Source organism: Xenopus laevis, chromosome 9_10L, assembly GCF_017654675.1.
Source record: "Xenopus laevis strain J_2021 chromosome 9_10L, Xenopus_laevis_v10.1, whole genome shotgun sequence".
Classification (NCBI taxonomy): Eukaryota; Metazoa; Chordata; class Amphibia; order Anura; family Pipidae; genus Xenopus; species Xenopus laevis.
In genome coordinates, this window is record NC_054387.1 from 7,997,501 (window position 1) to 8,141,679 (window position 144,179).

The 144,179-nt window shown below is 42.6% G+C and overlaps 4 protein-coding genes across 13 annotated transcripts; 1 reads left to right on the forward strand and 3 right to left on the reverse strand.

Moving 5' to 3' along the window:
• Positions 1-24,871: 24,871 nt before the first annotated feature.
• On the reverse strand, positions 24,872-71,095 carry jph2.L (junctophilin 2 L homeolog). Of its 4 annotated transcripts, XM_041575806.1 has the most exons (9): positions 70,229-71,095; positions 68,373-68,556; positions 68,244-68,284; positions 59,054-59,443; positions 51,067-51,847; positions 34,489-34,607; positions 27,920-28,878; positions 27,233-27,322; positions 24,872-25,811 (listed from the first exon to the last, which is right to left on the reverse strand). In XM_041575806.1, exons 2-8 carry the CDS (start codon positions 68,378-68,380, stop codon positions 27,242-27,244), a joined length of 2,379 nt encoding a protein of 792 aa, XP_041431740.1. In that variant the 5' UTR covers positions 68,381-68,556; positions 70,229-71,095; the 3' UTR covers positions 24,872-25,811; positions 27,233-27,241. The 4 variants fall into 4 exon arrangements, with proteins under 4 accessions (XP_041431740.1, XP_018090387.1, XP_041431742.1 ...); XM_018234898.2 differs by lacking the exon at positions 68,244-68,284 and having other exon boundaries at positions 59,054-60,062; XM_041575808.1 differs by lacking the exon at positions 59,054-59,443.
• Positions 71,096-71,389: 294 nt separating this feature from the next.
• oser1.L (oxidative stress responsive serine-rich 1 L homeolog) lies at positions 71,390-85,951 on the reverse strand. Its single transcript, XM_018234899.2, has 4 exons — positions 85,849-85,951; positions 74,703-74,826; positions 73,251-73,361; positions 71,390-72,333 (listed from the first exon to the last, which is right to left on the reverse strand). Exons 2-4 carry the CDS (start codon positions 74,777-74,779, stop codon positions 71,646-71,648), a joined length of 876 nt encoding a protein of 291 aa, XP_018090388.1. The 5' UTR covers positions 74,780-74,826; positions 85,849-85,951; the 3' UTR covers positions 71,390-71,645.
• A 30,841-nt stretch (positions 85,952-116,792) lies between these two features.
• gdap1l1.L (ganglioside induced differentiation associated protein 1-like 1 L homeolog) lies at positions 116,793-133,165 on the forward strand. Of its 3 annotated transcripts, none has more exons than XM_018234901.2 (6): positions 116,793-117,025; positions 122,609-122,801; positions 128,856-129,029; positions 129,651-129,745; positions 130,872-130,986; positions 131,907-133,165. In XM_018234901.2, the coding sequence occupies exons 1-6, from the start codon at positions 116,852-116,854 to the stop codon at positions 132,248-132,250; spliced, it is 1,095 nt and encodes a 364-aa protein (XP_018090390.1). In that variant the 5' UTR covers positions 116,793-116,851; the 3' UTR covers positions 132,251-133,165. The 3 variants fall into 3 exon arrangements, with proteins under 3 accessions (XP_018090390.1, XP_041431743.1, XP_018090391.1); XM_041575809.1 differs by lacking the exon at positions 116,793-117,025 and adding an exon at positions 117,331-117,584; XM_018234902.2 differs by lacking the exon at positions 116,793-117,025 and adding an exon at positions 117,659-117,887.
• Positions 133,166-138,920: 5,755 nt separating this feature from the next.
• On the reverse strand, positions 138,921-144,033 carry fitm2.L (fat storage-inducing transmembrane protein 2 L homeolog). 5 transcript variants are annotated; one of them, XM_041575814.1, is made up of 3 exons: positions 143,884-144,033; positions 141,154-141,381; positions 138,921-139,732 (listed from the first exon to the last, which is right to left on the reverse strand). In XM_041575814.1, exons 2-3 carry the CDS (start codon positions 141,324-141,326, stop codon positions 139,123-139,125), a joined length of 783 nt encoding a protein of 260 aa, XP_041431748.1. In that variant the 5' UTR covers positions 141,327-141,381; positions 143,884-144,033; the 3' UTR covers positions 138,921-139,122. The 5 variants fall into 5 exon arrangements, with proteins under 5 accessions (XP_041431748.1, XP_041431745.1, XP_041431744.1 ...); XM_041575811.1 differs by lacking the exon at positions 143,884-144,033 and adding an exon at positions 143,835-143,863; XM_041575810.1 differs by lacking the exon at positions 143,884-144,033 and adding an exon at positions 143,636-143,716.
• Between the last annotated feature and the right edge of the window lie 146 nt (positions 144,034-144,179).

The following is a 144,179-nucleotide window of genomic DNA, read 5'->3' on the forward strand; positions in this document are numbered from 1 at the left end:
AACTCAAAAACCACAAATAATAAAAAATGAAAACCAATTGCAAATTATCTCAGAATATCCCTCTCTACGTCATACTAAAAGTTAATTTAAAGGTGAACAACCATTTTAAGGCATGAATCCAAAGTATGGAAATATCAGTTATCAGGAAAAACTCTTGATTCTGGATAACAGGTCCCATACCTGACTGCAGAAAGAACCCACTCCCCAACATCTACATCTCCCCAATGTCTTCTGTGAGCCCCCCTGGGGGTAGTGGATCTCTAGGCCCCCCAACACTCCCCAAACAACTTAGGAAAAAGTATCTTTGCCTGAGATTCTTCCATGAGATCAAACTATTTCCAGCGCATTTTAATTAAAGAAATGAATCATTGAGAAGCAGCACTAATGGGCTGTCACTGTAACGACACATGGGCATCAGGCACATCCAGTAAATATCAGGATCTGGCACAAAAAATCAGTTGAAACTCAGTAACATCTCCACTGCCAGACCTGCTCCATCTCTCTGCAACAAGAGGAAAAAGTCTCTCCAATTTGCAATGGACGTAGAAATGAAATACAGGAAAGCTCAATGTCCATCCCATAAAAAACTTCAATCTTTATTACTGAGAAGTTTCAGTAATAAAGATTTGCTGATTCTATGCAACAATGCAATTATTTGTTTTGTATCGTTTTTTAATAATTTGCCTTTGTTCTTCTGCATCCGGGTAGAAATTTCCATCCAGGTGGGGAGCCGGTGCCTTGTCTTCTTTGACTGTTGTATTGAGCCGCAGCATTGGAGCTGCATGGAATCTTCCCTAAATCAGTATTAATAGGAGGTTTGAGGCCTGGAGTTAACTATAACATTATATAGCCTCTCCCCATCATAATAAAGGGCAACAATACATGTTATAGAGTCATTTGTGCATCACAGACGGATGCAGCGAGCGTTGCAAGTACAATGGCAGGGACAATGTCTCCCAATGCCCTTTTCCTACGTGTTCTGATTATTATTCCCAACTGAAAATACCTGTAATTATTTCTCTCATCAGCATTTCAGTCGGAAATAATCATCGGAAATGGAATCGACTCGTTTTATTATTTCTTCTGTTTTTTTTGTTTTTTTTATCTTTCCGTTCGAGTTGTTTTGGAAAGCAGAATATTAATACAGGTATAGGATTTGTTATCCGGAAACCCGTTATCCAGATAGCTCCGAAATTACGGGAAGGCCGTCTCCCATAGACTTCATTTAAATCAAATAATCCAAATTTTTAAACATTATTTCCTTTTTCTCTGCAATAATAAAACAGGAGCTTGTACTTGATCCCAACTAAGATATAATTAATTCTTATTGGAAGCAAAACCAGCCTTTTGGGTTTATTTAATGTTTAATTATTTTTTTTTTAGGTTCCAAATTACAGAAAGATCCCTTATCCAGAAAACCCCAGGTCCCGAGCATTCTGGATAACAGGTCCCATACAGAGGAGTGTTTTTTTTTTTTAATCTAATCATTTCCATGCAGTGGCGTAACTACCGGGGGAGCAGGGGGTGCGATTGGCCCAGGGCCCGCACCCCCTCGGGGCCCCCCCGGCAGCTCGCATGCCACTTGTAAATAGGAAATGCGGCCATAAATGTGGCCATTTCCGGCCGTACGGAGGGGGGCGGGCAAGGCTGCACGTACCGCGCCAGGCCCGTCCCCCTCTAGTTACATCTCTGTTTCCATGAGAACGAATCAAAAGAGATGCGATAAAATCACAAAAACATTCATAAAATCGAATGCAGTCAATCTGGTTTAGGGACCCCAACAATAACAAAGGCATTTTCAGTTACAGGCCATAAAAGGAAGACTATTTATCAAAATCTGAATTTATCTCACTATTTTTGAAAAGCCAATCCAACCAAATCCGCACAGACTTCTCCATCCCCTATTTATCATTAATTTTTCCGAAAAAATCTTGTACGGGAAAAGTCTTGATAAAATCGTAAAAAAAAAAAAAATCCGAATCCACTTTTTCAGATTTGACACCCGAATACCACCAAGACAAATTAAACTTTCAAATTGCAAAGCCTTTATTAAGAAATAACTTCTTGAAACTCCTCTTCAGAAAAGGCAACGATCCATCGTGCAGCGCTCGATTTCTCCACCCTGGCTATCTCCTATAAGGAAGTCTATTTAGGGTGGATAATTCATACTATTATCCACTCTAAATGGACTGAGCTCTGTGCCAGAGGAACACTCTCTAGATCAGGGGTCCCCAACCTTTTTATCCATGAGCCACATACAAATGTAAAAAGAGTTGGGGAGCAACACAAGCATTCAAAACGTTCCTTGGGTACCAAATAAGGGCTGTGATTGGCTATTTGGTAGCCCCTCTGGGCAGCGTCGGACTGGGCCAGCGGGATGCCGGGAAAAAAACAGGTGGGCCCCCGCCGGCCAGACCCATTCCACATAGTGTGACCTCCTCCCCTTTCGCTCCTGACCTCCGCCTGGTTGCCCGGCTACAGCTGCTTGCCACACCCGCTCCACCTCTTGTCCCGCCCGCTCCACCCACTTGCCCTGCCCACTCCATTCACTTGCCCCGCCCACAAATGAACCCGATGTAGGTATGCGCCGTGAGGGGGGCAGGAGATGGCAGGGGGGTCCTTGGGGGTTGTGGGCCCCGATGTGGCAGCCCCGGTGGGCCCTGACCCTCAGTCCAACCCTGCCTATGAGGACTTGCAGTCTACAGGAGGTTCTGTTTGGCAGTAGACATAGTTTTTATGAAACTAAAACTTGCCTCCAAGTCTGGAATTGAAGGCATTGGTTCTTCTTAGCCTCCCATGTACCTTCCTCAAAGAAAGTTTCAAGGCAGCCTCAGGGAAAGGGTTCATGTGGTTCATATCTCCATTAAGAAGCCTTTGGTTTGTCCTTAAGAGCTACCTTGCCTTCAATTTCCACTCTCTGGGCTTTGTATTGTACAGCCTTCTAGAGGCAAGAGCAGTTTGTTTCTGAATCAGGGACTGATTGAGATAATGAGTCACAGCACGGGGATAAATGGAGTCTATGTGGAGCCTCTTTCCAACTTAACGTTTCAGAGCCATTTATTTTGTTCTGTTGTTAAACTGTCAGAATGTTCCTGGAAGTGGCAGTTTTTTTGTAAGCTTTTCTATATCTAATAGAAAATAGAACACTGAATGGCTCTTTAGCTGCCGAGCTTCTATAAGAGCTTTTTTTTGTGCCCATTTCATCATTTGGTCATAGACAGAGGTGATTGCTCTTTAAACACTTGAAGGAGCCAGGACAGCAAAGGTGCAGATCTGGGGTATTCTGGATAAGGGGTATTTCTGTCATTTGGATCACCATAATTTTTTTAAAATTCGTTAGCATACATCGAAAAAAAACACCAAGACAAATTAAACTTGAAAATCGAAGAGTCTTTATTTAGAAATAACTTACCAAAACTCTTCAGAAAGCGATCGGGCAATCCATCGTGCGGTGCTTGATTTCTCCTCCCTGCCTTCCTTATAGGAGTTAGCCAGGGAGGAGTAATCAAGCACCGCACGATGGATTGCCCAATCGCTTTCTGAAGAGAAGCGGAGTTTCAAGTTATTTCTTAATAAAGACTTAGCGATTTCAAAGTTTAATGTGTATATGTGTTTTTCTATGTATAGAAAAAATTTTTTTGATGTTACCGGTCCTTTAAGTTGCCCATTTATTAATTTGATCAATTTTTTTCTTGCCAAAGTTTTTAGGGGAAAGCTTAAATTTTTCATAGTAAAAAAAACCTAGATTTCTCATGCCCCAAAGCTGCTAAAAATCGGAATCTGATAATACTTTGTCTCAAACCTGTCAAGGTCATGTAGAAGTCAATGGCAGATGTCCCTGAAGTTGTTTCTTGACACCGTCATCTGCGCTGGATAATCCGAAAAAAGTCTGGGTTTTCGTCCGATAATCCGAAAAAGTCAGGTTTTCGCAGCGATACGAATTGACGCTCGATTTTGTTGCGACGTTTTGACGCTCTGATTTTTTCGAGAAAAATTATTTATAAACGAGTTCTATTCGTGGAAGGGAGTTTGGTTGGATTTGTTTTTTTAAAAAAACTAGATTAATTCGAATTTTAGTAAATCAGCCCCTAAATCTACTAAAAGATTATTAATTAACATTAAATAAAGCCAATAGGCTGGTTTTGCCTCCAATAAGGATTAATTATATCTTAGTTGGGATCAAGTACAAGCGACTGTTTTATTATTACACAGAAAAAGGAAATCAGTTTTAAACATTTGGATTATTTGATTATAATGGAGTCTATGGGAGACGGCCTTTCCGTAATTCGGGGCTTTCTGGATAATATGTTTCCAGATAACGGATCAGTATCCCTTTATAATACATGAATATTCTGTAAATTATATTCTTATAAACGGTGCTTAGTGATGTCATTGGTTATAATCGGAGCTTAATGATGTCATTTCTGTCACATGACTCACTGGGGGTTAGGGTTGCCACCTTTTCAGAAAAATTTTACCGGCCGGTGGTGGAGGCAGGAACAAAAGGGGCGGACTGTGATGCAAAAGGGGCGGGCCATGACATAAAAGGGGATGGAGCCACATTGCACGATGGCCAGAAGGCGGAGAAAAGGTAAGTTTCGAGCAGAGGGTCAAGGGCTTTTGTTAAGGGTATTACAAATCTACTGGCATTGCGGGTAAATTTGTAATACTGGCCCCCGGTCTTGGCAGGTGTTTTACCAGCTAGGCCAGTAAAATACCGGCCAGGTTGCAACCCTACTGGGGGTCATTTATAAACCCTGGGCAGATTTGCACCAGGGCAGTAACTAATGGCAACCAATTAAATAGTTTCTTTCAGTGTTCAGCTTGCAGCCGGCTGAAAAAAGCTAATCATTGATTGGTTGCTATAGGGTTACTGCCCGGTGTTTTTAACTGACCCCCACTGAAACGTGTGTATTAAAGTACCCCCTGTTGCAAATTATAAGGCTATTAGAAGTCACCGAGGAGTTCCATGACCATATAATACTTTTGTAATACATGAATACATGAATATCTTGTAAATTATATCTTTATAAATGTTGACTAGTGATGTCATCGGTTATAAACGGTGAGTAGTGATGTCATCAGTTATAAACGGTGAGTAGTGATGTCATCAGTTATAAACGGTGAGTAGTGATGTCATTTTTGGCACACGACTCACTAAAACTTGTGTACTATAATAAACTTGAGGATATTAGAAGTAACCTCGGAGTTCCATGACCTGTAGAAAGGTATTATATGGTCATGGAACTCCTATTTTACAATAGGGGGTACTTTATTCACTATATAAACATATACAATACAATACAGCCTTTGTAAATAAAAGTCTCATCGTTTTGTTAGTTTTGCTTAATCCTCATAAAACTTCTGTCCTTCACCCGTCCCCCACATTAGTCTCATTGATTCCAGTCCTAGGTCACATTGAGGTTTTTATTGAGTTCCCCAATTCGGTGTTCCCCAAAGGATGGGGGTCGCAGCTTTGTACATTCAGCCTCATTGGGTTTTTTCATGTCCTTGTGTACACATCTAACGCTGTTTGTTTTCTGCAAAAATCTATTTTCTTTTGTACTTCCTCTGGGGAGAACAATAGAGCCGGGATAGGAAATGTATAATAGAAACTGTCAAAATAATAGTGACATTGATTTCATTTTAACATGTTGCTGGTGCAGAATAAACAGCAGCTCGGTGTTTGCACATTGTCAGGCACATGTTGGGTGGGCAAGACTCACGCTAGAAACAATAGGTTCTGTCTTCTAACGCTGCATATAAATGATTGTAGATGAACACAAAATAGAAAACATGTAGAATACATTAGAAAACTCATCTGGAATCTATAAAGTCTCAGGCTCGGTAGGCTGAGACTCAGTAGAATTCCTAGGAATAATTGCAATGGAATAGATCAAGAATAACGCATGGGATAATTGTGACTATGTTCCTACTCCTACTATTTGCTTTTATATTATAGCAAATAAATCACATTTTATCTGTAATAATAAAACAGTACCTTATACTGGATCTGAAATAAGATTTAATCAATCCTTTTTGGAGGCCTATTGGCTTTAAATAATGTTTAAATTATCTCTTAGTAGACTTAATGTATTAAGATCCAAATTACTAAAAGATCTCTTATCCAGGTCCCAAGCATTCTGGATAACAGGTCCCGTACCTATGCTGTCATTCTTGAGATGGACATGGCTTGCCCAGTTTTATATAAAGCAGCAGTTGTCATGGAGTTGCACAGAGCTAAGTCAAGGATCTTTAGCACCCAAGGCAAGGGTGGCTATCTGCACCCTCTCTCCCACTCTCTAACCTCGGCATACAAAGCGAATTCCCCCCAAACTTGCATAAGCTAAAAGAATATGTTATCCGGTGCTATTTAGGGTTTGGATTTGGTTCAGTTGAGGATGCACCAAATCCCGGATCCATTTTGTAATTAAATACCCATATAGTTTGGATGGATCAATGAGTAGATTGGTTGTGTAACTAGATGAATAGATAGAGGGGTGTAGCTGGGTAGGTGGATACCATATAGTTTGGATGGATCAATGAGTAGAAGTTGGTTGTGTAAATAGATGAATAGATAGAGGGGTGTAGCTGGGTAGGTGGATACCATATAGTTTGGGTGGATCAATGAGTAGAAGTTGGTTGTGTAACTAGATGAATACAGTAGATAGAGGGGTGTAGCTGGGTAGGTGGATACCATATAGTTTGGGTGGATCAATGAGTAGAATTTGGTTGTGTAACTAGGTGAATAGATAGAGGGGTGTAGCTGGGTAGGTGTATACCATTTAGTTTGGGTGGATCAATGAGTAGAAGTTGGTTTTGTAACTAGGTGAATAGATAGAGGGGTGTAGCTGGGTAGGTAAATACTATATAGTTTGGGTGGATCAATGAGTAGACGTTGGTTGTGTGACTAGGTGAATAGAGGTGTGTAGCTGGGTAGGTGGATACCATTTTGTTTGAGGGGATGAATGGGGAGAGGGGTGGGAAGCCAGATGAAGACTAGCATTCAGTTTTTGTGGATAGACAGATGTTTAGGCTTGCTAGTAGATGAATGTATGAGTAAGTAGAGATGTCGCGAACTGTTCGCCGGCGAACTTGTTCGCGCGAACATCGGGTGTTCGCGCTCGCCGGAAGTTCGCGAACGTCGCGCGACGTTCGCCATTTTGGGTTCGCCATTGTTGGCGCTTTTTTTTGCCCTCTCACCCCAGACCAGCAGGTACATGGCAGCCAATCAGGAAGCTCTCCCCTGGACCACTCCCCTTCCCTATAAAAACCGAAGCCCTGCAGCGTTTTTTCACTCTGCCTGTGTGTGCTGAAGAGATAGTGTAGGGAGAGAGCTGCTGCCTGTTAGTGATTTCAGGGACAGTTGAAAGTTTGCTGGCTAGTAATCGTTTTGATACTGCTCTGTTATTGGAGGGACAGAAGTCTGCAGGGGTTTGAGGGACATTTAAGCTTAGGTAGCTTTGCTGGCTAGTAATCTACCTTCTACTGCAGTGCTCTGTATGTAGCTGCAGTGGGCAGCTGTCCTGCTTCTGATCTCATCTGCTGACTGCTGCAATAACAGTAGTCCTTGTAAGGACTGCTTTTATTTATTTTTTTGTTGTTTTACTACTACTACTACTACTACTACTATAAGAGCCCAGTGCTATTAGTCTAGCAGTGTTGGGGAGTGGGACTGGTGTGCTAATCTGCTGCTCCTAGTAGTTCAGCAGCACCAACTTTAATTTTTTTTTTTTAATATTCATTTTTTTTTTATTTTACTTTTTTTTATTTTACTACCGCTGTAGTAGTGTATAAGTTGACCTTTTAGGCATTATTTGCCCTGTAGGCATTATTTGCACACTGTTTTCTTCAACCCGCCATCGAGCTGTGTGACCTTGTTCACATTCTGTCTAAATATCCATAATATTACCGTCTCCAGAAAAAACACCGGAGTCACTTTTTTCAAGCAGCCATAATATATTTTACGTAATCCGTATCCACCGCTGTAGTAGTGTATACGTTGGCCTTGTAGGCATTATTTGCACACTGTTTTCTTCAACCCGCCATCGAGCTGTGTGACCTTGTTCACATTCTGTCTAAATATCCATAATATTACCGTCTCCAGAAAAAACACCGGAGTCACTTTTTTCAAGCAGCCATAATATATTTTACGTAATCCGTATCCACCGCTGTAGTAGTGTATATGTTGGCCTTGTAGGCATTATTTGCACACTGTTTTCTTCAACCCGCCATCGAGCTGTGTGACCTTGTTCACATTCTGTCTAAATATCCATAATATTACCGTCTCCAGAAAAAACACCGGAGTCACTTTTTTCAAGCAGCATTCATATATTTTACGTAATCCGTATCCACCGCTGTAGTAGTGTATACGTTGGCCTTGTAGGCATTATTTGCACACTGTTTTCTTCAACCCGCCATCGAGCTGTGTGACCTTGTTCACATTCTGTCTAAATATCCATAATATTACCGTCTCCAGAAAAAACACCGGAGTCACTTTTTTCAAGCAGCCATAATATATTTTACGTAATCCGTATCCACCGCTGTAGTAGTGTATACGTTGGCCTTGTAGGCATTATTTGCACACTGTTTTCTTCAACCCGCCATCGAGCTGTGTGACCTTGTTCACATTCTGTCTAAATATCCATAATATTACCGTCTCCAGAAAAAACACCGGAGTCACTTTTTTCAAGCAGCCATAATATATTTTACGTAATCCGTATCCACCGCTGTAGTAGTGTATACGTTGGCCTTGTAGGCATTATTTGCACACTGTTTTCTTCAACCCGCCATCGAGCTGTGTGACCTTGTTCACATTCTGTCTAAATATCCATAATATTACCGTCTCCAGAAAAAACACCGGAGTCACTTTTTTCAAGCAGCCATAATATATTTTACGTAATCCGTATCCACCGCTGTAGTAGTGTATACGTTGGCCTTGTAGGCATTATTTGCACACTGTTTTCTTCAACCCGCCATCGAGCTGTGTGACCTTGTTCACATTCTGTCTAAATATCCATAATATTACCGTCTCCAGAAAAAACACCGGAGTCACTTTTTTCAAGCAGCATTCATATATTTTACGTAATCCGTATCCACCGCTGTAGTAGTGTATACGTTGGCCTTGTAGGCATTATTTGCACACTGTTTTCTTCAACCCGCCATCGAGCTGTGTGACCTTGTTCACATTCTGTCTAAATATCCATAATATTACCGTCTCTAGAAAAAACACCGGAGTCACTTTTTTCAAGCAGCATTCATATATTTTACGTAATCCGTATCCACCGCTGTAGTAGTGTATACGTTGGCCTTGTAGGCATTATTTGCACACTGTTTTCTTCAACCCGCCATCGAGCTGTGTGAGCTTGTTCACATTTTGTCTAAATATTGATAATATTATCGTCTCTAGAAAAACCACTTGAGTTACTTTTTTTCAAGCAGCATTCATATATTTTACGTAATCCGTATCCACCGCTGTAGTAGTGTATACGTTGACCTTGTAGGCATTATTTGCACAGTGTTTTCTTCAACCCGCCATCGAGCTGTGTGAGCTTGTTCACATTTTGTCTAAATATTGATAATATTATCGTCTCTAGAAAAACCACTTGAGTTACTTTTTTTCAAGCAGCATTCATATATTTTACGTAATCCGTATCCACCGCTGTAGTAGTGTATACGTTGACCTTGTAGGCATTATTTGCACAGTGTTTTCTTCAACCCGCCATCTAGCTGTGTGTATTATCGTTTCCAGAAAAACCAACTGAGTTTTTGTTGTTGTTGTTGTTTTTTTAAAAATAATGCCAGGCAAAGGCAGGCCGCCACGCAGAGGCCGTGCTAGGGGCCGTGCTGCTATGCAATCCTGTGGCCCTAGCAAATTGCCCAGTTTTAAAAAGCCAATGACCCTGAACTCCCAAAATGCTGAAGAGGTAGTTGACTGGCTTACACAGCACACCCCATCCTCTACCGTTTCTAACTTTACCACAACATCCTCCTCATCCTCCACTGCTATGGCCACCCCACGTAACACTTCCTCCACCACCGGTGCCCCTTCTTCACTGGGGTCAGAGGAGTTATTTTCCAATGAGTTTCTTGAACTGAGTAATGCGCAACCATTATTGCCAGAAGAAGATGAAGGAGATGAGGACCTTACACCAGATTTAATTCTGGCAGAGAACACGATAGAGATGGACATAATGAGTGATGAGGAGGAGGTCCCCGCTGCTGCTTCCTTCTGTGATGTGTCAGAAGAAATTGATGCATCTGAGGAGAATGATGATGAGGAGATTGATGTTTTGTGGGTGCCTAGTAGAAGAGAGCAAGAGGAGGGTAGTTCAGATGGAGAGACGGAGAGTCAGAGAGGCAGTAGGAGAATAAGACTTAGAAGAAGCAGGGAGGACAGCCCGCAGGGATCAGCAGGGCAACAACATGTATCGGCACCTGTGTTCAGCCGGCCAACGCACCCGCCATTGCCGCCAATACCGCCAACTCCGCCAACTTCTACTGTTACCGCCAGATCGCACACTTCCAAAAAGTCAGCAGTGTGGGATTTTTTTAATGTGTGTGCCTCTGACAAAAGCATTGTAATTTGCAATGAGTGCAGTCAGAAACTGAGCCTTGGTAAGCCCAACAGCCACATAGGTACAACTTCTATGCGAAGGCACATGAGCGGCAAGCACAAAGCACTTTGGGAGCAACACCTCAAAGGCAACAGGCAAACTAAAAGCCACACTCCTTCTGGTCCAGCATCTTACTGCTCTACCTCTGCTCTCCTTGACCCGTCTGAACCACCCTCCACTCCGCCTTCCACCTTGACCACCTGTTCCCATTCCCAGTCATCTGCCACCAGCCAAGTTTCTGTGAAGGCCATGTTTGAGCGTAAGAAGCCAATGTCTGACTGTCACCCCCTTGCCCGGCGTCTGACAGCTGGCTTGTCTGCACTCTTAGCCCGCCAGCTTTTACCATACCAGCTGGTGGACTCTGAGGCCTTCCGCAAATTTGTAGCAATTGGGACACCGCAGTGGAAGGTACCCAGCCGCAATTTTTTTTCTAAAAAGGGAATACCACACCTGTACCAACATGTGCAGAGCCAAGTTACCGCATCTCTGTCACTTAGTGTTGGGCCAAAGGTCCATATGACTACTGACGCATGGTCCTCCAAGCATGGTCAGGGCAGGTATGTCACCTACACTGCCCACTGGGTGAACTTGGTAATGGCTGGGAAGCAGGGAATGGGTAGCTCAACAACAACAGTGGAGTTGGTGTCACCGCCACGGATTGCACGCGGTTCTGCCACCACCTCTACTCCTCCATCGCTCTCTACCTCGTCTTCTTCTTCTTCTTACTCTGCTGCTGGGTCCTCCTTCTCCTCCTCCACACCTGTGCACCCCCAGCTCCCCCTAGGCTATTCGACGTGCCAGGTACGCCGTTGTCACGCTGTCTTGGGGATGACGTGCCTGGAAAGCAAAAACCATACCGGATCTGTACTCCTGTCATCTCTGCAGTCACAGGCCGATCGGTGGCTGACCCCACACCAACTGCAGATCGGAAAAGTGGTGTGTGACAATGGAAGCAATCTGTTGGCAGCGTTGAGACTAGGCAATTTAACACATGTGCCCTGCATGGCACATGTGTTAAATTTAATAGTCCAACGTTTTGTCTCCAAGTACCCAGGATTCCAGGACGTTCTCACCCAGTCCAGAAAGGTGTCGGCCCATTTCAGACGTTCCTACACAGCCATGGCACGCCTTGCTGACATTCAGCAGCGCTACAACATGCCAGTCAGGCGTTTGATTTCTGACAGCCAGACTCGCTGGAATTCAACGCTCCTTATGTTGGAACGTCTGCTGCAACAACAAAGGGCCGTCAACGAGTACCTTTTTGAACTGGGTGGTAGGACTGGATCTGCACAGCTGGGGATTTTTTTCCCCCGTTACTGGGTGCTTATGCGCGATGCCTGCAGGCTCATGCGACCTTTTGAAGAGGTGACAAATATGGTCAGTCGCACCGAAGGCACCATCAGCGACCTAATACCCTTCGCTTTCTTCCTGGAGCGTGCCGTGCGACGAGTGACAGATGAGGCTGTAGACCAGCGTGACGAGGAGCTGGAAGCGCACGATTTCTGGTCGGAATCACCAGAACGAACCCAGGCACCTGCTGCAACGCAGGGAGAGGTGCCAGAAGTGGAGTCAGAGGAGGAAGGTGGCTTTGTGGAGGAGGAGGAGGAGGACCAACAGGAGCAGGCTTCCCAGGGGGCTAGTGGTGACCTTTTGGGGACCCCTGGTCTTGTACGTGGCTGGGGGGAGGAGACCGTGGATGATGCAGTCCTTGATAATGAGGAAGCGGAGATGGATAGCTCTGCATCCAACCTTGTGAGAATGGGGTCTTTCATGCTGTCATGCCTGTTGAAGGACCCCCGTATCAAGAGGCTTAAGGAGAAGGACCTGTACTGGGTCGCAACGCTACTAGACCCTCGGTACAAGCATAAAGTGTCAGAAATGTTACCAACATACCACAAGTCCGAAAAGATGCGGCATTTACAAACCAGCCTGCAAAACATGTTGTACAATGCTTTTAAGGGTGATGTCACTTCAGGAACTCATCAACATTCCAGGGGCAGAGGTGCCAGTAATCCTGCCACGAGCACACCTGCAAGGACAAAGCCCTTTGGCCAGTCTGTAACGTCAGACATGCAAATGTTTTTCTGTCCAAGGCAGCGCCACAACCCTTCTGGATCCACCCTCAAAGAACGCCTCGACCGGCAGGTAGCGGACTACCTGGCATTAACTGCAGATATCGACACTCTGAGGAGCGATGAACCCCTGGACTACTGGGTGCGCAGGCTTGATCTGTGGCCAGAGCTGTCACAATTTGCCATGAACCTCTTGTCTTGCCCAGCCTCAAGTGTGCTCTCAGAAAGGACCTTCAGTGCAGCAGGAGGGATTGTAACTGAGAAGAGAACTCGCCTAGGTCACAAAAGTGTCGATTACCTGACCTTTATTAAAATGAATGAGGGGTGGATCTCGGAGGGTTACTGCACGCCGGAAGACTTGTTCTGACTTCTATGCAGCTGTCCTTCTCTTCAAGCCTCATGACTCCACACACAGCTGTCCTTTAGCGTCCTCCTCCTCCCTCCGCCACCGTTACAAACTAGGGTGCAAACCCTACTGGTTTAATTTTTTCTGGCCTCTGTGCTTCAGTGGCTGCAACCAAAAAAACTGGGCAAACAATGTCTACAAGGTCAACGTATGGCAAAAAATGACTATTTTCAGCATTTATATGGCATATTTTTTCTGGCAACTGTGCTTCAGTGGCTGCATCCAAAAAAATGCATATTTTCTGCATTTATATGGCATAATTTTTCTGGCCTCTGTGCTTCAGTGGCTGCAACCAAAAAAATGCATATTTTCTGCATTTATATGGCATAATTTTTCTGGCCTCTGTGCTTCAGTGGCTGCAACCAAAAAAATTTATATTTTCAGCATTTATATGGCATAATTTTTCTGGCAACTGTGCTTCAGTGGCTGCGACCAAAAAAATGACTATTTTCAGCATTTATATGGCATATTTTTTCTGGCCTCTGTGCTTCAGTGGCTGCGGCCAAAAAAAACTGGGCAAACAATGCCTACAAGGTCAACGACGTTGACCTTGTAGGCATTGTTTGCCCAGTTTTTTTGGCCGCAGCCACTGAAGCACAGAGGCCAGAAAAAATATGCCATATAAATGCTGAAAATAGTCATTTTTTGCCATACGTTGACTCAACGTATATGGCAAAAAATGACTATTTTCAGCATTTATATGGCATATTTTTTCTGGCAACTGTGCTTCAGTGGCTGCGACCAAAAAAATGCATATTTTCTGCATTTATATGGCATAATTTTTCTGGCCTCTGTGCTTCAGTGGCTGCAACCAAAAAAATGTATATTTTCAGCATTTATATGGCATAATTTTTCTGTCAACTGTGCTTCAGTGGCTGCGACCAAAAAAATGCATGTTTTCTGCATTTATATGGCATAATTTTTCTGGCCTCTGTGCTTCAGTGGCTGCAACCAAAAAAATTTATATTTTCAGCATTTATATGGCATAATTTTTCTGGCAACTGTGCTTCAGTGGCTGCAACCAAAAAAACTGGGCAAACAATGCCTACAAGGTCAACGTATGGCAGTTGTTTAAAGAGAACAGTAGATTACTAGCCAGCAAAGCTACCTAAGCTAAAATGTCCCTCAAATCCCTGCAGACTTCTGTCCCTCCAATACAGAGCAGTATCAAGCAGATTACTAGCCAGCAAACTTACTATCATCTGTCCCTGAAATCACTAACAGCTCTCCCCCTACACTATCTCTTCCAAGCACACACAGGCAGATTTTTCAGATACATTTTTGCCCTTGATCCCCCTCTGGCATGCCACTGTCCAGGTCGTTGCACCCTTTAAACAACTTTAAAATCATTTTTCTGGCCAGAAATGTCTTTTCTAGATGTTAAAGTTCGCCTTCCCATTGAAGTCTATGGGGTTCGCGAACCGTTCGCGAACCGCTCGCGTTTTTGCGCAAGTTCGCGAATATGTTCGCGAACTTTTTTTCCGACGTTCGCTACATCCCTATGAGTAAGTTATTTAACCTTAGTTCAAAGTGATTGATGTGTAAGTGTATGAATATGAATGGATGTAGTGTCGCACTGCAATACCAGGGGTCCACCAGAAAACCATAGACCAGGGGCCCACTCTCCCAGTTATTTTTTGCCCTCTCTTCACTCAACCTCTTTATTCTCCTGGTCTTTTTTTCTTTAAATACTCTTTTCATGAATGTATTTAGCCTCTACATATTTGATCCCCAACTGGTGGCTCACGAGCAATATGTTGCTCCCCAACTCCTTGGATGTTGCTCCCAGTGGCCCCAAAGCTGGTGATTAATTTTTAATTCCAGGCTTGTTTTGGTTGTATAACAGAGCCTCCTGCAGTCCACATAGGGGCTACCAAATAGCCAATCATACCCCTTATTTGACACCCCAGACAGGGCTGGAACTTGGTGTAGGCAACAATTGGGGTGCGCTGGGCGAGTACCTTTTAAACAGTCATCTGCCTACCCCTAGTCCAGGCTCTCTTGCTCCCAGTCGGCTTGGCCCAGGAACCTTTTACATTCTTATGTTGCCTTTGAATAAAGCTCACGAGTAAAAAAAAAAAAAAGTTCGGGCACCCCTGCCCTACAGAAATGAAATTGGCCAAATGTTTAGAAGCAGGAGGGCCCAACGGGAGTTTTCCTGGTATTCCAATGGGCCAATCCGACACTGAATCCATGGCTGGGACGTTATCATTCGGAATGAAAGTCTTGGATGGCTTGGGTCAGGCCCGGACTGGCAATCTGTGGGTTCTGGCAAATGGCTGCTATAAGGTGCCATAGAAAGTCAGTATTTAGTGGGCTGGTGGGGGCTGTTTGGGCCTCTATGTGGGCTGATTGGGCCTCTGTGTACCTAAAATGCCAGGGTCTATTTTAATTCTCAGTCCGGACCTGTCTTGGGTTACTGGATATCTAGATTATTAGATTAAAGGAGAAGGAAAGCTACGGAGGCATTTTATTGCCAATAGATTAGCTGCAATAGTACAAGCTAGAATGCTATATTTATTCTGTAGAATGTTTTACCATACCTGAGTAAAAAGCTCTAGAAACTCTCTGTTTGTTTAGGATAGGAGCTGCAGTATTAACATGGTGTGACATCACTTCCTGCCTGAGTCTCTCCCTGCTCTGGGCTCAGATTACAGTAGAGAAGGGAGGGGGGAGGGAGAGAGGAGCAAACTGAGCATGCTCTTGCCCAGGGCAATGAGGTTTAAGCTGAAAACAGGAAGTCTGATACAGAAGCCCATGAGTACACAATAGAAGGAAAGAAATGCTGTGTTTCTTTTGACAGGGGACTCAGAGCAGCACTACTTTGGGGGTTTACTGGTATATTTAGATGGACCTTTCTGATAAGGCTTACTTAGTTTTAACCTTTCCTTCTCCTTTAATAAGAAGGTAAATAAGAAATAAACACAACACAAGGGCTGCCAGAAAAAGAACATAGTGGCAAGAAAAATAAACGACAATATTTCTCACCTTTCACCTGGGGAAGTTCCAGCCTCCGAGAAATAAAGTACTGCCTGTTATAGATGCCAGGAATGAGAATCAAAGTGCAACACCTTTCCGACCCTTCTAAGGCAATTAACCTGGTTACACATAGAACATTAGCAGCCGCCTCCGGAGAAGGAACATTTCTGTGCACTTAACTCAATCTCAATGAAAGAGCCGCGTACGGGGGAGGAATGGAGCCATTTTCAATACAATTACTCAGTAACAAAGTCCAGAGCATTGTATAAATCTATATACAGCGCACTCAAGGCTTTCCCTCTAAGTGTTTGTGCTATTATATATTATATGGCTCATATATAAAGTGGCCGGACATGAAAGGCGACTGATATAATAGTGCGGGGGCAGAACATTGGCCAGTTACCTTGGGAGACCTGTACTGAATCTAGAAAGAGGCCCGTGGAATTAAATCTGCAGCAGCACTAAGATTTATCTAAAGAGTGGATGCATCAGTGTTTACATCTAATAAAATGTCATGTAAATTCTCCATTTATCATCTGTGTGTATTCGTTTTATGGGCAGGTTGTATGAGTCGACTCTCACTTACCGCAGCCTCCATACGGCAGAATAACGGACTTAACACTTTAAATACGGAGTCCCCACAATAAGCCCGAATCTGAAAATCCGCCATCTCAGACCTGTTGAGGTCTTGTATAAGTCAACGGCAAAGGTCTCTATCCCAAGTGAAGGTATCGTGGTGTGCGCTGGGTTTAGCCCAATAATCCCATGGCTTTTTGGGTGGAAAAACTCCAGAAAAGCCAGAAAAAAATCGTATGGTTCGAGCTTTCGCTCGATTTTATCGGATTTATTTATTTAATTGAGGGATACTGTCATGGGAAAAAAAATTTTTTTAATAGTGCTGCTCCAGCAGAATTCTGCACTGAAATCCATTTCTCAAAAGAGCAAACAGATTTTTTTTTTATTCAATTTTGAAATCTGACATGGGGCTAGACATATTGTCAATTTCGCAGCTGCTCCAAGTCATGTGACTTGTGCTCTGATAAACTTCAGTCACTCTTTACTGCTGTACTGCAAGTTGGAGTGATATCACCCCCCTCCCTTTCCCCCCAGCAGCCAAACAAAAGAACAATGGGAAGGTAACCAGATAACAGCTCCCTAACACAAGATAACAGCTGCCTGGTAGATCTAAGAACAGCACTCAATAGTAAAAACCCATGTCCCACTGAGACACATTCAGTTACACTGAGAAGGAAAAACAGCAGCCTGCCAGAAAGCATTTCTCTCCTAAAGTGCAGGCACAAGTCACATGACCAGGGGCAGCTGGGAAATTGACAAAATGTCTAGCCCCATGTCAGATTTCAAAATTGAATATAAAAAAATCTGTTTGCTCTTTTGAGAAATGGATTTCAGTGCAGAATTCTGCTGGAGTAGCTCTATTAACTGATGTGTTTTGAAAAAAACATGTTTTCCGATGACAGGATCCCTTTAATAAATAAGGCAAAATCGGGCATGGGAGTTTAGGCTAAAGTGCACCCGCTGGGTTTTAGAACCACAGCCAGAAATAATTGCTGATCAGATCCCGGCTACAGATAGTTTTCACCCCTGTTTTCAGCATAGAGTCCGGTTGTGATCAGTCTCAGACTGTGATATAGGACACGGAGAGAAAACCCAGTGGGCTCAGCCCTTGTGGACCCCATTCCCATAGACCCGCTGCCTACCATGTCGGGAGATGAAATTGCCATGGCCACAGGTTTTTAGTGGCACGGTGGAGGCCCCTGAGGTGGCAGCAGCTGATGGACACCCCAGTCCGACACTAGTTCTGATGAGCCAATGAAGTGGACACAAAAGAAGAGCATTTTGAGTAAAGGGATCCACTCCTCATTGGTATAAATCAGAAATAACCTTGGGAAGGAAACTTAGTTGCACTTCTAGATTTAGATTTTAATGATCAACACACCCCAATTCTTTCTCATAAGGAGATAAAGAAATCTCAGTTTTACTCAGCGGTGTAACTACAGTGTGCCGGACCCCCCTGAAAAAAAATCTTCAAAGGGCTCAGCGCACCGCCCACTTCTGCTTCATGCCTGCCCACTCCCCGCCCCCTACCACCCAGCAATGGAGCAGCCACCATCCACCTTCCCCGCCCAAAGGTAAGATAGTGGCTGGGGAGGGGGGTCTTCCACGTAACCTCTATAGTTACACCACTGGTTTGACTATATGATAAAGTCATTCAATGGCAATGTTATTATAATTTCTATTCAACTTGTCCATCAATTAAGAATATCAATATTACTATCCTATAGCATAAAAATGTCATCAACGTATCTATGCCATAGAGGCCCCACCCACTCATCAAGGCCCTTGAAAGTCACACGATTTCCCTCCCCAACCCTAATTTGCATAGGGTTTGGTTCGGGCCGGGTTGAAGGATTCAGCCGAATCCTGCTAAAAAAGGCAGAATCCTGGCCGAATCCCGAACCGAATCCTGGATTAGGTGCATCGCTAATAAGAACAGGAAAATAGGTACTTTTTATTTCTGTTGGAATGTTTCTTTTTTTACAAATATGATTCATGACTTTTTTGGGTAAAAAATTTTGACTGTTTTGGAAAGTCTTAATTGTAGAAATGTATATTGCCAAGATCACATTTATGCTGCTGAGCCAATGAGACTGTAAATCAAAGTGCAGTGAAAATAAATACAATACAGGGGGAGAGTAAAGTGAATTTCAGCCCAGCCTATTCTGTGTCATGTCAATAGCTTTCATAGTATTTGTTTATGTTGCAGAAGAGCTGTCGCTTCATTCAAAATTGCAATTTAATAAGTGTGTGCTGATGTAGAGCAGCTCCTCTCCGGGAGAAAGTTGGGATGGAGCCTGGCGGTGAAATTGCTGAGCCGCCACAGAGGTCACTTTAATTTGCTTAGCTTTGATGGATGCGGAGACACTGCTTGATACAGACACGTCCAATTTAAATATTGGGCATCAAGCCGGTTTGAGAATGTGGCTTAGAAGGAGGAAACACTGGCAGGTCTAAAGAACGAAAGTATATTTATCCCTCTATAAATTCAATGCTATATTATAGTGCAACTGAAATAACAGGCAACGCAGCAAAGCGATCCCCCCAGATCCCACTAGGGGGAGGCACCACACCGAACAAACATTCCAATTTTTCATGGACAAGCAGATATATCAAGCCATAGCAGCTGATTTACATCTCTTTTCTTAAAATTAATTTAAAAAAGATACAGGCTCAGATAATCTTTGGGGTTCACGCTATAATTCACAGAATAGATGGTCAGGTGTGACCTGATACCCAGTTTATAAATACAGTGCTCCAGCACTGAAGGCTTTCCTGGAATATGTAATTATTGGAATGTATTTACAAATGAGTTGGGTTTACGTGTTGCTTCTCATTTGTCCAGATTAACCATGCCTTTCAGCAAGAAGATGATGCTTAGAAGAGACATCAGTTGGAATGCAATGGGCCCTGCAGAAAAGTAATGAAAAGAGCAGTTAACAGAGCATCCTCCTCCAAGGAACGCTTGAGTCAGGGACTGGTAGGGGAGGGTGAATCCTTCAGGCAATAGGTAGGGAGGGTGAATCCTTCAGGCAGGAGCTAATACTGTGTGGACAGGAACAGGACAGAGCAGGTAAAGAATCTGTGATTGGAGGTAGACAGGAGTGAAGCAGGGTGAAGAGTCAAGATGGTGCAGGAGTACAACCAGATCAGGACTAGGATGAAGACTCTGGGACAGAACGGGACGGTGCGGGTGTAGAAACAGGTCAGAATGGGGGTGACGAGGAGCACTGGAACAGGAGCACTGGAGCATAAGACCTGGAGCAATAGGACTGGAGCACTAGAGCAGGAACCCTGGAGCAGGAGCAGAACTAGGACAGGACTATGTTCAAGTGCAAGATGAGCAGAGAATAGGATAGGAACTAGGCAAGGAATGGCCAGATGCCAGAGCAGGGATCAAGAGCCAGGGACAGTGCATCAGTGCTCAATAAAGGCCAGACAGGACTAGAAAAAACAAGAAAGGCAAGAGCAGAGGAGCAGTATCTTATATTGGGTAGGGCAGTCCTGAATGACTGACCCAAACCCACAAATAAGGATGCTGCGGTGAAATAGCTAAGCCCAGAATCCAGATGACAAGGAAATGAACACTTACCGGCTGCTCTTATCGTCCGGTGGTTAGGCTGGAAGTCCCAGGATCAAACCCCAGCAGAGCCTGACAGCTGGTTCCAAGAGCATGAGCCGCATGTGGAGTAAAATTCAAAGACCTTGGAGCCTGAGGGTCCTGCAAGAAAGAAAAGAAGAACCTAGACTGTATCATCACTACGGCAATGCTAATTATTCAGCATGGCTGAAAGGGGTCCATTTTCTGAGGCCAGTGACTTTGCACATGCTCAGTGGCTCTGGGTTGCTCTTACGTAGGTGAACAAAGTAGATCTCTACAATCTGCAAGCCTCATCTATGTAATAGAGCAGGCCTCACTGGCTGGGTTTGACATGTCCTCTAAAGTCCCACCACCACTAAAGACAGCTGGTATAAAGGCTATCATATATAAATTGTGGAGGCAATAAACACCGAATCGATGTAGAAACCGAATAAATGGTGCAATGTCATAAGTTTTCTTTGATTTTGACCTTGGTCCTCGAATATAAATGTGTCTTTCTCCATGTTCAACCATAATTTCAAGGCAGACATAAAATCCATGTGCAAATTAGCCTCCCTAAGAGAAGGTCCTGTTGCTCCCAAGGTGCTTGGTGTGCCCTCCCCAGCCAATCTTTCCAGCTTTAAATACACATGGATGGCCAATGTTTTTCAAGACGGTTAATCAATTGCTATTAAGTTATTGCCTGAGCTGAAGAATTCTCATGTAGAATGGCATCTTGTTATTGTGTCTTTGCTTTGGAATATTCATTTTAAATTGGCAAAGTCAATTATTAAAGTGAGTCACCGACTGTGCAGATCCATAAATAGCCACATAGCTATATAATAGATAATTTAACTGTAGCACCAGCTTCACTCATTTGGCTCTATAGAAATCCTATGATGTTATACAGAGACCTCTGATTATCACTCATGTATAATAAGGGATAATGTACCCCCTACTGTAAATGATAAGGATATTAGAAGTCACTGAGGGGTTCTGTGACCATATAAAGGCACAAGGCTGCAGGCTGAGTTATACAGGGAACTCTGAGTATCACTCATGTATTATAAGGTATAATGTACCCCCTACTGTAAATGATAAGGATATTAGAAGTCACCGAGGGGTTGTTCTGTGACCATATAAAGGCACAAGGCTGCAGGCTGAGTTATACAGGGAACTCTGAGTATCACTCATGTATTATAAGGGATAATGTACCCCCTACTGTAAATGATAAGGATATTAGAAGTCACTGAGGGGTTGTACTGTGACCATATAAAGACACAAGGCTGCAGGCTGAGTTATACAGGGAACTCTGAGTATCACTCATGTATTATAAGGGATAATGTACCCCCTACTGTAAATAATAAGGATATTAGAAGTAACTGAGGGGTTGTTCTGTGACCATATAAAGGCACAAGGCTGCAGGCTGAGTTATACAGGGAACTCTGAGTATCACTCATGTATTATAAGGGATAATGTACCCCCTACTGTAAATGATAAGGATATTAGAAGTCACTGAGGGGTTGTTCTGTGACCATATAAAGGCACAAGGCTGCAGGCTGAGTTATACAGGGAACTCTGAGTATCACTCATGTATTATAAGGGATAATGTACCCCCTACTGTATATGATAAGGATACTAGAAGTCACTGAGGGGTTGTACTGTGACCATATAAAGACACAAGGCTACAGGCTGAGTTATACAGGGAACTCTGAGTATCACTCATGTATTATAAGGGATAATGTACCCCCTACTGTAAATAATAAGGATATTAGAAGTCACTGAGGGGTTGTTCTGTGACCATATAAAGGCACAAGGCTGCAGGCTGAGTTATACAGGGAACTGAGTATCACTCATGTATTATAAGGGATAATGTACCCATAATGTAAATGATAAGGATATTAGAAGTCACTGAGGGGTTATTCTGTGACCATATAAAGGCACAAGGCTGCAGGCTGAGTTATACAGGGAACTCTGAGTATCACTCATGTATTATAAGGGATAATGTACCCCCTACTGTAAATGATAAGGATAAAGCACTGCATATCTTGACAGCGCTATATAAATAAATGATGATGATATTAGAAGTCACTGAGGGGTTCTGTGACCATATAAAAGCAGAAGTCTTCAGGCTGAGTTATACAGGGAAAAGATACTGTAAAGTCCAGGGGATTAATTAGAAGTCCCATCGGTGCAGAAATATCACAAGAAACCGCAGTGTTGTACAACATTCAGAGAGAACATAAAATAATCCATTCATTACTTTTGACAACACAATGAAATATAAGAGTGTCACAGCGGTGCTTATGGACAAATTCCCCTCCCCCCCACACAGTGGACACATTGGGGGTTCATCATGGAGGGGGGAAACAAAAAAACTCAATAAGAGGGTCCAAAACTCAGATGTTTGTATCAGTTTCAGTTTTATTGGGAACTCTAATTTGCAGACACGTACGACCATGAGGGAAGCAAATACACTTTCTATACGACACATTGGCTCTAGTTCCTTCATACATGGATACAATATGTGTGGCTCTATTCCCAGTGGGTAATGTCTAACAATCATTCCTTCCTCTAGAACCTCTAGAACAGGGATTTTCAACCTTTTTTTCTTTTGGGGACCCAAATTAAATTGGCAAACCACCTTTGTAACCCAATATAGGGGCGGTTCACGGTTTAGTTAACTTTCAGTATGTTATAGAGTGGCTAATTTTGAGCAACTTTTCAATTGGCCTCCATTTTTTCTTTTTTTATAGCTTTTGAATTATGTGCCTTCTTCTTCTGACGCTTCCCAGCTTTGTGCGCGCATGCACGAACAGATGTGTGCACGGACGCTGGCGGGAATGGACGCTAGCGTGTATGCCCTAACGGATGCTGGCGCGCATGCGCCAATGGACGCGCAATCACAAGCCGACTCTAGAGAATAGATGGGCAGTCCTCTCTTAGAGGTAGACAGGCAGCATGGAAGGTACGTGCCTGGCGCCCCTCCAGCTTTGCGCCCTAGGCACGTGCCTACTCTGCCTACCCCTAGTTCCGGCCCTGGAACAACCCCTTTAATAGTTATTGAATCCATTATGCACCCAATCAGAAGAAGACAGTTCTCTTTATTAAGGCAATAGTGAAGACCCACCTTAATAATGGGGGTCTATTTTTAGATCCCATACCCGGGTAAGAATCCCAGCTCTACGAGTTACAAAAAATAGCATAAAACATCTTGCTCTGTCCAAAAAATATTTAGCAGTACCAATAAATCTAATGTTCCTTTAAGGGCAGAGACACACGGTCAGATTCGGGGTTGCCTCGTTTTCAGGGCGACTAATCTCCCCGAACTGCCTCCGACTTTCCGAAGTCGCACGAAGCTGCCTCACAAGGAAACTTCGGGCAACTTCGGAAAACGAAACGCTCCGAGTGCCATTCCGCCGGCGATTTTCATTCTAGCTGGCAGGAAGGCGGGGGAAGGCAGTTCGGGGAGATTATTCGCCCCAAAGAAGAGGAGATTTGTCGCTGGGCGACTAATCTCCCCGAATCTGACCGTATGTCTCTGCCCTTAAGGAGGACTATACCCCCCATGTTCAACATGAATGCAATGAACAGGGTTTCTGCTGAACATACTTTTTGCCTATTGTTTTAATGCCTGATAATTCTTTGCTAAACATGGAAATTTAAGCTCCTCCATGTTTGGTCCTTGTACGGTTGATCGTTCAATTATGTAAATGCATAATGAACTTCTACTAAATAGTCACAACAAAGGATGAAGGGAGGAGTGAATGTATATTGGTAATCTTATCATCTGCCTTGCAAGAACCAGGGTCGGACTGGGGGGCCCCAGGCCCACGGGACTGCTGTCCAGGGCCCCTCTCTGAACCCCCTACTATGACGGCGCCCATGCGTGAAAGGAGCCACATGCATGTGCTAACTGCAGTGTCCCGCAGGGCTAGTCCGACCTTGGCAAGAACCAAACATGGAGGAGCTTCAAATGCCTTAGTAGCTAACTGAAGCATGATTGAAACAAAAGGCAAAAAGCTTGTTTAGCACAAGCCCTATTTGTTGCATTTATGTTGAAAAAGGGGGTATACTGCCCCTTTAACAGAAAAAAAACATGCTTAGAACTTACAAGAATCACCCCTTCCATTTTAAATTATTTTTTTTTTTTTAAATGTTACCATGTTTGTGCAAGGAGGGGCCAAACATTCACAAATACAGAAATGCAGAAGACGCAGAAATACAGGTATGGGATCCGTTATCCAGAAAGCTCGGGAAATAGACCTTAGACTCCGTTTTCATCAAATAATTTAGATTTTTACAACTGATTTCCATTTTCTGTGTAATAATAAAATAGTTGCTTGTACTTAATCCCAACTACGATATAATTAATCCTTATTGGAGGCAAAACCAGCCTATTAGGTTTATTTCATGTTTACATGATTTTCTAGTAGACAAGATATTATGGAAAGATCCCTTATCCAGAAACCCCCAAGTCCCAAGCATTCTGGATAATTGGTCCCATATCTGTACTAGGAGCAGGGACTTTTCTTCGAACACATTTTACAGCCTGCAGGTATCTTTAAAGGAAAAAAAACCGTGCACTTCCCTTAAGAAAAAAAAAAGCCTTTATCACATGCAAAATATAGCAGAAAAAAATCTATATTTAAGACATGGGGGTGGATTGCGTGTGTGTTTATGGATTTATAGAAATAAAAGTGTAAACAAAATGGATAGATCAAGTTCATACTGGGGCAGCCATTTTTAAAAAAGGGTGCAAACAAGCACAGAAATGGTTAAAAATGTTATAAAAATGTTTTTACTATTTGTACGTATTCTTAGTGCCAGAACTAACGGGCGTGCGGGGGGTGCTACTGCACCAGGGCCCACAGCCCCTTGGGTTCACTCATTAACGAAGTCACTGCAAAAATTGCTTTTGTAGGGGGTGGGGCCCAGCGAAGTTCCGCTGCTTATTCTGTTTTTTTCCCTAATGCTTGCATTAGGTCTAGGTTTCCCTTTAGGTCTAAAGGTTTTAAGCCAAAATGCCGCTCTTTATATAGCTGCACCCTGCCTTCAAAAATAACTGATCAATGAACATTTGATTCCTACCGCTAAATCCGGCACACACACTCACAAGAAAACAAATTGTCAGCAACGTCTTAAACTTAGAACAAAAAAAGCGTAAATGGATTAAGGGTCTCTCAAAAGATAACGATTTTTCTCCGCATTTAATAGTTCCATTTATGGAGTGCCTAACACGTAAGTACTCGTATCTTAAGAAAAAAAGGTATATTTTTCTCTCGAGTGCTCGAATTCACAGATTACAAAAAGAAAACAATCCTCGTGTATTGTCAGTGATGTATGTCAACCTAACTCAATGTTTCTCTTTCCAAATACAAAACCAGCTTAGCTTCTGAGCGCGGTGGGAGGTCTCATCGCTTCAATACAACAAGCCAAAAAGGAGCGGTGAAGATGAAATCAGTTGTCGATGACTTGCCGCTGCTTCATCGCCTGCATGAAGATCTTGACATCATCATCATCATGCGTGGTCTAGCAGAAAGGCTGCTTGTGAGAACCCATGGCTGGCATTCAAAGTTTTCCTGGACAGGCAAAAAATTTAAAAGGAAAAATATATATGTATGATACAGACGCCACTGAACCCTAGCAGCAAAAAAATATTTTTGAGGTGCACAGTGCAAATAAATCAACACAACATGTAAGGTATTTGATAGGGGGCTTACACATGGAGAATCCAATCCACAAGGACCTCATGAAGGTCTTCACTCAAGGTCATAGCAGATGTATGGAAACAATTGAGGTTTGGTATGGACTGTTGAGGTGATGACAGCCCCTTAGTAATAAGGTGCAATTTAAGCTATTTGTTTATAAGTGGTTACTTCTGGAGAACTTAGGATAGAACACCAACCTGGAGGTAAAGGGTTGGGTGTCCAACCAACATAGGCAGACACGTATAGGGACCCTAAGAACCAGAAAAAACCTTGGTGTCTACAAGATCCCAATAATTTCTCTCTAGTGCAATGTACAGTATTTATTTATAAGTGGTTACTTCTGGAGAACTTAGGATAGAAAACCAATCTTGAGGTATTGGGGTTGGGTGTCCAACCAACACAGGCAGACAAGTTAAATATAGAGAATCCAATCCACAATTACCTCATGAAGCTCTCCATGATCATAACGCAGTAGACATATGGCAATTGAGGTTTGGTATAGACTGATGAAGTGATGACAGCCCCTTAGTAATAAGCTAGTGCAATTTGAGCTATTTGTTTATAAGTGGTTACTTCTGTATAACTTGGGATAGAAAACCAACCTGGAGGTATGGGGTTGGGTGTCCACCCAACATAGGCAGACAAGTATAGGGACCCTAAGAACCAGAAAAATCCTTAGTGTCTGCAATATCCCAATAATTTCTCATGAAACCATCAAGTTCTCCATGGTCATAAGGCAGAAGATACAAGTCAAACAAAGTGCACAAACTATTGAGGTGATGACTGTCCTCTAAAGATGTTCCCTTAGAAATTAGCTGGTATAATATAAGTGGTGCTCCCGGAACACTTGGGATACAGAATGAACCTGGGGCTATGGGATAGGTGTCCAACCAATGCAGGCAGGGACCTCAAAACCAAAAAATATCCTCAGTGGCTCGTGTATAACAAAGTGCATTGACTATTTATAGCCCCTTAAGGCAATTCCTTAGCAATTATCTGGTACAAGTTAAAGGTTTTTTTTTCAAAGTGGTGCAGTTAGGATAGTGAACCAACAGGAAGGTATAGGGTAGGGTGTTCAACCAACAGAGGCAGACACATTTAAGGACCCCAAGAACCAGAAAAATCCTGTTCTTAAGGATTATAAGAATATATTATAACATCAACAAGGTTTCCATGGGCAGAAGGCAGTAGATGCAAGTCATAGTGGATGGACTATAGAGAAGTCCCTGCTTAAGGCATGCTTCTTTATTCAGTGAAATGTAAACACCTTTATAAACGGAACCAATACTTACAGCTTAACTTCATGTCAGTAAATGTACAAATAAGATGGATAATCCGATATTCAATAAAATGACCATACAGATCATGATTGTATTAGGTCTCTGGAATAAAACAGAGAAAGAGAGAGCAAATTAGTATCAAAGACACCCCTTTACTGCCATTATACTTTGAGCCAACATCAGTGAAAAGAGTTCAGGAGGAAAGATTGCATGTGAAACCTCTTACAAAACCTATTATGGTTGGGTTGTCCCACCAATACATTCTTAGGAAGCCCAGGTATCAGTGGGTGCTCTGTCCACTCAGGCTTGCTTTTTATGTTTATACCATGACCATTGACTCTTGATTTGTTGTGTGAAGAATGGGAAAAGACAGAAAAAGAGAGATAAAAAGAATCGAGAAGATCGGATGTAACGACAAAGAGAAAACTCATTTTGATGGGCAAGTTCTTCATGTAGTGTACCTATTCTGAAATATAACACATGATGGGGGGATATTATATTCAAATTCTGCTGTCATACAAAGAAGTCTATGGAGAGTTTGAGGAACCTTGGGGCTACAATTTCTCCAAGAGGTCTACAGTCAGCCTACAGACTTGAACAGCCCGGTTTAACCTTATGTTGGTCTGAAAAGTTTGTAAATGTAACTGGTTGTGTAATAAATACTGAGCTACTACAAACAAGTAAGACCAGAAGCCTCACCTCTTCTATCTCCTCCTCTGCATTTGTAACCGCTGCAACCTGGACTCCCTTTTTAACCAGACTTTTGGTTTCAGTCTTCAGTGATACCTTAGACTCAGACTTTGCCACAGACTTTGGTTCAGGTTTTTGAAGGGCGGCTTTTGGTGCTGCCTTCGTCTCTGGTTTTGGCACATTAGGTTTTGGTGCAGCCTTTTGTTCTGCTTTCTGCGTCGCCTTAGGCTCAGATTTTTGGACTGTTTTAGGCTCAGGCTTCTGGACTGACTTGGTCTCATAAATGTCAGTTTTAGAGTCTAATTTGGACAAGGTCTTCGCTTGCATCTTCTCCTCTTTTCCTTCTGGCTCATCATTTGGCTTTAGCTGAGACTCTCTGCCAATCTCTGATCTCCTGGAGACTGGTTTTGCTTTTGTATCTTGGTCTTTTGAGGAAGATGGTACAACATCCTTGACTTGTTCTTTTATATCTGGGGTTCTAGCTTCAGGAGTTGCTTTTGGTGATGGGAATGGTTGCTCCTCATAATCCAGTGGAGGAGTCACTGGGGAGGTCCGAACAGCATAGCTATGATAGCCCTTATGAAACTCAATATCAGCATCAGACAATTTGTTTTCTAATTTGTGTATCATTTTGGTATGGTTTCCCTGCCCATATATTTTGGACGGGGTGATGGATCTACTCCCTGCACGGTTCTGATCTCCATTCCAGTTGTTGGGGCTCAGTCCCTTCTCTTTCTTGGAACTTTGTTTAGGCTTTTTGGCATCTGGAGGGGATTCAACAGAGGTAGGTGAAGGGGTCCGCACTGGGGAGACTTCACGTTTTGAAGTCTGCTTCACACGAAGCAGGGGACTTTCTGAAGGTGTTGCTTGTGGTTCCTGATTGGCCGGAGCTGTAGGCTCTTTGTGATCCATTTGTTCTGCGTTTTCTATAATTTCTTGAAGCAGCTTTCTCTTGATGTATTCTGGCCCTGATTAAAAAACAAAGCTATCAATATTATATATTATAATATCTCATAATAATGCTATTATCATTTGTTGCAAGATAGTATAGGTAAAACAACAAGCATATATATGCATCTGTCAAGGGCTTACATTACATTTCAGAGCCATAAAGCAGGGCAGGACTGCTGCTTACAATGGGGATCAGATAGGATCTGTGCAGCCACTGGGACAGAATGTTCTGTTATACAGATAGCTAGAATCTCAGCCATAAAGCAGGGCAGGACTGCTGCTTACAATGGGGATCAGATAGGATCTGTGCAGCCACTGGGACAGAATGTTCTGTTATACAGATAGCTAGAATCTCAGCTGCCATAAAGCAGGACAGGACTGCTGCTTACAATGCGGATCAGATAGGATCTGTGCCGCCACTGGGACAGAATGCTCTGTTATACAGATAGCTAGAATCTCAGCCATAAAACAGGACAGTACTGCTGCTTACAATGGGGATCAGATAGGATCTGTGCAGCCACTGGGACAGAATGTTCTGTTATACAGATAGCTAGAATCTCAGCCATAAAGCAGGGCAGGACTGCTGCTTACAATGGGGATCAGATAGGATCTGTGCAGCCACTGGGACAGAATGCTCTGTTATACAGATAGCTAGAATCTCAGCTGCCATAAAGCAGGACAGGACTGCTGCTTACAATGGGGATCAGATAGGATCTGTGCAGCCACTGGGACAGAATGTTCTGTTATACAGATAGCTAGAATCTCAGCTGCCATAAAGCAGGACAGGACTGCTGCTTACAATGGGGATCAGATAGGAATTTTTTTATTTTGTAAAAACTTATCAATTTACAATAATCATCAGCTCAGCTAAATCAAAACTGATTTTAAACTATTTACCACCAAATAAGCAAAATATAGTCCATGAATCTTTGGCTTGGCTCAGCAGTATCTCCCACCACCAAACCCTCTTGGAGTCCTTCCTCTGTCCATAATTCCCAAAACAAACCTGGCAAAGTCTTTCCCTTTGTCCATGAAAAAGGTTTTCCTCCCTCCCCAACCACCACCTTCACCACCACAAACCCGGCCACAAAGTCCAAAGTTTGTCTTTCTATTAGTGGGCCATCACACCACCCTTCCCACATACACCCCCCAACTCAGGACATATATATTGCTGAGCCAAAGAGCTTGCAGAACTTTTCCACTGAAAAGCATGAGCTGGTGTTATCACATTGTCTGTTTGAAAGAGAAACATGTCAGACATCACAGGCATTAGTATCATAAATACATCAGTATACGTCACAGTTTCACACCTCTCCATTTGGATGCATTCAGACAGCTTTGCTTAACCTCTCTTTCCCTCAGGAAACCCAAATCAGCCACCACAGACTTCACTATTTGGTCTATAACAACATCCTCATGGCTAATGGACCTTCTGCAGCGGAAATGCCATAGGTGGTACCTCATCACCGATATTATTAGATACACTGTCCCTCTATCCAGGGGATGTGGGACAGACAGAACACCATAGGCCGTATCAGCATAGGACAAGTGTTTGATGTGGGGCACGTTGAGAGCCTCTGCCAGCCGATGTTTTAAAACTTTTGTCACAGGACAATCCACAAGAAAATGTTCTAGGGTCTCATTGGTGGAACAGCCCCATGGGCACTCCCTCTCTGTGATGTTCAAAAAGCTCACATTGCCTCGGACAAAAAGTCTTCCCTGAAGAGCCAGCCAGTTCAGATCAAAATACTTTGGGGGCACCCTTCTGTCATTGAGCCACCGCAGGCTCTGAGAAAGGACATCCCCCACACAGTCCTTCAAGGCCATGGGGACAACAAAGTAGCTCAATAGGATCCTCTGATAAATTTGTCTCCTTGTAACAGAACTCAGTTCCCCAATTCTAATGTCCCACTTTCTCAAAAGTTTTAGCCCGAGTCGAATATGCAGTGGGAGACAATTCCCGCGCACTCGGACCTGCTTCACACTATCGCCAAGCAGCCAATCTCCTACCAGAGGCAATGCCCAATTCTTGATGCAACATTCCCACAGGGAATCAGTTCTTTGGCCCAGGCTCCCAAAGTTAAACTTCAAGAAAATGGGATCAGATAGGATCTGTGCAGCCACTGGGACAGAATGTTCTGTTATACAGATAGCTAGAATCTCAGCTGCCATAAAGCAGGACAGGACTGCTGCTTACAATGGGGATCAGATAGGATCTGTGCAGCCACTGGGACAGAATGCTCTGTTATACAGATAGCTAGAATCTCAGCTGCCATAAAGCAGGGCAGGACTGCTGCTTACAATGGGGATCAGATAGGATCTGTGCAGTCACTGGGACAGAATGCTCTGTTATACAGATAGCTAGAATCTCAGCCAGGACTCAATCATAAAAAAGTTTCTTGACCATATATAAAACTAAACAAAAGTGGAAAAATAAAAACTATCAACAGCGGAAACACAACAGGCTAAATGATAAGGCTGGGTTTATAATACCCGTATATCATCTAAATTATGGTTTGGCTTGTTCATCAGTAAGGAAGACAAAGAGGAACAGTATTGTGCAGTGTAGGCATCAATTTAAAGCCTTATTAGATGAGGCGACTGAAAAAGCCAGTGATTCCTGTGCAGCAAATGCAGCTTTATACTCCCATTTACTGTGTCACTTTGCTATTCTCTTCCTCGCTGAGTTTCCTTAGGATTGTGCAGTTATTGCTTTATCTTATAACAACCATACACATTATATAACTGCAGGGGAAAGAAATACGATCACGTTCTCTGCTGCCGACGAAATTATAGCTGTGAGGGAAATCAGTTGCAGAAAAAGCAAGTAAAGCTGAATGTGCGGAGGCATCGCAGGTGAAAAAGAAACAGGAGAGAAAGTTATTTTTTTGCCTTATTCTGTTGCTCCATCAACATAATTGCCTAATTGTATCCGTTCAGATCTATTCTGGCAAACAGTTTAGATAATGATCACTTTGCGTGTATAAATCAAACCTCACACATTGCAAAAGGATTTGAAAATAAATATTAAACCCCCCTAAAAACTGTATCTAATCTTGTGTTTATTCAATTAGTACTGGAAAAATAATGTATATTTCAAACACAGATATAGCCACCTCTTCCTCAAGGGAGAAGATTCATTAGGGCAGAGACACAGGCTCAGATTCGGGGATATTTAGGGCAGAGACACGCTCCGATTCGGGGAGATTTAGGGCAGAGACGCTCAGATTCGGGGGGATTTAAGGCAGAGACGCTCAGATTCGGGGGGATTTAGGGCAGAGACACACGCTCAGATTCGGGGAGATTTAGGGCAGAGACATGCTCAGATTCGGGGGGATTTAGGGCAGAGACAAACGCTCAGATTCGGGGAGATTTAGGGCAGAGACACAAGCTCAGATCCGGGGAGATTTAGGGCAGAGACACACGCTCAGATTCGGGGGGATTTAGGGCAGAGACAAACGCTCAGATTCGGGGAGATTTAGGGCAGAGACACACGCTCAGATCCGGGAGATTTAGGGCAGAGACACAAGCTCAGATTCGGGGGGAGATTTAGGGCAGAGACACAAGCTCAGATTCGGGGGGAGATTTAGGGCAGAGACACACGCTCAGATTCGGGGAGATTTAGGGCAGAGACACAAGCACAGATTTGGGGAGATTTAGGGCAGAGACAAGCTCAGATTCGAGGAGATTTAGGGCAGAGACACGCTCAGTTTCCGGGAGATTTAGGGCAGAGACACAAGCTCAGGTCTAGGGAGATTTAGGGCAGAGACATATGCTCAGATTTGGGGAGATTTAAGGCAGAGACACACGATCAGATTTGGGGAGATTTATGGCAGAGACACACGCTCAGATTCGGGGAGATTTAGGGCAGAGACACGCTCCGATTCGGGGAGATTTAGGGCAGAGACACGCTCAGATTCGGGGAGATTTAAGGCAGAGACGCTCAGATTCGGGGGATTTAGGGCAGAGACACACGCTCAGATTCGGGGAGATTTAGGGCAGAGACACAAGCCCAGATTCGGGGAGATTTAAGGCAGAGACACAAGCTCAGATTTGGGGGGATTTAGGGCAGAGACAAACGCTCAGATTCGGGGAGATTTAGGGCAGAGACACAAGCTTAGATTCGGGGGGAGATTTAGGGCAGAGACACAAGCTCAGATTCGGGGGGAGATTTAGGGCAGAGACACACGCTCAGATTCGGGGAGATTTAGGGCAGAGACACAAGCACAGATTTGGGGAGATTTAGGGCAGAGACAAGCTCAGATTCGAGGAGATTTAGGGCAGAGACACGCTCAGTTTCTGGGAGATTTAGGGCAGAGACACAAGCTCAGGTCTAGGGAGATTTAGGGCAGAGACATATGCTCAGATTTGGGGAGATTTAAGGCAGAGACACACGATCAGATTTGGGGAGTTATATGGCAGAGACACGCTCAGATTCGGGGAGATTTAGGGCAGAGACGTACGCTCCGATTCGGGGAAATTTAGGGCAGAGACGTACGCTCAGATTCGGGGAGATTTAGGGCAGAGACACATGCTCAGATTTGGGAGATTTAGAGCAGAGACACACACTGAGATTCTGGGAGATTTAGGGCAGAGACATACACTCAGATTCGGGGAGATTTAGTTGCCCGGCGATAAATCGCCTCTTCTTCGGGGGCAACTTAACACCTTGGACTGCCTCCCACCGGCTAGAATGTAAATCTCTGGCGAGATGGCACTCAGAGCACTTTGTTTTCCGAAGTTGCCCGAAGATTCCTCGATTCCTTTATATTCTAGCCGGCGGGTGGCAGTTCGAGGAGATTAGTCGCCCTGAAGAAGAGGTGATTTATCGCCGGGCGACTAAATCTCCTTGAATCTGAGCTTATGTCTCTGCCCTTAGAATCCTAGCCGTCTCTACAGGAATGATGAGTTGTCCTTATCCTTGACCTTATCAAAATCACTGATAGTTGTTTTACAGGCAGAGAAAAATAAAGATAGTCTACTACAATCATATGCTCTTTGATTTCTTATCTTCTTATGCAGAAAGAAATGATTGGGTGTAGAGTCACATCAGGATTAGATATTGCTAATGAGCTCTGTATAAACAACCTCCCTTGTTTGTGACTGTTTTGGCTTACAGATGAGTGGAAGTCCATTATGCAGGGAGTTATCTGTGTGCTGGGAATCTAATTAGCTTCCTCACAAGGAAGTCCAGGGTTGGACTGGGTAGGACACCTGGAAAATACACGGTGGGCCCACACAGACCCAGAACCGCTAACTGGCTGAGACCCCCCCTCCGACTCCAATTGCGGCTGCAACAAAATATGTTAATCGATGCATGGGGGTTGCTGAAGGGGGGTTGCAGCTGGGGGACCCTGGGCCCCTTGTCCAACACTGAACATGGAGCACCTTCAGTTTTCCTGTTTAACTAAAAAAACAATGGGCATATGGCATAGTCAGGACTTCCCCTTTTATTGATCTAATTTGAACCTCACTATTATAATAAATCATTATAAAGTAAATTGCAGAGTCCTACCAGGGCCACAACCTTTACTTACCATAAATAATATGTTTATGTGTTGGTGCAGCTTCAGCAATATCTCACCCTGGGCAATTCAAATAAAGCAGCTCATTGGTGGGGAACAAACCTGGTTGGTAGAAGTCTGGAGAGAGCTCCCTCGCCATGGTTCTGGCTATACCGGACTCATTATTGGCTGCTTGTGCCGCCTGCTCCGCTCCCTCCGCCTTGGCTTTAGCGTGAGTGGTCCTGCGGGAAAAGCAAAATCCAGTTATGTTCTCAAATATTATGTTTTATTATGTTATTATTATCTACCAGTAGGGGCATAACACCCTCAATCACTATGTGTGGAATCCCCCTTATATCACAAGACAGCTGCCTGATGTAGTGTTAGAGGGGTGACCCAAGGGCCCCACTAGAAGACTAACGTCTAGGGCCCCACCACCCGCTACCGGCCACCCAGCTATTTCCCAGTATCCTGATGGGCTAGTGCAATGCCAAGTCCAATGACATATTTGCAGAAGAAAAGTAGACTCATCCTTTCTACTTTGCAATTTAAGCATGCACCATTGTCTATGAGCATGCACCATTCAGGTACAAGAGATGGAGATAATGCCCTCTGTATAAACAACCCCCTTTGTTGTGAATGTCTCGGCTTACAGATGAGCAGGAATCCATTATTCAGGGGGTTATCGGTACACTGGGTATCTAATTATCTTTCTCACAAATATCAAACATGGAGCACCTTCAGTTTCCCTGTTTAACTCAAAAAAATAATAAAACCACAGATATTTCCTGGTAAAAAGGGGTTGTTCCCCTTTAAAGGAACTTTTAGTATGATGTAGAGAGTGATATTCCGAGACAATTTTTAATATTTGTGGTTTTTGAGTTATTTAGCTTTTAATTCAGCAGCTCTCCAGTTTGCAATTGCAGCAAGCTGGTTGCTAGGGTCCAAATTTCCCTAGCAACCATGCATTCATTTGGAATAAGGGACTGGAATATGAATAGGTGAGGCCTAGAAAGAGGAGAAATGAAAAGCAGCAATAACAATACATTTGCAGCCTTTTCAGAGCATTTTTGTTTTTTAGATGGGGTCAGCGACCCTCCTTTGAAAGCTGGAAAGAGTCAAAAGAAGATGGCAAATAATTGAAAAACTATATATAAAAAAAAATAATGACGACCAATTGAAAAGCTGCTTCGAATTGGCCATTCTATAACATACTAGAAATAAACTTTAACGTGTCCTGATGGGTAAAAGCTGAGTGGTCGCGAGTCCGTAGGGGTGGTCAGTAGAGGCGGGGCCCTGGAGGTAGACCCACCCTCTCTCCTATTAATTTGAGTATGGTCCATTGTCTATGGACATGAACCAATGAGGTACAAGAGTTGTACCCCCAGCCCCTTAGATCAGTTGATGGATTTTGCAGCAAGTGTCGGGCTTAAAAAATGGGATATTTTATATATACGAGGGATGCATCGAAACCACTATTTTGGATTCAGCCGAACCCTCGAATCCTTCGCGAAAGATTCGGCCGAATCCAAATTAGCATATGCAAATTAGGGGTGGGAAGAGGAAAACATGTTTTACTTCCTTGTTTTGTTTCCCTTCCCAGCCCCTAATTTGTATATGCAAATGATTTCATACGTAATATTATTTCCCTTGCATATGCAAATTAGGATGCGGATTCGGTTCGGCCGGGCAGAAGGATTCGGGCGAATCCGAATCCTGCTGAAAAGGGCAGAATCCCGAACTGAATCCTGGATTCGGTGCATCCCTAATTTATAGTTGTATTAGAAATAAAACAAACCCATTTTATCCAAATCCGAATTTCTCTTGACCCGAGAAGATTCATGGGCAGAGCCTGGGGGCAAGAATGTCCGTGACAGGAGAGGGGGGATATTATTTAAGCCACACTGGGTTCTGTTACTGAACCCGATTGCTAATTTTGCTAAATTGTTGTAATGGGATCCTGGAAAAGTTTAGATTGAGATTCCTGACATTGCAAGAGAAGGAGAAGAGCGAGAGCTCTGGGAATAGACTCATCCAACTGCCTTTAATATGTGTAATGTATTCATATGAGCCGTTCCTTCTCCTCCCCTGTGTAACATACAACTAATTGCATTTAATCCACCGCTCTGTCATTGAACATGGACCCGAGTGTAACCGCTACAGAACAGATTTCTCTTGACAGATTAAATGAACTGGAATAAAGAGTGAAGGACTGGACCCCTTGGGCCCATGAACCTGCCATCCATGATCTCCCCATTAAATTGATTAAATGTAAACGCCAAGAACATGAAACATGTATTAGGTATTGTAGGTCAGGATTGGAAATAAGGAAATGCAGATGCACAGATCCTATCTGATCCCCATTGTAAGCAGCAGTCCTGTCCTGCTTTATGGCAGCTGAGATTCTAGCTATCTGTATAACAGAACATTCTGTCCCAGTGGCTGCACAGATCCTATCTGATCCCCATTGTAAGCAGCAGTCCTGCCCTGCTTTATGGAAGATGAGATTCTAGCTATCTGTATAACAGAACATTCTGTCCCAGTGGCTGCACAGATCCTATCTGATCCCCATTGTAAGCAGCAGTCCTGCCCTGCTTTATGGAAGATGAGATTCTAGCTATCTGTATAACAGAGCATTCTGTCCCAGTGGCTGCACAGATCATATCTGATCCCCATTGTAAGCAGCAGTCCTGTCCTGCTTTATGGCAGCTGAGATTCTAGCTATCTGTATAACAGAGCATTCTGTCCCAGTGGCTGCACAGATCCTATCTGATCCCCATTATAAGCAGCAGTCCTGTCCTGCTTTATGGCAGCTGAGATTCTAGCTATCTGTATAACAGAGCATTCTGTCCCAGTGGCTGCACAGATCCAATCTGATCCCCACTGTAAGCAGCAGTCCTGCCCTGCTTTATGGCTGAGAGTCTAGCTACTTATCAGAAGTACATAAAATGAACATACAATTTTTATGTATTTTTAATTTTGATGTATATTTTTATTGAGAGTGCAACGATGGATAAGAAGATTGTCAGTTACAAAAAAATGAATCCTTTGCCCTTTTAAAAAGCTTTTGACTGTAATATGATTTTGTGCTATAAGATATAAAACAGCCTCCGGAATAACTGTCCCTGTATAAAGTGAGCCTCAGACGACTGGTTTTATATTTAACGAGGGCAGTAAAATCAGCCATTTGGGCGAGCAACTATGTATATATCAGCAGCTGTCGCCCAGTCTTCCAGGGGGGCTGCACTGACTGAAGGACAATGCCGAAATCTGCTGAGGTGAGAGCATCGAGTTTCGGCTGAAATATTTAGGTACCTCTGTGGATTACGGCAATCGCTCGCTGGAACTCCAAGACCTCAGGGCTGTTGCAGGACTTCATGTTGACTAGTGACATTCCTGGAATACTGAAACCGTAGCCTCACCCTTAAATAACCCTCTTTGGCCGAATTCAAGCCCCTCCATTCTCTGAAAGGGGAACTTTTTTTTTTTTTTTTAAAGAGGTGGATCACCTTTAGGTGAACTTTTAGTATGTTATAGAATGGCTAATTCTAAGAAGCTTTTCAACTGGCCTTTTTTTAACACTTTATGGAGTATTTGCCTTTTTTTCTGACTCTTTCCAGGTTTCAAATGGGGGTCACCGACCCCCTCTAAAAACAAATGCATACCTCCCAACTGTCCCATTTTCAGAGGGACAGTCCCTCTTTTGACAGCTCAACCCACAGTCCCTCTTTGTACGGTAAAGTCCCCATTTTCTCTGTACTGAAAAGCAAGAAAAAGTTTCTAACTTAAAGGAAAACTATAATCCCAAAATGAATATTTAAGCAACAGATAAAAAAAACTGCCATTTTACATCTCTTGCCTTTTACCATCATTTCATGATGGTCTGTGTGCTGCCTCAGAGATCACCTGACCAGAAATACTGCAGCTCTAACTGTAACAGGAAGAGATCACCTGACCAGAAATACTACAGCTCTAACTGTAACAAGAAGAGATCACCTGACCAGAAATACTGCAGCTCTAACTGCAACAGGAAGAGATCACCTGACCAGAAATACTGCAGCTCTAACTGTAACAGGGAGAGATCACCTGACCAGAAATACTGCAGCTCTAACTGCAACAGGAAGAGATCACCTGACCAGAAATACTGCAGCTCTAACTGTAACAGGGAGAGATCACCTGACCAGAAATACTGCAGCTCTAACTGTAACAGGAAGAGATCACCTGACCAGAAATACTGCAGCTCTAACTGTAACAGGAAGAGATCACCTGACCAGAAATACTGCAGCTCTAACTGCAACAGGAAGAGATCACCTGACCAGAAATACTGCAGCTCTAACTGTAACAGGGAGAGATCACCTGACCAGAAATACTGCAGCTCTAACTGTAACAGGAAGAGATCACCTGACCAGAAATACTGCAGCTCTAACTGTAACAGGAAGAGATCACCTGACCAGAAATACTGCAGCTCTAACTGTAACAGGAAGAGATCACCTGACCTGAAATACTGCAGCTCTAACTGTAACAGGAAGAGATCACCTGACCAGAAATACTGTAACTCTAACTGTAACAGGAAGAGATCACCTGACCAGAAATACTGCAGCTCTAACTGTAACAGGAAAAGATCACCTGACCAGAAATACTGCAGCTCTAACTGTAACAGGAAGAGATCACCTGACCAGAAATACTGCAGCTCTAACTGTAACAGGAAGAGATCACCTGCCCAGAAATACTGGAGCTCTAACTGCAACAGGAAGAGATCACCTGACCAGAAATACTGCAGCTCTAACTGTAACAGGAAGAGATCACCTGACCAGAAATACAGCAGCTCTAACTAACAGGAAGAGATCACCTGACCAGAAATACTGCAGCTCTAACTGTAACAGGAAGAAGTGTGGAAGCAAAAGACACAACTCTGTCTGTTAATTGGCTCATGTGACCTAACAAGTATGGTTCATTTGGTATGGTTGTGTGCACCGTGACTCCTTCGATCCCAGGGGATGGCCCTTTTTTTTTTTTAAATGGCAATCTTCTATTTAGGATTACCCAATGGCACATACTACTATAAAAGTATAATATGAAAATGCTTTATTTACATGAAGCAGGGTTTTAAACATATATATACATTATTATAGAGGCCTACATTGTTTTGGGGGTATAGTTTTCCTTTAATTGGCTTTTGGCAGAGAGCCCAGAACAGCCACAGCAGCGGATAAGATACTTTTGTAACAATTTCTAGATAAGCAAATAAGTAATTGTAACAATATAAGATAACAGGTCCCTTGGGAAAAGTTAGACTGGCAGCTTCATTAGCAAAACTGTAATAACTGAAAAAAAACACAGAAATATGTTCAAACTTTCATAACCTGCCAAATTGTGTAAAATTTTTTTTGGGGAGGAGGTATGCAAACGCTCTAAAAAGGCTACAAATGTATTGGTATTGATTTTTATTGCTCCTCTTTCTATTCAGGCCTCTCCTATTTATATTCCAGTCTCTTATTCAAATCAGTGAGTGGTTGCTAGGGTCATTTGGACGCTAGCAACCGGACAGATAAAAAACTGCAAACTGGAGAGCTGCTGAATAAAAAGCAAAATAACTCAAAAACCACAAATAATAAAAAATGAAAACCAATTGCAAATGGTCTCAGAATATCCCTCTCTACATCAGACTAACAGTTCATTTAAAGGGGAACAAACCCTTCAATAAAGTTAATTGTGTTTAAAGCCAGAATGAATGAATGGGTTACACTGATGCAGCTCTTGTGTGCATGGCCATTTCATCAGACCACAGGCCTCGTGGGTAGGGGGGGGTATGTGAAACATGTGCTGCTTGGTGTCGGAGTATTAATAGGATCAGCTGTCAATAAGAGGAATTAGAGAGACATTCCAGGGGGCACAGCTGGTAAGAGCATGTAACAAATGCACTTTGCCAACCGACTCGTTTCCAATGATTATTTTCACAATGAGGCAGCACTGCCACCAAAAACTCCGCCACTATATTTCCTACGTGTAGATCTTGCCTGTTTGTATGCACGCTCATTTGATTGACATTGGATTTAATGAGCCTCTAATTCTCATCTAAAGCCAAGGTTTCAAACAATAAAAGGCACAGATATTCTCAGACAATTTGCAATTGTTTTTTTTTTATTTTTTGTGGTTTTTGAGTTATTTAGCTTTTTTAATCAGCGGCTATCCAGTTTGCAGTTTCAGCCGTCTGGTTGCTAGGGTACAAATGACCCTAGCAACCATGCACTGATTTGAATAAGAGACTGGAATATACATAGGAGAGGCCTGAATAGAAAGATGAGCGATACAAAGTAACAATAACAATAAATGTGTAGCCTTACAGAGCATTTGTTTTTTTATATGGGGTCAGTGACTCCCATTTGAAAGCTGGAAAGAGTCAGAAGAAAAAGGCAAATAGTTATAAGACTATAAATAATGAAGGCCAATAGAAAAGTTGCTTAGAACTAGGGATGCACCGAACCCAGGATTCGGTTTGGGATTTGGCCAGGATTCGGCCTTTTTCAGCAGGATTCGGCCGAATCCTTCTGCCAGGCCGAATACTAATTTGCATATGCAAATTAGAGGCGGGAGGGAAATCGCTTAACTTTTTGTCACAAAACAAAGAAGTAAAAAGTTTTTCCCTTTCCCACCCCTAGTGTGCATACGTAAATTAGGATTTGGATTCAGTTCGGTATTCCGCCGAATCTTTCGCAAAGGATTCAGGGGTTCGGCCGAATGCAAAATAGTGGATTCGGTGCATCCCTACTTAGAACTGACCATTCTATAACATACTAAAGGTTAACTTAATGAAATATAAGACAAAAAGTGTAGGGCCCCTCTGAGAATGAAAAAACAGCCGCTACGTACAGAGGAAGCCTTGTGTTTGGCAGCATTAAGCACATTGTATAATGTTACAGAGTAAGTTCTATTGTCGTTATTAAATGGCCGGACAGCGCACTCTAGTGGTTGGAAAAAAATCTTGTTACTGTTTCAGCTTTTGTTGCAGGTTTCAAGGGGATGTATGGTCAATTTTTTTAATGCCCCTTTGGCTTTGGGGAGTGAATAGAAGGATTTTTCAAATTGCAAATAACTGGGGTTTTTTTGCCGTTTTTTAGCAATGATATGCCCCACATACCTGCTCATGCTGCAGCAGCGCGCAAAAACTTCACGGACCGTGGCCGTCTCTTCTTCTTGGTCCACCTGCCTCTTGTGCTAGTCACACCCGCCGCCTACCAATGAAAAACAAGTAGGCAGCGACGGTGGGAGTGACGGTGAGGCACATCTAGCAGGCGTCTGTTAGTCATGTGTGGGTCGGGATTTCCCTGACCCTAACCTGCACTCGCTTGGCTGCCCGCATCCGATTTACACGTTGCTTTTATAGATCCGCCCCGCCCCGCCGATGACATCACAACAGAACCTTACCTTCCGTCACCTACGACCCCCTCCGTCACCCTCACGGATCTCGGACCCCCCCTCCGTCACCCTCACAGGCCTCCGACCCACCCTCCATCACCCGCATGGGCTCCAGACCCCCCCCCCCTCTGCCACCCACGTGGGCCCCCGCTGCAAATCCCTCTGCGCACTTGGGCCCAGCTGAAAAAAAACCCTGCACACTATGTGCCCTTCCCCCCCAACAGTGCGTACCTTCTTCAGTACTCGCTATTTCTTCATGTTGTGGGGAGATCAGCAAGGAGCAAGGCTCTGCCAGCAGTGAGCGGGTCTGGGCAGTCGTGGGCCCACCGTTTTTTTTCCCGGTGTCCGGCTGGCCCAGTCGGACCCTGCCCGTCCGCCACCCTCGAGGAAGAGTGCGAGGTCGGCCCGCGGGTATCGGGCCGGCCCACACATCACTAGCGCCTGTAAACAAGACCGCCTAAGAAGCGACGGCCACAGGCCATGAAGGTTTTGTGAATCGAAATCGAATACGAAACTCAAATCAGATTTTCCTCTGATAAAAAAACTCGAATGTCAGGAAGGAAATTAACATCTTCAAAGGGGTCAGCGGACCTCTGACATTGACTTGTACGTGAACTCGGCAGGTTTTAGGCGGCGAATATTCGAATTAGATTAGTTTCCATTGTCGAGGTGCGATGAGTCTCACGTTCAAATTTACATTCGAGTTGGTGCTTTTCAATACGAATTTGTGAGTTCAAACCTTAAAGCATTGCACAGGTATTGGATCCATTATCCGGTAACCCGTTATCCAGACAGCTCTGAATTACTAAAAGCCCATCAGACTCGTAATAAAACAATTTAGAATTTTAAAGCAAGGTGATCCAAATTACAGAAAGACCCCTTATCAGGAAAACCCCAGCTTCTGGATAACAGGATACCAGTACTTTCTAAAGGGTGTGGGGTCCCAGGCAGCGCTTTCATTTAACAATGAGCATTAGGGAAGTGGCACACATAGATATCACAGAGACCAATTGCAAGTTGTCTTAGACTATCACAGACTAAATTATACTAACAAGCACCATGTGAAATATGTCTGAGACCCAGAGGACTGGGATGGTGGGTCAGAGAGAGAATTTGTCCCTGGGCCTTGGAGACCCTCTTCTCTATTATTTTAGTAGGGGGGACCATAAAATCTATATTGCAAGAGATGGGTCAGGCTTGGGTGCCTATCAAGCCTCTACTACAATTATTAAAGGGGACCCGTCACCCAAAAAATGTATTCAAAATCCTATTTTACACATATTGGTCAAGCAAAATGAACTTTAATTACACTATATAAATTATTTGAATCTTGTTTCCTTCAGTCTGGGAATTCAAAATGATAGCAAGCAGGCAGGAGCCATTTTGTGGACACTGTTATTAAGACAAGTCTTGTATCATCTGAGCATCTTGTTTGTGCACCAGAATGGGGGACCTGATGTCCATCCCCATCCCCTGGTTACACAATTAAATGGTTAAGAGAGAGGCGGAATGTGTGGAGAGCAGTGACATGTAGGAAGTGCTGAATGGAAAGTGAAAGTAATTGTCTGCCCCGCCTCTATGCCATGGGCTATTATTGATTGACAGCTGAGATTTTTAAATGAGTTTACAACAGCTATGAATGCTTTAATAAAAAATAGAAATTGGATTTCATGTTTAATTTAAAAAGGACTTTTATTATACAGATTTTTGTGTCTGGGTGACAGGTCCACTTTAAAGGGGTAGTTCATCTTTAAGTATATTATAGGATGGCTAATTCTAAGCAACATTTCAACTGGCCTTCATTTTTATCGTTTTTGAATGCTTCGACTTCTTCTTCTGACTTTTTCCAGCTTTCAAATGGGGGTCGCTGACCCCATCTAAAAAACAAATGCTCTGTAAGGCTACAAATTTATTGTTATTGCTACTTTTTATTACTCATCTTTCTAGTCAGGCCTCTCCTATTCATATTCCAAACCAATGCATGGTTGTTAGGGTAATGTGGACCCTAGCAACCAGATGGCTGAAGCTGCAAACTGGAGAGCTGCTGAATAAAAAGTGAAATAACTCAAAAACCACAAATAATAAAAAAAGAAAACCAATTACAAATTGTCTCAGAATATCCCTCTCTACATCATACCATCAATTGGATCAAATTGAAGTAACAGATCCATGGAATTCCAGTCTTTCATAGAGATAGAGCTGGGTGCATTGAGCTGATGTAAGGTTTCCCATGTACAGCAGCAGGTTGTGCCTTTAGGGTAAGGCCACACGAGGAGATTCGGGGAGATTTTGTCGCCTGGCGACTAATCACCTCGTCTTTTGCGCAACTATCTCCCCGAACTGCCTCAGCGTTTTTCCCCATAGGCTAGAATGAAAAGTCGCCTGCGCTAATGCACACGCGGCGATGCGTTTTCAATAATCGCCCAAAGTGCAAAGTCTCCCAGACTCTCCTCGTGTGGCCTTACCCTTAAGCGTAGAGAGAAGATTCGGGGAGATTAGTTGCCCAGCGACAAATCGCCTCTTCTTCAGGCGACTAATCTCCCCGCTGGCTAGAATCTAAATCGCTGACGGGATGGCACTCGGAGAGATTTGTTTTCTGAAGTCGGGCAAAGTTGCATCACGAGGAAACTTCGGGCGACTTTGGAAAACGAAGCACTCTGGCACCGTCCTGCCAGCGATTTAGATTCTAGCCGGCGAGGAGGCAGTTTGGGGAGATTAGTCGCCCGAAGAAGAGGCGATTTGTCGCCAGGTGACTAAATCTCCCCGAATCTCCACGTGTGTCTCTGCCCTTAGGAGGTCACATGACACTCTGAAATTGAAATCACTCAGAGAACGTCTGAGACTGAATCTCCTATGATATTACTTTCATACCAGGCTCACCCTCAGGCCAAGTTCCTTATGTCCCTTCATCATCATCATCATCATCCTCATTTATTTATATAGCGCCGACAAGTTACGCAGTGTTTTCATGCTTAGCACTTCCAATCGACATTACATGTGCTGGGCCAGGCTTCTCCTGGGATATAAGTGATTGCACTCAGCACCTATTCCCTGACTAAATATGGAAATGCAGAGCAATGGTTTATCGAAGCTACGAGAGAATGTGACAGCTGAGGCCGCCAGTTTGCTGCTCTTATCCTGAGCTCCAGCTTAAAGGAAAGGAGCAACATCCCATACATTCCCCATTCACCAGGTATAGGAAGTGCAGGCCTTGCAGAGCTAAGATTGAGAGCTTTGCTGGCAGGGGATGCTGGGATTGGTAGTTCTGCGTCTATTGTAAGAAAGAGACTCCCCCCTCGGTTTAGAGACGCTCCCTCCATTTTCATTTACCTTGCGAGTTATGAACCCTTACCTTGCCACCCTTTCCCCAAATCCGGCCCTGCAGCACCCTTACGGGGTTATTTATTAAAGGTCGAGTTGTGAAAACTTTTTTCAACATTTATTATTCCCCGATGCTGCAAAAAGCCTAAATCTTCCATCTCAGACCTGACGAGGTCCTGTATAAGCCAATGGGAGAGGCACCTATCCCAATTCGAAGTTATCAGGGTTTAGCCCGTCGGGGTTTTCAGGAAAAAACTAGACTAAATCAAGCTATTCGGCAAAAAGCCCGGAAAATTGGTGAAATTCGAGTTTTCGCTAGAGTTTTTTTCCCGATCCGATTGAATCACATTTTTTTTTATTAAAGGACCAGTAACAACAAATTTTTTTTGAATTTAAAATTCCTTAGTATACAACGAAAAAAACCAAGACAAATGAAACTTTGAAATCGCTAAGTCTTTATTAAGAAATAACTTACCAAAACTCAGCTTCCGCTCCTCATCAGAAAAGGCGACGATCCATCATGCGCCGATCGATTTCTCCTCCTGGCTATCTCCTATAAGGAAGGCTGGGAGGAGAAATCGAGCGCCGAACAATGGATCGAAGGATCGCCTTTTCTGACGAGGAGCGCAAGCGGAGTTTCGGTAAATTATTTCAAAGTTTCATTTGTCTATGTGTTTTTTTTTTCATTGTATAATAACGGATTTTTTTTTAAAAAAAATTATGTTACTGGTCCTTTAATAAATAAGCTAAAATCAGGCATAGGAGTTTGGTCAAGCTTTTTTTTTAATAATATTATGAGATAAATTTGGATTTTAATCAATAACCCCCTTAGTAGAAATAATATAATTTTCCAATGTGACCTTAGCTAGGCCCTGAGTTCATATGGTGAGCTTGTTGATTGGATTATTAGGTAATTGACGGGTCATTTTGATTGGTGCACATTAGTTTAAATACCTTGTGTATGTTCTGTATAGATAGCTTATGACTTAGAATTTCAAATGGTCGAATATGGCTACTTTGACCATCGAATAGGCTACTTCGACCTTCGACTTTCGAAGTACTGTCTCTTTAAAAAATACTTCGACCCCCTAGTTCGCCACCTAAAACCTACCGAGCCCAATGTTAGCCTATGGGGAAGGTCCCCATAGGCTTCCTAGCAATTTCTGATCGAAGAAAAATCGTTCGATCGATGGATTAAAATCCTTCGAATTGTTCGATTCGAAGGATTTAATCGTTCGATCGAACGATTATTCCTTCGATCGTTCTATCGTAGGAATAGCGCTAAATCCTTCTACTTCGATATTTTTGTGAAACCGTTCTAATTTTTTTGTGAAAACGGTCGAATTTCACTATTTTTTTTCGTGAAAATGTTTGAATTTCACATTTTTTACGTGAACTTTTCAATTTCGCGACTTTTCGCAAACTTTTCTCCGTTTCTTGAATTTTGTGAGAAATTCGCACATTTTTCGGCGAAGCGAAACGGGAGAAATTTGCCCATCACTAATGCTGAGGGCTCAGAGCCCAAGCTCGATTCGAGTTTTTTCTCTGAAAAAAAAAAACCTTGAATGTCTGGAAGGCTACAAACATCTCCCAATTAATCCCTGGACCTCTCCCATTGACTTAGACAGAAGTTTGGCAGGTTTTAGGTGAATTAGAATTCTTAAAGGGCCAGAGTTTGTTAATTCTCGAAATTTTAATTCGAATTATTTTAAAAACTTGAATCGAGTTTGGATAATTCCCTAGTTGAATTTGACAGATTTGACCATTAAAAAAATGTAAAAATTCTAATTAAAATTTTCAATTCAACCCTTAATAAATCTGTCCCTTATAATCGTATTAGTGTCAGGCTGTGTCGCATGTAAGGAACAGGCACCACCAGCTGCCGATCGTGCCTTAAATAGAATTGCCTCCTTTATATCACTCAGCGACTGGGACGTATGGAATGTCCAGAAATGGCAGGGAACGCATTTATCGTGCACAGGGTCAAGTAGCCAAGACAGTAGATATGGGAAGACTGGGGGAACTGAGTGATGCGCCAGAATAAGTATCCAAACCTTGCACCTGATAACATTCCTCTGCCTTCCTATGCCAGATACATCGATGAATGAATTAGAATTTAGAATTCTCACAGGTGCCATATTGCCTTATGAAACTACAACATGCGGTGCAGAGTTTAGGAGGATACCAGTGCCTTCCATATATATCTGCATAGACTATGAGCAAACTTAGGGGACTGTTCCTGCTGAATTGTGCTTAGTACAGGGAATACCTATGCTGCCATAGTTTTATGGGATCTCTCTGTACAGGCTATGAGCAAACTTAGGGGACTGTTCCTGCTGAATTGTGCTTAGTACAGGGAATACCTATGCTGCCATAGTTTTATGGGATCTCTCTGTACAGGCTATGAGCAAACTTAGGGGACTGTTCCTGCTGAATTGTGCTTAGTACAGGGAATACCTATGCTGCCATAGTTTTATGGGATCTCTCTGTACAGGCTATGAGCAAACTTAGGGGACTGTTCCTGCTGAATTGTGCTTAGTACAGGGAATACCTATGCTGCCATAGTTTTATGGGATCTCTCTGTACAGACTATGAGCAAATTTAGGGACTGTTCCTGTTGAATTGTGCTTAGTACAGGGGAATACCTATACTGCCATAGTTTTATGGGATCTCTCTGTACAGACTATGAGCAAATTTAGGGACTGTTCCTGCTGAATTGTGCTTAGTACAGGGGAATACCTATGCTGCCATAGTTTTATGGGATCTCTCTGTACAGACTATGAGCAAACTTAGGGACTGTTCCTGCTGAATTATGCTTAGTGTACAGGGGAATACCTATGCTGCCATAGTTTTATGGGATCTCTCTGTACAGACTATGAGCAAACTTAGGGACTGTTCCTGCTGAATTGTGCTTAGTGTACAGGGGAATATCTATGCTGCCATAGTTTTATGGGATCTCTCTGAACAGACTATGAGCAAACTTAGGGACTGTTCCTGCTGAATTGTGCTTAGTACATGGCAATACCTTTGCTGTGACCTAGTGAGTATTTCTTACTATTTAATGTGCTCCTAGGACATCATGCAGTGCTTGGTGCTGCTGGGCTACTTCTCTTCTGGCGTCCTATTTGATTTTATTAGAAAATAGCAAACAGAGTGTATGTGATAAACATGCTTTTGGCCAGCCTGCTAGAAAGACAATGGCAGCTTAGGCAACCTTTGAATTATTCCATAGGGAATAAAGGCCAATTATATTATATTCCTCTTGTGGGGATTTCCATAGGTTCTATAAAGGCGTATTAACTCTGCTTGCAGATTCTTCTTACAGTAAATGTACTTTGGCTGCACAATCGTCCTACACTCCTAGTCCGTCTACATCAGAGCCTAGGCAAGAGGTACAGATTCCCAAGGCCTCCCATTGCTAACCCATCATCCCCCCACCTTCTCCACTGCCAAAGTCCACCTACAATCCATGTCTGCTCATTCACCACCAATCATTTGCTCTCAACAAGCCCAACTACCAACGCTACGTAGAGTGGCAATAGGTGGAAACTATACAAAATTAGCACCCCTACCAAATTGTATCCAAAGCACATATCTATGCTGCCTACTCCTAATTCCTGACATGATCCTCATTGCATGACCAAACTGTATAACACCTGATTGGTCTGAAGGTCACATATCCCAAAACTGGCTGTGAGTGCCAAACTGTCATCAGGTATAAAATAACCCAGTTTATAGTAGAAGGACTTGGATGCTTGGCCTAGTTCACAGTTGTCTAATGTCATTGGGGAGGTTTCAACACCAGTAATATCAGAAAGTCTTATAAGGAAATACAAAGTCTCTAGAGGTTGCTGAAAACCATCTTTGCAAACTGGGATGGAACCTGCATGATGAATCCCCCTTCCTATCCAGTGTTCAGGCTCAAATCTACATAGAACACAGGTAGCAACCATTGTCTCCTGAGTCCCACCAGAAATGAGCGTTGGACTAGAAGTCACATTTCTACACTATTAAATGCTGCTTGGAATTCACCAACAAAGATCTGGACATGTTCCTGCCACAATCATCTTCATATAGTCCCATCTTCACCCTCTTGTAACTCCATCCTTCATCCAGAAACCTTCTGCTGACCCCACGTCTAATTATTGCATCTGGCTCTACCCTCTCACCTCTAAACTTCTTGGGTGACTTGTTTATGAGTCCTTTAAACTCCCACTTGACAGCTCCATTCTGTCTTTCACCTTTTAAAACCAACTAAGTTGGCACTTTCAAAAGCAGCCTGTTACATTAGACTTGCTGAGCATTAGGAGCTCTTAGGTAGGTTCCTACCTTCTCAGGGACTTAATGGAGCTTATTAACCTGGTCGTTGACAAGCACAACCATTCAGAATGGAACACCCATGGCTCTTAGTTCAGACCATCAAGCACAGATGTGGTAAACAGCAAGCTTCAGAAATCCTGAGATTGAATGGAACCTCTAAAATCTGGATGAATGGCAGCCCTGGTCAAGGTTAAGTTTACCAAATTATATGAAAAGCAGGGTCAATAACACATTCATGGAAGCTCATGAGATCCAACAAGGGTCAACTTATTATACTTTCACCTCTAAATCTTTCCATTAAAAATGAAAAATAAGCTATAGCCGACCTAAACGTCATGCTAAAAGATATCTCTTGCAGTACTGCCCAAATGTTGATCCTAGCTAACTACTCCCTAAACCCCTGTTTAAGTAAGGGAGATAAATCTGCCACTGAACACCTTGATACTAAGTAACAGAGACCCAGGATGACACAAGTCAGAGCTAAATATGGAGCACTGGTTCTGTCTGTGATACCCAATCTGTTTGCTGCTGTGTCCAGCAATCGTCAATTACAAGTGTAAACCCTGCCGTGCGCTGGAGCTGCCACTGACCTGAACGACACTTGCTGTGACTGCAGTAATCATAAATATTCAGCGTATCTTTATTTAAGCAGAACACCGATAAGATACTTAGTAGCTCTCTGTCCTGCCCTCTATACTGGCCCCTTGTGCCCTGTTGCGGCACATTTCAGTAGGATCGGTCTTTGGTGGAACTACTTTTTCCACTTGGTAATGCTATACCTTCATATCCTTGCACTTTAGGAAATGTGCTTTGAAAGTATTTGGAGATTAAGGGGCCAATTCACTAACTTCGAGTGAAGGATTCGAAGTAAAAAAAACTTAGAATTTCGAAGTGTTTTTTGGGCTACTTCGACCATCGAATGGGCTACTTCGACCTTCGACTACGACTCGAAGGATTTGAACTAAAAATCGTTCGACTATTCGACCATTCGATAGTCGAAGTACTGTCTCTTTAAGAAAAAACTTCGACCCCCTAGTTCGCCATCTAAAACCTACCGAACTCAATGTTAGCCTATGGGGAAGGTCCCCATAGGCTTTCCTAAGTTTTTTTGATCGAAGGATATTCCTTCGATCGTTGGATTAAAATCCTTCGAATCGTTCAATTCGAAGGATTTAATCGTTCGATTCGAAGGATTTAATCGTTCGATCGAAGGATTTAATCGTTCGATCGAACTATTTGCGCTAAAATCCTTCGACTTCGATATTCGAAGTCGAAGGATTTTAATTCCCAGTCGAATATCGAGAGTTAATTAACCCTTGATATTCAACCCTTGGTGAATCGGCCCCTAGATGTAGACTATATTGTTACAAGCTTATTTAATATGAAACCACTGGCCAGATGCAGAGTTGTTATATAATATACAAATATATATATATATGTGCCTCATGGATAGACATCTGACCCATTAAAAAGATGACATTTTTGGATGCAATCAACAATTAGTTTACCACGTCTTCAATATATTTATACACAGGAGCATTCTCTATTTACTTTACCTACATAACAGATGGTCCGAGTGTAACCTAATTCCGGATAACCGGTCATTTTGGGAGTATTTGAGTGACTAACATAGAGAGATCTTACCTGGAAGCTGCAATTTCTGCTTTTTGCCTGGCAATTGCCGCTGCCCTCAACGCTCCTTCAATGGCGCTATCAACCTTCTGCCTGATCTTTGCACTCTTCAGAGGTATTACTCTCTTTTTCATTCCTTTTATGAAAACATTGTTCCGGTACTTCCCTTCCTCTTTCTTTCCATCTGGAAACGTGGTACAACCGTAGCCATGCCTTAGGTTGTCCAGCCATTCACCTTCATACTTCAGCCCGCTGGATCGTTCACTCACTCCAAACCCTGATCGTTTGTCGTTCTTCCACTCCCCCATGTAGACTTCAGTAGTGGTTGCATCAATATCTGAGTCGACTGGTGGAAACTCTTCTGATTCAGTGCCATCCCCAAAGCTCACTGTTGAGTTGGCATCGCTTGCGGCTGAACTCATCCCACTTTCGCTCTTCAAGAAGCTCAGCTTGCTCCTCTGAGAGGAAAGAGAAGTCTTTGAATCTGATTTTCTAAGCTTACCCAACAGCGATCCTCTTCGGAAAAGGCCCTTCTTCTGGCCCTTGAGGGACTCAGTGTCTGCGTAGAGTGAGAGTGCAAAGCCCCCTCGATTCATGGTGGGAGCCACAATATTATCCGGAGAAACAGATATGTTGTCATGTTGTACTAGTGCTCCATTGCTGTGCTCGCTACGTAGAGATGTCAAGGAGGTACGCAAAGGGGATCGAACCACCGCTGCCATTCCATAGGGAACACTCTGTCGAACACCACATCCATGTCGCATGCCATTTGTATATTGTCCCTGGTATGTTCCTAAAAGTACAGACAACTAAAATGAATACAGATTTATATATTTCGATACATACACAATTAAGTTTATTTAGTGCAGGGGTGTAACTATAACGGAAGCAGACACTGTGGTTGGGGGGTGAAGGAATGCAAAGATCCTAGTAAGACCCTAAATAATTAGCAATTTCTATATATCTTGGAACAGGTCAAGTCCAATGTTTTGGGGCCAAGAACATCTATTTATGTAATTGATTTAGTGTTAACATATGAGTGGGTGTCTGCTTCAATTGCCAGATATTGTTATCCAGGTTTGATAGACACCCTATTCTTTGCCAACTTCCAAAAACTTTCTACAGAGGCTTTTTGTCTATTGGCATTTTGGGTATGCCCTAACCCCTCTCCTCTATACTAAGGCTGAGGTGCTCACCAAGGAAGTGCTGCAGAAGAACGTCCAATCCTGGTGACTAATGTTGGGCACTGTGGCTGAACACACTTTGGTAATATCAGCCTTTCAATAAAATGCCATTAATGTTGAAGAGGCCTACCTTTCCCACCATCTTGCACCCTTTGAAATGGGCAGGACCATTCCCAACACTAGCCCCTTGGAGCATTAGAATAGCATCAGTGCTAGGCCAACCCATGTGGCTAATTCAAGCATTGGAATTCTAACAACTTAAAATTTAGAACAGGATAGGAACAGCAACAAAATATGTCTGAAATGCATCTTCGTATTAAAGTTCATTAAGCCATCTTGCGTGGGATATTTTCAGCCGTTTCAAATGCCATGCGGATAAATGGACGGTTTCATCGTGTGTGTGTGTGGAGAGGAGGGGGGATCCAAAAATAATTATCTTTTATCAAGCCTAAAGTGGAAAACCTCAATAGATATACAGTAATTACCCTGTAGTGGAATACCTCTTCCTAGTATCAGATTTAGAACCAACACATTTATATTTAATGTTTCCAAAAAAAAAGAAAACTAGATGTTTCCAGGCACTCACCAAAGAGGTTTGTATCTGAGCAAACACCCTAGTGAAATACAGAAATAATTCCCTTAGTCATCAAGGGGAATGAACACTACACTGGAAATGTGGGATTCCCCTATTGAATCATTTAAATGTTTCTGTTCTGAAAGCATTGGAAATATTCTTGAAGAAACTTCCCCTTTCTCTTTAGTCAGTGTGCCAGCTCTGTGTCTTCTGTGTGTAGCTTCTGGCACCCTGCCTACTGAACCGGCTTGGACAATAGGACAGGAATGATGGAGTGCAGAACAAATAAACAGAGTCTTTCAAGTCTTTCCCCTGCTTTACATTACATGTTCCAAACATTTTGGAACAGTTGCATATCATATTAAATAAAAATAATCATGCAGACCCTTAATCCAACCTAGCCATGTCCTCATCTATCTCACCTGAAGGCCTCGGGAAATGTCCAGGCAATTCAAGTCTGGACCAGGAAGAGATTGATTTATTCTAATATGGGGTGGGTCAACACAGTTAGACTTATATAACATTTTTTGCAAATTAAAATATCGATGACCACTCTTGCCCTAATTAGGGTTCAGCAGTGTAGCTCAGGGTTTTCTGATCAACCTGTAGAGCCAGAGAAGTGGATCCACAATAAAAGGCAGAAGGAATTTTGGGGATGAGGCCCAGAATCACTTCTATGTGCATGGAATAGGATGGTCTGTAGATTCCCAAATACAGACCAGGCTTTTGTTTGAGGAGACATCATCCTCGTTTGTGTGCAATGCAGAAGGAATTTTGGGGAAAAGGCCCAGAATCACTTCTAAAATTTCCATGTGCATGGAATAGCCTGGTCTGTAGATTCCCAACTCCTGGCCAGGCTTTTGGTTGACACCATCCTCTTTTGTATGCAAGGCTGAAAGAATTTTAGGAAAAAGGCCCAATAATTGACATGGAATAGCCAGGGTCTGTGGTTGGAAATCTAATCAGCCTACTGCCCTGGCAGTGCTATAAAAGATGGTGGTTGAGCTTCAGCCTTGATGGTATTCCATATAAATTAAATTTTCCAGACACTAGGCTTTTTTCCCAGATCTTGGAATAAGGATTGTGTCTCCTCAATCACAATACATATACTGTGGGCATGCTAAGCTTAGATATTGGTGCCACACCTAGAAAAAAAATACCCTGGGCCAGTTTTCTCTCGCTCTGGGTAAAATGTAAAAGGATGGGGGGATGGGTGCCTACTGGGGAATTTCTTTGTACTTTAAGACCAAAAATTATTGGCTAAAACATCTGAATTCTGCTTAACTGATGAGTGTTTCCCTAAGTTAGAGCGAGAAGACGCTCTTCATTGAAATTTTAACCAGCTTCTTGTGTTTAAAGAGACCTGCTTTCAGTAGTCAATGTCCTCATTCAACCAAAAAAGCCAATTAGTCCTTTTATTTGTCCATAATAAAGGAACCTTACTTTCATTCCAACACATGCCTTTATTGGGGGTGTCCCAGCTTGTGTTCTTTTGTGTCCTTGAAGCAAATAAGCCCCGCTCTCACCCATGTATAAAAAAAGGACATTCGTTAATTGGAAATTTCCATTCTAGGTCCGAGCTTTGAAACCTATTGAGATCCAGAAGCATTTGTTCCAAGCCATGTATGTTCTGGGCAACCATAGAAAGTTACATTAATGTGAGAATATTGAATAAACAGTTGTAACCCTGTCTCCAGACACTCCGTCCTCCTATGTCTCTTACTGTAAAATCGAGCTCAATAAACGATACGACATTGGAAACCAGTTTTATGCTGAAACTGCAGATTTCCGGTGAACTGATAGCGTGAATAAGCCGTCTTGTGATTTGATATCTGTGTTGACTGACTGCAAAGATTAAAGTTCATTTTTATGTCTGTGAATTTGCTATGGCAACACCACTTGTTGCTATGGCTGGCAGACTCTGAACTTATATTCTAAATATGTTTCTCAGTGCAGAAGGACAAGTTGCTTTGTTGTGTGGTGAGAATAATAAAAAATAAACTATTTTATTGGTCGGATATTTCTATCTGCAAGGAATACTCATTATTTAATTTTCCCTATGTAAAAGCTATGGGAATATTCGTTTATTTAGCATCTTAACTAGAAGTTAAAAACCTATTTTTTAGGAATTCCCCCTATCAAAGCTTAGAGAAGATGTTCTGTCTTTCACAGTTATATTAACATTGCACATTAGCCAGTCCTGGGTGCCCCAGCAGCAGCTGCCTCTTCTGTGGCTTTTGTTAGAACAATGTTGCCAGGGGTTCCATCAGGGGGTCAGGGGTCCAATAGAAATGCGGGGGGAGGGCAGGAAGTTCGGGGTATAACCAGAAGTTGTGTAGAGGGCACCATCATTCCTGACAGTAACACTGTTTCTACGAAATATTGTAAAAGCCTAGGTTTAGGGGTTGCAGGTTAAGCAAAACAGATAAATGTTGCTGATACCATCTTGATCTTTTGACACCATCTTGTCGTGTTGATGCCAAATTGTGCTACTGACACTATCTTGTCCTCTTGATGCCAACTTGTCCTACTGACACTTAATTGTCCTGTTGGTGCCGCCATGTCCTATTGACACTATCTTGTCTTCTTGATGCCAACTTGTCCTACTGACACTAACTTGTCCTACTGACACTAAATTGTCCTGTTGGTGCTGCCATGTCCTATTGACACTATCTTGTCTTCTTGATGCCAACTTGTCCTACTGACACTAACTTGTCCTACTGACACTAAATTGTCCTGTTGGTGCTGCCATGTCCTATTGACACTATCTTGTCTTCTTGATGCCAACTTGTCCTACTGACACTAACTTGTCCTACTGACACTAAATTGCCCTGTTGGTGCCGCCATGTCCTATTGACACAATCTTGTCTTCTTGATGCCAACTTGTCCTACTGATACTAACTTGTCCTGTTAATGCCAACTTGTCCTACTGACACTTACTTGTCCTGTTGGTGCCGTCCGTCATGTCCTACTGACACCATCTTGTCCTATTGGTGCCATCATGTCCTACTGATACTATCTGATACTATCTTGTCCTCTTGATGCCAACTTGTAATACTAACACTAACTTGTCCTATGGTGCTATCATGTCTTATTGACGGCATCTTGTCATGTTGGTGACATCTTGTCCTTTAGGTGACATCTTGTCCTTTAGGTGACATCTTGTCCTTTTGGTGACATCTTGTCCTTTTGGTGACATCTTGTCCTACTGACATTATCTTGTCCTCTTGATGTCATCTTGCCCTTCTGGACACTATCTTGTTTTGATGGTGCCATCTTGTCCTACTGACACCATCTGTGTACAGCTACTGTTCCACAAGGTCTAGCAGTTACTGGAAGCTGGGACTTTATTTTTCTGTTATTAGTTACGTGCATACCTGGCATACCTTAGCCATATTGCTTAGCATCAAAAAGAGATCTACTATGTAGACACATAAAATCCACAATTAATGTATGCTGGTTTCAGAGTAAGGTGGCAAGTGTTTTACCTTATCCTATTAAATTGTCCCAGGCATCAAACAAAATACAAGAGTTGAGACCCCCCCCCTTAAAACCAGCCTTGCCATGATGTTACTGAACTAAGGGCTTTTTGTCTGGTTCATAAAAAAACTCCATATTTGTATACAAACAGCTTTTGGCTGTGCATGGTTTTTTGGGGGCAACAGCTCGGAGGGGTGGAGGTCATAATTTTGACATCCTTGAATAGTAAATCTGGGGGCACTTGCCTCTCTTCTGACACTGGGCATGTATGCAACATTAACTAATTTGTTGATCCCTATCTTAAATCCTGTCCCTTGGCATGGGCACCAGTTCCAGTTCTTACATAACCCAAATAATCCAGCCTGTGCAGCATTCAACTAACACTAATGTGGAGCAATGTTAGATACCAGTTCCCATTCCCTCACCACTGACTCCAATTCCAGGTGAGGAAAACAATAACCCTTTACTCAGTAGGGTTTCCTTTTATCTTTACCTGTTACCTGCAACTTATGGGATAGATTTTTCTCCAAAGAGTGTCTTAGCATGAACAGCACATAGACATAAAATGATATGTTAGAAGTGCCATACTGATTCGTCTAGACCAGTGGTTGTCAAAATGTTTAAAGTCCCACTTGAAGTTGTCGGAGCCTCACTAAATCAAGTACAATTATAGGAAAATATTGGTGTATCAATCATAGTTTTCAAGAATACCTAGGACAGCAAATCCATATTATATCACCCTAACTAACCTTCAAGCTGGGCTTTCTTGATGTATGTAAGAGATCAAAACGCCTTTCTTCCCATTCTTGGAGAATGGCCTTTAGGCTGAGCCCCCTTAGCACTGCTCCAAGGCCTCCTTTGGTTGGCTTTAATGCTCTAGATAAAATTTCATATGGATTTTTATGAAACAGTGCCCTGCTACATTACCAGGCAAGGAGTGGAATTGTTACTTACCTTTCTCACTATGACACGTTGGGTTGTTAAAGCCACCAATAAGTTGCCACCCACCCCATGTCTTGTTACACCTCCCACCAGCCCAGTTATTTACTCAGCTACTGCCTAGTGTAAACTCCCTATATAAATCTGGGATACTCCTGACATGTTTGGCACTTATAGACATGAGCCAGAGTCGCACAGAATTAGCACAATGAGTTCCTGCAAAGACCCCTCAAATTACAAGTAATGTGTTAATGGGGTACTTACTTACTTGTGCTTTCCTACTAACTGTCTGACATGCTGGGTAAATAAAACAGCATCATGGGAAAATACTTGAAGCAGTGAAGTCATTTTTTTGTACACGAGCCACCGTAAGTTGCCTGCTGTGAAGTAAACAAAATGGCTATAGTGTGCTTGTTCAGCTGCCATCTTGGTTAATGGGGATAGGAGCAAACAATATGAAAAAAACAAGACCGATTAGGCCTTGCTTATTCCACACAAAAACCTCTCACTTTGTGGTAAGGACAATGCTTTGGAGGTCAATTATTCCCAACTGTCCCACCTAAATAGATATATTTGGCACGCATAGTTGAATTACTCAATTAAACATGGAGGCCAGATACTTATATAAAGGCCCACACTGTTTAAATTGTATAATATATTTTGATGTAAAGTCTTATTCTTGTAGAGTAGGTAAAAATTCTCTAATGCCCAAGTATAAAAATATTTTTCTAATAATTCAAAGATATTGCAAACCTCAACCCAAACATTCCTCAACCAAAATTTCCCAAATTATAAAGCTGGCCTCCCTGGGGTTGGAATAGTGGCAGGTGGCTCAGCTTGAAGGCCAGTTAGGGTGAAAAACCTGAAAGCCCAGCTTAAAGGTCAGTTAGGGTTGGATTTGGCCCTAAATATGTATTTGCTGTTCTATATATTTTTAAAACAATGACTTTTGACTGGTTCAACATTTTCCTATATTTATATTCATTTCATGAGCCAAGGGGAACCACAACCAAAGGTTTAACCTTCAAGAAGGACCCTAGTCAAAGCTTTGAACTTTAAGGTAGGCCCTGCCCAAGGGCTGTATCTTGTACAAGTGGACTTGTAGTGAAAAAGTTTACCAACCACTGGTCAAGGTAAGGGGAAAGCTGTGGTCCAGCAACATCAGGCATATTTTTCTAAAGGAAAAACTGTTAAAAAAATATTGGAGAACCTCCAGGCAAGGTGGTTGCTATGGTGCAAATGCTTAAGAATGGTTACTAGTAATTGAGGCCTATTGAAAGCATGGGGGAAGGAAAGGGAGCAATAATGTAATGAAAGTAGAAATGTTTGCACTTGGACTAGCAACTCACGGCAACCAATAAATAGTGCCTGACAGCAGTGAGGTAGTGTAGGGATATTGGTCTAAAAGTGGACAAGGCTATACAGGGTAGGGAACTATGGAGGGGGTCAAGAAAGGATACACGGGGTGAGTACACAGTGAGTGGGTGAGAAGTTAGAGGGATACACAGGAAACGGATGGGGTGTTACAAGAAGGCAATGGGTGGGGAGGTTGAACATGGGTACACTGTAGGGCATGGGGCATTAAGGAGCAGCTTTACCAGCTGGTCTGGAAAATTACCGGCCGGGATACAACCCAAGAAGACAGATTAATCCTACACAGAAACGGGTGTATCTACATAGATAGATGATGGATGGATAGATGATAGATAGACGTATATTGCATTTATCTACTACATTTAATGAAGTTGATAAACATGTAGGCCTTATTATGGCAAGTCAGTACTACAACCACTCATTTTAATCTACATGAGGATTCCCTTACCACCATCAGCATAGGTCTCCGTCCCATATCCGTCTTGCAGGCCGTTGTTCCACGTCCCCTCATACTTTGCTCCGCTGCTCATGCTCTGCCTTACTCCATATCGTCCTTTAAATCCATGAGTCCATTCACCTTTGTACACCCAGTGTCCTTTGGTTTCGATCCCCAGTCCATGCCTTTTACCTTGAGACCAGTATCCTTCAAACATGTTCCCGCTGGGCCAGGTGTAAATCCCTACAACTTCAAAGCCATAATTCCAGGAACCAGAGTATTCCCCTTGCCCTTTCGGACCCGTACAGATCCCGTTCCCGTGGGCTTTGCCTCCTTCCCACCCGCCGCAGTAGGCTCCTCCATCGTCGAAATCAAATCTCCCTCCACTCATTCTGTCAATTTCTTCAAACAAGCGACAAATTACTTTTTTTTTTTTTCTTTCCTTTTTAAAATAAATTAGAACATGAAAATTCCACTGTTTACTCCCCGGGAGTCCTGCTCAACGGAGAAAAAAAAAACTCGCTAACCAGTGATATAATAGGTGCGAATCAAATTATATAAATATTTAAACCTCTCGATATTTCAAATAAATTACTTGGAAAGGAAAAATATATTAATGTTAAAACCCTTCAAAGTTTTATAATCAGTGTTTTTTTTTTTTCGTAATTATTTTTTCTTTGCTAATTTTTTCCCCTAGATTTCAGCAGCAATTTCATAAGAGATAGAAAAACACCCCAATAATTTAATGAAGGATTCCTGGGGGACGGTTTAGTCCCATTAAGAAAAAGTAAATGAAAGCCGGATCCCGGAGTGAGGGGTAATTTTGGGCAGGTTGGTTTCTTCTTCTTTAGTTTACGTTGTATCAGAGTGAGAAGAGGAGTTAATTGTCTCTGCGGCCCTTCCATGCATTACTCTGCTTTTTCTTCTCATGGTTCCATGCCGGTATTTTGGATGAAAACCTTCCCTGTAAGAAAGCCTTTCTTTGCCCGCTCCGGCAAAACACAACCGTCCCCCAGTGAGGCTGTGAAGACAGGAGTTGTGTGAATGTTAAAACAGACCTAACAAGGCTATCGGATCCCAGCTGTTCCAAAAATAAAGTCCAATCCAAACACTCCTCTACGGGATACTTCTCTGAGCAGCTAAAAAAAAAAACCCTCTGAACTAGTAGAGGGACAGACTGGGAATGAACCGGGGACTTAAAATAGAGCTCGTGGCTGACTGGGGGGGGGGGGGGTATGAAAACTGCTGTTGGTGGAACAGTTTATTTCACATATAAAATGATTGTGACATTTTAACCGTTCTTTATATTTGGAAGCCCATTTATCAAAGTCAGAATTTATCTCATTATTTTCTGTAAAATACTCCGACCAAATCCGCACAGGGGTTTTCTCCCTTATTTATCAAAATTTAATGTGCGGTAAAAAATCGTGGGAAAAAAAACGAATCGTACAAAATTTTCTGTTTTTTTATCAGATTTTTGCCCGAAAACCATGAAATCTTCGGATTATTGCACAAAACTCAGCACAGATCAAGATATCTTCAGGACTTCTCCCATTGACTAATATACAACCTCGGCAGGTCTGTGATGCCGGATTTTTGGAGTTTGCCTTTTTCCATCCAAGGGGGATAATAAATCCCGAAAAATTTGTATTTTTTTTTTCCACTAAATATTCAGATTTTAAAGTAAAAAAACACAAATTTGTCAGGTTTTTGGCATTTGGCGTTTAATAAATAACCCCCTTGGTGTCAAGTTAATGACACATGGAGCATTTTGTCTGATGCTTCTAAACAGTGGAAATCGGGGTGCTCAAAAGAGACTATTGGCATGTTCCCCCCCCCCAAGGAACCCTGTTTTTAAAATAACAGTTCAGTGTAAAAATAAAAACTTGGTAAATAAATAGGCTGTGCAAAATAAAAAATGTTTAGGCAAAAATATAATGTATAAAGGCTGGAGTGACTGGATGTATAACATAATAGCCAGAACACTACTTCCTGCTTTTCAGTTCTCTAACTCTGAGTTAGTCAGTGACTATAAGGGGGCCCACATGGGACATAACTGTTCAGTGAGTTTGCAAATGATCCTCAGCATTCAGCTCAGATTCAAAAGGAACAGTTGTGACCCATGTGACCCCCCTTCAAGTCTCTGATTGGTTACTGCCTGGTAACAAATCAATAGAAAGCAAGAGAGCTGCAAAGCAGGAAGTAGTGTCCTGGCTATTATGTTACACATCCAGTCACTCCAGCCTTTATACATTACATTTTTGGCTAACTAACTATATTAGAAAAATGTTTTTATTTTGCACAGCCTATCTATTTACCCAGTTTTTATCCTGACTAATTCCTTTAAAATCTGCCCTATGTCAAGGTCAGGGCCACCTTGGGGCCCTCAGCACTCATTTTTAATCCAGTACAAAGTGCAGAGTGTAATAAAGCCCCCAACGCAAGTGCTTAGTGAATGAGCCCTAGGGTACATGATTTTGTGTCTCTTAGTAACCTAGCACTAGTGCACATGGGCTTTATAAAGGATTTGTAAATTGGATTCTTTCTTTCTGATCGTGTTCATAGGGTAATACAGTATGGGATCCGTTATCCAGAAAGCTCTGAATTACGGAAAGGCCGTGTCCCATAGACTCCATTTTATTAAAATAATCCAAATTTTAAATCATGATTTAATTTTTCAGTGTAATAATAAAACAGTAGTTTGTACTTGATCCCAACTAAGATATAATTAATCCTTATTGGAAGCAAAACCAGCCTATTGGGTTTATTTCATGTTTATATGATTTTCTACTAGACTTAAGGTATGAAGATCCAAATTACAGAAAAACCCAAGGCCCTGAGCATTCTGGATAACAGGCCCCATACCTGTACATAATAATATCCAATCTAGTGGAAGGTTTTGGAGTTAACAATGTATGTATATACGACTAGGCGACTGCCCATCTGTAGGCAAATTTGGGCCTCTGTGTACCTGAAATGTCTGGGCCTACTTTAAATCCGAGTATAGACACAGGTTAATTACTCTGAGGACCAAGAGAGACGTTGCAGTGGGTTAATGACTGGGTTCCCTTTGCAGGGATGTCCCTTTAAATAGAGACAAACTTGTCATGGAAAGGCTGGAGGGCTGCCTAGATCAAATCCTTGTGCTGTTACACTGTCTGGCAGTTCTACTTAACGACTCTTAGGAAAACATTGTCAGGAGCCAGAGACAACAGTGCAGCTGACAATCGCTCTGTACTTGCTGGGAAATCAGTGACGTCCCACATTCTGCTCCTGTCTGTGTCACCAGATGAGCATGGGACACTCGCTGGCCTACAAGCAGGTGTTACTGGTTTTACACAAATACTTTGCCTTTGTCACCTTGTGTCTTTAAAAGCATTTACACGATTCACATTCAGTTGTTTTCAGTGGAGCTTTTGATGATTCCTATTCATGACCTGGGCTCAGAACGGCCCGCACACTGACAATACAAGTATTTTAACTGAACATATTAATAATAATAATAATTATATACTCATGCAGGTTTTACTCGGCTCAATTTCAGCTACAAATGGTGCTTTTACCAGAGGTTGGAAAACACTACTGACTATCACCCTGCTATAATTCCAGGGGTACCCAGGGCACAAATAAGCACTCACCCCAAATCCCCCCCTAACTGACCTTCAGGCTGGGCCCCCTTAGCTCATAACAAGGTTACAGATATATAGAAACATTGGGGTAACAGTCACCCTGCTATAATTCCAGGGGTACCCAGGGTACAAATAAACACTCAACCCAAATCTCCCCCTAACTGGCCTTCAGACTGGGCCCCCTTAGCTCATAACAAGGTTACAGATATATAGAAACATTGGGGTAACAGTCACCCTGCTATAATTCCAGGGGTACCCAGGGCACAAATAAGCACTCACCCCAAATCCCCCCCTAACTGACCTTCAGGCTGGGCCCCCTTAGCTCATAACAAGGTTACAGATATATAGAAACATTGGGGTAACAGTCACCCTGCTATAATTCCAGGGGTACCCAGGGCACAAATAAGCACTCACCCCAAATCTCCCCCTAACTGACCTTCAGGCTGGGCTCCCCTTAGCTCATAACAAGGTTACAGATATATAGAAACATTGGGGTAACAGTCACCCTGCTATAATTCCAGGGGTACCCAGGGCACAAATAAGCACTCACCCCAAATCTCCCCCTAACTGGCCTTCAGACTGGGCCCCCTTAGCTCATAACAAGGTTACAGATATATAGAAACATTGGGGTAACAGTCACCCTGCTATAGTTCCAGGGGTACCCAGGGTACCAGAAGCACTCACACCAAATCTCCCCCTAACTGGCCTTCAGGCTGGGCCCCCTTAGCTCATAACAAGGTTACAGATATATAGAAACATTGGGGTAACAGTCACCCTGCTATAGTTCCAGGGGTACCCAGGGCACAGATAAGCTCTCACCCCAAATCTCCCCCAACTGGCCTTCAGGCTGGGCCCCCTTAGCTCATAACAAGGTTACAGAACTATAGAAACATTGGGGTAACAGTCACCCTGCTATAGTTCCAGGGGTACCCAGGGCACAAATAAGCACCCACCCCAAATCTCCCCCTAACTGGCCTTCAGACTGGGCCCCCTTAGCTCATAACAAGGTTACAGATATATAGAAACATTGGGGTAACAGTCACCCTGCTATAATTCCAGGGGTACCCAGGGCACAAATAAGCACTCACCCCAAATCCCCCCCTAACTGACCTTCAGGCTGGGCCCCCTTAGCTCATAACAAGGTTACAGATATATAGAAACATTGGGGTAACAGTCACCCTGCTATAATTCCAGGGGTACCCAGGGCACAAATAAGCACTCACCCCAAATATCCCCCTAACTGACCTTCAGGCTGGGCCCCCTTAGCTCATAACAAGGTTACAGATATATAGAAACATTGGGGTAACAGTCACCCTGCTATAGTTCCAGGGGTATCCAGGGCACAAATAAACACTCACCCCAAACCCCCCCCCTAACTAACCTTTAGGCTGGGCCCCCTTAGCTCATAACAAGGTTAAAGATATATAGAAACATTGGGGTAACAGTCACTCTGCTATAGTTCCAGGGGTACCCAGGGCACAGATAAGCTCTCACCCCAAATCTCCCCCAACTGGCCTTCAGGCTGGGCCCCCTTAGCTCATAACAAGGTTACAGAACTATAGAAACATTGGGGTAACAGTCACCCTGCTATAGTTCCAGGGGTACCCAGGGCACAAATAAGCACTCACCCCAAATCTCTCCATAACTGGCCTTCAGTCTGGGCCCCCTTAGCTCATAACAAGGTTACAGATATATAGAAACATTGGGGTAACAGTCACCCTGCTATAGTTCCAGGGGTACCCAGGGCACAAATAAACCCTCATTCCTGGTACAGGTGAGTTCATGATTCCAACTCCCAGGTGTATATCTTCATAAGGGATCACATTATTCAGCCAGTCCCAATATGAATTGACCCCAGAATAAAATAATCCCCAGTACGGACGTGTATTCCTGGGAGGAAACTGTAAACGCATTGAGCAGATGTCGGGTTGCCTTGGGGGCATTTTACCATCGATTCTGCTGGTTCGACGCGTTCTTTAATCTAGTTGTGAAACCGGAGAGGGGACAGATTACTTCCAAAAGCAAAGGGGAATGTAATGTGACCCTAACGGTTACTGCGCTACAGTCTAAATTAGTGACTGGATTCCTCAGAGGTCTAAAAGCTTCCAGTCTCTACTGGGCACATAAAATCACCACATCCCATAAACCTGGTCAAATATAATTAATATTGGACTGCAAAATCCCCTACTCATAAAAAAGGCAAGTTAGAAAATACGGCATTAAAGGAGAAGTAAAGCAGTTTATTGCCGATAGATTATCCACAATAGTGCAAGCTATAACACTATATTTATTCTGCAGAATGCTTTACCATACCTGAGTAAACAGCTCTAGAAGCTCTATGTTTGTTTAGGATAGCAGCTGCCATATTAGCTTGGTGTGACATCACTGTCTGAGTCTCTCTTGGATCACTCATAGCTCTGGGCTCAGATTACAGCAGGGGGAAAGGAGCAAACTGAGCATGCTCAAGCCCAAGCCCTGGAGGTTTAAGCTGAAAACAGTTAGTCTGATACAGAAGCCCATGAGTACACAATAGAAGGAAAGAAATGTGCTGTTTCTTTTGACAGAGGACTCAGAGCAGCATTAATTTGAGGGTTTACTGTGTATTTATATAGACCTTTCTGATAAACCTTACTCAGAATTGATCCCTTTACTCCCGTTGACTTAAACAGCAATTCGGCAGGTTTTAGGTGACGAAAAGTTGAATTCAAGTTCTTAAAGGGCCAGAGAGCTAAGTCTTGAAAATTAAATTTTTAAAAAAAAAAAACTCTAATCGAATTTGAATAGCTCTATAGTTGAATCTGACAGTTTTGACCATAAAAAAAACCCTCGAAATTCTAATTTTCAATTCGACCCTTGATAAGTCTGCCCCATAATCTTACTTGTTAATACCCTTGCTACGCTGGCTTCGTGAGTTCAGTTCTGGGCACTATATTAGAGAACTTGGTTCTTTTTCCATGGTTGCCTGGGTTTCCTCTCACAGTCTGCCACGTTAATGAGAATGGACTACTGAAACGGCCAGTACTCACTGGTGCTTTTGGGTTCAAATATAAAATGAGTACAGGTGCATTTGCCTTTTTTAAAGCTACAGGACACAGTAGGGAGGCAAAAAATTCACACCACGTAGAAACCAATTGGGCAGATCTGTGCCAACCCAGACCCATAACCTGCCACCAAATATGTCCCCTCACCCAGGGTCAGTACACAAATAGATAACTTCCGTCCCAGGTTCATGAAATCAGAAGTGACGCCACAAATTTGCAATATTCCCAGGGGAAGGCCCATTCCCTTACCTTAGCCAGGTACATATGAAGGTTACCTGCCGATTGCCCCCATGGTCATGGACTTGGGAACTTTATGCCGAAACTAGGGATGCACCAAATTCACTATTTTGGATTAGACCGAACCCACCAATCCTTCGCAAAAGTGATTACCCTGCCACCCCTAATTTGCATATGTAAATTAAGAATTGGATTTGGTTCGGCCAGGCAGAAGGATTCGGCCGAATCCTGGATTCAGTGCATCCCTAGCTAAAACCCAACTGTTTTTGGAGTATTTCGCGGGTACCCCCCTTGATTCCAGCCTTAGATGCTGATACAATTGTTTGGTCGCAACTCCAACTAATGGATCCTACTACGGGTTTATGGAGATCAGGAGAAGGGTCACGTCAATGTGGTCCTTGCCCAATAAATATCTAGCCGATACATGGTCAATGGGTTCTGTACTGAGCCAGTTGAGTAGGGGGAACATGCTCACCATACACACCGAGATCTTATTTGACAACATTTATGCCCAGTTTGGTCACCCACACATTAGGCCAAATTGGACTGTCCCAATCTTGCACTACAGGATCATACTGCGGACCCACAGTCCTCAATCAACTGGGTCCTTTATTTAAACCTGTCCCATAGCTACCTGATCTACACACGTCAATTAACTGCTTGGTCTGGAGGGGCTGAGTCTGCATCTTATATCAGCCCTGTGTACTCATTTGCTAATATTAGCTGTAACAGAGCACAGCTCCTCCTTCTGGCTACAATATGGTACTGCAGCTGAACGTATCAAGTACAGTATGGCTTCCGTTATCCGGCAACCAGTTATCCAGAAAGCTCCAAATTACGGAAAGGCTGTCTCCCATAGACTCCATTTTATCCAAATGTTTAAAATGGATTTGCTATTTCGTTGTAATGATAAAACAGTATCCAGTACTTGATCCCAACTAAGATATAATTAAAGATTAGAGAAAAAGTGTGGACTGCACCTCCTTTAAAAAAAAGTTTCTCCTTTATTGTTTTGCTATTAGAAAAAGATTACATAAAAGCATGTAACAACCGCGTCATTATCATTAGGTAATGATGCAGTTACATGCTTTAAGGGTTTAAGCACACGGGCAGATTCAGGGAGATTTAGTCGCCTGGTAACTAATCTCCTCCTTCTGTGGGGCGACAATCTCCCTGACCTGCCTTCCCCCTACCTGCTATAATGACAAAACGCCAGTGCCAATGCACTCACGGCACTTTGATTCCCTCGTGAGGCAACTTCGGAAATCGAATCGCTGCAAGTGCATTGGCGCTGACGTTTTGTCATTATAGCAGGCAGCAGTCAGGCAGTTCGGGGAGATTGTCGCCCCGCAGAAGAGGCGATTAGATTAAATCTCCCCGAATCTGCCCATGTGCTTAAAGGAGAAGGAAACCTAGTCGGCGCAAAAACCCTCCCCCCCTCCCGTGTGTTGCCCGGGTAGGCCAGGGAGGAGGAGCGAGGGTCTGCAAACACACGGGAGGGTTTTTGCGCCGACTGGGTTTCCTTCTCCTTTAAAGGAGAAGGAAACCCCCTGGGCACAAAAATCCCTCCCCCCTGCCCTGTGTTGCCCCCCCTCCCTCCTGGCCTACCTGTCCCGCCGGGCAAATGCCCCTAACTTGTTACTCACCCCTCTGCGCAGGTCCAGTCCACGGAGTTCACAGGCGCCATCTTCTCCCAAGCAGTCTTCCTCCTGCTTTAACCGGCGTTTTTGGCGCATGCGCAGTAGGAGCATTTTACCGGTACGGATCTACTGCGCATGCGCTAAAAGTCACGAAAAACCGATTGGGAGAAGATTGCGCCTGTGAACTCCGTGGAATGGACCTGCGCAGAGGGATGAGTAACAAGTTAGGGGCATTTGCCCAGCGGGACAGGTAGGCCAGGAGGGAGGGGGGCAACACAGGGGAGGGTTTTTTCACCCAGGGAATTTTCTTCTCCTTTAAATCCTTATTTGATCTTTTTCTAATAGCAAAACAATAAAGGAGAAATTTTATTTTAAAGGAGGTGCGGTCCACACTTTTTTCTCTAATCTTGAATTAGGCAACTTTATTGAGACCTGCACAACAGCACCAATAAACTATAGAGTGGACGTGAGTATATGCGGCAAGGCTGGAGCGGTCTATTTTCAAGTGTATAAGATGAAATTAATTCTTATTGGAAGCAAAACCAGCCTATTGGGCTTATTAAATGTTTACATGATTTTCTAGTAGACAAAGTATGAAGATCCAAATTATAGAAAAACCTCAGGTCCCGAGCATTCTGGATAACAGGTTCCATACCTGTACCATGGCAGCTTTCAGGCTTCTTCTGGAAAGGTATCCTACATGGCAAGAGGAAGCTTTAGATTAAATCAAAATACTTTTTGCGAGAACTGAATTTGAACCTAAACCCTTAAAGGGATTGTTCACCTTTTCATTAACTTTTAGTAGGACGTAGAAAACTCTATTCTGAGACAATTTGCAGTTGGTCTTCATTTTATCTTATTTGTGGTTTTTGGAATTATTTAGCATCTCTCCAGTGGGACATTTTCGACAATCTGGTGGTTAGGGTCCAATTTTTCAAAGAGACGTAGGAATATGAATAGATGAGGACCTAAACAGAAAGAGAAGTAATACAAAATAAGAGTAATAATAACATTTTAGCCTTTTATTGGCTGCTGGAGTCGCAAGAAGATATATTTTTAAAAACTATAAAAATGAAGACCAACTGAAAGGTGGCTAACAATAGGCCATATTAAAAGTGAACTGCTCCTCTAATATTACATAACTTTGATCAAGGTTTGATACATTGCTCAAAAATTCAGTATACTAAACAAATGTGGATCATTCCTAGAATTTACAGCCTTATGAACATAGAAATTCAAATATATATATACATACATACTCTTAAAGGACAAGGAAAGTTAAACTAAAGAAGTAGGTAGAAATGTTGTATATGATGTTTTGTGCTTCTGTACCAGTCCAAGGCAACCACAGCCCTTTAGCAGTAAAGATCTGTGTCTCCAAAGATGCCCCAGTAGCTCCCCATCTTCTTTTCTGCTGATTCACTGCACATGCTCTGTGCTGCTGTCACTTACTGAGCTTAGGGACCCACTCACAATATACAGTACACATAGAATAGAAATGTCACAATATAAGGCTGATTAGTAATTAATACAGATAATTACTACATGGCAGCACAGAAACCAGTGCAATTAGCATCAGAATTGAATAATCAGCAAACCTGTAGCATCAGCTTATATTACAGCCAGGGAAGCTGGATTTTCTGCTGGATAATTAGTGACGAGCCCTAAGCTTAGCTTCTCAACAGCCAATCAGAGCCCACTGAGCATGTGAGTGTCACAGACACTTTCCAAGATGGTGACCCCCTGTGACAAGTTTGAAGTCCTGGATCATTGCTGCTATTGACAAGCTGAAACTTAAGCCTCATGCAATAAGTTCACTATATAAAATATGGCATTTTTAGCCCTATTCATTTTTAGGGTTTACTTCCTTTAACACTGGAATATGCTGAAGTATGCTGGGATTTGTAGGCAACTCTGATTTAAAGCAATGCTCAGTGTTTGTAGGGCTGTACTCAGTAAAGAATTAGGGATGCACCAAATCAGGATTCGGCCAGGATTCTGCCTTTTTCTTTGTGCCTGGCTGAACCGAATCCTAATTTGCATATGTAAATTAGGGGGGGGGGGTAGGGAAATCACATGACTTTTTCGTCACAAAAGAAGAATTTTTTCCACTTTTTCCTTTCCTGCCCCTATTTTGCATATGCAAATTTGGATTTGCATTGGTATTCGGCCGAATCTTTTGCCAAGGATTCGGCCGAATCCCAAATAGTGAATTCGGTGCATCCCTATACAGAATAAACGCGAGCTTCAGTTAAGCAGAAAAAGTCACAGATCAGATGAAATCAGAAGCTCTTGTTTTTGTATGCAAAGTTTATTTGGCAAACACGAATCCACTGCATTTGCATTTAATAGACCCAAAACAATTTCAGTTCCTGGTGCAAAAAATAAAAAGGGATGTAGGAAACATTGCTGCCAGCGGGGAAACATTCTTCTAACGATGATGTAACACTGTTAAGGACACAGGCATTCCTATTCAGCACTCTTACAATACTGCTTGGAAAAAAACTATATCATTCCCCCACTACACGGAGCCCTACAGTAACTACTGCTGATTTCGACAACTAAAATCAGATCCCGACCGGGGTGCAAGCTATAGGAAAATCAATCGGGAAACGTTTTTTTTTCTCCACTACAACCCACCTTTACGTGATACAAGAACAAACGCCTGCATGCAACCTTCATCACCAATCGAAAGCAAGACATGGCTGGATATGTCTTTGTCCCACAGACTGAACACATCTAAAGACCTGGAGTTTGTATACAATGAAAAACACATGAAACAAGGACAATTCATTTTCATATTTAGTTAGACCATATTTATATCTTTTCTTTCATAGTGTTTCAATGCAGGTAACTCCTCTCCACCCCACCAAATCTGGATAGGGTTGTTATTTTAAAGGGATTGTTCACTTTCCAATACTTTTTTCAGTTCAGTTGGTTCCAGATTGTTCACCATAAATACTTTTTTCATCATTACTTTCTATTTTCTATGTGTTTTTCAAATATTGAAGTGTAACGTTTAATTTTTCACCTTCTAAAGCAACTCTGGGAAGGGGGGTCACTGACCCTATAAACAGTTTTTTTGTTGATTTCTTATCTTTGTCCCTGCTGAGCAGAATCCCTGGGTTTTAGTGATGTGCGGGCCGAGGTCGGGCAGACCCCTGCACAAAATCTTCGGGTCGAGCTCTTGCTCTCCCTGCCCGTTGCCTAGTATTGTCGGCTTCTGGCAGTGGAATTTATAGACTTTCGCCTGCCCTGCCCCTTTTGTGATGTTACTGCGGGGCAGGCGTGGGTCTATAAAAAGAGGGCAGGAGCAGGCCCGGACCGGGTGCGGTTCGGGAAATTCTCGAATCACACATCGCTACTGGGTTTCATTAAAGGCAGCTGTTAGAATTGATACAACGGTTGCTAATACTCCAGAGATGTTGCTGAGAAATGTATCATTTAACACTCAACAGTTTAGAATCTGCACCTGGATTACTGAGCAGAGACAGGAACGCCAGAGACAGGAACATTCAACTTTGAAAAAAAAACGATAAAAATTAAAAAGTCTTTACTTCTGGGGAACAATCTGAAAACTAGGGATGCACCGAATCCAGGATTCGGTTCGGGATTGGACCTTTTTCAGCAGGATTCGGATGAATCCTTCTGTCTGGCCGAACCGAATCCTAATTTGCATATGCAAATTAGGGGCAGGGAGTAAAATTGCATGACTGTTTGTCAGAAAACAAGGAAGTAAAAAACTTTCCCCCTTCCCACCCCTAATTTGCATGTGCAAATTAGGATTCGGTATTTGCCGAATCTTTCCCAAAGGATTCGGGGGTTTGGCCGAATCCAAAATAGTAGATTCGGTGCATCCCTACTGAAAACAATTGAACTGAAAAAAGTGTTTGGAAGGTGAACAACCCCTACAACATAAATATAAATAGGCAAAAATGCTGGTTGTTAAATTAGGAAATCACTCTCGTGGTTAATGGCAAATGGAGACAAAGGGGCTCAAGGCCAAGAAAGCTCCTGCGGCGGCTAGATCGATTCAAGCACGTTATTTTGAGGCCTATCAAGTGTACATCATTTCGGCCATGTGAGACATTTTCTTTGGAATATACAAGTAATATTCCATGTATCCTGCAAGGTCTTCTATAGTGACATCATCCACGGATGCTCTGGCTTGTTCAGAGCAAGACCTCGGGGATCCGGAAGTGCCGTTAGCTGAAAGCTGAGTTCTGTTTTGCAAAGTCTGAGAGTGGTCCTCTTTAACTGTCTTCTCGCACTCCGATAGCATGTCCCTTAATCCAGAGAAAGAGTACACTTCCATATTTTGCCAGCAGTTCTTGCACTGGCATTCCTCCTCTTTACAAGTGCATTTTGCACCGGTGCCAAGTTTGGATACAGACTGAAAATCTGAGGGATGACCGGCCGTCGGACTCGCAGGAGAAGTCAATGAAACGGCAGCGTTCACTTTTACGGTCTCTGAAACAGTCTCTAAAGGAGAAGCTCCTGATGGCTCTAGATAAAATCTTCTGTATCGACCACTGTCTAGAGCAGTGCTGGGTGGATCACTGGTAACTGCACTGCCTATACTTCCGCCCCCCTCTTGGGTATCGCATAGGGTTTTGTGTTTCAGCTGGGAGCTGGACGAGGCTTTTGCACTGCAGTGTGTAAACTTTGGAGGATGAAGGACCGGGGATTTGGAACGTCTTCTCCGTGGTGTTCTCACCACTCCTCTGGTTGTTTTTCTAGATGATCTGCAACAGAAAAATAAAACAGAGAATAAGCTTTGCTTATAGAGGTGAAGGCAGGACAGTAGGGATGCACCGAATCCAGGATTCAGTACGGGATTCAGCCTTTTTCAGCAGGATTTGGATTCAGCCGAATCCTTGTGCATGGCTGAACTGAATCGGAATCCTAATTTGCATATGCAAATGAGGTGCTGGAAGGGAAATCACGTGACTTTTTGGCACAAAACAAGGGAGTAAAAAACATTTTTCCCACCTTTTCCTTTACCGCCTCTAATTTGCATATGCAAATTAGGATTCAGCCGGATCTTTCACAAAGGATTCGGCCGAATGCCAAAAAGTGGATTCGATGCATCCCTACAAAACAGCACAGTTGCAAAATGTCTCACTGAACAGAAATTTAAACCGGGATATTTTAAAAAACGCAAAAAAAAAGAAAAAGAAATGCTCCTAGAAATGTGGGTACGCAAATGACAGATTGTAGGAAATATATTGAAGGGGTTCTTCACCTTTAAATTAACCTTTAGTATTATATAGAGAGTGATATTTTAAGGCAATTTGCAATTGGTATTCATTCTTTATTATTTCTGGTTTTCAAGCTATTTAGCTCTTCATTCCTCAGCTCTCCAGATTGCAATTGTAGCAATCTGGTTGCTAATGTCCAAATTACCCTAGCAACCATGCATTGATCTGAATAAGAGACTGGAATATGAATAGGAGAGGCCTGAATAGAAAGAGGAGTAATAACAAAACATTTGTAGCCTTACACAGCATTTGTTTTTTAGATGGGGTCAGTGACCCCCATTTGAAAGCTGGATTCAGGGGTTCGGCCGAATCCGAAATAGTTGATTTGGTGCATCCCTAATAGGGATGAAATGCTGACAATCTTGCTGCTGCTTGTCTGTTCATATCAGCAGTGCTCTTACCTATGCCAGCTTTCTTTCAGCGAGCCCAATATTTTTGGTTTGGTGTCTTCTAAAGACGGTCGCACAGATGTCCTTGTACTGCAGCCATGAGCTGACGCTGTAGATTTGCACCTATAAAAAGAGATAAACCAAATCACACACAGACACTTCTACATCAAAATACTCTTACAGGGCATCTATCACTCAGTTTTCCTGATGGCAGCAAAAATACCTTTTTTCTTCGCTCTATTAGGAAACAGTTTAGGTGCTCTCTAGCTGATCAGGGACTAGGATCCTTTTGCCATACACTGACCCATTTACTCTTTCTGCCAAAAGGAGACCATACAGTGTAGGGAAATCCAACTTTAAGGGGCAGATTTATTAAGGGTCGAATTGAAAATGTAAATTTTTTTATGTTCAGAACCGTCAAATTCATCTATGGAATTCTCTTTAAAAAATTCTAATTCGATTTTCGAGATTTATCATACTCTGGTCCTTTAAGAATTAGAATTCGACTTTTCACCACCTAAAATCTGCCGAATTACTGTATAAAAGTCAATGGGAGAGGTATGGGGACCAATTTGGAGTCATTTGTAGCCTTCCTGACATTCGAGTTTTTATCGGGGGGGGGAATAGAATCTAGTTTGATTGAATTCGATTTTGTTTTTTCAAGTCGCTAAAATTCGTCCGAGTTTTAAATATATTTAAAAAAAAAAAAAAAAAAAAAAAAACTCACATGAAATTGAAATTCGACCCTTAATGGGGTTGTTCACCTTTGAGATAACTTATAGTATGATGTAGAGAGGGATATTCTGAAACAATTTCCAATTGGTTTTTTTATTTATTGATATATTTTCATATACAATTTACTTAGAGAAAAAGAGTAAAACAATGGAATATAATGAACAGTGAAATTATGCTGTAAAATAAATTATAATGCAAAAGAAAAAAAAAAAACCAAAACAAAATTTAGTGTTTTTTTACGCAGCTCTCCAGTTTGTAGTTTCAGCAATCTGGTTACTAGGGTCCAGATTAGCCTAGCAACCATGTGCTGATTTGAATAAGAGGCTGGAAAATAAACAGGAGAGGAACTGAATAGAAAAATGAGTAAAACAAAGTAGCAATAACAATAAATGTGTAGCCTTAAAGAGCTTTTGTTTTTAGATGGGGGTCAGTGTCCCATAAAGGCACATAATTAAAAACCGACAAAGAATAAATAATGAAGACCAATTGAAAAGCTCATTAGAATTGGAAATTCTATAACATACTAAAAGTTAACATAAACCACCCCTTTAGTAAATATGACTAAGTCTGAGAGCAAAACGCAGCCCTACAAGGGATTTCTATATCCCTAGACTGCCCCGTACACTTGTTCTCATTCTATCAGTCTTGTAACTAATAACATATTGCATATTCAACCCACTACCCTGTGACCCTGGATAGTGCAGAGAGTTTATCCAAAAATAAACTCACCCTTCAGCATCGACTCGCAGTTTTTTGAACGCGCTTTGTAGATTTTCTTCTTCCCCGTCTTTAACCTCTGATTCCATTACTGAGCTATGTTGGCAGTAAGGGGCTCAGGAGATTCACAAGAAATCTTCAGTAAAACACAAAACAAGGATGTTATTGAAAGACCACTCTAAGTCTAAACCAAAACTTGCTAACACTTCAGAGGATTTAATATGAATTGATTACTGTAGGTTTTGCAAAAGACTCTGTGGTTCCCTCTGTGGGTGTGTGTGTGTGTTGATTTGCAAATACAGAAATATACCCCTTTCCTTTCATCCTAATGGAACAATGAAGCTAAACATTCAGCACTAACTGCAGGGATCAGATAAGGCCTTTTTTCTCTCTAAAAGCAGAAATGATACACTAAAGGTGTCCCTGAACTGTCTCCTAGCAAAGTATGACAGCTGAAGATTCAAACATAAAACAGGAGTAAAGCTGGCCATAGACGCAAAGGTCCGATTGTACGAATCGAGGATTCGTACGATATTCAGACCGTGTGTGGAGTCCCGACATTTTTCGTCCGACGGAGATCGGTCGTTTGGTCGATGGGACAGGTTAGAAAATTTCTGTCGGCTGTCGATAATATCTCTGCGTGTATTGCCGATTGTACGATTTTCACTAGCTTTGGTTGGACATAGATATCGTACAATTGATCTGTTCTCTCTACTTTGATCTTTATGGTTAGTGGCAGGTTGGAAAATGGGAAAGTCCGATCGTACGTTGATTCGTACGATCGGATCTTTGTGTCTGTGGCCAACTTAAGTCAATAATGTAACATGACCCACAAATAGTTTACGGAGCAAGGTTAGAGCAACCTCACTGGCAAGTTCCATAGCACTGAGAGCCATAGAGTATGTATGTATGTATGTATGTATGGGAATGTATAACAGCTCTACATCAGCTCTCACAGGGAACCTCTCAGTGTAGGGACAGTCTCACATGTCTCTCAGTGTAGGGACAGTCTCGCATATCTCTCAGTGTAGGGACAGTCTCACATATCTCTCAGCGTAGGGACAGTCTCACATATCTCTCAGTATAGGGACAGTCTCGCATGTCTCTCAGTGTAGGGACATTCTCGCATGTCTCTCAGTGTAGGGACAGTCTCGCATATCTCTCAGTGTAGGGACAGTCTCACATATCTCTCAGCGTAGGGACAGTCTCACATAACTCTCAGTATAGGGACAGTCTCGCATGTCTCTCAGTGTAGGGACATTCTCGCATGTCTCTCAGTGTAGGGACAGTCTCGCATATCTCTCAGTGTAGGGACAGTCTCACAGGTCTCTCAGTGTAGGGACAGTCTCACACGTCTCTCAGTGTAGAGACAGTCTCACATGTCTCTCAGTGTAGGGACAGTCTCGCATGTCTCTCAGTGTAGGGACAGTCTAGCATGTCTCTCAGTGTAGGGACAGTCTCGCATATCTCTCAGTGTAGGGACAGTCTCGCATATCTCTCAGTGTAGGGACAGTCTCGCATATCTCTCAGTGTAGGCACAGTCTCGCATATCTCTCAGCGTAGGGACAGTCTCACATAACTCAGTATAGGGACAGTCTCTCATATCTCTCAGCGTAGGGACAGTCTCACATGTCTCTCATCGTAGGGACAGTCTCACATGTCTCTCAGTGTAGGGACAGTCTCACATGTCTCTCAGCGTAGGGACAGTCTCACATGTCTCTCAGTGTAGGGACAGTCTCACATGTCTCTCAGCGTAGGGACAGTCTCACATAACTCTCAGTATAGGGACAGTCTCACATAACTCTCAGCGTAGGGACAGTCTCACATGTCTCTCAGCGTAGGGACAGTCTCACATATCTCTCAGTGTAGGGACAGTCTCACATATCTCTCAGTGTAGGGACAGTCTCACATGTCTCTCAGTGTAGGGACAGTCTCACATGTCTCTCAGTGTAGGGACAGTCTCACATGTCTCTCAGTGTAGGGACAGTCTCACATGTCTCTCAGTGTAGGGACAGTCTCACATGTCTCTCAGCGTAGGGACAGTCTCACATGTCTCTCAGTGTAGGGACAGTCTCACATGTCTCTCAGCGTAGGGACAGTCTCACATAACTCTCAGTATAGGGACAGTCTCACATATCTCTCAGCGTAGGGACAGTCTCACATGTCTCTCAGCGTAGGGACAGTCTCACATATCTCTCAGCGTAGGGACAGTCTCACATAACTCTCAGCATAGGGACAGTCTCACATGTCTCTTAGTGTAGGGACAGTCTCGCATGTCTCTCAGTGTATCAGTGTAGGGACAGTCTCGCATATCTCTCAGTGTAGGGACAGTCTCGCATATCTCTCAGTGTAGGGACAGTCTCACATGTCTCTCAGCGTAGGGACAGTCTCGCATAACTCTCAGTATAGGGACAGTCTCACATATCTCTCAGCGTATGGACAGTCTCACATGTCTCTCAGTGTAGAGACAGTCTCACATGTCTCTCAGTGTAGGGACAGTCTCACATGTCTCAGTGTAGGGACAGTCTCACATGTCTCTCAGTGTAGGGACAGTCTCACATGTCTCTCAGTGTAGGGACAGTCTCACATGTCTCTCAGTGTAGGGACAGTCTCACATGTCTCTCAGTGTAGGGACAGTCTCGCATGTCTCTCAGTGTAGGGACAGTCTCGCATGTCTCTCAGTGTAGGGACAGTCTCACACGTCTCTCAGTGTAGAGACAGTCTCACATGTCTCTCAGTGTAGGTCTCACATGTCTCTCAGTGTAGGTCTCACACGTCTCTCAGTGTAGGGATAATCTCGCATGTCTCTCAGTGTAGGGACAATCTCGCATGTCTCTCAGTGTAGGGACAGTCTCGCATGTCTCTCAGTGTAGGGACAGTCTCGCATGTCTCTCAGTGTAGGGACAGTCTCACACGTCTCTCAGTGTAGGGACAGTCTCACATGTCTCTCAGTGTAGGGACAGTCTCACACGTCTCTCAGTGTAGAGACAGTCTCACACGTCTCTCAGTGTAGAGACAGTCTCACATGTCTCTCAGTGTAGAGACAGTCTCACACGTCTCTCAGTGTAGGGACAGTCTCACATGTCTCTCAGTGTAGGGACAGTCTCACATGTCTCTCAGTGTAGGGACAGTCTCACAGGTCTCAGTGTAGGGACAGTCTCACATGTCTCTCAGTGTAGGGACAGTCTGACAGGTCTCTCAGTGTAGGGACAGTCTCACATGTCTCTCAGTGTAGAGACAGTCTCACATGTCTCTCAGTGTAGAGACAGTCTCACACGTCTCTCAGTGTAGGGACAGTCTCACATGTCTCTCAGTGTAGGGACAGTCTGACAGGTCTCTCAGTGTAGGGACAGTCTCACATGTCTCTCAGTGTAGGGACAGTCTGACAGGTCTCTCAGTGTAGGGACAGTCTCACAGGTCTCTCAGTGTAGGGACAGTCTCACACGTCTCTCAGTGTAGAGACAGTCTCACATGTCTCTCAGTGTAGAGACAGTCTCGCACGTCTCTCAGTGTAGGGACAGTCTCACACGTCTCTCAGTGTAGGGACAGTCTGACAGGTCTCTCAGTGTAGGGACAGTCTCACATGTCTCAGTGTAGGGACAGTCTCACATGTCTCTCAGTGTAGGGACAGTCTGACAGGTCTCAGTGTAGGGACAGTCTGACACGTCTCTCAGTGTAGGGACAGTCTCACATGTCTCAGTGTAGGGACAGTCTCACACGTCTCTCAGTGTAGGGACAGTCTGACAGGTCTCAGTGTAGGGACAGTCTCACATGTCTCTCAGTGTAGGGACAGTCTGACAGGTCTCTCAGTGTAGGGACAGTCTCACATGTCTCAGTGTAGGGACAGTCTCACATGTCTCTCAGTGTAGGGACAGTCTGACAGGTCTCAGTGTAGGGACAGTCTCACATGTCTCTCAGTGTAGGGACAGTCTGACAGGTCTCTCAGTGTAGGGACAGTCTCACATGTCTCTCAGTGTAGGGACAGTCTCACAGGTCTCTCAGTGTAGGGACAGTCTCACATGTCTCAGTGTAGGGACAGTGTCACATGTCTCAGTGTAGGGACAGTCTCACATGTCTCTCAGTGTAGGGACAGTCTGACAGGTCTCAGTGTAGGGACAGTCTCACATGTCTCTCAGTGTAGGGACAGTCTGACAGGTCTCTCAGTGTAGGGACAGTCTCACATAACTCTCAGTGTAGGGACAGTCTCACATGTCTCTCAGTGTAGGGACAGTCTCACATGTCTCAGTGTAGGGACAGTCTCACACGTCTCTCAGTGTAGGGACAGTCTGACAGGTCTCAGTGTAGGGACAGTCTCACATGTCTCTCAGTGTAGGGACAGTCTGACAGGTCTCTCAGTGTAGGGACAGTCTCACATGTCTCAGTGTAGGGACAGTCTCACATGTCTCTCAGTGTAGGGACAGTCTGACAGGTCTCAGTGTAGGGACAGTCTCACATGTCTCTCAGTGTAGGGACAGTCTGACAGGTCTCAGTGTAGGGACAGTCTCACATGTCTCTCAGTGTAGGGACAGTCTGACAGGTCTCTCAGTGTAGGGACTGTCACGTAAACGTGTGACGTATGACCAACTAGCACACACCGGGAAATACCACACCTTTAAGAGGGGTTTACACAGGGGTTTATTTCCGATATACAACAAACAGTAGATCAGGAACACGGCATTAGCATGTGAACTCCCCCAAGTCCCAAAACACTCCTGGTCCGAAATAAAGAGCCTCCCTTGGAGCAATCCACTCCAAGATGCACACGCCCTCCAGGCCAATCCAAATCCAAAGTCAGGGAGTTCCTTTGGGCAATTTCAAAGGGGTAAGGAGCAAAGTGCCTTTGGGTGAATCCACAGAATAACCATACCTCAAGGGGATCCAGGTATAAGCAGTCCTCTGGGAGGTAGGGAGATCCAAACTGTTGGAGGGAGTCTTCTTGCCTCAGCTAGGATAAACTCCAAGGAACCGCAGAGGAGGGTGACCTGCCGCAGCCAGGTTACACCCCAGACGAACAACAACAACTCTCTAGCCCTCCCCTCTGGTATACCTGGCCTTTTCCCCACCCCCTAGAGTTGATTGGCTGGGAGGCCGGCCTTGCTTCTGGTTAACCCCACCCAAGCAGGTCTGATTGGCAGGGGCCCTGCTGCATCATTAGGGGAGGGGGAAATACCTTGGAGGGGGTTGTCCAGCTCTTCTGGAGGGCTATCCTGGGAGCTCCTTTGTTTAAAGTTTTTTGGCGGGAAAGTAGAACAAAGAAGAAACACCATCTTGGTTTAAATGTGTACTAGTCAGTTAGCTATGGATAAAGTGGGACCAGTAGAAGGAGATTTTGGTCACACTCAGTATTTGTCACATTTCTTCCCCCCCATAGTAAGTGCATTGCTGGGGATCCCCTTTGTAGGGTGAGTCCCGGCTGCACTTTGAAGGCCCCACTGGCTCAATTAAATCTTTGGGTGACATAGTTGTTTCTCTCAGTCCATATTCTGCTTTGTGTTGGGAGCCATTTGCATGGGGATTGAGGAGCCTTATTGCTACTTTGTCTGTCTATGGATGCAAATTCGACCTTAACTTGACGCCCACACAAAGTCCGTTTATTTAGTTCTTGTACTGCATCAGCAGCATCTCTGGGGTGTTCAAATTCCACAAATGCGAAACCCGGGGGGCTCCTGGCCACCCACACACTACGTAAAGGGCCATAATATCCAAATGCCTGCTCCAATATAGTCTTATGGCCATGCTTGCCAAGGTTTCCAATGTAGACTTTGCAGTTTGGAGAATTGGTGACTTTGTATCTGTTACTATGAATTGGAGTAGGGGTTATAAGTTTTGTTTGATGTTCCAGTCTTGTCTGTGGAACACCCCTGTGTCCTCTCCTGGGTGCACAGTTGTTCTCCCACCTTTTTGGGGCACACAAGTTGACTGCTGACACTCTAAATTCTTTTAGGTCTGATGCATCAATATTCACTTGTTGCTTCCTGTAGATATGGGGACCAGTCTCTTGGGCATCCTGCACTTGACACTCAGTGACCCCCTGTGATAAAATATTTGCAGATTTGGCAGGTGGCAGTCTTATTGGGGTCAGGTTAGGGAGTCTGCGTGGGCATGTTGCCTGTAAGTGAGTAGTACAACCACAAATAAAACAGGCCCGAGGAATCCTAATTGGTTTAGAATCTGGAAGGGCCCTGACTGTCACATGGCTGGCATGTAGAGCATGGGTACGATCAGCCTCACAGGAGTGGTTTGTAGGACTCAGGGGTAGGGTAAGTGGCTGGGACTGGACACGATTCTCCAGGTACTCATCTGCTAACTGGGTGGCCTCCTCCAAGGTACCAGGCTTACGGTCCCCAACCCATTGTCGCACTTCAAGGGAGCAGTTTTCGAAGAATTGTTCTTTTAGCATCAACTGGCACAAATCCTCAAGGGAATTAACTTTATTCCCCCGTACCCAGTTGCGGAAATCCCTCTGCAACTTATTCCCGTAATCCTGGTGAGTTTCTTGGGAGGCTTTACGCCGGGTGCGGAAAGCTCTTCTGTAGAAGTCTGGAGTGATGGCGTAGCTGGCGAGGAGAATCTGACGCACTTTCCAATAATTTGCTCGCTGGGGGTATGGAATTTCCAAATAGACTTCGCTAGCTTTACCAGTGAGTTTACCAGCCAAAATAAGCACCCACTCATCCTGGGGAACTTGGTGGTCCTCACATAAACCTTCAAAGGAGCGAAGGAAGCTGTCTATGCTCTGCTTAGACTCATCAAAGGCAGGGAAGGCAGCATGAGTCAGTTTCACAACTGGCTGTCGTGCAATGGTTGGCCCTGCTGTGGGCCCAGAACTCAAGTTCCTAGGCTGATTTCCCTGTATAGTTAGGCGCAATACCTCTAGCCGTTCTGCTGGGGTCAGCCCTGGACCAATAGCAGCAAGGTGTTTCTGAAACAAGGTAACGGTGTTGTCCTCAGGTTCCCCAGCTGCATCTTGGTGCAAATTATAGCTTCCTTCTCCCTCCTCAGGGGTTTCTGGGTCACCCTGGGCATCACCTTCCTGGGTAGGTAGAGAATGGTGTGTGAGAAGTTCTATGAGTTCCTGTCTCCGCTTTCCCACTGTGTCAATACCGCATGTGTGGCAGAGCCTTTGTAGCGTTGGTAGCCTGAGCTCAGTAATCTCCTGAGCTGTAAGGTTTGCGAAGTTCCCTGATGTTCTAGTTTCCATTATCCGCACCGCTTGCCACCAGAATGTCACGTAAACGTGTGACGTATGACCAACTAGCACACACCGGGAAATACCACACCTTTAAGAGGGGTTTACACAGGGGTTTATTTCCGATATACAACAAACAGTAGATCAGGAACACGGCATTAGCATGTGAACTCCCCCAAGTCCCAAAACACTCCTGGTCCGAAATAAAGAGCCTCCCTTGGAGCAATCCACTCCAAGATGCACACGCCCTCCAGGCCAATCCAAATCCAAAGTCAGGGAGTTCCTTTGGGCAATTTCAAAGGGGTAAGGAGCAAAGTGCCTTTGGGTGAATCCACAGAATAACCATACCTCAAGGGGATCCAGGTATAAGCAGTCCTCTGGGAGGTAGGGAGATCCAAACTGTTGGAGGGAGTCTTCTTGCCTCAGCTAGGATAAACTCCAAGGAACCGCAGAGGAGGGTGACCTGCCGCAGCCAGGTTACACCCCAGACGAACAACAACAACTCTCTAGCCCTCCCCTCTGGTATACCTGGCCTTTTCCCCACCCCCTAGAGTTGATTGGCTGGGAGGCCGGCCTTGCTTCTGGTTAACCCCACCCAAGCAGGTCTGATTGGCAGGGGCCCTGCTGCATCATTAGGGGAGGGGGAAATACCTTGGAGGGGGTTGTCCAGCTCTTCTGGAGGGCTATCCTGGGAGCTCCTTTGTTTAAAGTTTTTTGGCGGGAAAGTAGAACAAAGAAGAAACACCATCTTGGTTTAAATGTGTACTAGTCAGTTAGCTATGGATAAAGTGGGACCAGTAGAAGGAGATTTTGGTCACACTCAGTATTTGTCACAGGGACAGTCTCACATGTCTCTCAGTGTAGGGACAGTCTGACAGGTCTCAGTGTAGGGACAGTCTCACATAACTCTCAGTGTAGGGACAGTCTCACATGTCTCTCAGTGTAGGGACAGTCTCACATGTCTCTCAGTGTAGGGACAGTCTCGCATGTCTCTCAGTGTAGGGACAGTGTCACATGTCTCTCAGTGTAGGGACAGTCTCGCATGTCTCTCAGTGTAGGTCTCACATGTCTCTCAGTGTAGGTCTCACACGTCTCTCAGTGTAGGGACAGTCTCACATGTCTCTCAGTGTAGGGACAGTCTCGCATGTCTCTCAGTGTAGGGACAGTCTCACATGTCTCTCAGTGTAGGGACAGTCTCACATGTCTCTCAGTGTAGGGACAGTCTCACATGTCTCTCAGTGTAGGGACAGTCTCACATGTCTCTCAGTGTAGGGACAGTCTCACATGTCTCAGTGTAGGGACAGTCTCACACGTCTCTCAGTGTAGGGACAGTCTCACACGTCTCTCAGTGTAGGGACAGTCTCACATGTCTCTCAGTGTAGGGACAGTCTGACAGGTCTCTCAGTGTAGGGACAGTCTCACATGTCTCAGTGTAGGGACAGTCTCACATGTCTCTCAGTGTAGGGACAGTCTCACATGTCTCAGTGTAGGGACAGCTTCACATGTCTCTCAGTGTAGGGACAGTCTCACATGTCTCTCAGTGTAGGGACAGTCTGACAGGTCTCAGTGTAGGGACAGTCTGACACGTCTCTCAGTGTAGGGACAGTCTCACACGTCTTTCAGTGTAGGGACAGTCTCACATGTCTCTCAGTGTAGGGACAGTGTCACATGTCTCTCAGTGTAGGGACAGTCTCGCATGTCTCTCAGTGTAGGTCTCACATGTCTCTCAGTGTAGGTCTCACACGTCTCTCAGTGTAGGGACAGTCTCACATGTCTCTCAGTGTAGGGACAGTCTCGCATGTCTCTCAGTGTAGGGACAGTCTCGCATGTCTCTCAGTGTAGGGACAGTCTCACATGTCTCTCAGTGTAGGGACAGTCTCACATGTCTCTCAGTGTAGGGACAGTCTCACATGTCTCTCAGTGTAGGGACAGTCTCACATGTCTCAGTGTAGGGACAGTCTCACACGTCTCTCAGTGTAGGGACAGTCTCACACGTCTCTCAGTGTAGGGACAGTCTCACATGTCTCTCAGTGTAGGGACAGTCTGACAGGTCTCTCAGTGTAGGGACAGTCTCACATGTCTCTCAGTGTAGGGACAGTCTCACATGTCTCAGTGTAGGGACAGCTTCACATGTCTCTCAGTGTAGGGACAGTCTCACATGTCTCTCAGTGTAGGGACAGCTTCACATGTCTCTCAGTGTAGGGACAGTCTCACATGTCTCTCAGTGTAGGGACAGTGTCACATGTCTCTCAGTGTAGGGACAGTCTCGCATGTCTCTCAGTGTAGGTCTCACATGTCTCTCAGTGTAGGTCTCACACGTCTCTCAGTGTAGGGACAGTCTCACATGTCTCTCAGTGTAGGGACAGTCTCGCATGTCTCTCAGTGTAGGGACAGTGTCACATGTCTCTCAGTGTAGGGACAGTCTCGCATGTCTCTCAGTGTAGGTCTCACATGTCTCTCAGTGTAGGTCTCACACGTCTCTCAGTGTAGGGACAGTCTCACATGTCTCTCAGTGTAGGGACAGTCTCGCATGTCTCTCAGTGTAGGGACAGTCTCACATGTCTCTCAGTGTAGGGACAGTCTCACATGTCTCTCAGTGTAGGGACAGTCTCACATGTCTCTCAGTGTAGGGACAGTCTCACATGTCTCTCAGTGTAGGGACAGTCTCACATGTCTCTCAGTGTAGGGACAGTCTCACATGTCTCTCAGTGTAGGGACAGTCTCACATGTCTCTCAGTGTAGGGACAGTCTGACAGGTCTCAGTGTAGGGACAGTCTCACATAACTCTCAGTGTAGGGACAGTCTCACATGTCTCTCAGTGTAGGGACAGTCTCACATGTCTCTCAGTGTAGGGACAGTCTCGCATGTCTCTCAGTGTAGGGACAGTGTCACATGTCTCTCAGTGTAGGGACAGTCTCGCATGTCTCTCAGTGTAGGGACAGTCTCACATGTCTCAGTGTAGGGACAGTCTCACATGTCTCTCAGTGTAGGGACAGTCTCACATGTCTCTCAGTGTAGGGACAGTCTGACAGGTCTCTCAGTGTAGGGACAGTCTCACATGTCTCTCAGTGTAGGGACAGTCTCACATGTCTCAGTGTAGGGACAGCTTCACATGTCTCTCAGTGTAGGGACAGTCTCACATGTCTCTCAGTGTAGGGACAGTCTGACACGTCTCTCAGTGTAGGGACAGTCTCACATGTCTCTCAGTGTAGGGACAGTCTCACATGTCTCTCAGTGTAGGGACAGTCTCACACGTCTCTCAGTGTAGGGACAGTCTCACATGTCTCTCAGTGTAGGGACAGTCTCACACGTCTTTCAGTGTAGGGACAGTCTCACATGTCTCTCAGTGTAGGGACAGTCTCACATGTCTCTCAGTGTAGGTCTCACATGTCTCTCAGTGTAGGTCTCACATGTCTCTCAGTGTAGGGACAGTCTCACATGTCTCTCAGTGTAGGGACAGTCTCACATGTCTCTCAGTGTAGGGACAGTCTCACATGTCTCTCAGTGTAGGGACAGTCTCACATGTCTCTCAGTGTAGGGACAGTCTCACATGTCTCTCAGTGTAGGTCTCACATGTCTCTTATAAAGCTACTGTGATCCAGAAGCTCCTGCTCGTTTTGTTTCTAAAGCCCGTGTCCTTTATTGAGTGTAAAAGAGAAACAAATGTGATTTAGACAGGAGAGTCACCAGGGAAGGGGTCGGCCAGTGGTTTAAGTTTGCAGGGAGGCCACAGAAGTTGAATAGGGAAGAGTTTAGACTATCCAATCCCTATACAACTTACAACTCTCACTTCTGTGACAAAAGCAGCAGCAATGAAATGAAAGCAGTTTGTGTGTGAGGTGATAATAACATGTCGGCTCCACAGCTCCCGCCCTCCCCAAAACGGACAGAAGCGACACCCGCTTAATCCAAACAAATACCCACCGCCCACCAGTCCCGTTACGAAGCACTTTCCCAATCGCTACTTACTCCTCCCGCAGAGATGTTTACTGCAGCCTCCCGTCCAAGTCTCATCGCGCGAGATTGACGTCACGGCTACGCGTAAGCGCCGCGACGCATTACGTCGCCGCCTGGTGTGGGCGTGATAATGTAATATAATATACAGTGGTCAGTCAGCATGTACAATCTAATGTTTCTAGGCTTTCCTGTAGGTTGGATGCTGTTTTCTACGCCACACCAGCCCCTAATATGCCCACAGAACTCGTCATTACTTTGCTTGACCAAAAAATAAAAAAAATAAAAATGAAGTCCTGTTACATTGAATGAAATAAAACATGAAGCAACATTTATTAGCTGAACAATTCGTTTTCTTTCCACACAGATCCATTATTTATCTGAGGACTGACTAAAAGTCATCGTTTACACTTTTACAGATTTACTAAAGGGCAAGTGCATGCGAAAATTCGCCAAAATGACAATCCGCAGGGACATCGCCAATTTATTAGGCCGCGTAGGGATGCCAACTTTTCCGGGAAAAAATACAGGCCTTCCTATAGATTTATCTATTTCTCCTATTAATAACATTGGAATCAACCAAAATACCGTCCAGGTGGCAACACTAATTAGGCCACGAACGGCACCCTAAATCCAGAACCAACGCTAGGCTCCCTGGTCTCGGCTCTTGCTTCCGCCTTTAACAGCCGCCTTTCACTCCGGAGGAGCCCTCGGCTAATTGGATGCCGCCAGGTCTTAATAAGAGAGGAGCCAAGCTAACGGTTCTGGAGGAGCAAAGGGGCACGATGGTTAGCAAGGTTTTGGAGGAGAGGTACAGTTCAGGTGTAGACCAAAACCTAGTCAGACAAGCCAGGTCGGTGCGGGCAGAATTCAAGCGTAGTCGGACAGGCAAAGGTCAAATCCATGAAGATAATCAGAATGGTCAGGCAGGCACAGGTCAGAGTAACAGAGTTCAGAATGGTCGGACAAGCACAGGTCAGAATATCAGAGATCAGAATAGTCAGACAGGCACAGGTCAGAATAGAGATTAGAATGGTCGGACAGGCACAGGTCAGAATAGAGATTAGAATGGTCGGACAGGCACAGGTCAGAATAGCAGAGATTAGAATGGTCGGGCAGGCACAGGTCAGAATAGCAGAGATTAGAATGGTCGGACAGGCACAGGTCAGAATAGCAGAGATTAGAATGGTCGGACAGGCACAGGTCAGAATAGCAGAGATTAGAATGGTCGGACAGGCACAGGTCAGAATAGCAGAGATTAGAATGGTCGGACAGGCACAGGTCAGAATAGCAGAGATTAGAATGGTCGGACAAGCACAGGTCAGAATAGCAGAGATTAGAATGGTCGGACAGGCACAGGTCAGAATAGCAGAGATTAGAATGGTCGGACAAGCACAGGTCAGAATAGCAGAGATTAGAATGGTCGGACAGGCACAGGTCAGAATAGCAGAGATTAGAATGGTCGGACAGGCACAGGTCAGAATAGCAGAGATTAGAATGGTCGGACAAGCACAGGTCAGAATAGCAGAGATTAGAATGGTCGGACAGGCACAGGTCAGAATAGCAGAGATTAGAATGGTCGGACAGGTACAGGTCAGAATAGCAGAGATTAGAATGGTCGGACAGGCACAGGTCAGAATAGCAGAGATTAGAATGGTCGGACAGGCACAGGTCAGAATAGCAGAGATTAGAATGGTCGGACAGGCACAGGTCAGAATAGCAGAGATTAGAATGGTCGGACAGGCACAGGTCAGAATAGCAGAGATTAGAATGGTTGGACAAGCACAGGTCAGAATATCAGAGATCAGAATAGTCAGACAGGCACAGGTCAGAATAGAGATTAGAATGGTCGGACAGGCACAGGTCAGAATAGCAGAGATTAGAATGGTCGGATAAGCACAGGTCAGAATAGCAGAGATTAGAATGGTCGGACAAGCACAGGTCAGAATAGCAGAGATTAGAATGGTCGGACAGGCACAGGTCAGAATAGCAGAGATTAGAATGGTCGGACAAGCACAGGTCAGAATAGCAGAGATTAGAATGGTCGGACAGGCACAGGTCAGAATAGCAGAGATTAGAATGGTCGGACAAGCACAGGTCAGAATAGCAGAGATTAGAATGGTCGGACAGGCACAGGTCAGAATAGCAGAGATTAGAATGGTCGGACAGGCACAGGTCAGAATAGCAGAGAATAGAATGGTCGGACAGGCACAGGTCAGAATAGCAGAGATTACAATGGTCGGACAGGTACAGGTCAGAATAGCAGAGATTAGAATGGTCGGACAGGCACAGGTCAGAATAGCAGAGGTTACAATGGTCAGACAGGCAGGAATCACAACAGGAATCAATACTAAATAGCACCCAGGAAACACTAAAGCAAACCTACAAAGGGCAATGATTTAATTTCAAATTCCCTTTAATCATTTATTTGAATTTGGCTGTTCTGCAAGAGAAATGTTTGCATCTATGGGGACCTTAAGCCTTTACTTACCCCTCTGGGCAGATTCTGTCCAGTGGAGTTCACAGGCTGATTTTTGTTTAGATCCTTTTAAAGCATGGATCTCCCAACTAGAAAGCATTTTACATGTAAGGGGCAGAATTGTTAGATGAATATTTCTACAAAAAAGACCAACTGCAACATGCCTTAGACTACTTAAATCAGCAGTATATTTATTTCTTTAAACACTGGTTACAAACTGTAGCTCAGAGCTAGCAACTTCATTAGTAACCGGTCTTGTTTCTTAACCTAACCCAGATCCTGTTACCCAGGAGTAATGCCAAGTCTTATGCGACACATTTCTAAATTAAGCAGACGATCTCCACCTTGTCTTATCCTGCTGTGCAATCACCCTTGGTTATTTACTGAATGGAAAACTGAAAAAATATTTTTCTGGTTTCCAAACTGCTGCGCCTTTAGAAACTTCACTTCTTTAAGGGGTCTACACTTCATAAACAATCCCCGTGCGCTCCTCAACCCAACTCAACTCCCAAGTGAGTGAGCCTAAATTTAATTAGGAATTTCTCTAACGTCAATCCTGCCACCATGGTTCTTTGGATTATCCATTCTGTTTGATCAATATCTAATCAAGAGCAAAGCAGGTATCCATCTAGTAGGCCAATATTTAGCCTTTATACATGGGATAGAAGGCTATCCACCAAAATATGCCCATATATGTCTTAAAGTCCTACATATTTACTATAATCCATCTTAATTTTTTAAATATTTCCCCACAAACTCTCTTTTATATTACTGTCTCTTTAAATGTTCTTATTGAACCATTGCAGTTAATGAAGTCATAATTAAAATTACACACAGCGTGTTTATCCTGTGAAATGTCTTGACATACCCATGGCCTTGTAAATACAGATACAGCCGTCTTACACCTGTCCTGTGTTTTGAGACTCGGTTCTGATTTTCCAGGCAGCGGATCAGCTGGCAGAATGTCCTCGGGAACATGCCCTGGGTACAGCGCATTCATTTTTCCATGATGGATTAGCAGCAGGGATTGACTTAGCTGTTTCCAGTGCAAGGGTAGATACTTATCTCCCTTACCATCTAATGAACCTCACTGAAGTCTGATATGTGGCTCTGAAGATCTTAAAATATGTGTGCTCCTTGTAGATTAATATATAAAACTTTAATAATACATGTCGGTATGAATTAGAAGGGAGCTCTCAATTTTCCAAGATTTATTATACCCTGAAGCTGTAAATAGCTTAAATTGGAAAACCATTCAACCGTCTGAAGATGTATGTAGCCTTTATGATGTTGGTTTTTTTTTTCTTTTGGTGGGTTTCTCTTGAAAGCTCAATTAATTTGAGGAATTCAATTTTTTCTTGCTAAAAACTCGATTAATAAGAGTTTTTGACTTTTTCACCCCGAATTCACTGATTTGATTTTTTTTATTAAATAAGAAAACATCTGGGTTGTGAGTTCAATCGAGGTATAAAAAACCTCACAAAGCTCTAAAACATGACCTTTGATAAATAACCCCAGACATATGACAATAAAAACACTGACGCATTTATTTTTATGGCAGTTACCTGTTGCTCCATCTGGTCTGCAGATTTAATTCTGTATCTATACAGTGCCTGTTGGAATTCTTCTACTGAATTGGTCTCCACCAGATTTGGAGGAAGCCTATTCCACATATAGTACATCTAACCTCCATAAGCCAGAAGAACAGGTTCAACGCACTTTGTCCAGAACTTCTCCAGGGATGTCATGCAATTGTGCTATGTGAAATGTTATGTAGGACAATGTACCCTTCACCATATAGATGGCTTTTTGGTAATATTTTCTCTTCAGACATTGATGCCAAGATTCCCTTAGCCTCCTTATACCAAGTTGGGCATCAACCTCACCCTAGTTCTTGCACAACATCCTTCAATCATCCCCACTTAAAAGGGTTACTAACATGTCTTTAGCCAAAATGCTGGGGGACCTCCCCAACATGTTTTATACATGGCCCTTAGCATGATGGGATGTCAAGAAAGTTTTAGTGATAAGGATAAATTAACCTAAAATGAACCTTTTCAAGAGACCTTTAATATGTCCAACTAATGTCCTTGTCCCTCTTCATGCAAACCCAATGCATCTCCTTGGTTCTGAGCCCTATGTTACATACATACATACTCTTCTTACACACAGACAGTGAGACAAAAAGGTTATTAAATAAAACATTTTATTTATTTATTTATACAAGGTATTTAGACTACAGACAACAAGATAAATTATAACACTGGTGATCCAAAAGAATTGAACAGAAATGGTAGAAGAAGGTTGAGAAGAGTTGGCCATCTGGAGGATCTCCTCAATAAAGCTGCGGTGGGTCCTTCGGTGAGAATTTTTGCCAAGCATTCTTCTTTTAACACTTCTTTCTCCTGGCGCTAACCAGTACAGATGTCGCCTCATTGAAAGGAATGTACTGAAGTAGGAATCTCCGTTGTACACAGGTTTACTGCCAGGGTTGTATCTGTTTGGCTGCTCTGGTGACCTAATGGTAAGAAAACAAAAGCAATGAATGAAAGAAAGTAATAGGCACAAACGCATATACAAGAGGGGCACAATACAATAAAGGACAAATGCAGAATTGGCGCCAATACTGGGCGTACGGTTCAGGGAGCAGCCCTTCTGCATTATTTAGAATTGTTAAGTTGAAAGTCAGTTTTGTTTTATATATAAAGAAAGCCTGGGATTTTGGGTATAGCTATCAATAAGACCAGGAATCTAAATAGCCCACCAAATCAAATCTTCCAGGAAAAAATATAAACTAGAGTATCAAAAGGGTCACACAATTACCCCTTATGCAGTGACTGGGGGATATGAGTGGGAAAGTTGGTGCTTGGGTATGAGGGTGGCACAACTGGGTAGAGCCTCCTATTATTTATTGTACAATGTCATACAGAGGAAGCCATGGCAGCCCTTTCATTTGTAGGATGATTGATACTTACAGTGAGAAATTTCGGGAGCTTTTTTGGTTCACATCTCATGCCAGTTCTCTAGTGGAACCAATATTTTCTTGAAAGCTCCTATCAGCTGAGCTGATTTGCCTCTGGCTTAGCATTTACAGTGATGATACAGCCTAGGTTTTCCTTTTCTTCCCTGCAGGACCCTCAGACTCAGGGGTCTTTTTGAAATGTCTTTTTTTCCGTGCAGGTACTTCAGGCTCAGAGGTCTTTATGAAATTTCCTCCACATGTCTGCTCATGCTCTCGGAACCAGCGTTCCTTGGAGGAGGGCACCATATTTCTTGTCCTTTTCACTACTTTTTGGCAGGGCCCATCGCATGTCCACCAATGCTTCTTTAATGCCTCAACTTCTTCATCAAAACTGTGTTCAATCTAAGGAAATGACAAGAAAACAACATGTAAGATCAGTGATGATACATAATCTAGTATATATATAAATATATATTTATATTTAATTCAAATACCGTATTGTAATAAATCACTTACCGTTATATTTGTGCCGACCTTTCTATTGATGACCTCCATTATCTTTAGGAAGTTTTCCCCATGCGGGTCGTCTGGGTCTCTCTGGTTTCTGGCACATAGGAAGGCATGGATCATCTCATGAAGGAGAGACTGCAGGGAATATTAAACACAGTTACTAAAATACTTGATACAGGCAACTGGGTTCTCTTACAGCAGGGGTCCCCAACCTTTTTAACCTGTGAGCCACATTCAAATGTAAAAAGAGTTGGGGAGCAACACAAGCATGAAAAAGTCCCTTGGGTGCCAAATAAGGGCTGTGATTGGCTATTTGGTAGCCCCTATGTGGACTGGCAGCCTACAAGAAGCTCTACTTGGCACTATACTTAGTTTTTATGCAATTGAAACTTGCTTTAAAGCCTGGAATTCAACAATAAGCACCTGATTTGAAGACCCTGAGAGCAACATCCAAGGGGTTGGAAAGCAACATGTTGCTCACAAGCTACTGGTTGGGGATCACTGTCTTACAGCATGCAAAGCTTAAGTTATCTAATACTTATAAAACAAAACACTTACTTCCACTGTATCCCTTCTAGGCCGTAATTCAAGGATTGGTTGGCTCAGTTCTATTACGCATCCTTTGCAATCCCCATTCTCATTCATAGAATGAACGCATTGTCCAGACGATCTAGGAAAAAAATGTAGATATTAAGTGACGATCGATCTGTTACCCACATGTGGCACTTCCCAAAAACTTCCTGCTTCTTGGGACATTTGGAAAAAATCTTTCTGTCCACACTTTTTACTAAAACCATAATGTATGCTGTTATCATGTATGTACATGTATTGGATCCGTTATTCAGAAAGTTCTGTATTATGGAAAGGCCATCTGCCATAGACTCCATTTTATCCAGCTAATCAACATTTTCTGTGTAATAATAAAACAGCTGCTTGTACTTGATCCCAACTAAGATATAATTAACCCTTATTGGAGGCAAAACCAGCCTATAGGGTTTATTTAATATTTACTTAAATTTCTAGTAGACTTAAGCTTTAAAGATTCAAATTACAGAAAGATCTGTTATCTGGAATACCCCCGATCCTGAGCATTCTGGAGAACAGATCCCATACCTGTACAATAAATAGAATGGCAGTCCACGTAGAATGTATATATGTACTATTTTGTAGATACTTCTATAGATGCACATATACTAGACATACACAGCTTTCTCTCATACATTGCAGTAGACTTAGGGATTTCTTTGGGTAACTGACTCCTGCATGAAGCAACAGTTTGAATTCCCAACTGCCAAACAGCAACTGTCAAAACTGGTCATTTTCTGTATCTAATATTGTATCTGTATCTGATATTGCCAGCAGCCGCATATTCTTATATCTCTATTGGATAAAGTAAAATATATTTTGTGATATTGTGAAATAAGTTTGGGTTGAGTTATTTTTGTGAAGCCTATCCTCTATCCAACTCTATCCCAACTCTATCCCAACTGTGGAAAGTTGGGTATTGTAGCTGCAAAGGAATTTGGGGGTGTTCCATGTGTGTTTGTTTTGGGTCGCAACCCTCATGACTTACCGAGTCATCTTCCTGCTCCACTTGACTTTAAGCTCAGGTAATATGCCGAGGAAGATGGTCTCTCTGAATTCATCAAACAGATCCTGGAGGTTTGGCTTTGGGTCGATAATTTCCCAAATAGGATCGACTATAGATGGATGGCTTTTTGGAGGCTGGTCTGTTGGAGTGGGACTTGAGGCACGTTGGTTTTCATGATGAGATTTTGAAGATTGATAATTAGTATTTGAAGTTTGATTTCGCTCTTGACTCATGATGGCTGCTGATCGCTAGCGTCACGTGTCACGAACTGAAGTTGTTTACCAGTCAGTGTATGATGCTGGTAGATCTTATTGTGATGTCATGCGCTGCGTCATGGAAACCATCCTTGCAAGTGCAATTGGCCCCGCCTCTGCATTATGTTTCAGCATAAAGTAGCATGCTGGGTTATATAGGAATGTAGGGCTACTTTGCATAGTAGATTTTTAGCCATTTTGAAAATATATGTACAAAACAACTATACAATAGGACTGTTCAAATAAACCGTTATGATGTAGACATTGATTGTAGACAGCTTGCAGTTGGTTTTCATTTTAAACATTTTGTGTTTTTGGATTATTTCGCTTTTTGTTCAGCAGCTCTCCCGTGTGGAATCTCAGTAGCTATCTGGTTGCTAGGGTCCAGTTTACCCAAGCAACCAGGCAATGGTTCAAATGAGAGACCGAAAAGTAAATAGGAGAGGGCCTGAGCAGAAAGGAATTAAAATTAAGAATGACAACAACATTATAGCCTGGACAGACAAGAAGCTCTTATTCTGTGGGGCATAAGGCATGGGGATGTGAGGGTGGGTGGAGGTTGACTAGATAGTGAGCGTGATTGCTGGTAACTAGGCCTGGTCATGGTGGGTCAGGGGTGTTACTAGCCATTCTACTGAGCTGGACAAGTTACATTTTTTTATTGGGCCCTTGTTCTACATAATTGACTGGGCCAACCATTCAGGGACCAAGGAAGCAGTGTCCTGGACTCATAACTTGTAATACAGGACCCAACATTTCTCAAGGTGGGCCTGGCAAATGTTAATTAGAAATAAGCCCAAGTGAACAACTGACTTTCAGACAACGTTGTGAGGTGGACTGATCCAATTATCCCTTCCTTCTTTATTCCCAGGCTCAGATAATATCTAGGGAATAAAGTGCCACATAATGTAACAGTACAACAGAAGCCCCCATCCTACCATATTTTTATTCTCAGTAACAATATGAAATAGGATTAGGATCTGACTATTCCAAAGGATTGTTTGGGGATCCACATACATTGCAGGAAAATGAATGGTTGATCATCCATATAGATCATCCCATAAAGAAAGCTTCATGGTAATTCAACCCCACACACCATAAAGGCCCTTGTAGAGACAGGGCAAAGACCAGGGAATAATTATGCTGCCCTTGTATATCATCTTTCTCTGTGCAGTTCTGACCTCCACATCCTTTATTCTGCGTAGTCCTAGTTTCCTCTGAAGGCAACCATCCTGGTCCTCTCACTTCTCTACCCTGTGGCATCTTCTGCCCACCACTAATTCCATCTGATTCTTGCATCTCCTCAGACTGTTAGTTAGTTCTAGTCCAGCTCCACCTACATCTTTGTCTCATTCCAGAATCTACCGAGTATTATTGCACATTTATTCTCAGTACTCCTGATACCAAGTTGGGCATCAACCTCACCCTAGTTCTTGCACAACATCCTTCAATTATCACCCCAACTTACACAGTCACTGATATGTCTTAAGCCAAAATGCTGGGGGACCTCCCCAACATGCAGTAACGTAACTAGGTGTGGGCGGGCCTTGCGTTTTATACATGGCCCTTAGCTCTATGGGATGTAAACAAATTACTTAAAGAGCCCCATTGGTTTCAAAGGATTTATTTTGTATATCTATCATGAGGCCTCCTCCACTTCTTCCTTAAGCCTTCAGGTAATGTCTGTCCAAGTAGAAATGTAGCATTCTCTCTCTCTCTCTCTCTCTCTCTCTCTCTCAGACTCTACTTATATTTCTGGGCCACAAGTCACGGAGCATGTCCAGATTTCCTATGTATGCTGTGTTCAAAGTTGCATTACCTGGATATCACGCAGTTGAAGTCTACACTAATGGGGGCAAATTTACTAAAGGGCCAATTGACTAACGCGTTCAATAAATTGCCAGTGTAATGTCATTTTGGTACTTCGCTGATGTACTAACGGTCACTGGTGAAGGAGATAGACTCTAGTGGTACTTCGCTCCCTAACGCCTGGCGAATTTGCGCTCTGGCTAATGGATGTCACTACGCAAATTCACTAAGATACGGATTTTACTGAATGTTACCTCTTGCGCCAGACTTGCCTTCCCCACCTCAGACCAGGCGAAGTGCAACAGAGTAGCTAGGAGTACCTAAAAAAAATTTTTCTAAGTCCCAAAAAACGCTAGCGTATTTTCCTTTTTCAGGGTGACAGGTTGAAAAATAGCGTAAACTTTTTTTTGGGGTAACTGGCTTCCCCCCTACATTTCCTAACATATGGCACATAAACTATACACTGGGCTCATGCGTAGGGCAACACAACAACTTTATTTTATTAAGGTTTCCCGGGCTTGTGTAGTGTAATGTATTAGCGCAACTTCGCTTCACTTGACGCAGTAACGCTAGGGCAACTTCGCCAGCGTTCTGTGCCTTGGATGCAACTACGGATTTTGGTGAATTGGCCTTGTCCTGGTGAATCTACGCCTGCTGAAGTGTTGCGCTGAGAGTGAGAGGTTAGTGAATTTGCCCCATGTCCAAAACTTGTGCAAATTATTGTACTTCCTGTTTCCGGTGCCAACATTTGCTCTGGTTTACCTAAGTAGCAATAACACTACACTTAGGAAAAGGATGTTTGCATTTTGGGTAAAAAACAAGACTCTTTTCCTATTTTTTTGTATTTTGCACTGCCTTCATAGTAAGTTCATTTTAAGGAGAACTGCTCATGTAGCTTGTTAGGAGTCTTTGCTGTTTATTGAAAGGTCAACATTCTCAATTAATGAGTAGGCTTTTTTGTATCTTCAATTTATTTTGCTTTAAAAAATAAATGTGCATCCAAATGTTTGATGTTATGCAGGGCACATCCATGCTGAGAAAGTTTTAGTGAGAAGGATAGATTGACCTAAAATGAACCTTTTAAAGAGACCTCTAATATATCCTATTAATGCCCTTGTCCCTCTTCATGTAAACCCAATCTTCTTGGTTCCCAGCCCTATGTTTCATACATACATATTCTTCTTACACACAGACAGTGAGACAAAAAGGTGATTAAATAAAACATTACATTTATTTATACAAGGTATTTAGAATACAGATGACAAGATAAAATATAAAACTGGTGATCCAAAACAATTGGACACAAATGGTAGAAGAAGGTTGAGAAGAGTTGGCCATCTGGAGGATCTCCTCAATAAAGCTGCGGTGGGTCTTTCGGTGAGAATTTTTGCCAAGCTTTCTTCTTTTAACAGTTCTTTCTCCTGGCGCTAACCAGTACAGATGTCACCTCATCGAAAGGAATGTACTGAAGAAGGAATCTCTGTTGTACACAGGTTTACTGCCAGGGTTGTATCCGTTTGGCTGCTCTGGTGACCTAATGGTAAGAAAACAAAAGCAATGAATGAAAGAAAGTAATAGGCACAAACGCATATACAAGAGGGGCACAATACAATAAAGGACAAATGCAGAATTGTTGCCAATACTGGGCATGGGGTCCAGGGAGCAGACCTTCTGTATTATTTAGAATTGCCAAAGTTTAAAGTCAATATTGTTTTATATATAAAGAAAACCTGGGATTTGAGGTATAGCTATCAATAAGTCCTGGAATCTAAATAGCCCACCAAATCAAATCTTCCAGTAAAGAAATATAAACTAGAGTATCAAAAGGGTCACACAATTACCCCTTATGCAGTGACTGGGGGATATGAGTGGGAAAGTTGGTGCTTGGGTATGAGGGTGGCACAACTGGGTAGAGCCTCCTATTATTTATTGTACAATGTCATACAGAGGAAGCCATGACCTTTAATTTATGGGATGATTGATACTTACAGATAGAAATTTCGGGAGCTTTTTTGTTTCACATCTCATGCCAGTTCTCTAGTGGAACCAATATTTTCTTGAAAGCTCCTATCAGCTGAGCTGATTTGCCTCTGGCTTAGCATTTACAGTGATGATACAGCCTAGGTTTTCCTTTTCTTCCCTGCAGGACCCTCAGACTCAGGGGTCTTTTTGAATTGTCTTTTTTTCCGTGCAGGTACTTCAGGCTCAGAGGTCTTTATGAAATTTCCTCCACATGTCTGCTCATGCTCTCGGAACCAGCGTTCCTTGGAGGAGGGCACCATATTTCTTGTCCTTTTCACTACTTTTTGGCAGGGCCCATCGCATGTCCACCAATGCTTCTTTAATGCCTCAACTTCTTCATCAAAACTGTGTTCAATCTAAGGAAATGACAAAAAAGCAACATGTAACATCCGTGATGATACATAATCTAGTACAGGGCTGTCCAACTGACAAGAAGTTCTTATTTTGTGGGGCATAAGGCATGGGGTCGTGAGGGTCGGTGGAGGTTGAAGTGATAGTGAGCGTGATTGCTGGTAACTAGGCCTGGTCATGGTGGGTCAGGGGTGTTACTAGCCATTCTACTGAGCTGGACAATTTACATTTTTTTATTGGGCCCTTGTTCTACATAATTGACTGGGCCAACCATTCAGGGGCCAAGGAAGCAGTGACCTGGACTCATAATTTGCCCCCCAGGGTGACGAGAGATTTAAATAAGTAATACAGGACCCAACATTTCTGAAGGTGGGCCTGGAAATGTTAATTAGAAATAAGCCCAAGTGAACAACTGACTTTCAGACAATGTTGTGAGATGGACTGACCCAATTATCCCTTCCTTCTTTATTCCCAGGCTCAGATAATATCTAGGGCATAAAGTGCCACATATTGTAACAGTACAAGAGAAGCCCCCATCCGACCATATTTTTATTCTCAGTAATGATATAAAATAGGATTAGGATCTGATTATTCCAAAGGATTGTTTGGGAATCCACATACATTGCAGGAAAATGAATGGTTGATCATCCATATAGATCATCTCATAAAAAAGCTTCATGGTAATTCAACCCCACACACCATAAATGCCCTTGTAGAGACAGGGCAAAGACCAGGGAATAATTATATTGCACTTGTATATCATCTTTCTCTGTACAATTCTGACCTCCACGTCCTTTATTCTTAAATCCTAGTTTCCTCTGAAGGCAACCATCCTGGTCCTCTCAATTCTCTACCCTGTGGCATCTTCTGCCCACCACTAATTCCATCTGATTCTTGCATCTCCTCAGATTGTTAGTTAGTTCTAGTCCAGCTCCACCTACATCTTTGTCTCATTCCAGAATCTACCGAGTATTATTGCACATTTATTCTCAGTACTCCTGATACCAAGTTGGGCGTCAACCTCACCCTAGTTCTTGCACAACCTCCTTCAATTATCACCCCACATACACAGTCACTAATATGTCTTAAGCCAAAATGCTTGGGGACCTCCCCAACATGCACTAACGTAACTAGGTGTGGGCGGGCTTTGCATTTTATACATGGCCCTTATGAATGGGATGTGAACAAATTACTTAAAGAGCCCCATTGGTTTCAAAGGATTTAATTTGTATATCTATCATGAGGCCTCCTCCACTTCTTCCTGAAGCCTTCAGGTAATGTCTGTCCAAGTAGAAATGTAGCATTCTCTCTCTCTCAGACTCTACTTATATTTCTGGGCCACAAGCCAAGGAGCATGTCCAGATTTCCTATGTATGCTGTGTTCAAAGTTGCATTACCTGGATATCACGCAGTTGGAGTCTACACTAATGGGGGCAAATATACTAAAGGGTCAAGTGACTAATGCGGGCAAAAATTCACCAGTGTGATGTCATTTCGGTACTTCGCCCAATGTACTAATGGTCACTGGCGTAACTTCACTAGAGAATGAGATAGACTCTACTTCACTCCCTAACGCCTGGCGAATTTGCGCTCATACTAATGGACGTCATTATGCAAATTCACTAAGATGCGGATTTTACTGCACGTTACCTCTTGCACCAGACTTGCCTTCCCCACCTCAGACCAGGCGAAGTGCAATAGAGTAGATAGGAGTTCCTAAAAAAATAGTTGAAATTATTTCTAAGTCCCAAAAAACGCTAGCGTATTTTCTTTTTTCATGGTAATAGGCTGAAAAATAGCGTAATTTTTTTTTGGTGTAACTGGCTTCCCCCTACATTTCCTAACATATGGCACATAAACTATACACTGGGCTCATGTGTAGGGCAATACAACAACTTTATTTTATTAAGGTTTCCCGGGCTTGTGTAGTGTAATGTATTGGCTGCAACATGTAAATCCATTGAACTTTAATTTCCCGCCATATGCAAATTAGGCAACGCTAGCGCAACTACGCTTCGCGCAGTAACGCTAGCATGACTTCGTCAGAGTTCAGCGCCCTGAACGCAACTTTGGATTTTAGTGAATTGGCCTTGTCCTGGCAAATCTACAACTGGAGGTTAGTGAATTTGCCCCATGTCCAAAACTTGTGCAAATTATTGTACTTCCAACTTTTGCTTTTTTACATCAGTAGCAATAACACTACACTTCTAGGAAAAGGATGTTTGCATTTTGGGTAAAAAACAAGACTCTTTTCCTATTTTTTTGTATTTTGCTTCGCCTTCATAGTAAGTTCATTTTAAGGAGAACTGCTCATGTAGCTTGTTAGGAGTCTTTGCCGTTTATTGAAAGGTCAACATTCTCAATTAATGAGCAGGCTTTTTTGTATCTTCAATTATTTTTGCTAGAAGGACACTTTGGGGCAAATTCACTAAGATTCGTAGTTGCACCAGAGTCCGCTTCGCCGCACTTCGCCAGGCGTATTTTCACCAGCGCTACGCAAATTCACTAAAATCCGAAGTTGCGCTCAGGGGAAGCATAAGGTTGCGAAGTTGCGCTAGCGTTAATTCGCCAAGCAAAGCGAAGTTACACTAGCGATCATTAATTTGCATATGGCGCCAAATTGAAGTTACAATGGAGGTATATGTAGCATCACTACACAAGCCTGGGAAACCTTCAAAACAGCAAATAAAATGTTTATTTTGCCCTACACATGTGCCCACTGTATAGTTAAGGTGCCATGAGTAAGGAAATGTAGGGGGGAAGGAGGGTAGCCCCAAAATTTTTTTTGATCTTTTTCAGCCTATCACCCATAAAAAAAGAGAAAACGCCAGCGTTTTTTGGGACTTAGAAAACTTTTTAACTTTTTTTGAAGCAATCCCTATCTACTCTATTGCACTTCGCCTGGTCTGAGATGGCGAAGGAAGTCTGGCGTAAAAGGTAGCGTTCAGAATAATTCGCGCGTCAGTGAATTTGCGTAGTCCGTTCACTGTCGGTCCGTTGGGCAAATTTGCCAGGCGTAAGGGTGCGAAGTAACACTAGCGAATTTACGTCAGCGTCCGTTAGTGAATCGGCGAATTAATGAAAATGCGCTACGCTAGCGAATTAACGCTAGCGTTAGGCGCTTCGTCGTTTTGTGAACTTGCCCCTTTCTTTCTTTAAAAAATAAATGTGCATCCAAATGTTTGATGTTATGCAGGGCACAGCCATGCTGAGAAAGTTTGAGTGAGAAGGATAGATTAACCCAAAATGAACCTTTTAAAGAGACCTCTAATATATCCTACTAATGCCCTTGTCCCTCTTCATGTAAACCCAATCTTCTTGGTTCTCAGCCCTATGTTTCATACATACATATTCTTCTTACACACAGACAGTGAGACAAAAAGGTGATTAAATAAAACATTACATTTATTTATACAAGGTATTTAGAATACAGATGACAAGATAAATTATAACACTTGTGATCCAAAAGAATTGAACAGAAATGGTAGAAGAAGGTTGAGAAGAGTTGGCCATCTGGAGGATCTCCTGAATAAAGCTGCGGTGGGTCTTTCGTTGAGAATTTTTGCCAAGCATTCTTCTTTTAACACTTCTTTCTCCTGGCGATAACCAGTACAGATGTCACCTCATCGAAAGGAATGTACTGAAGAAGGAATCTCTGTTTTACACAAGTTTACTGCCAGGGTTGTATCTGTTGGGCTGCTCTGGTGACCTAATGGTAAGAAAACAAAAGCAATGAATGAAAGAAAGTAATAGGCACAAACGCATATACAAGAGGGGCACAATACAATAAAGGACAAATGCAGAATTGTTGCCAATACTGGGCATGGGGTCCAGGGAGCAGCCCTTCTGTATTATTTAGAATTGCTAAAGTTGAAAGTCAATATTGTTTTATATATAAAGAAAGCCTGGGATTTGAGGTATAGCTATCAATAAGTCATGGAATCTAAATAGCCCACCAAATCAAATCTTTCAGTAAAGAAATATAAACTAAAAGTGTCACACAATTACCCCTTATGTGACTGGGGGATATGAGTGGGAAAGTTGGTGCTTGGGTATGAGGGTGGCACAACTGGGTAGAGCCTCCTATTATTTATTGTACAATGTCATACAGAGGAAGCCATGGCAGCCCTTTAATTTATGGGATGATTGATACTTACAGATAGAAATTTTGGGAGCTTTTTTGGTTCACATCTCATGCCAGCTCTCTGTTGGAACCAATATTTTCTTGAAAGCTCCTATCAGCTGAGCTGATTTGCCTCTGGCTTAGCATTTACAGTGATGATACAGACTAGGTTTTCCTTTTCTTCCCTGCAGGACCCTCAGACTCAGGGGTCTTTTTGAATTGTCTTTTTTTCCGTGCAGGTACTTCAGGCTCAGAGGTCTTTATGAAATTTCCTCCACATGTCTGCTCATGTTCTCGGAACCAGCGTTCCTTGGAGGAGGGCACCATATTTCTTGTCCTTTTCACTACTTTTTGGCAGGGCCCATCACATGTCCACCAATGCTTCTTTAATGCCTCAACTTCTTCATCAAAACTGTGTTCAATCTAAGGAAATGACAAAAAAGCAACATGTAACATCTGTGATGATACATAATCTAGTACAGGGCTGTCCAACTGGCGGCCTGTGGGCGGATCCCCCTCCTTGTGTGGCCCCCCCGCCGACCTGCTGTGTTTTCTTACCTTGTGTAAACTTTAAATGGTATCACTACAGAGATTACCTGGCCCCTGCTTTGTTTAAACCTCAAATTTAGACTAATCCCCTGTATTGTTCACACCTGTGACCCCCCTGCATTGTTCACACTTGTGTGTGCCCTGCTCTGCCTGTGTGTGACATACTCTGCCTGTGGAACATAAGTTTGGTATTGGTTCTGAGGGTTTTGTTAGCATTTGAAAATAAATTATTGTTAGGGGCCCCTAAGGTGTTTAATCATGTGCTGGGGGTGCTGTGTTATCCACAGGGGATGAGGAAGTATATGGATTTAAGGGTATGTCTTAATATGACAACTTTTTTCACATATGAGTGATATCCCTGCAGTGACCACCAGCCATTTGATTTTTTGGGGTGCTACTACAATTAATGTGGATATGGTCTTGTGGTAACATGGGTGTGGATTAAAGAGGGTGTGGTTTAAAAACAGGGAGTGGTCAACACTGGCTTCCATTATCGGCCCTCCACATGTTGGCAGGAAAAATTTCGTTCCTCGATAACACAGAAGTTGGACAGCACTGATCTAGTATATGTAAATATATATTTATATCCAATGCAAATACCGTATTGTAATAAATCACTTACCGTTATATTTGTGCCGACCTTTCTATTGATGACCTCCATTATCTTTAGAAAGTTTTTCCCATGCGGGTCGTCTGGGTCTCTCTGGTTTCTGGCACATAGGAAGGCATGGATCATCTCATGAAGGAGAGACTGCAGGGAATAATAAACACAGTTACTTAAATACTTGATACAGGCAACTGGGTTCTCTTACAGCAGGGGTCCCCAACCCTTTTAACCTGTGAGCCACATTCAAATGTAAAAAGAGTTGGGGAACAACACAAGCATGAAAAAGTCCCTTGAGGTGCCAAATAAGGGCTGTGATTGGCTATTTGGTAGCCCCTATGTGGACTGGCAGTCTACAAGAAGCTCTAATTGGCACTAGACTTAGTTTTTATGCAATTGAAATTTGCTTTCAATTTCAAGCCTGGAATTCAACAATAAGCACCTAATTTGAAGATCCTGAGAGCAACATCCGAGGGGTTGGAAAGCAACATGTTACTCACAAGCTACTGGTTGGGGATCACTGTCTTACAGCATGCAAAGCTTAAGTTATCTAATACTTATAAAAGAAAACACTTACTTCCACTGTGTCCCTTCTAGGCCGTAATTCAAGGATTGGTTGGCTCAGTTCTATTACGCATCCTTTGCAATCCCCATTCTCATTCATAGAATGAACGCATTGTCCAGACGATCTAAGAAAAAAAATTAGATATTAAGCGAAGATCATGTGTGTGACCCACATGTATCACTACCCAAAAACTTCCTGCTTCTTTCTTGGGACATTTGGAAAAAATATATCTTTCTGTCCACACTTTTTACTAAAACCATAATGTATGCTATCCTGTACAGGTATTGGATCCGTTATCCAGAATCCCATTATCCCAAAAAGTTCCAAATTATGGAAAGGCCGTTGCCATAGACTCCATTTTATCCAAGTAATCAACATTTTTAAAAATGAATTCCCCTTTTCTGTGTAATAATAAAACAGTCGCTTGTACTTGATCACAACTAAGATATAATTAATCCTTATTGGAGGCAAAACCAGCCTATTGGGTTTATTTAATGTTTATATGATTTTCTAGTAGACTTAAGGTGTGAAGATCCAAATTACAGAAAGCAATCTGCAACAGATCTGTTATCTGGACAACCCCCAGATCCTGAGCATTCTGGAAAACAGATCCCATACCTGTACAATAAATAGAATGTCAGTCCATGTAGAATGTATTTATGTACTATTTTATAGGTACTATACATAAGGCCTCTTGTATGCACATATACTAGACCTACACAGCTTTCTCTTATACATTGCAGTAGACTTAGGGATTTCCTTGGGTAACTGACTCCTGCACGAAGCAACAGTTTGACTTCTCAACTGCCAAACAGCATAAGTAGGTTTTAGGAAATGTAAAACCTCTATAATAGTGAATATTTCTGCTTCCATTTTGGTTTAAATGAGGGCCCACACATTTAATTTCATTTAAATAAAAGAAGTGACTTAATAATAGATTTAATAACAAGAAGCCTATCCTCTATCCAGCTCAGCCAACTGTGGAAAGTTGGGGTTTGTAGCTGCAAAGTAATTTGGGGGTGTTTTGGGTGTGTTTGTTTTGGGTCACAACCCTCATGACTTACCGAGTCATCTTCCTGCTCCACTTGACTTTAAGCTCAGGTAATATGCCGAGGAAGATGGTCTCTCTGAATTCATCAAACAGATCCTGGAGGTTTGGCTTTGGGTCGATAATTTCCCAAATAGGATCGACAATAGATGGACGGCTTTTTGGAGGCTGGTCTGCTGGAGTAGGACTTGAGTCACGTTGGTTCTCATGATGAAATTTTGAAGATTGATAATTAGTATTTGAAGTTTGATAGTTCTCTTGACTCATGATGGCTGCTGATCGCTAGCGTCACGTGTCACGAACTGAAGTTGTTTACCAGTCAGTGCATGATGCTGGTAGATCTCATTGTGATGTCATGCGCTGCACCATGGAAACCATTCTTGCCTCATTATGCAAGTGCAATTGGCCCCGCCTCTGAGACAGCTTGCAGTTGGTTCTCATTTTAAATATTTTATGTTTTTGAATTAGTTAGCTTTTTGTTCAGCAGCTCTCACGTGTGGAATCTCAGCAGCTATCTGGTTGCTAGGGTCCAGTTTACCCAAGCAACCAGGCAGTGGTTCAAATGAGAGACCGAAAAGTAAATAGGAGAGGGCCTGAACAGAAAGATATGGAATTAAAATTAATAATGACAACAAAATGATAGCCTGGACAGACAAGAAGCTCTTATTTTGTGGGGCATAAGACATGGGGGGGTGGAGGTTGAAGTGATAATGAACGTGATTGCTGGTAAGTGGAAGTAGGGAATCCGCGCTCTGCCAATTAGCACCTGATGAATGTTGTGTATAGCAGCTTAAATAAATATTAATCACAAGCAGTTAATCTGCGTCAGAGTGCTCTCCTCTCTTCTACTGAAAGTTCAAGTGATTGCTGGTAACTAGGCCTGGTCATGGTGGGTCAGGGGTGTTACTAGCCATTCTACTGAGCTGGACAATTTACATTTTTTATTGTGCTCTTTTTCTACATAATTGGCTGGGCCAACCATTCAGGGGCCAAGGAAGCAGTGACCTGGACTCATAATTTGCCCCCCAGGGTGATGAGAGCTTTAAATAAGTAATACAGGACCCAACATTTCTGAAGGTGGGCCTCGAAATGTTAATTAGAAATAAGCCCAAGTGAACAACTGACTTTCAGACAATGTTGTGAGATGGACTGACCCAAATATCCAGTCCTTCTTTATTCCCAGGCTCAGATAATATCTAGGGAATAAAGTGCCACATATTGTAACAGTACAAGAGAAGCCCCCATCCGACCATATTTTTATTCTCAGTAATGATATGAAATAGGATAAGGATCTGACTATTCCAAAGGATTGTTTGGGAATCCACATACATTGCAGGAAAAATGAATGGTTGATCATCCATATAGATCATCTCATAAAAAAAGCTTCCTGGTAATTCAACCCCACACTCCATAAAGGCCCTTGCAGAGACAGGGCAAAGACCAGGGAATAATTATGTTGCCCTTGTATATCATCTTTATCTGTACAGTTCTGACCTCCACATCCTTTATTCTGCGTAGTCCTAGTTTCCTCTGAAGGCAACCATCCTGGTCCTCTCACTTCTCTACCCTGTGACATCTTCTGCCCACCACTAATTCCATCTGATTCTTGCATCTCCTCAGACTGTTAGTTAGTTCTAGTCCACCTACATCTTTGTCTCATTCCAGAATCTACCGAGTATTATTGCACATTTATTCTCAGTACTCCTGATACCAAGTTGGGCATCAACCTCACCCTAGTTCTTGCACAACATCCTTCAATTATCACCCCACATATACAGTCACTAATATGTCTTAAGCCAAAATGCTGGGGGACCTCCCTAACATGCAGTAACGTAACTAGGTGTGGATAGGCCTTGCGTTTTATACATGGCCCTTGTGAATGGGATGTGAACTAATTACTTAAAGAGCCCCATTGGTTTCAAAGGATTTATTTTGTATATCTATCATGAGTCCTCCTCCACTTCTTCCTTAAGCCTTCAGGTAATGTCTGTCCAAGCAGAAATGTAGCATTCTCTCTCTCTCTCTCTGTCTCTCATTTAGACTCTACTTATATTTCTGGGCCACAAGTCAAGGAGCATGTCCAGATTTCCTATGTATGCTGTGTTCAAAGATGCATTACCTGGATATCATGCATTTGAAGTGACTAATGCGGGCGAAAATTCGCCAGTGTGATGTCATTTTGGTACTTCACCGATGTACTAACGGTCGCTGGCGTAACTTCACTAGAGAAGGAGATAGACTCTACTTTGCTCCCTAACGCCTGGCGAATTTGCGATCATGCTAATGGACGTCATTAAGCAAATTCACAAAGATTTTACTGAATGTTACCTCTTGCGCCAGACTTGCCTTCCCCACCTCAGACCAGGCGAAGTGCAATAGAGTAGATAGGAGTTCCTAAAAAATATAGTTGAAATTTTTTCTAAGTCCCAAAAAACGCTAGCGTATTTTCTTTTTTCAGGGTGATAGGCTGAAAAATAGCATAAATTTCTTTTGGGGTAACTGGCTTCCCCCCTTACATTTCCTAACATATGGCACATAAACTATACACTGGGCTCTTGTGTAGGGCAATACAACAACTTTATTTTATTAAGGTTTCCCGGGCTTGTGTAGTGTAATGTATTAGCTGCAACATGTAAGTCCATTGAACTTTAACTTCCCGCTGTATGCAAATTAGGCAACGCTAGCGCAACTTCGCTTCATTTGGAGCAGTAACGCTAGCGCAACTTTGCCAGCGTTCGGCACCCTGGATGCAAATTCGAAGGTTAGTGAATTTTCCCCATGTCCACATGTCCAAAACTTGTGCAAATTATTGTACTGCCTGATTCCGGTGCCAACTTTTGCTTTCGTTTGCAGCAGTAGCAATAACACTACACTTCTAGGAAAAGGATGTTTGCATTTTGGGTAAAAAGCAAGACTCCTTTCCTATTTTTTTGTATTTTGCTCAGCCTTCATAGTAAGTTCATTTTAAGGAGAACTGCTCATGTAGCTTGTTAGGAGTCTTTGCTGTTTATTGAAAGGTCAACATTCTCAATTAATGAGTAGGCTTTTTTGTATCTTCAATTATTTTTGCTAGAAGGACACTTTCTTTCTTTAAAAAATAAATGTCCATCCAAATGTTTGATGTTATACAGGGCACAGCCATGCTGAGAAAGTTTTAGTGAGAAGGATAGATTGACCTAATATGAACCTTTTAAAGAGACCTCTAATATATCCTACTAATGCCCTTGTCCCTCTTCATGTAAACCCAATGCATCTTCTTGGTTCTGAGCTTTATGTTTCATACATACATATTTGTCAAGTTTGGCACCCTATATCCAGAACCCAAGCTAAGCTCCCTGGTCTCGGCTCTCACTTCTGCCTTTAACCGCCGCCTTTCACCTCGGGAGGAGCCCTCGGCTAATTGGATGCCGCCAGGTCTTAACAGAGAGAGGAGCAAAGCTAAGGGTTCTGGACTAGCAAAGGGGCACGATCGTCTCACCAGGAAAATGAAGGAAGAACACCACCAGAAACAGGCAGCCTGGGCCAGCACAAGCAGTTAGAATAGTCAGACAGGCCAGAATCAGAATAAAGATCATAGAATAATCGGAGGACAGGCAAAGGTTTCAGGATTTGAGAGATCAACGTAGTTTCAGACAGGCAAGGTCAGGATTGGAGAGGCTAGAGTAGTAAGCAGGCAGGCAAGGGTCAAACACAGTAGATCAAACAGGAATCACTAGGAATAAACACCCAGGAACAAGCTAATTGAACCTAACAACGGGCAACTTGCTGAAAACTAAATTCCCCTTTTTAACTGTTCTGATGGAGCGGTGGTGGACCCCGCTGCCCACTAGACCACCAGGGTAAGTCCTGACAATATTCTTCTTACACACAGACAGTGAGACAAAAAGGTGATTAAATAAAACATTACATTTATTAATACAAGGTATTTAGAATACAGATGACAAGATAAATTATAACACTTGAAGGTTGAGAAGAGTTGGCCATCTGGAGGATCTCCTTAATAAAGCTGGATTCTCCGGTGAGAATTATTGCCAAGCATTCTTCTTTTAACACTTCTTTCTCCTGGCGCTAACCAGTACAGATGTCACCTCATTGAAAGGAATGTACTGAAGAAGGAATCTCTGTTTTGCACAAGTTTACTGCCAGGGTTGTATCCGTTTGGCTGCTCTGGTGACCTAATGGTAAGAAAACAAAAGCAATGAATGAAAGAAAGTAATAGGCACAAACGCATATACAAGAGGGGCACAATACAATAAAGGACAAATGCAGAATTGTTGCCAATACTGGGCATGGGGTCCAGGGAGCAGCCCTTCTGTATTATTTAGAATTGTCAAAGTTAAAAGTCAGTATTGTTTTATAAATAAAAAGTTTCTCTTTAATTGATTTGGGGCAACCTGGCTAGCTATAGACTTAGCTTTCCTACTAATGACCATTGGGGTTAGGTTTAGTGCTGGTATGGTTGGATCTGCATTCTGGGTAGAGCCACCTATCATTTATTGTACAATGTCATACAGAGAAAGTCATGGCAGCCCTTTAATTTATGGGATGATTGATACTTACAGATAGAAATTTCGGGAGCTTTTTTGGTTCACATCTCATGCCAGCTCTCTGTTGGAACCAATATTTTCTTGAAAGCTCCTATCAACTGAGCTGATTTGCCTCTGGCTTAGCATTTACAGTGATGATACAGCCTAGGTTTTCCTTTTCTTCCCTGCAGGACCCTCAGACTCAGGGGTCTTTTTGAATTGTCTTTTTTTCCGTGCAGGTACTTCAGGCTCAGAGGTCTTTATGAAATTTCCTCCACATGTCTGCTCATGCTCTCGGAACCAGCGTTCCTTGGAGGAGGGCACCATATTTCTTGTCCTTTTCACTACTTTTTGGCAGGGCCCATCACATGTCCACCAATGCTTCTTTAATGCCTCAACTTCTTCATCAAAACTGTGTTCAATCTAAGGAAATAACATAAAAGCAACATGTAACATCCGTGATGATACATAATCTAGTACAACTGGCGGCCCGCGACCCCCCCTTGTGTGGCCCCCCGCCGACCTGCTGTGTTTGGTTACCATGTGTAAGATTTAAATGTAAGATATAAAAGATTTAAATTTCCCACACCAGTCAGTTGAACTGAAGAAGCTGCTCGGATGAGTAGTGAAACGTCTTCATTGATTACTCAGCAAGTCCAGTTGTTTTAACTTTACCTATACTAGATATACCATGACCTGGATGAATGAAAATCTTCATAGTCATACATCTTAGAGTGTAGAAAATTCACAGATCTGCACACACACTATTATCTGCAGTTGGGGAATATTAATAAAAAGAGGGGCCACGTCCACGACTGCAGATAATAGTGTGTGTGCGGATATGTGAATTTTCTACAGTTGCTGAGTGACCTAGCTGGGTCAGAGGAGGACCAGCACCACCATTGCAGGATTTATATCTAATTCAAATACCATATTGTAATAAATCACTTACCGTTATATTTGTGCCGACCTTTCTATTGATGACCTCCATTATCTTTAGGAAGTTTTTCCCATGCGGGTCGTCTGGGTCTCTCTGGTTTCTGGCACATAGGAAGGCATGGATCATCTCATGAAGGAGAGACTGCAGGGAATATTAAACACAGTTACTTAAATACTGGATACAGGCAACTGGGTTATCTTACAGCAGGGGTAGCCACATTCAAATGTAAAAAGAGTTGGGGAACAACACAAGCATGAAAAAGTCCCTTGGGTGCCAAATAAGGGCTGTGATTGGCTATTTGGTAGCCCCTATGTGGACTGGCAGTCTACAAGAAGCTCTACTTGGCACTATACTTAGTTTTTATGCAATTGAAACTTGATTTCAAAACTGGAATTCAACAATAAGCACCTGATTTGAAGACCCTGAGAGCAACATCCAAGGGGTTGGAAAGCAACATGTTGCTCACAAGCTACTGGTTGGGGATCACTGTCTTACAGCATGCAAAGCTTAAGTTATCTAATACTTATAAAACAAAACACTTACTTCCACTGTGTCCCTTCTAGGCCGTAATTCAAGGATTGGTTGGCTCAGTTCTATTACGCATCCTTTGCAATCCCCATTCTCATTCATAGAATGAACGCATTGTCCAGACGATCTAGGAAAAAAATGTAGATATTAAGTGACAATCGATCTGTGACCCACATGTATCACTACCCAAAAACTTCCTGCTTCTTTCTTGGGATGTTTGGAAAAAATATATCTTTCTGTACACACGTTACTAAAACCATAATGTATGCTATCCTGTACAGGTATTGGATCTGTTATCCACTAACACATTATCCAGAATGTTCTGACGTATCGAATGGCTGTCTGCCATAGGCTCCAATTTTATCCAAATAATCCACATTTTTAAAAATTAATTTCCTTTTTCTGTGTAATAATAATAACAGTAGTTTGTACTTGATCCACACTAAGATAAGGTTAATCCTTATTGGAAGCAAAAACAGCCTATGGGGTTTATTTAATGTTTACTTGAATTTCTAGTAGACTTAAGCTTTGAAGATCCTTATTACAGAAAGATCTGTTATCTGGAAAACCCCAGATCCTGAGCATTCTGGATAACAGATCCCATACCTGTACAATGAATAGAATGGCAGTCCATGTAGAACTATTTTGTAGGTACTTTTATAGATAAGGCCTCTTGTATGCACATATACTAGACATACACAGCTTTCTCTCATACATTGCAGTAGACTTAGGGATTTACTTGGGTAACTGACTTCTGCATGAAGCAACAGTTTGACTTTTGAACTGCCAAACAGCATAAGTAGGTTTTAGGAAATGTAAAACCTCTACAATAGTGAATATTTTTGCTTCCATTTCACTTTAAATGAGGGCCCACACGTTTCATTTAAATAAAAGAAGTGACAATAATAGACTTAATAACAAGAAAAGGCTCAACTGTCAAAACTGGTCATTTTCTGTATCTAATATTCTATCTGTATCTAATATTGCCAGCGGCCGCATATTCATAAATCTGTATTGGATAAAGTAAAATGTATTTCTTTCTCTTTGATACTGTGAAATAAGTTGTTGAAAAGAAAACCTTTAGGTTTAGTTATTTTTGTGAAGCCTATCCTCTATCCAGCTCAGCCAACTGTGGAAAGTTGGAGTTTGTAGCTGCAAAGGAATTTGGGGGTGTTCTATGTGTGTGTTTGTTTTGGGTCACAACCCTCATGACTTACCGAGTCATCTTCCTGCTCCACTTGACTTTAAGCTCAGGTAATATGCCGAGGAAGATGGTCTCTCTGAATTCATCAAACAGATCCTGGAGGTTTGGCTTTGGGTCGATAATTTCCCAAATAGGATCGACAATAGAGGGTCGGCTTTTTGGAGGCTGGTCTGTTGGAGTAGGACTTGAGTCACGTTGGCTTTCATGATGAGATTTCGAAGATTGATAATTAGTATTTGAAGTTTGATCTTTCTCTTGACTCATGATGGCTGCTGATCGCTACCGTCACGTGTCACGAACTGAAGTTGTTTACCAGTCAGTGCATGATGCTGTATAGATCTCATTGTGATGTCATGCGCTGCGTCATGGAAACCATTCTTGCCTCATTGTGCAAGTGCAATTGGCCCCGCCTCTGAGACAGGTGGCAGTTGGTTTTAATTTTAAATATGTTGTGTTTTTGAATTAGTTAGCTTTTTGTTCAGCAGCTCTCCCATGTGGAATCTAAGCAGCTATCTGGTTGCTAGGGTCCAGTTTACCCAAGCAACCAGGCAGTGGTTCAAATGAGAGACTAAAAAGTAAATAGGAGAGGGCCTGAACAGAAAGATAAGGAATTAAAATTAAGAATGACAACAAAATTATAGCCTGGACAGACAAGAAGCTCTTATTTTGTTGGGCATAAGGCATGGGGCTGTGAGGGTGGGTGGAGGTTGAAGTAGAGCGTGATTGCTGGTAACAAGCCTGGTCATGGTGGGTCAGTGGTGTTACTAGCCATTCTACTGAGCTGGACAATTTAAATGTTTTAATGGGCCCTTGTTCTACATAATTGGCTGGGCCAACCATTAAGGGGCCAAGGAAGCAGTGACTTGGACTCATAACCTGGCCCCCAGGGTGACGGGAGCTTTAAATAAGTAATACAGGACCCAACATTTCTGAAGGTGGGCCTGGCAAATGTTAATTAGAAATAAGCCCAAGTGAACAACTGACTTTCAGACCATGTTGTGAGATGGACTGACCCAATTATCCCTTCCTTCTTTATTCCCAGGCTCAGATAATATCTAGGGCATAAAGTGCCACATATTGTAACAATACAAGAGAAGCCCCCATCCTACCATATTTTTATTCTCAGTACCATTATGTAATAGGATTTGACTATTCCAAAGGATTGTTTGGGGATCCACATATATTGCAGGAAAATGAATGGTTGATCATCCATATACTGTAGCAGTGTAGATAAACCTCACGACACTCAGGCCTACGTGAAAATTTCAACGATTTATTGACATCAGAAAGGAGGGCGTGTAAATCCACACTGTTTGATCATCCATATAGTTCATCCCATAAAGAAAAATTCATGGTAATTCAACCCCACACGCCATAAACGCCCTTGCAGAGACAGGGCAAAGACCAGGGAATAATTATGCTGCCCTTGTATATCATCTTTCTCTGTGCAGTTCTGACCTCCACACCCTTTATTCTGCATAGTCTTAGTTTCCTCTGAAGGCAACCATCCTGGTCCTCTCACTTCTCTACCCTGTGGCATCTTCTGCCCACTAGTGATGGGCGAATTTATTCGCCATGCGCGAATTCGCGGCGAATTTGCGCGATTCGCGTCGAGCGAATAAATTCGCGAAACGCCAGCGAAAATTCGCGGTAAAAATTCGCCGGCGTCAAAAAATTTTTTTTTCGAAAAAAGTCGCCGGCGCCAAAAACGGGCGCCGGCGTCGGAAAAACGGGCGCCGGCGTCAAAAACGGGCGCCGGCGTCAAAAACGAGACGCCGGCACCGTTTCGCGAATTTTTCGCCGTTTCGCGAATTTCGCGCGAAATTCGCGAATTTTTCGGCGAAGCGAAACGGCGCAAATTCGCCCATCACTACTGCCCACCACTAATTCCATCTGATTCTTGCATCCCCTCAGACTGTTAGTTAGTTCTAGTCCAGCTCCACCTACATCTTTGTCTCATTCCAGAATCTACTGAGTATTATTGCACAATATTCTCAGTATTTTCTCAGATTTCCAATGATTTCTTCAAAGCTCCTGCCAGGTGAGCTGTTAGGCCTCTGGCTTAGCATTCCCATAATGATACAGCCTAGGATTTACTTTTCTTCTGTGAAGGACCCTCAGGCTCAGAGCTCTTTATACAATTTCCTCCACAGGTTGCTTAAGCTCTCTGAACCAGTGTTCCTTGGAGGAGGGTGCCATGTTTCTTGTTCTTCTTCCTTGTAGAAGGGCTGCCATCTTTCTTTTTCTTCTTCCTTGAAGGAAAGCGCCATGTTTCTTGTTCTTTTCACTACTTTTTTGGCAGGGCCTATCGAATCTCCACCAATGCTTCTTTAATGAGGCAACTTCTTGGTCAAAACTATGTTCAGTTTAAGAACTACCAGAGGAGCAGTGGGTGTGACCTAACACGCCCCCCCCCAATACTACTCACTGGAGAAGGCATGGATCAGCTAATCAATGAGAGACTGTGGCGAATAATAAATACAACTACTGAAATATTTATTATAGCAGAGTGGGTTATCTTATAGTATGTGAGAGTATGGTATCAGATTTGTATCTAACATCTAAACAATATCATGTTCTTAATCTAATTAATTTAAAACAAAACACTTAATTCCACCGTATCCCTTCTAGGCCGCAATTCAAGGATCGGTTGGCTATGTTCTATTTTGTATCCTTTGCAATCCCCATCCTCATTCAAAGAATTAGTGCATTGTTCAGCTATTCTAAGAAAAAAATGTAGATAATTTAGCAATGCTCAAAGTTCCTACTTCTTTCTTTGGGCATAAGGATCCATCATGGACACAATGTGTAGAATGGCAGACCATGTAGAATGTATTTCTGCACTACTTTGTATGTCTATATACTACTTTGTGCAGAGCTCTGTTTACATGCCCAGATTCTGATGATTGAATCCTCCATATCAGGCTTGGCCTAATGTTCTGACAGCAACTTGTTGTTCATGAACCAGCCAAATTCTGCTTTTTAAACTTTGATTACCCTTTGATAAACAACTGATTATTTTTATATTCTTATTAAAATCTCCCCAGAATCTCAGTTTGGGAACCGGAATCCAAACACTTAATCCACTAGATGGTGCAGTCTGAGTGATTTATTATAGTAACTGTAATACAACACAGTTCAGAACTCTTTTCCCAAGTATTTTAGTGATGCAACTTACATTAGCCAGGAGATGGGTGAATATGGCCCCTCTGTGTTGATCTTTGACCCTCCTTCAAATGCTAAATGACCCATCTGCTGCCTGCACTAATTTTATTAACCGCACAGACGTTATTAAATGCACACTCATAATATAATCCCTGTCCTTGCTCCATTCCGGTCTGTCCTAAACTTGAGACAGTTATTATAAATCCAGACCAGACAAGCAGACAATGAAGGTGCAAAACAAATGCTATGTCCAGTTGGGTCCAACTTACCGTAACAAACAGGCACAGTTTAAATGCAGGACTAGAATTTACTGTTCTGTTGCAGGACTTACTGTTACTGCCACTTAGGTCTGGTTGGGTTGAAATGGGCCCTAGCATCTCATGTACACTGAGGCCTAAACAGCCCTCCACAGGCCCAATAGATAGTGACTGTCTATGGCATCTTACATCAGCCCCTTTGGCATTTGCCAGAATTTACAGATTGCCAGTCAAGACCTGTATTTACCTACATATAGCCACTACCCACAACATGCTGCACTGTTACTCTAGCCAACAATGCTACTGCAAATCACCCAAAACACTAGGCACATATCTTTTGGGCAGTGTAAAAATCCTGTTTGGCAAGGACTGCATTGGCATACTGATACTGTCCTCTCTTGATGGGTCTGCATAGGCCCACATTAGGATCTGATCGTTGACCTGTAGGTACCAAATTAAACATCTGATTATTAGGCAAGTGGATCTATATGTGTATGGACAGCTTTACTCTCACCTTCATATTGCCATTAATCCCCAGCATCCCCTCCCTGTTACTTTCACCTGCACATTGCTTTTAATCCAAGCACCCTTTTCCGATTGTTCTCACCCGCATAATGCCACTATTACTCAGCACCCCCTTTCTGTTACTCTCCCCGTCACATTTCTTCTAATCCCAGAACCCCTTCCCTGTTACTCTCACCTGAACACTGCCACTAATCCCCGGCACCCCCTCCCTGTTACTCTCCCCTGCACATTGCTTGTAATCCCTGGCACCCCTTCCTTGTTACTCTCACCTGCATATTGCCACTTATACCCAGCACCCCCTCCTTGTTACTTGCCACTGCACATTGCCTCTAATACCCAGCATGCCGTACCTGTTACTCTCACCTGCACATTGATCCTAATTCCCTGGCACCCCTTCCTTGTTACTCTCACCTGCATATTGCCACTAATACTTGGCACCTCCTACCTATTACTCTCCCCTGCACATTGGCACTAATACTTGGCACCTCCTACCTATTACTCTCCCATGCACATTGGCACTAAAGCCTGGAGCCCCTTCCCTGTTACTCTCCCCTGCACATTGCCATTAATCCCCAGCACCCCTTCCCTTTTACTCTGGCCTGCAATTTGCCAGATATTTGATAATATTCGCATGCCAGAAAGCACAAATTTAGAAAGGTCAATCTATTTTCATTCTGAAATACAAAATGTGTTGTTTTTTCCCTTTAAATTTCCTAAACATCTGTTTTAGTTGACACAAAAATAGAAAAGAAACATTGCTACAGATCCATAAAATAATAGACTGCGGTATTGGGGGACTTGCACCTATTTAATCCTTGTTACAGTGTTACACACAGGGGAGGCACTTGCATGACTCGTCCTACTCAGCAGCCTCATCAGTGATGACTCTGAGTAATTATATTCAGGGTATCAGCTCACGGTGCTCGCAAGACCATGTGACCAACTGCAAGAGCAGCCTCTCCAGCTTCCCCCCCCTCCCGAATCTTCTCTTGCATCCTCAGCTGTCATGGCGACTCCTAACAGTGTGACTCCCACCAACTGCAGCTGGTGGCCCATTTCGGCTGTAGAGAACGATGCCGGCAATTCTAAAGAGCCTGAAGATCACCCGGAGTCTTTCAGCCCCAAATCCAAGGACACGCTTGTTTTGTATCACTGGACTCAGTCGTTTAGTTCTCAAAAGGTATTTGCTTTCATTCTATGTAATGGGGGGGGGGGTTGCTAACACACATACAGGGTTGCTGACAATCTGGTTGCACAGTGGGGGAGGTATTCAGACAATGGGGATTGTATGCCAATATTGTGCACTTAGTAATAGAATAATGGGAGGGGGGCTACAATTGTTAAACTGTCCTGTTGCTGAGATTTTATTCCAGTTGCACGTAGGGTTGCCACCTTTTCTGGAAAAAAATACCGGCCTTCCTATATATTTATCTTTGTTCCCTATTAATAACATTGGGATCAACCATCATTGTTACCGGCCAGGTGGCAACCCATCATGGCTACACAATCCAAGGACACAGTGCTCGGACTTCCCCAGCGAGAGCAAGGGCAGCTGGAATTGATTTCTACTCTGGGAGTTTATTGTCCTCCACCCTTATGGTTTATATCTGTTCCGTGCGGAAGATAGTGGGCTTGCACTCTGCTTATGATATCAGTAGGGCTTGTCCTGCAGTTGTACTGGGAATGTACCTGATCAATTAGACCTGTACTCCCCATCTTTCTTTTATATCGCCCTCCCGGTGAGTTTATTTATTTTAATTCACATAATTATTCGTTATCACTCATATGGAGACCCTGGCCTTTTTTTTTTTAAAGGAGTTTTTTTACATTCTCCCCCCTGTTGCTAAATGAAGCAGCATTTTTAACACAAGAGCGGCTTAACCAGCAGGGGATCACTTATTCTGCTGTACTGTGCCCGATTCTCTGGCTGTAAATGGCATTATTTATTAAAGCACATCCGGTACAGGAACGTAATGGTGCAGAGATCTCATAAAAACAACTCCATCCATCACAGTCTTCACTACTGTACTGCTTCCTAATGGGTAAGCCTGTATAGCTATTATAATCATCATTATTATTATTATTATTATTATAGGGATACCGTGCTCATAAAGTACCTTTATTCTTATCAAGGGCTCAGAAAGAGATAAGCTTCTAGGAGACTAACAGTGAGCTGCATCATTCTCTCTGATCCTACAGATCAATTAGTATTTTCCAGCTGTTTCAAAGAAAACATTGGGATTAAGTTAACTTTTAGTATGTTATAGAATGGCTAATTCTAAGCAACTTTTCAATTTGCCTTCTTCTTCTTCTAACTCTTTCCAGCTTTCAAATGGGGGGTCATCTAAAATACAATTGCTCTGTAAAGCTACAAATGTATTGTTATTGTTGCTTTTTATTACTTAGCTTTCTATTTGGACCCCCTCCTATTCTTGTTCCAGTCTCTCATTCAAATCAATGTATGGTTGCTAGAGTAATTTGGACCCTAACAACCAGATGGCTGAAATTGAAACCTGGAGAGATGCTGAATAAAAATCTAAATAACTCAAAAGAGTTCCCTGTATAACTCAGCCTGCAGCCTTGTGCCTTTATATGGTCACAGAACAACCCATGAGTGACTTCTAATATCCTTATCATTTACAGTAGGGGGTACATTATCCCTTATAATACATGAGTGATACTCAGAGTTCCCTGTATAACTCAGCCTGCAGCCTTGTGCCTTTATATGGTCACAGAACAACCCATGAGTGACTTCTAATATCCTTATCATTTACAGTAGGGGGTACATTATCCCTTATAATACATGAGTGATACTCAGAGTTCCCTGTATAACTCAGCCTGCAGCCTTGTGCCTTTATATGGTCACAGAACCCCTCAGTCCCTTCTAATATCCTTATAACTTACTGTAGGGGGTACATTATGCCTTATAATATAAGAGTGATACTCAGAGTTCCCTGTATAACTCAGCCTGCAGCCTTGTGTCTTTATATGGTCACAGAACAACCCCTCAGTGACTTCTAATATCCTTATCATTTACAGTAGGGGGTACATTATCCCTTATAATACATGAGTGATACTCAGAGTTCCCTGTATAACTCAGCCTGTAGCCTTGTGTCTTTATATGGTCACAGAACAACCCCTCAGTGACTTCTAATATCCTTATCATTTACAGTAGGGGGTACATTATCCCTTATAATACATGAGTGATACTCAGAGTTCCCTGTATAACTCAGCCTGCAGCCTTGTGCCTTTATATGGTCACAGAACCCCTCAGTGACTTCTAATATCCTTATCATTTACAGTAGGGGTACATTATCCCTTATAATACATGAGTGATACTCAGAGTTCCCTGTATAACTCAGCCTGCAGCCTTGTGCCTTTATATGGCCACAGAACCCCTCTAATATCCTTATCATTTAAAGTAAGGGGTACATAAATATTATGTATATGGTAGTATAACATCATCATATATAACTGTAATGGGACATCTCTGACAAAAGCAGCAAAATATTCATGAACACGAATGTAATTCCTGTCTGTACGATGTCACCTTGAAATATAGTCAGTCCTTTTTTTTTAAATGTTAAAAATTAAATGTTTGGGAAATCAAGCCAACAATAACAATACTGATCAATAATTAATGAGTCTTTTCAGTTGAATTAGTCCTTGGTCTTTTTCTCTCTCTCATGACTAAATATTGATCAGTCACACATGCTCCTGCTGCCCTTGGGGACAGATTATTACCAACCCAAAAAAGACAGTTCGGTTAATGAATCTTGCTCACTCGACTCCATAGCATTTATCTCTGGGGGCAAAACATTATCATTTTCTTTTTTTATTTAAGGGCAAGTAAAGCAAAATTTACTTAAAGGGATACTGTCATGGGGAAAAATTTATTTTTCAAAATGAATCAGTTAATAGCACTGCTCCAGCAGAATTCTGCTCTGAAATCCATTTCTCAAAAGAGCAAACAGATTTTTTTATATTCAATTTTGAAATCTGACATGGGGCTAGACATTTTGTCAATTTCCCAGCTGCCCCTGGTCATGTGACTTGTGCCTGCACTTTAGGAGAGAAATGCTTTCTGGCAGGCTGCTGTTTTTCCTTCTCAATGTAACTGAATGTGTCTCAGTGGGACATGGGTTTTTACTATTGAGTGTTGTTCTTTTGTTTGGCTGCTGGGGAGGGGGGTGATATCACTCCAACTTGCAGTACAGCAGTAAAGAGTGATCTAGGTTTATCAGAGCACAAGTCACATGACTTGGGGCAGCTGGGAAATTGACAATATGTCTAGCCCCATGTGAGATTTCAAAATTGAATATAAAAAAATCTGTTTTTCCCATGACAGTATCCCTTTAAAGTGGGTATAATCCTGCTGGAATACAACTCCCATCATGCTGCAGGGGTTAAAAGAATGCTGGAAGCTGTAGTCCAGCAAAACCAGGGATATATTGATAAAGCTAACATGCCCCCATGTCTCCAGGGTATTACCTATTTAGTGCAATAAGATAATTCAATGAGAATCCTGCCTGCTCCTTATTCATCTGGGTTCACTTCTTTGTCCATGGGATCATGACTGGGGGCAATAAACACAATTCTTCTTGCTATGAACCACTAAGATACATTGGGGCAGGTTTACTAAAGGACAAAGTGACTAACGTTAGTGAAAATTCGGCAGCGTGACATCATTTTGTTACTTAACTGATTTACTAACGAGCGCAGGCGTAACTTCGCTAGCCAAGGAGACTCTAGCGGTACTTCCCTCCCTTAAGCCTGGCGAAGTTGCACTCTACGCAAATTCACTAAGATGTGGATTTTACTGAACGTTACCTCAAGCACCAGACTTACCTTCGCCACCTCAGACCAGGCGAAGTGCAATAGAGTAGATAGGAGTTCTTCAAAAAAAATTTGAACATTTGAATTGAACAAGTCCCAAAAAACGCTGGCGACTTTTCAGTTTTTCAGGGTGATCGTAAATTTTTTTTAGGATACCCGGCTTCCCCCCTACATTTCCTAACATATGGCACATAAACTATACTTTATTTTATTTTATTAAGGTTTCCCGGGCTTGTGTAGTGTAATGTATTTGCTGCAACATATACGTCCATTGAACTTTCCCTTCCGCCATATGTAAATTAGCCAACGCTAGCGCAACTTCGCTTTGTTTGCCGAATTAACGCTAGCGCAACTACGCTATCGTTCATCACCCTGGACGCAACTTCGCATTTTAGTGAATTAGCATTGTCCTTGCAAATTTTCATTGCTGGTGAATTTCCGCAGGTTAGTGAATTTGCCCCATTGTGTCCTCCCTTCTGGTGTTTGATCATATCAGCAAGTCAAAAGTGAACAGTAATCTCCCTATGTTAGATTCCTGCAACATGGCTGACATTGTGCAGGATTTCCATTGGTGGATTTATTTGCATCTGTAATTAAATGCATGCTAATTTGTGGAATGCAATGGGAGAGCCTCAAGCTGCAGAAAAAAATATTTCAAAAACTGTAAAAGATAAAAGATGAAGACCGATTTTCTTTGGAACTCTTCTGTCTGCACCCTACTAAAAGTCAATTTTAAGGTGGCTTACCTACCCTTTAAAGCAGGGATCCCCAACCACCGGTCCGTGGATAGTCTTGAACTGGGCCGTCGAGCCTAGCGACCAATAAACGCGGCACGCCGAATTGGACACGGGTGCAACAAAGTGGACACCAGAATTGCCCACAAAAAAGGTTGGGGACCGTTGCTTTAAAGCGTTGAGCCGATGAATACCTTATTGAGTTCTGCTGCATTATTGTTTCTATCCTAGCATGAAGAACACCGAGTTATTTTGCTACAGTCGCAGCTATTAATGATACCATCTGCAGAAACCTGAAGTGCTTGTACTGCTGAAGGGCATGGCACAAGGAACGTAAGGGCAGACAGTCTCTTCTCCTGTAATGAAGTCCATTCAGTGATTTCACATAGTAATTACTGTATGCAAGAGAATCCTCCAATGAGAATCCTGCATACACTGTGCATAGCCAGTTTCCTGTTCTAGAACCATTAAATATATTTTCATAGCAATGTACACCTGAAAGGCTCCCTCTTGAAGTGTGTTTACAGTGTGATATCAGCAAGCTGAAATTGGGCAGAAATCTCCCAATTTTAAATAATTTCTTTTGCAGAGGGTGTGGCTAAATGATAAAAGGGGTGGGTTCTGAAGTCATTGGGGGCGTGCCCAGTTGTAAAATACCTACTAATGGTTTTCACCTGGTATAGCTTCAATACACAACTCTCTAAGTTTGCTTATAGCCTGGATGTAGAGACATATGATATAACTATGTCAGCATAGGTATAAGCAAAATTCAGCAGGAATAGTTGCCCTTCAAATCTTGTAACCCAAATTTTACTTAGGTAAGTGACGATTTATTGTTCCCATGTAATAAAATGTCTAACAATCTTTTTAAGTCACTGTTTTCATTAAAACTGTTAAATAACAACCCTTCAGAGAAGAAGAGTTCTTATTGAAGAGTTCCATTGCATCTGTAATTAACTTTGGGAATATTTTTAGGAGGAACTTTAGGAAAGGTTTGTTCCTCTTTACAGTTCACATATGAATTTTATCAGGAGACAACTGTTTTTCTGGGATGAATCCAGATCCCATGGAAGAAACCTTTGCAAACACAAGAAGAACCTACACACACACCATGTAGATTGTGCACAGGTTGGACTCCAACCAGGACCTCACCATTGCAAGGCTGCAACTCTAACTCTACTGTTTTATTCCAGATACGTTTGGTGATAGCCGAGAAAGGATTCCCGTGTGATGAGAGAGATGTCAGCTTGCCACTCACAGAGCACAAAGAGCCTTGGTTCATGCGCCTCAACCTCGGAGAAGAAGTGCCTGTGGTCATCCATGGGGACAACATTATTAGTGACTACAACCAAATTATCGATTACATTGAAGACAATTTTGTCGGAGGTAAGGTCATTAAGATCATTAGATGTCTAATCTATGTCCCAACTACAAAGACTTCAAAATCTTCTAGAGCGGCCCACAAAGTGTTGGCCTTGTCCCACCTGAGTGGGACCAAAGAAGATGCTGGGATTGACATAGCCTGGAGGACATTTGAGAAGAAAGCTTATTTAATTTCCTAGTTGTTAGACCCTATTTGGATGAGATATTCTTGGAAGCATGACTGAACGGCTGATATATGTGTAACCTTGTAGTAAGCTATACAGGCTCCTGATCAGGTATTGGACCAAAAAGGGCAGCTTGAAACCAAATAGTCAAAAATACACATCTAAAGAACTTGATTTCCTGAGTTTGATTAGAGATCTGAAATATATGATTATCAGCAAACAGATTCCAATAACCTTTTACAAATAAAAATAAATACATATTTAAAATGCTACTCTCTTGCTAAACCAAGCATATAATTATAGGACAAATACTTATCCTTTTAATGCAGTAGTTGTCTTTTTTCAGTTTAAGATCCACCTCATAGTTCTAGCCTTTGCCAGGGTACTCTTAGCTCATAATAAGGTTACAGATACAGGGTTGTAACTACAGAGGGAGCAAACCCTGTGATTGCAGGGGCCCCAGATTAGGCCCTAATTAATGAACGATTTTAATATATCTTGGTAGAACAGGCCAATTTATCAATATTTTGAGGCCCTAAATTGAATTTTCTGTGGGCCCAGTAACCTCTAGTTACTGTACAGATATATAGAACCATTGGGGTAAAAGTCACCCTGCTATCTTTCCAGGGGTACAGAGGGCACAAATAAGCACTCACCCCAAATCTCCCCCTAACTGGCCCCCTTAGCTCATAACAAGGTTACAGATATATATAAACATTGGGGTAACAGTCACCCTGCTATAGTTCCAGGGGTACCCAGGGTACAAATAAGCACTCACCCCAAATCTCCCCCTAACTGGCCTTCAGACTGGGCCCCCTTAGCTCATAACAAGGTTACAGATATATAGAAACATTGGGGTAACAGTCACCCTGCTATAGTTCAAGGGGTACCCAGGGCACAAATAAGGACTCACCCCAAATCTCCCCCTAACTGGCCTTCAGACTGGGCCCCCTTAGCTCATAACAAGGTTACAGATATATAGAAACATTGGGGTAACAGTCACCCTGCTATAGTTCCAGGGGTACCCAGGGTACAAATAAACACTCACCCCAAATCTCCCCCTAACTGGCCTTCAGGCTGGGCCCCCTTAGCTCATAACAAGGTTACAGATATATAGAAACATTGGGGTAACAGTCACCCTGCTATAGTTCCAGGGGTACCCAGGGTACAAATAAACACTCACCCCAAATCTCCCCCTAACTGGCCTTCAGGCTGGGCCCCCTTAGCTCATAACAAGGTTACAGATATATAGAAACATTGGGGTAACAGTTACCCTGCTATAGTTCCAGGGGTACCCAGGGCACAAATAAGGACTCACCCCAAATCTCCCCCTAACTGACCTTCAGGCTGGGCCCCCTTAGCTCATAACAAGGTTACAGATATATAGAAACATTGGGGTAACAGTCACCCTGCTATAGTTCCAGGGGTACCCAGGGTACAAATAAACACTCACCCCAAATCTCCCCCTAACTGGCCTTCAGGCTGGGCCCCCTTAGCTCATAACAAGGTTACAGATATATAGAAACATTGTGGAATGTCATTAAGCCATAGTCCCAAGAATACCATGGGTAACAAATAAGTGTTCATCCCAAATATCACCCTAACTGGCCTTTAGTTTGGGCCCCTTAGCTCATAACAAGGTTACCGATATAGAAAAACATTGGCGTAACAGTCATTAAGCCATAGTATCAAGAATATCTTTGGCAGCAAATAAGTGTTCACCCCAAATGTCCCTGCAAGTTGTAATTTCAAGTGTAACTAGGAGGACAATTAAGTATTCATCCAAAATCTATCCTAGCTGGCCTTTTAACTGAGCTACTGTATATCAGTATTACTGAAGTGGTTAATGCTTGCATGTAACCTGTATTTCCAATGTTTTCACCCATCTATTGTACAGGGTTGCTGAACATACTGGTGTAATAAGGTTTATTTGCAGAAAGCTACTAAAACATATCTTCCCTATTAGGCAAAACCAAGATTTGTTCAGGTATTGCGATACATTTAAGCTGGCCAACTATGTCAGTGACCTCCCTGATTAAGTAATTGGCACATTCCAAAACTGTCTGGAATTAAAGCTCTTGGGTCTTACAAAGTTTATACTTTCTAGACGAGCAGCCAAGCTAGGAAAGCAGTAATAATACAATTTTACAATTGTTTTATTACAGGTATGGGATCTGTTTTTCAGAATGCTCAGGATCTGGGGTTTTCCGGAGAACAAATATTTTTTGTAATTGAATCTTCACACCTTGTGGGACATTCACTAAGATTCGTAGTTGCGCCAGGCGTAACTTCGCTGTACTTCGCCAGGCGTAGTTTCGGCAGCGCTCCGCAAATTCACTAAAATCCGAAGTTGCGCTCAGGGGTAGCATAAGGTTGCGAAGTTGCGCTAGCGTTGATTCGCTAAGCGAATCGAAGTTACGCTAGCGATGGTTAATTTGCATACGGCGCCAAATTCAAATTTCAATGGAGGAATATGTAGCAGCACTACAAATGCCTGGGAAACCTTCAAAACATGAAATAAAATTCTTATTTTGCCCTACACATGTGCCCACTGTATAGTTAAGTTGCCATGAGTTAGGAAATGTAGGAAAAAATTTTTTTCGATCTTTTTCAGCCTATCACCCATAATATAGAAAAAACGCCAGCGTTTTTTGGGACTTGAAAAAAATGTTAACTTTTTTTGAAGAAATCCCTATCTACTCTATTGCGCTTCGCCTGGTCTGAGGTGGCGAAGGAAGTCTGGCGTAAAAGGTAGCGTTCAGTACACTGCGCGCGTTAGTGAATTTGCAGTTACGTCCGTTGCGCAAATTCGCCAGGCGTAAGGGTGCGGTAACACTAGCGAAGTTGCGCCAGCGTCCGTTAGTGAATTTGCGAAGTAACGAAAATGCCCAACGCTAGCGAATTGATGCTAGCCTTAGGCGCTTCGGCACATAGTGAATTTGCCCCCTTAAGTCTACTAACTAGAAAATCATATAAACATGAAATAAACCCAATAGGCTGGTTTTGCTTCCACTAAGGATTAATTATATCTTAGTTGGGATCAAGTACAAGCGACTGTTTTATTATTACAGAAAAAAAGAAAATAATTTTTAAAAATTTTTAGCTATTTGGATAAAATGGAGTCTTTCTTTAATTTAGAACTTTCTGGATAACGGCTTTCCGGATAAAAGATCCCATGCATGTTCTTCCCAAGCTACCATCTTTTAGAGGTCATTTTACAGCAATGAAAACAAAACAATGTCCCATTTCTGAAAAGAAAACAATATTGTTGCCAGAACAATGTACTGTATGTGTACAGTTGCTAAGTTACCATCAAGCACAAGGTAAAGTGTTATTATAGCAAATCAGTCATAAATTAAGAATTGTTTGTTTTACATAGGACCCTACAGGAAATTGCAGTGGCATATATTTAGATAACGGGTCCCCAGACAAAAGACACCATACCAAGGCCAGGGCTCAGATACTGTTGTCCATGTAGAAGTTAAATTGTCTTTCCTTTTTCCTAGATGTTGCTTTTTTTTTGCATATTGGCTTAAACAAGGTCCAACTTATGTGACACCATAGGCAACTCAAAGCCTGTGAAGGGTTCATGTTCTGCTTCCAGGGATGGTGGATTGAATTGGCTATCTATTTGGTTAGACTTATGGGCCTCTGATATGCAGATATTGTAGCTTGTGCTATCTTAATTTGGATGGAGGGGTAAATAAATAATGGCCTCAATATTTATATATTGCACTCTGATGCACACGTCTGGTTAATGCCCTGACACACACACAGACAGACTATGGGGCAGATTTACTCGAGGGCAAAGTGGCTAATGCTAGCGTCAATTCGCTAGCGTACCGCCCGCAGGGACATCGCCAATTGACTAACAGGCACAGGCGATAAACGCTAGCGGCCATTCGCACTTTATCGTAAGGCGACAATTCACTCTGGCAATTGGACGTTGCTCCGCATATTCAATGGAATGTGGATTTTACTGAACGTTACCTCTTTCCCAGACTTGCCTTCAACAGCTCAGACCAGGTGAAGTGCACTGGAGAGCATAGATCTTCCTCAATCTTCTGTTACTTACATCATATTTTTTAGTGGAAAAATCTCCAAAAAATGCTGGCGTCTTTTCCTTTTTTCAGAGTGATAGCCTGCAAAAGTCCGTAAAATTTTCGGATAACCGGCTTCCCCCATACATTTTCTAACATATGGAACATTAACAATACAGTGGGCTCATGTGTAGGGCATTATAACAACTCTATTGTCTTTATTAAGGTTCCCTGGGCTTGTGTAATGTAATGATACGTCCATTCAACTTTAAATTTCCCGCTGTATGCAAATTAACCTGAGCACAAGACCTCTAGTGAACTTTCGCTAGGCAAAAATAGCGCATCTTCGATTTCGATTGCTTGCATTGCCGAAGTAATGCTAGCGAAACGTCGCCAGCGTTTGGCGCCCATGACTCCGCATTCCCGTGAATTTGCGTTGTCTAAGCAAAGTGTAGCGATGGGTGCGAAACGGTCGTTGGCAAATTTTCGCACTCTAGTAAATCTGCCCCTATATTTCTGCTTGTTCAGAGCTGTAATACAATAAACCTGACTATAAAACATACCCAAACTGTAGGCAAAAAGCCAGGTGTAATTTGATTTTCTATTGATATATTAGACACACTGGAAAAAGTAAAAGATCTATAACGTTCCTGTCCCAAGGCCAATCTGCTTTGTCAATAGCTTTGCCAGGGGTTGGCTCATTTTCTGGCCAATGTACCCTGCATTTTAATCAGTGGCTCATATAATAAGTCGGTGTTTATGCGGCAGAATAATAATGATACATTTCTCCAGTGGCAGTGCATTGATTAACTTAAAGAACAGACTAAGCCATATGGACCTATCACTGCATGTTTGCAGTCTGTCCTTGGCTGAGCAGAACCACAACAGTGTTGGACTGGGTCACACAGCACATGTCATAGATTTACAGCAGATGGACAGTGATTGCTTCCTATGTCTGTGCTTTTCCATGGCAATTGTTGGTATGCCATCAAGGCAGCCGATTTCTGGTACACACTAAAATTGTTTTATAGGAACCATTCCAGTCCCAGTCCATAGGATGCTGATAATAAACCTCCTATTTTAAAGGGGACACAAATCTTTCCTAAAACTATGCCATTTCTACCCCCTAGCTTTTCAAAAAAGGCATTCTAAACATACTTACAGATACAAAAACTTTCTTGATCAAGAACTGATCTCATTATGTAAATATCAGGGTGAACTAAGTACTGTTTAGGTGCTAGAAGAAATGTTTATTGCCCCCCAGGTATCCATAGATGAAGTGAAATTGTCACTGGTGGGTCTTATTACATTTAAAGGTCCATGGTTGACCAGGAGACCCAGGGAAAAGCTTTCCTTTTCTCACTGAGCTACAGCTCCCATCATGCTTTAACCCTGGAGATGTGGTCCAGTAACATTTGGATGGAGCATGAATACAGGGTTTATATCTCTCTTAAAATATGTGGATGTTAGAAGTCTCCTTGAGGTTCCATGACCTTTATAACAGCAAAACCTTCTTCTCGGGCACTTTCCATTCCCTTATATTTTATAATAGTGGGTACATTATTCTATATCAGTGATCCCCAACCTGTGGCTCAAGAGCAACATGTTGCTCACCAATCCCTTGGATGTTGCTCCCAGAGACCTCAAAGCAAGTGCTTATTTTGGTGCTAGTATTAATAGTTTTGTCGTTTATAAAGCCACTTGTGTTCCTGTGGTTATCTTGTAATACAGTGTTAGTGTGATTTAAGTACAGGTTGACAATTCTATAAACCCTGATGTTCATCTGCTTGAAACTAAAATGTAGATCAGATGCAGGTTGTAGTAACACATTCTATTTTTGATTATAATTCCAGAACTTATCCCCAAATTGATACCAGAAACGGGGACAATTCTCCACTCTAGAGTACTCCAATACAGAGACATTTTGGAGAAGCTCCCGATGGATGCCTACACACATGGATGTATCCTCCACCCGGAACTTACTACGGATTCCATGATCCCAAAGTACGCCACTGCTGAAATCCGCCGTAAGTGGCCATGTTAGCTGGCTGCCTTTATCTAAGTCAGCAAGTTAGAAGGACGGCCTTTTAAAGTCATGTTGCCAGGTATCCATAACACAGCAGGTCCACAGCAATTCCAAATAGAAACATTTGGACCAAGATACATTTAACAGATTTAATAATTAAGCACCTTACACTGAACACCAAAATACTAAAACTCTGTTTTATTTGTTTTAGATTTCGATCTATGAGATATATTCAACTAAGAAACCCTAATCCATTCATTTAACATACAATACCATACACAGAAGGACCCACTTCTTGGGCAAGGTCATTTAAAAGGAGATCTCTGCCTAATTTGGCCCTATACAAGGCCAAGAGTGAGATCCCCTTGAGGGCATAAAAATGGCTGTTAGTTACAGACCATAACAAAATCTGATGTCTGCTCAGCCAAGATATTTTCACACATAGGACAACAATGGATTAGCTCAACAAGGACCAAGCTGTCAGGCAATATCTTACAGTGTATGGAGCACACCATTTTACGTAGGGAATAGTTAATAAGGACAAGTACTCTTCTATGTCTATCCACTATTTTCCAACATGGATTCTGTAAATTTTTACATATTTCTCTTGATCACCTTATAGGACACTTGGTCAATGCCAGCACAGAACTGACAAAACTTGATCACGAGGAGCCTCAGCTTACAGAGCCATATCTCTCCAAACAGAAGAAGCTCATGGTAAAAAAAAAAGCCAGCCTTTTTAATTTTATTAGCTGGAAAAGTCTAAAGCAACACATAGAGTCTGGGTTCTTTTCTATGTTAATGAAATGTCATAATTTTAAAGGGAATAAATGTTAGATATCCCTGACTTCTACCAACTTGAGTCCATATACTTGGTGAGTGTAATCAGGGGTCCTCATTGGAGCACAAAGCTGCTTTTATTAGTAGATTGTCTCACAACTCTTATGAGAATCCTATGTCCTATCACAGAAGGTGCTAAACTCAATCTTTACCTTGTTCACATGATCCCTGATTTATCCAAGGATGGATGCTGGTCTCCTTAGTGTTCTGGGCCTATGCTTCAGAATCCCCAGGAGCACCGACCCCTTCTGGAGTGGAGTCCAAAGAGGAAGAGCCATGTGCTCTCCCATTATATAACCTATTGACAGGAACTACAATCACAGATCCCTGAGCTAGTTATGGAAACTCCCCACTTCCATGTATGACAGAATTGGGACTTCCTGAATCAGTACCCCTTGGGCCCCTACATAAACTTTTAAAAAATGCTGCCCACCCTGTGGCTCTCCAAAGTCCATATATTTCATTTCATTACAGATACAAGAGAATTCGTCTTTGAAGGTGTTGTCACTGTCAACATAGAAAGATTAACGGGCATTTTTGCTTGCTGATATCACAATTGAATTAATAACCCCATGGGTGGATATAGTCTCGTTGAGGTTTTCCAAAGGACACCTAAGGATTCCAAGGACAGCAAATATAAAAATACTGGGAGCTCAGAGCAGAGAAAAACCAGTCAAGGCAATAGGGCACATTAGCAGTTATTTTATGAAATATCTCTCTCATGAGTCTTACATTAGAATTCTTGAGTTGCATTAGTAAGTCTATTAATGAAACCTATGAGAGCCTCAGCCAATGTGAGAAGAACTTTCTTGGGTTGGACACAAGCAATAATAAATGTGTAAGAGCAAAACAATATTTCTCACTTGCAAGGTGACCAAAAAAATTAGAAGGTTTCTTATATATTGTGATAAATCTGCCCCTCAAGTTTCTATTCAAATGACTATAAAAACAATATATGAGAAGGGTCCAAGGATAATGTAGTAAATATCTGGATTTCTTTTAGGCTAAGATATTGGAACATGACAATGTGAACTATTTGATGAAGATTCTAATACAGCTATCGATGGTTCTAGATCAAATTGAAGCTGAGCTGGAAAAAAGAAAACTGGAATATGAAGGTATGCTACAAATATACTGTATTTATGTACCTTATGTATTTATATATACAAATATGTATTTACCACTACACTACATTGCATTAAAGGGGACATTAAGGGGGTTATTTATTTTAAAGTCTGAATGCAAAAAACTCATAAAACTCTTAATTTTCGCGATTTATTATACCCCGAGGATGGAAAAAGTCAGAATCCGAGAATCCGGCATGTTAGAGCTGTCGAGGTTGTAAATAAGTCAATGGGAAAAGTCCCGAAGATATTCTTATCTGCGGTGGGTTTTGTGCAATAATCTGAACATTTTGTGATTTTTGCCCTAAAATCTGAAAAATTTTATTTTTTTTCCTGAACAGGAATTTTTCGTGAAAATGTGTAGATAAATAAGGGGAAATAACCCGTGCAGATTTGGTTGGAGTATATTTTAGGAAATAATTCGGATTTCAATAAATAACCCCCTAACTTCCCTCAAGCACGCCTGTTTGCACCCACTGGCTATCCAAGGAAGGTATATCAAGTCAGTATTTGCAGAGCAAAATAAAGGAAAGGGTTTGTAAATTTTTAATATTTATAGAAATAAATCTATTAAATGGCTAATTAACATTTTTAAGTTATTTTAATGCGTTCTCCTATTAGGGAAAATAGATACCATAGAAAGCAAGTTGCATCAGAGAAAATATATGCATTATATATAATGAAAAGGATAACTAAAGCCTGAAAAGTAATTAGACTATTATAGTTTAGTGATTTGTTGATGCATCGCTCTTTATCAGTCAAGAGGTACAATGAAATTTCACAGTTTCAAAGGTGTCCTTGGAGGTCCTTTCCTGGTGGTCAGTGACCTTGCACATGCGCAGTATTGTCACCCTCTATATTGCATCATCCATAGTATTTTATATCACTTTCTTATGATTATTTTGCTTTTCTAGGTCAAAAATGTGAACTTTGGCTTTGCGGCCATGTCTTTACCTTAGCCGATATTCTGCTGGGAGCTACGCTACATCGGCTCAAGTTCCTAGGACTTTCCAAAAAATACTGGGAAGACGGAAGCCGACCGAACCTCCAGTCCTTCTTTGAGAGAATACAGAAGAGATATGCATTCCGCAAAGTACTGGGAGACATCCACAGTACACTGCTATCAGCCGTCTTGCCCAACGCCTTCCGGCTTGTGAAACGGAAACCGCCATCATTCTTTGGGGCATCTTTCCTTATGGGGTCATTGGGAGGAATGGGCTATTTTGCTTACTGGTACTTAAAGAAAAAATACATGTAATGACTTACAGTTGGTGTTAGTTTGATGTCTCTGTGCTATATGTGGTATTATCAAGCCTAGTAACAGTATATGAAATCTACAAAAAAAAAGTTGCCATGATTCCAAAAATCCGATTCCTTACTGCTAATGTTAACATTCCATATTAGGAAACCAATAGAACAATAGTGAAGAGAAAAAAAGACAAGGTACAACTGTTCCATAGGTGAAAAGAATTGTTGATAGATTGTTCCCATAATAATAAGTCTCACTGAGAAGAAAAAAAATAAGTAGAATTCAGAGAGTTCCACCAATTTATTGATGCTTTGAATCTCAATGACTAAAAATGTTTACTCTGCTCCCGGTCCATTAAGGATGACCAAAACAAGCCATCGCTGTCTCAAACGTGTTTTTTATTTCTGCTATATATTTTTTTAAAGGTTTGAATAGTAAGAAGAGCACAGGAAAAAAAACAACCATTGACTCCTTTAAATATCAGCGATAATGGGTTATTTCTTTTATTTCGGGGGTGGGGATATTTTTGTGAATTATTGCATTGAGATATGTGATTTTTTTTATTTATTTTTATTTTTCATTAAATCCGATATTTTTAATTGAGCTTTTTTTTAGAATGTATGTATTTTTGTTGATACCCCCCTTTTCGATGCCTTTGAAACAGTTTCAAACGATTGTGACCATTTGTCTGATATCCTGTTAGTTCTATGTGACACACAGAATTTGTTACACAAAGATTTTGGGGGCTGATTCCCTCCTTTTTCGGTTGATGAGTTTTTGTTTGGTGTTTTGTCTGCACATGATCATAATTTCACAGGGTTCAACACTTTCTTGTGCCTTTTTGTATGTCAGAAAAAAAATGATGAAGTTCTGAGCCAAGAAAGTATTACAGATCTTCAATAAAACTTTGGTGAGAAACCATAATAGGTATTTCAACTTATTCTAATGCCAACGTTTAGTTCAGGGTCAACCAGCTGGAGGCCCAGATATGATTACCAAAGACGTTCGTTTAACTGGCCTCCTATGTGAAGTTTGGCAGTGCTGAAATTGCAGCAATGTATCATTTGAGAACCAAGTATTGTATATGTCAGGCTTACCGGAGAGTCCAGCGAAGGAAGGACTCAGTCAAGCTGATTTTGACCCACAAGCTTCTCACACAACGCAAATCCTACCCGAAGGTTGAACAGGAGAACTGCGGGTGGAGAGAAGCCAGTGAGGCTAATAGAATAGAAACGAGGTACCAGAGTTGAGACTGAAGGCTTGGTCAACAGATCCGGGTCAAGGGCAGGTAGCATAGATTCAAGGTTGGGTCACAAGCAGAAGGTCAAGATTCGTGGTCAGGAAACAGGCAGGATCGGCAACAGGATATAACAGCAGTAGGTTTAAGGCTAGATTTTGGGAATTCACCTTATTAACAAGGCACAGAACTGCATCTGGCTTTTCCTTAAATATTGTTAATTTGACGACAATTCACAGGTGTCTTGACAGGACCGGAGCGTGCCGGACAGTATCCTTACAGTATAAATTAGGGAACAGCTTTTGGCAGGGCTGTCACTTTTAAAGGAGAATGAATGCCTACTGACAACCACAGGCCTCATCATCATTTATGGAGGACCTGGCTCAAAGAGCTTACTATTGCTCCTGGTTGAGAAATGTGTAGTTGGCAGGTGCTATCTCACATCCTCTTAGGTCCTCATCACTGATTGCCGACACAGAGCATGGCCCCTTGAAACCAGGTCATCGTTCAAATATGAATGCTCTTCTGGTAAAGAGCACTGTAAAGAGGACCTGAAGCGCAATGAGAAGGTATCCTCCAAGACTCTGTATTTTTCAGCCAGGAAAAGCAATATCTGCTGTAAGGCGAGTCCTCGGGGTGCAGTGGAACCTTTCATTCTCCTTTAAAGGAACTCAAATTCATGATGGACAATCAAACTGGTCTATATCAAACCATGAACCAAACCAAACTTATGGCTGGAAAATAGTTTGGGCTTCAGAAATCCTGAGACTGAAAGGATACGTGTTAAATAGGCCAAGTAAGCATCATATCACTCACTGCTACTGGAGTTAGAGAATACAATGGCACTATAAAAGTATTTGCAGGCATCTATGATTTTGGAGTTGTTTTCTCCCCTGAAGCCATAATTTCAGAATTGTCTGTGGCACAGATATGTGCAGCTGCCATGAAGTGTCTGTTTAGTAGGACAGACAAGGATTTGTGTGAACATAATAGATTCCAGCCCCATGGCCTACAGAGAGTGCGCTGTTGTGATTCATGGGGAAAACATGCACCTCTGTCCCAGTATGTTTGCAAAACTGTGATGCCTTGTGAAGACAATTTAAAGGGCTGGTGACACCCTGAAATGTCCCTGAAGCATTGACGAATGTACAAATTCATGTTTCAGGGCTTGCTGCCAAATAAAGTCAAGGCCCTATTTCATTTTGAAATAATCCTTACAGTACTAAGAACTAAGTCCCCCCATAAGAAAAAATTTACTACCCTAGATAGTCACCTCTCCCTGCTTCCTACACTCATTATTATTATTACTCACTGCATTATTCCAGAAAGTGCCCCTGGACAGCATGCTCACTTATTTATGCAGAGTAGCTCAAGCAGAGCTCATGGGTGCCATCTTCCTGGTCTTCTTCGGATCCTCTTCCTTCTCTTTGGCAGTTCACGGAACCTTTCGGCACATGTGCAGTTGGACTGCTCCAACTGTGCATGCTCCAAATATGGCGTTCCCTTACCGAAGAAGAGCGAAGACCTGGAAGATGGCGCCTATGAGCTCTGCTGCGCTACTCTGCATAAATAAGTGAGCATGCTGTCCAGGGGCACTTTCTGGAATAATGCACTATATGTGTAGGAAGCAGGGAGGGGGGACTATCTAGGGTAGTAGATGGGGCTTTTCTTATTGGGGGGGATTAAGTTCTCCTTTAATACTAGCATATCACCACTGCACAGTAATCTCCCTATGTTATACAACAGCAAGATGCCTGACGTAGCACTAGGAGCTTTTTACTGTACAATCCTCTTGCATATGTAATTCAGTTTGGGCCACCTACCACTTTGAACAATATTATAATGAACTCATCCAATGTGCTGATTATTATTTGTTATCCAAACAGTATTAGAGAAAAACAATACACAAAACACAATTGAATTTATGAATTGTATAATCAGAATATAAAACATCAGTTAACAAACCAATCTAGGCATAACATAACAGATTTGAACATCTGTATGCTATAAAGCAGAAGTCTCCATGACTAATGATCAAGAGGAATTCTAACCTTGCCGAATAGCAACTAAACCAATGCATTACCTAATGGTGACATACCCTGATAACACTGTACCGGTAGCACCAAAATAATCAGTTATAATATGGCAGCCCAGGGACATCAAGTCTACTGTCCCTTAAGCCACTGTTGTACTACAAATATAGGATGTTGAGTTGTAGATTAAAATAAATTAGCAGGTTAATCTAAACTATCTCCCGTTTAGCAATCTGTTTGTACATGTAGGCTTTGTGGCAGAGTTTGTTTTAATAAAAGACAGTTATCTCTAATAAATCATCTATGGAAAGTAAGCACTAACCAATCATGTATTAGAGCTTTGAAAATGTTTCCACGATTTGACCAAATCGGGCTGATATGAGAATCTTTTGGCTCCTGAGCAGAGGATTGCATCGTAATAGGAATCTGTTGGAAGAAGATTGCATCAATGGCCTGGCGGGAATTTCCATCAACAATTTTCACCTTGCACATACAATTAAATAAATGTTAAGGTTCAGAGAGGTCACCAAAATCCAAAATAATTAAAAATCGTAGCTGCCCATTAATTAAAGATATCAAACTTGCTTCTCCATGGATGCATTCGGGGTCGGGAGATTATTAATGCAAATGCTGCTATCACGGCAGCCCCATGTAGTGTATTATTATCATCATGTATTTATATAGTGTAATGTGCTAATATCTGTACAGATAAGAGCTATTATTTTATTATTGGTAGTGTTTATAAAAACAGCTGTTCATGTTCTCCTGCCCGAACCATCGTTAGCAGTAGTAGTAGTAACAATTCATACAAAGAAAAATAAACTGCTCAGTGACTTTTTGAAAAAGTGAAATGTTGAAACAGGCATTGGATCCCTTATCTGGGAATCCGTAATCCAGAAAGCTCCAAATTATTATTAACATGTATTTTTAGAGCAGGAAGGCCACCTCCCATGGACTCCATTTTAATCAAAGAATTCCGATTTTTTTAAAAATGGTTTCCTTTTTCTCTGTAATAATAAAACAGTAGCTTTTACTTGATACCAACTAAATAATTAATCTTTATTGGAGGCAAAAACCATTCTATTGGGTTTAATTAATGTTCAATTGATTTTTTAGTAGACTTAGGATATGTAGATCTAAATTATGGAAATATCCCTTATCCAGAAATCCCCAGGTCCCATACCTGTACATAACTCTGGCCTGAGTGACTTAAAGGGCCACTGCACACCTACAATTTCCTGCAGAATTGTGCTCATTACAGAGTAACATCAATGCTGGCACGGTTTTATGGGTGAGCCAGTTGGAAATAAAGTGGCTGATCGGCTACATTGTGACTGATCACCCTGGAAGGAGAATGTACGAGAGGCCATAAATCTATAGACTGTTTTCTATTGTTATGGTTGTTTAATCAGGATGTGAAGGAAATGCGATGTCCCATGCACTGGCCGACATGGTGCATTGGCAGATTACATTTTCAAAGCTGATCGATAGGTCAGGTTTGAAAATGTGATCTGCCCACCGCTGTTATTTATATCCTCATAAGTGAGCAATGCCTATTGACCATGAAATATTACTATACTCGTATACAGTTGTGACACTGAAATATCTGCATTGGTATACAGGTATAGGATCTACAATCTAGAATGCTTGAAACCAGGAGATTTCCAGTTGAGGAGTCATTCTGTAATTTGGAGCATCAGCTGCCATCAAGTACAATTTACTGTCATGTTACTACAAGGAAAAGATTAAAAATGAGAATTGTTTGCTTAGATTGACTATATGGGAAATTACATTCTTGGATAATGGGTTCCTAGATAAAAGATCCCATCTATTTACTTCATTCTTTTAAACAGTTTCCTTTCCCTGTCCTTTATTATAGTTCTAATAGTGTCCTTTATTTTCCGTGCAGTGTGGAACTATTGATCTTTTGCTATGAAGTATTAACGTATACCCCAGATATCGAGTCATGGAGTCTCAGAGTAAGGGTCAGGGCACACAGCCAGATTAGGGGAGATAAGTCGCCTGGCGACAAATCGCCTCTTCTTCGGGATGGCACCAGGAGCAATTCGTTTTCCGAAGTCGCCCGAAGGGAGGCAGTTTGGGTAGATTAGTCACCCCGAAGAAGAGGAGATTTGTTGCCGGGCAACTAATCTCCCTGAATCTGCCTGTGTGCCCTGACCCTAAAACAGAATCCTGTTCAGGTTCATGACCCCGCCAAATGAAATGTGTGGCAGTGTCAGAATGACTTTAAATCAAAGCATTCCCCCAGAGAGCTGTCAATATAGATTTTTTTCCCCCATTTCATGGCCTTGGAAATACTGAAATGAGATATTACCTGGACATGCCACTGAAATGAACAACACCAATCAAATAAAGCTGAATAAATTACTCTTACCAAAGGCTGTGAGTTGCAGTTTAAGAGTTGATACGGTTCCAAAGATTAAAAGGGGTGGTTCACCTTCAAGCTAACTATCAGTATGTTATAGAATGGATAATTCTAAGCACCTTTTCAATTGGCCTTTATAGTTTTTTAATTATTTTTTTCTGACTCTTTCAGCTTTCAAATGATACGGTTCCAAAGATTAAAAGGGGTGGTTCACCTTCAAGCTAACTATCAGTATGTTATAGAATGGATAATTCTAAGCACCTTTTCAATTGGCCTTTATAGTTTTTTAATTATTTTTTCTGACTCTTTTTTTAGATAGGGTAACTGACCCTATCTAAAAACAAATGTTCTGTAAGGCTTCAAATTTATTGTTATTGCTACTTTTTATACTCATCTTTCTATTCAGGCCTTACCTATTCATATTCCAGTCTCTTATTCAAATCAGTGCATGATTGCTAGGGGAATTAGGACCCTACCAACCAAATAAGTCAAAAACTTATAAGTCAAAAACCACAAAAAATAAAAACCAATTGCAAATTGTCTCCGACTCTCACTCTCTACATCATACTAACAGTTAACTCAAAGGTGAACAACCCCTTTAAAGGGAATGTTTGCCACCCATGCGCAGCCCCAAGCTCTCAAAAACAGGTGCAATAGTCCTGCTTTAAAGCTAGTCATACAGCTTACAATCCATTTGCTTGGTGAGGTTGCCAGACAAGTAGAACTGTATCAATATACCGTAACCAAAGAGGTCCACACCCAATGGGATTTTCAATCCTACCCTATAGATATCTGGCTGTTAGTCGGCAGGGCAGATAAAAGATGCCAACTTGGTCTAAAGGGTTAAACTGCCCCTGTATGGACATCTTTTAGCAGTGATTACATCCCTCATATTGATGGACTACAGACCCCAGCATACTCCACTCCATCCTTACATGTTTGAGAATACTGGTAGTAGTAGCCCTGCAACATCAGGATGGGGAAACTCTGCTATAGAAGGTTAATAACCCCTATAAATCAGAGTGGACATTACTCCTTTACTTTACATTCCTATACAGGGTAAATAACGCACAATGTCAGTTACATGCATCCAAGGACATGGTTTTCTTAAAGCTTTATACAAATGGAAAATATAGTTCTTTTCCCCCTTTTGTTCTACAAATAAGGCAGATATCTACAACTGATATTAAAAATAATTTAAAGGCTGTGGCACATGCACTTAAGGTTAGTTTTTGTAGACTGGTTCCTTTTCACTGTGACTGGCACTGGCTGGGGGTAACCCAGGAGATATCGGCTGCAGATACCACCATCTGTATGTTATGTACCAAGCCAGCATGCCAAAGGCTGTGCCGATAACTTTTTGGAAGATGTTGTGAAAATAAACAGCTGTGCACAAAAACATCCACACCCAAATGATCACCAAAATGCTTAAGGCAGTGAACTGGGCATTGATGGCCATTCTGTGCCAGTGTCTCTCAAACTGAATGCTGCGGATAACTGACGTTTCCTCCAAAATGATCAATATGCAATAGGAAAGCAGAAAACAGTGTCCTGATATATCGAAGCCGTGCCAGAATCCGCCATGGAGCCGGCATTCTTTTCTGTCTTGGTGTTCTATGGAGTCCAGCAGGGCCTCCGACTTGTAGCAACTGCCAGTAATGTGCTCGATGTACAGGAACAGATTGGTGCAGAGGTACCAGAATAACGTGCCAACCAGCAGAGAGCTCAGCCTCCGAAGAACTTTGGTTATGCTTCCAGTCAGTTTATAATTCGTTAGTGTGATGAAAGGGAGAAGTAGCCACAATGTCCAACCCCAGCAAAATTTGACAAAATACCTGAAACCAAGAAAAACAACGTTATTTGCAGTGCCGCTTCTTATATGTGTCCCTAACATGTGCTGTAATATCTGATCTCTTCATAACAGAAATATTGTTTGTACAAGTCACCTTTAGCTTGAGCAAATCCTTGGGCAGCAGGAGAGATTTGGCCAGAAAATATCTTTCCATATACCACAGAGGGCCATTTTGACCCTTTGCTTATATCCAGGCTATTGCAACATTTTGGCACACTAGAATAATGTTTGCCTTTCCCTTGTCTATCCAAGAACACATTTTCTGAAAATGTATTACATATATTAATACTTGGTTGATACAGCAGTAAGTCTCTGGGGCTCAATTATGAGTAGCTATGTAATCTGTCTCATTGCTTGGTGTAGAGCCCATGTTTTTCCCTATTATGCCAGGCAATACGAATAGCCTAAGGTAAAGTGTGACATGCACTAGTGAACTACTCCAGTGGGTGTCTCAAGCCATAGATGATCATAATTTACACGTGACTGGTTATAATTTCTGTATAGTTTACAGCAGGCAGGAGTCAATGGGCTCCCTGAATTAATGCCCAGTTGGTTGCAGTCTTTAAAGGAGAAGCCTTGATAAAAGGCCCTGTGAGGCCTGAAACGTTGCCATTTTTGTCTACTTGATATGAGCAAATAAAAATCACAAAGCACATCATTTACTTTGTCAGTGTGCAGAGGTCTTATGGATATTGCATTTACTAACCCTTGACAGATTGGGTAATTGACTGCTAAGCACCTGGTTCCAAGGGATAAGGCACAGAGGTTGAGCACTTCTCTATTGTGTGGAGTACGTTATGTTTTGGGCTTCTGTACCAGCCCAAGGCAACCACAGCCCTTTAGCAGGGAAGATCTTTGTCTCCAAAGATGCCCCAGTAGGTCCTCATCTTCTTTTCTGCTGATTCACTGCCCATGCTCTGTGCTGCTGTCACTTACTGAGCTTAGGGACCCACTCACAATATACAGTACACATAGAATAGAAATGTTACAATATAAGGCTGATTAGTAATTAATACAGATAATAACTACATGGCAGCACAGAAACCAGTGCAATTAGCATCAGAATTTAATAATCAGCCCTGTAACATCAGCTTATATTACAGGGGAACCTCATTTTCTGCTGGATAATTAGTGACGAGCCCTAAGCTTAGCTTCTCAACAGCTGCTCAAAGCCCACTGAGCATGTGAGTGTCACAGACACTTTCCAAGATGGTGACCCCCTGTGACAAGTTTGAAGTCCTGGATCATTGCTGCTATTGACAAGCTGAAACTTTAGGCTGGTGCAATAAGTTCAGTATATAACATTTTTAGGGTTTAGTTCTCCTTTAACAATATGGGTGGCTTCCTAAACTGTGTTCCCCTTCAGTGGACTCAAGTGCCATCCCTGATTCCTATGCAACTTACACATTCAGAACATTCCTCTTGTTGTTCCAATAAGAGTCCGGCAGGGGCGACAGCTCCTTCAGCAGTGACCCACCCAGTGCTATACAAGCCAACAATACAGGGCAATGCCGACGGAAGGCCTCGTTGAGAAATTTTCTCTGGAACATCTGAGCACAGTTCTCCAGCCGCTCCATGCCAGCACTTGGTCTCACTCCCACCCGTCTCTGAAGATTCGAAAATCTGAAGGACCTACACCGATCACGGGAAAGGACACAGAGCAGTCATGTGACTTCACTTCCTCCAGTCATATATACCATAAGGTATAACAGTGGGACAATTTTACTCTTCACCCCTCACTTACGTCTCAGGTGTCAATGATCTGAAATGGAGTATCACCAAGTTAAACTGTATCCACCTTATCCCATCCTACATAATGATATATTAAATCCATTTTCTTTTTGCAGGGTCCAGTCTAGGTATCAGCAGGGCCTTCATCCAACTACACCCAAACAGCTCCATAATCAGCTGACTCAGTGAGAATAACAAGAGCTATAGAAGTAATTAAACACAGGATGGCTTAGGATCAGGTCACACCCTTGTCAGCCATACTGTTTTATTTTATATAAGCTTATATAAGCATCACAGCATTTTGGAAAAAATACACAAACCCAGCAGGAAAAAAATCTGAAGACATCACGTTGGGTTCCCTTAGTAAATAAACCCACTCTGGAGTGCTCTATAGTCCTTCCAATGGATTCATAAATTGCTGGGGCTATCAATAAATACCTTTATACCAGGTTGGACATTCCTGATAGATATGCTACAATGTAATCTGCCTTTTGTGCTTTTATCAACATCCACCCCAAGTGGGCCCCCTGCGCCCCTATTTTCTATTTATTTAAGTGCTATTTGGTCATGAGGCACTAACCCTAGAGCCAGGCACCTGTCAGAATGAATAAAGAGACAGATAAGCAATGAAAACATTAACAATACAATCTGTCAGTCTACACATCAGTAAAACAAATATACCACTTGCAAATACGCAGACAGAATCAGCAGCATAAAACAATTTATAAGTGAATTTCCCCTTTAAAACTATAATTAAGCTGCATGAACCCCTACTGGTGGCAAAACACTCCTATAGGGTTTATTTAGTGTTTAAATGTTTTTTTCAGCAGACTTAGGGCTATTCCACACGGGGAGATAGCGACGCGTTTGCGGTCGCGGCGACAAAGCGCCGCGACAGTCGCCGCGACCGGCGCAGGCGACAGTTTTGTATGGGCGCCTATGTAAAAACGCCTGTGCTAACCACACGAGGCGATGCGCTTTTCAACAGTCGCCTGAAAATGCCTCGCCAGGCTTTTTCAGGCGACTGTTGAAAAGCGCATCGCCTCGTGTGGTTAGCACAGGCGTTTTTACATAGGCGCCCATACAAAACTGTCGCCTGCGCCGGTCGCGGCGACTGTCGCGGCGCTTTGTCGCCGCGACCGCAAACGCGTCGCTATCTCCCCGTGTGGACTAGCCCTTAAGGTATGGTGATCCAAATTATAGCAAGATCCTTTAACTGGAAAACCCCAGGTCCCTGGCACAGATCCTTTAGCTGTATCACGGCTGCTGCAGGTTATACTTGTACTCACTGTGCCGCTTCATTGTCTGTACAGCAGGGCACTGGGACAGGGGGGGTTCTAATGGAAGTTACTAACACAAAGTGACTTCCAGTAGGAGCCCCTCTACCTAATAAGGAAACCCACCCCACGTATAACTATGCTTTCTCTTCTCACATATCCCTACTATGTACTATGCCCGCAGCCATGCCCCATCCTCTCTCTCTGTGCCCTAGTCCCACATTGCACTGTCCCCTTACCCCCTGCCTAACCCACAGAACTTTGCCCTGTCACGTCCCAGCTGCTACAATCCTAACTGTCACCATGCAGTCAACTGGAGTTCAGGAATAACTGCTGAGTCACATGTTGGAATCCCTTAAAGGGGATCTCACCCGAATACAAACTAATGTTAAATTCAGCACGCCAACACTCAGATTCTATTTCCTTTCACTCGCCTGCAAATACAACATTGTGCCACCGACTTACTGTTCCTGCTGCCTCCACGAACTGCCATCTAAAAATTAGTTAGGGGGCTGGGTTTCTTAAAATGAATGACCTTCCCTGTACCATGTGATCTGAGGAGCCTATCCAAATAGCATGACCCCCCTGCTGAGCTCTGCTGTCAGTATGTTCATTGTGTTGTCTGTGTGTGTGCCATGTGTAGAGTCTGTGCCGGCTCAGCACATTAGCTCCTGCAATTAAGGAACTGAATTATTTCAGCATGGGAAAAAAACAGTACGGTCCCCTGAATTGATATTAAACATGGCTCTAGCTGTCAACTACAACTGTCAGCATCTACTGAGCCTAAAAGTTAAAAAACAAAAACATTAGATTAATTGGGGTTGTGGTCGAAAACACAACAACTGTGGGTCTCAGTGTTAACATAAAACAAGACAAACCGATACAAGTCCCTCCATCTGTTCATGAACTACAACTCCCAGCATTCCCTGTCTGTGGCTGCAAGTTGGATAGGTTTGCCTGTAGCCAGATACATGCATCCATTTCTACCCTCCTAATAGCACCGGCAAATACCCCTCAGCTGTCAGTCTCTGATATTTAACCCTGTACATGCCTTGTTGGTGGAATCATAACCCTCACCTGCCCGTATGCATGAAATTGTGCAGAGGAAGGTTTGGTTTTTACTTACTCCCTGCTGGTTCCAGTGGCTCAGCTCTATTACGTTACGTTCCAGGGTGGGGATTTTGAAAAAGGCCTGGGGTTTACATTCCTCCTCTACTGATTGGATGAAAATTCCATGTGAGTCGTCAGTCAAGGTTCTGTGTGTGAGCATGTTGCAACCCCTGCTTCTCACACAAGCTTAGCTGCAAGTCAGCGTAGTGATTTGCAAGTTAAAGGGCCAGTACAAGCAATACATTCAGACATATAGGGTTGACACCTGGCTGGTATTTTACCGGCCTGACCGGTAATAATGATGCTTGATGT

What these genes read in the sequence shown, in the direction of transcription:
- jph2.L (XM_041575806.1), bottom strand. An exon ending in GCAGAAATTGCAGCTTCCAG is followed by an intron (nt 34,608 to 51,066) that starts GTAAGATCTCTC and finishes CTTTTCCCGCAG; the next exon opens with GACCACTCACGCTAAAGCCA. An exon ending in CAGAGGAGGAGATAGAAGAG is followed by an intron (nt 27,323 to 27,919) that starts GTGAGGCTTCTG and finishes GTTTTATTCCAG; the next exon opens with AGACCTAATACAATCATGAT.
- oser1.L (XM_018234899.2), bottom strand. Translation starts at nt 74,779, where the DNA reads ATGGAATCAGAGGTTAAAGACGGGGAAGAAGAAAATCTACAAAGCGCG. An exon ending in CTGCGAGTCGATGCTGAAGG is followed by an intron (nt 73,362 to 74,702) that starts GTGAGTTTATTT and finishes CTCTTTTTATAG; the next exon opens with GTGCAAATCTACAGCGTCAG. An exon ending in CTGAAAGAAAGCTGGCATAG is followed by an intron (nt 72,334 to 73,250) that starts GTAAGAGCACTG and finishes TTTCTGTTGCAG; the next exon opens with ATCATCTAGAAAAACAACCA.
- gdap1l1.L (XM_018234901.2), top strand. Translation starts at nt 116,852, where the DNA reads ATGGCGACTCCTAACAGTGTGACTCCCACCAACTGCAGCTGGTGGCCC. An exon ending in CCAAACAGAAGAAGCTCATG is followed by an intron (nt 129,746 to 130,871) that starts GTAAAAAAAAAA and finishes GATTTCTTTTAG; the next exon opens with GCTAAGATATTGGAACATGA. An exon ending in AAGAAAACTGGAATATGAAG is followed by an intron (nt 130,987 to 131,906) that starts GTATGCTACAAA and finishes TTGCTTTTCTAG; the next exon opens with GTCAAAAATGTGAACTTTGG.
- fitm2.L (XM_041575810.1), bottom strand. Translation starts at nt 143,661, where the DNA reads ATGAACAGATGGAGGGACTTGTATCG. An exon ending in AGATGGAGGGACTTGTATCG is followed by an intron (nt 141,382 to 143,635) that starts GTTTGTCTTGTT and finishes TGATCGGTGTAG; the next exon opens with GTCCTTCAGATTTTCGAATC. An exon ending in AAGAGGAATGTTCTGAATGT is followed by an intron (nt 139,733 to 141,153) that starts GTAAGTTGCATA and finishes TCTTGGTTTCAG; the next exon opens with GTATTTTGTCAAATTTTGCT.